This window comes from Manis javanica, chromosome 7, assembly GCF_040802235.1.
Source record: "Manis javanica isolate MJ-LG chromosome 7, MJ_LKY, whole genome shotgun sequence".
Taxonomy (NCBI): Eukaryota; Metazoa; Chordata; class Mammalia; order Pholidota; family Manidae; genus Manis; species Manis javanica.
In genome coordinates, this window is record NC_133162.1 from 18,039,167 (window position 1) to 18,180,367 (window position 141,201).

Here is a 141,201-nt window from a genome sequence, read left to right on the forward strand (position 1 = left end):
AATCAAAAAACCACCTAAGAACAAAACTCCTGTACCAGCTGGCTTCACTGCTGAATTTTACCAAACATTTAGTGAAGACCTGATACCCATCCTCCTTAAAGTTTTCCAAAAAGAAGAGGAAGAAATACTTCCAAACTCATTCTATGAGGCCAGCATCACCCTAATACCAAAACCAGGCAAAGACACCACACACACACAAAAAAAACTACAGACCAATATCACTGATGAACATAGATGCAAAAATACTCAACAAAATATTGCAAACCAAATTCAAAAATACATCAAAAAGATCATCCATCATGATGAAGTAAGATTTATTTCAGGGATGCAAGGATGGTAGAATACTAGAAAATCCATCAGCATCATCCACCACATCAACAAAAAGAAGGACAAAAACCATATGATCATCTCCATAGATGCTGAAAAAGCATTCGACAAAATTCAACATCCATTTATGATAAAAACTCTCAACAAAATGGGTATAGAGGGCAAGTACCTCACCATAATAAAGGTCATATATGACAAACCACAGCCAACATCATACTGAATAGCGAGAAACTGAAACCTTTCCTCTAAGATCGGGAACAAGACAAGGATGCCCACTCTCCCCACTTTTGTTCAATATAGTTCTGGAGCTCCTAGCCACAGCAATCAGGCAACACAAAGAAATAAAATGCATCCAGATTGGTAAAGAAGAGGTTAAATTGTCACTGTTTGCAGATAACATGATATTGTACATAAAAAACCCTAAAGAATACACTCCAAAAATACTAGATCTAATATCTCAATTAAGCAACATTGCAGGATACAAAATTAATACACATAACTCTGTTGCACTCCTATACACTAATGATGAGAAGGAGAAATCAGGGAAACAATTCCATTCACAATTGCATCAAAAAGAATACAATATCTAGGAATAAACCTAATGAAGGAAGTGAAAGACCTATACACGGAGAAGTACAAGACACTCATGAGAGAAATTAAAGAAAATACCAATAAATGGAAACACATCCCATGCTCATGGATAGGAAGAATAAATATTGTCAAAATGGCCATCCTGCCTAAAGCAATCTACAGATTTAATGCAATCCCTATCAAAACACCAACAGCATTCTTCAATGAACTAAAGAAAATAATTATAAAATTCATATGGAACCACAAAGACCCTGAATAGCCAAAGCAATCCTGAGAAGGAAGAATAAAGCAGGGAGAATTATGCTCCCCGACTTCAAGTTCTACTACAAAGCCACAGTAATCAAGGCAATTTGGTACTGACACAAGAACAGACCCATAGACCAGTGGAACAGAACAGAGAGTTCAGATATTAACCCAAGCATATATGGTCAATTAATATACGATAAAGGAGCCATGGATATACAATGGGAAAATGACATTCTATTCAACAGCTAGTGTTGGCAAAACTGGACAGCTACATGTAAGAGAATGAAACTGGATTACTGTCTAACTCCATATACAAAAGTAAACTAGAAATGGATCAAAGACCTGAACGTAAGTCATGAAACCATAAAACTCTTAGAAGAAAACATAGGCAAAATCTCTTGAACATAAACATAAGCAACTTCTTCATGAACATATTTCCATGGGCAAGGGAAAAAAAAGCAAAAATGAACAAGTGGGACTATAACAAACTAAAAAGCTTCTGTACAGCAAAGGACACCATCAATAGAACAAAAAGGTACCCTACAGTATATGCGAGAATATATTAATAAATGACATATCTGATAATGGGTTGAGATCCAAAATATATAAAGAGTTCACGCACCTCAACAAACAAAAAGCAAATAATCCAATTAAAAAATGGGCAGAGGATCTGAACAGACACTTCTCCAAAGAAGAAATTCAGATGGCCAGCAGACACATAAAAAGATGATCAACATCGCTTGTCATCAGAGAAATGCAAATTAAAACCACAATGAGATATCACCTCATACCAGTTAGGTTGGCCACCATCCAAAAGACAAACAGCAACAAATGTTGGCGAGGATGTGGAGAAAGGGGAACCCTCCTACACTGCTGGTGGGAATGTAAATTAGTTCAACCATTGTGAAAAGCAGTATGGAGGTTCCTCAAAAAATGAAACCTAGAAATACCATTTGATCCAGGAATTCCACTCCTAGGAATTTACTCTAAGAAGGCAGAAGCTCAGTTTCAAAAGACATATGCACCCCTATGTTTATTGCAGCACTATTTACAATAGCCAAGAAATGGAAGCAACCTCAGTGTCCATCAGTAGATGAATGGATAAAGAAGATGTAGTACATATACACAATGGAATATTATTCAGCCATAAGAAGAAAACAAATCCTACCATTTGCAACAACATGGATGGAGCTAGAGGGTATTATGCTCAGTGAAATAAGCCAGGCAGAGAAAGATAAGTATCAAATGATTTCACTCATCTTTGGAGTATAAGAACAAAGAAAAAACTTAAGGAACAAAACAGAAGCAGACTCACAGAACCCTAGAATGGGCTAACAGTTACCAAAGGGAAAGGGACTGGGGAGGAGGGATGGGAAGGGAGGGATAAGGGGGGGAAAGGGGGCATTACAATAAGCACACATATTGGGGAGGGGGGAGCACAGGGAAGGCAGTACAACACAGAGAAGACAATAGTGATTCTATAGCATCTTACTACTCTGATGGACAATGACAGTAATTGGGTATGTGGTGGGGACTTGATAGTGGGGGAAATCTAGTAACCATAATGTTGCTCATGTAACTGTATATTAATAGTACCAAAATAAAAAATAATAATAATAATAATAATTCCTGTGAGTTTCCATTTAGTTTTAGAATCAACTGTTCATTTCTACACAGAAAAAAAATCCTGCTGGTATTTTGAGTCTATGTATCAGTTGAGTAAAGATAACATCTTACCAATATTGAGACTTCTGGTATACAAGCATGGTGTATCTCCTAATTTCTTTAGGTCTTCTTTACATTCTCTCAGTAATATTTCATAGTTATCAGCAAATTGTTCTTACACATTAAAAATATTTCTCTACGTATTTCATGTTTTCAATGATATTGCAAATGTTCTTTTTAATATTCAGTTGTTTATTGTTAGAATATAGAAATATAGGTGGTCATTTAATATTGACCTTGTATCTGTGAAGTTGCTAGTAGCTTTTGTTTTTACTTTTTTGGTAAACTCTTTTGAATTTTCTACACAGACAGCTGTGGGGAGAAAAAACTGTTTTACTTCTTCCTTTCCAACATATATGACTTCAAATTTTCTTCTTAATCTGTAGTATTGGCCAGGACTTCAGGTACAATGCTGAATAGATATGGTAAGAGTAAAACACTGTTTTCTTACTCTCAAATTTACAAAGAAAGCACTCAATCTTTAACCATTAAGTATGATAATACAGACTAGACACCCTTTATTACACCTTAGTAGGGGGGCTAAATTAGCCCTAAAGACTGCTCAATACCTAATAGCTTAAGAAAGTTCAAAAGCAAACCTCGTAAACATCAAGCTGATCCACAAGTAACTTACCAATATGTCAGAACAAATTCCAATGCTGAATAGCTTTTAATTTAGGGTTGACATGCTATCTTTCAGACATTCATTTGTATGACAAACATTTATGGTTGGGTGGTTTATTTAAGACATGAATTACTGTTGATCAACTTTATCTTCTCTGCCTGCTCTACCCCACATTGCAAGCCAGTCATCAAATCCTTTTTCAGTTTTTCTGGAAGACTTTAATTTTTTTTCCTGGGAGAATGTATAAGATGCTATTAGTTCATTATTCCTTTAAAAGAAAAAGTCCATTGAAAAGTGGGTGCATAGAGAAAGAGGGGAGAGAGGAGGCTAGCAAGAAAACAGAGGAAGATGTTTTCCCCAGACTGGGAAGTGGACAGAACACCAGGGCCTTCGTGCTGCTCCCTGGAGGGGTTGGTAAGACTTCAGAGAGGAATGGTTGTGACCTGTCCAAGGAGGTCAGCCCCAGGAGCCGAGGTTCCCAGGTTCAACAGAGCTTCCTATGCCCGAGACCCAGGCTGGAAGTTGAAGTTGTGGGTCCTCAGGGAACCAGGCAAACTGGGACTATAAGGAAATTAACAGTGAACCTGATGGACCAAGATCAGAGGCTCCTCCTTCAACTGGAAGCACTGTTAGATCTCCTAGATTCTTATACATCCCTAGGAAAGGTCAGGAACTAGAATAATAAATAAATATCCACTCTACTAGCTTGGGTGGAGAGGAGAATTCACTAAGAGTTGGAGTGAAGTTACTTTAGAGAAGAAAATCTTAAATGCCATGGTTCTCAGACAACTCGTTTCAAGACCTGCGATAACTACTGGCTATGTAGGTAGGTATTGAAGCCCTAGAGATGAGCATATTGGGCTTAAAGTCAACTTTTATATTGTAGAGAGATAAGTTATAACTCTTTTTCAGAAATTCACTAGCCTTATTCAGGCAAAATATTTTAGAATGAATGTGTGCTTACATGGTTGACCTGTCATAGACATCCAAGGAGTAACATCAAATGACATATGTCCAAAATAGACAAATCTCCTGAGCAATACAAAAAGGGTTTCCTTGGGAACTTTATTAAAAAAATAAGGATTTGATATAAAAACTACACCCACACACGCAGAGGCGTTATATGCCTTTGAATGAACACCTTCTACTCTGTACTAGTGGGGTGGAGTGGGTCTGTAACCCTCCTCCTTGAGCCAGCATTAGGTTTCTTCTGTGCTGAGCTGTCAGAATGCCTCTTTTATATTATTCAAATGTTATTCCCTCTTAAATTATTGTCCATTCCCCTCAGTCCCTCTACTATAGCATCTGGAGCACCTTGGATGAAAAGACACTCTTCTTGCTTCTGTAGGTATATGAGGGTTCTTTTGGTCACAAGTGACATATGTTCAATTCAGTTAAGCAAAAAAGGATTGCGGCCTCAAAAAAATCCAAAGAGAGTGAACTAGAAACGGGAAGGTCAGCAATGCTTGTAGGACCTGGAGCGGTCCAAAGCCGGACTTGGGTATCCTCCTGACATCTCTCCACTCTGCTTCTCTCTGTGTCAACTTTTCTTTCCCTCAGGCCTACTATGTGCATATAATGGAATATATGACATCTAACAGAATCCAGACTTTTTTCTATATTGTTTCAACTACTAGAGACACTGTTTTTGTTGATCTTTCTGGTCTCAACTCCAAAAATCATAAGAAAATACTTATGGGCCCAACTTGGGTCATGTGTCCACCACTGAATCAATAAATTGCACAGAAAAGGGAAGCAGAGACAATGCCAGCGCCGGTAGGGATGATGTAGATACAATGGTAGAAGGGCTGCGGCACATGGGAATGAGAAGCAGCAGTCAGAAGTGGGGGCCCGGAGACCTGGGCAGGTGAAACAATAGTTGGGTCCTAATAGCCCCTCCATGATAACAACGCTTCGGATACATGTTAAGGAAGGAAATTCGTGCAGTACCCGTAGAAGAGAAATACCTGCAAACACACATACACACACACACACACACACACACACACAGAAAATGAAGGCAGCGAATCACAGCAAGTCACTAAACATGTGGTCGCTTCCCTCAGACTAATCAGGCTGGAGGGCAGCATTACTCTGGACTTTTCTCCGAACACACAGGCCTCAGTTTCGGTTTCGGCCGTGTTAAGGAGCTTGGGACGGCTGATGCCAAAGGGCCCTTCAGCTTTAGTCTTCTTACCTCTTTCAGAAAGTCTCCCCTGTGGGGCATCAGGCCAGATCCACGTTATAGTTTTCATTCCAAAATGGACATGTCCCTAAATACAACATCTGGGGCCTTTCATAGAGGGGTGGCACACTTACGGGATTTTCCTCCATCCAGGAATCCCCTAATGGGGAAACAAACCTCTTCAAATTAAACCGCTCTTCAGAAACTCGTTTACATGTGACTTGACTTTGTTCATACAAACAGATCCCTTCTCTCTCTTCTGGAGTTGCAATGCCTCGTGGCCACCAGGGCTCCCGAGGAGGACAAAGGGAAATGAAATTGTGATGCCCAGCACTCTATCGCCAGGAAGTCAGTCGGCTCCAAGAAGAAAGCAGGAAGGCTCTCCCGACCGAGGGAGTGAAGGAGCGGCAGGCAGGTGTTCAGGGTCTGTGACAGGATGTCCACGTCTACCTTCAAAAAGTCACAGAGTGGGCCAGGACGACCAGCACTCACCAGCTGCTTCCTCCATGATCACCCCATTCATGTCCATCCCAGCCCCCTTGATGGGGGGATTAGAGTAGGTGACTGGTTTTATTCCAGAATTCCTTTTCAAAATGATAGAAATCACTGTAATAACCAGAGCCATTTGAACTGAACCCCAAATTCAAAGTTCAAATGCAAACTTAGGCAACTGGTAATCGTCTAGGGGTTTGAATGATTTTAACAACATGAGTGAACATTCACTGGGCTCACATCCTGTGCCAGACACAGAAGAATGTGCTCTACAGAAGCAGGCTCCTTCACTGCTCTCAAGAACTCAGTGAGGTGCTTTATTATTACAGTTATCACAGCAGGAGGGTGCCCCTACCGTCAGACCTCCTGGTCTCATGTCCTGGCCCCACTGCTTCTCAGCTGTGTGACATTAGGTAAGTGCATGAGCTTCTTTGTGCCTTGATGTTCCCCTTTATAAAATGGGAATGGATACAATAACACCTACCTCAGGTGTTGTTGGGGGAATTACTGTGTTCATAAATATAAAGAACTTGAAGCACAGCTTGACAGTTAGCAAAGTGACACATAAATGTGAGTCATTTGTTAGTAGATCCATGTTTTATATCAGGCACAGCAAAGGCTAAGGAATTTGCCCAAGGTCACTCAGCCAGTAAGTCACTGAGCAAGGATTCAAACTGATCCACACCACAGCCTCTTGCCATCCTTAACAAAAACTGACACTGTACAGAAGCTACATGTCTTACTATTGTTACAGATCTTTAAATGCAAATTTAGACATGTGTTTGTTTTCAGTGGTACTCCAATATTTTATTTGCATGCCAATTTTTTTCCTTCATTAATGATTGTCCTGTAATGATAGGTCCAAGTAGCCTGGAATTGCTGTTCAAGTTCAAACTGTGGAGAAATGTTTCTTTACAAAACTGGATTCTGGCGTACATACTTGCTGTTCTTACGAGATTACTAAAGAGCAGCTTGTCTTTGTTCAGTTCAGTTTATGTCTGAGTGGATAAATTCAGAAGGGCTTTGAGATGCCATTAAAAGGTGGGGGGAAAGGATGCTGAACTCAGAAAAAACAGGCAAAATAAATGTTCTGTCGAGTGAGTGGTTGATGTCAGCACAAAGTGTAACACAGCAAAACAAAGCAAAGCTCCTGCTTCCTCCAACTCTGAAGGAAAATAAAGGGGAATGGATGTAGCCAAAGCAGGAAAGTAAATTTTCTAGAGGACAGGGAAGAGCTGGTTCAATCCTGGTTTCGCCAAATCTTAAATGAAGCAAATAAACAACTATCACCTCCAAAATTATATTTTCCTCTCAGGGAATTTTTCCTCTGTATATCTATTTCCTGGCGAGTGAAATGAGAAGCAAGAATCTGAAATGCCCTCTAGGGGATATCTCTGTCTCACTTGAAAAAAAAATCCACAGAATGCATTTGCTTAAAATTGTTCTGTAACGCAGCACTTTTGGCCTGAAATATAGGCTGCAAGTGTGTAGCTTCAGCTCTCAGCTCGCCTCTCAAGGCTGTGTGTGCAGCTCCCTTGCCGCTGTCTCCCGCTCTGCAGTCAGTACTCTTAGGTCTCATTAGGTGGGTCCGGCCATGGAGTACAAATCAGCAAGCCGGGCTGTCTCCACGGGCAATGCCGCCTGGGTCTAGGTTACATACATTCCAATTTAGTGGGCCTTATGTCAGAACTCAGGGGTTCCTTCTTCCCAAAAGCACTTTCCTACCCCATTTCATCCTCAATCCATATCACACATTGAGAAACATACTTCCCTCCTCATTCTTCCTTCCCTTGCACATTGAGGGTGGCGGTAAAAAGGGAGTAGACTATATTCCGCAAGAAGGCAGATGTCGTCACACATCTCTTACTTGTACCACTATGATTTGATCCCCCACCTGTATCATAAGCATGAAATGTGGTGCGTATGTCTTCCTTCCTTAAGGTGTACCCCTGTGGGATTTACACAGTTCAAAGATGATCTTTCCAGAGCTTCTGTCTAAATGGAGACACCTATCTATTCGAGCCACCACTGTTATAGCCTCCTCTTGCCACAAGGTGTCACTGTTGGAAACCAACCTCTTGCAGTCCAGTGCTTGCCCTCTGCGGCAAAGATAAATAACTTGCTGTGGTAGATAGGCCCACACAGGTCACTCTGAGGGTGGAGAAAGCCCCCCTGACTGCTGAACCTGGTCAGATTTCCCATGCTTAGCCCCCCATGCTTGCAGCTTTCACTGTTCAGTTCTTTCAACACCCACAGAGAGAATCAACCAGCCCCAAGTGGGGTCAGGACTGAGCCAAGACAGTTACCCCACACCCAGTGGGGCAGAGGGGGGCACTGCAAAGTTTCCAGGCAAAGGTCATGAATACAGTGAGGGATAAAGTATTAGCGCCAAATGATGCATTCTGCCACAGCATAAGACTAAACCATCACACGCCATCATGTGTAACCCAGTAGAAGGAGTTCTAGATGTCCACAGGGACTCTTTGTATTTGGTCCCCAGCTCAGTGTATTAATATGAATTTGGATAAGACTTTAAATATTAAAAATACAATATTCATGGCATTTTTCATTTTTCCATTCCATTTATTTCTAAAAGTTATCTGAAACCACCCATTTAAAAAAGATCACAAACAATAAAAATTAAAACAACAACCAAGTAATAAAGACAGCTAAGGGAATAATTGCTTTAAAATCCTAGGGTATGGAAAGTCCTGCATCTGGGCTACAAATTAGCCTTGCACTTCCTGGCAGCCCAGGCAGAGAGGGAAGCCCTATGGCTTACTTCATATTTCCCATTGTCCCATAAAAGAACGAAGGTCACCTCATCATGACAGACAAACATTTTCCTACCTCCAAGAGCTGAGAATGTGAATGTAGTAATCATACTTTGGCCCATTAAAAATAAATATTTAAAACATTTTAAAGGAAGGTAGGTTATAAAGTTTTAGACAGGGTCACCATACATAATTTGTTATCTAAACCAGCACACTTTTAAGAGTGAAATGGGGTACTATAAATAATGTTGGTGGGACAATTATGTTTATTAGAATTACCCTATGCAAACTGAGATATATGCTCATTCTAGCTCTAGGGCATGTGATAGTACATTGACTTTGGGTTAATGCAATTGGATTCAGCATAATATGCTATTTCTTTTCAAGAGACAGTCTGAAAAGTTAGATGCAATACTCAAAACAAATGCTATACTGCCCATAAAAATCTGTTGGGTACTTACCTCAGAAGATAGGGAAGTTTTATTTGATCTTAAATAATTATCTTAAAAATATGGACATATATAGAGTATCATGACCAATTCAGATAATTCTGGATAGCTATCCAAGAACCTATAAATAGCTCTATGTTTTGATTTAAAGTAAAAAATGACTGGACTTTTCTCAACTGCCATTTCCTCTTGAAAAAATGTGAACAAACTTTTATCCATGCTTAAAGTCCAACATTAGGACAACTGTCTTCAGTTTCTCAATATAAATAACCTGTTAATATAAGCACTTCTGAAAGCCACATTACCACTCACTCTGGGAAAGTAGTAACTGCCCTGAGATTGATGAATTACATTAAAAATCCAGGCTGATTCTTCTGCCCCATGACAGCATGCAAACCTCCTTAGATAGATTAACTTGTATCTAATTAAGTTATATAAATTAAATCCTGCAGCAATAATGGATAACACTTATTGAGCACTTTATATGTTTGAGGGACAGTGTCAAATACTTTCTTACATTTTCTCATTTAATTTCACTAGAATCCTAGGAGGTATTATCAATCCCATTTTACAGATGAGGACACTGGGAATCAGAGAACCTAAGTGACTTGTCTACTGTTATGTGCATGGTCAATGGCAAGGTTAGGATTCAAACTCAAGCCTGTCTGACTCCACAGCTTAAATCCTCAGCCACTATATTGGTTCCTCAATCATCTTGTGAGAAATGGTTTAGAAAAAGTGTTTCAGGGAAAAGGCTACTAAAGAAGAAAATAAAAAACCCTACTTAATTATTTTCTTTTCTCTCTCTTCCTGAAAGAACCTCAGAGAAGGGTTTCCCAAGGACCAATCCAATAGGAGACCCCAGCATCACTTCTACCACACAGAAGTCCTTGGTGACCCTGTTCCAAGGGGTACCTTCCAAAGTCAAGCCCAAGACGTGATGTTTAGAAATATTTACTGTTTCTAAATGGAACCAAAGAAATGCTGTATGAAGGTACTGTGGTTAAAGGGTTAAATTATAGAATAATGAAAAGGTCAAGTCTTGGGAAGTTAACGAAGATAATTGAATAATGACATTTTACATAAAACAAGACCATCTAGAGATGAAAAGGCATGTGTGATAGATCGCATGGCTCACTGCAGAAAATGATCATCATTTGTTGATTGTTAAAGATCGCAGTTTGCTTTTCACTTCTGAAGCACAGATTTCAAGACTTTAAAGTCTATTGTCTCAAAAAACCACCAACGTCTCTTGACCCCATTTATTCCAAATAGATGACCCCAGAAGAAGTAGTTGTTGAGCACCCATTGAGGTCAAGTCTGGTTTATTCATTGCCATTAGAAGTTAATCCAAAATGGTAACAAGGCTGTAGATTCTGTCATACTGTTGACACAGATGCTACTGGAGTGTCTCTAGGTCCAAACTTTAAAATCACTGCTGGGAACATATGAAGGAACCTGCGTGTGTTTGCTGATGGTGCCATTCAAGACCTGACTTTCACCAAGGTGCTGCTTGTTGGGAGCTCCCAGTCGTTTTTGTCCTCAGAATAAGAATGAATAATGGTGGCAAAGAAGTTGCCAACCTCTTCAGTTTTGAGTTGGTAGAGGGCTGCTGTGCCATGTACATAATTAATTTAAAACTCATAAATCTCTACACCCAACTCTTTAAGCAATGGGAAAAGTAGCAAGTATATATTCAGCTGGCCTCCTAGAGAACACATGACAGCAACCCAGTTACACTAGATTAGAAGACAGAGAAAGAGGATTAATTTGGTCATGAAATATAAAATGCAGGATCAGACATAGAGCAGCCTTAGGGCCCTGATCCTTCAGAACCCTCCAGCTCTCGTTTCTGCTTCTCTCCGGAAGTCGGTTCCTTCTTGTCTGCTACACACTAATTCCTTCCGCAGTGTTGGAACAATGACTGCTCTGGCCTCCCGTCTTTCCAGCTTTGGTAATGTGGTAGATTATTTGCAGATATTCCTGCTGTGATTCCTTCTATCCATAAATACAACACTATTTGCAATATGATTTTGCTGTTCCTTACATTAAGAGGTGGAGTACATTTCCATTTGTCTTAAATCTGGGCTAGCCCTATGATGTATCTTGACTAAAATATAGGAGAAGTAGTGTTTTGATGTCCAACCCTTGACAACAAGAAGACTTGAGCTTCCATTTTTGCCCCCATAAAGTACTCCCACTGCTACGAAAGGAAACCCAAGATGGATTTACATGGAGGAAAAGGCCTGGACAATGGCCAACACCAAGCCTCTATATGCATAGTGAGAACTTCATGGACCTCTGGTCCCACTCAAGCCATTGACTGACTTCTACAACATAAGGGAACATCCAGGTAACCCACAGAATCATGAAAATAATGTCACTGCTATACAAAAATCACAAGTGTGAGTGGTTTGTTATCCAGCAATAGGTAACTGATAGAGGCTAAATGCCTATCTTTAAATTATTCACCCTGCCCCAAGAGGCAGGATTATCTTCCCAGATGGCAGCAGGTCCCACTAGACCACATGTCAGAGGGAGAGAGACAAGGAAAAGCAATTCCCTTCAAAAAAGGGTGATGCTATTCCCAAAGCAGAGTTGGGTCTGGCAAAATACACAAATGCCTACTATCAGGGTGCAGCACTTTACAGTTAGTAAATACCTTGGTTGAATTTTCATAATTATCCAATGATGGGAAGATCAAATATTATTCTAATTTTACTAAAGAGGAAACTGAGTTTCAGGAGAGGTTTCAGTTATTCCCCAAGTCACAGACTTATTATGGAATAAAGCCAGAGCTCAAATCCAACACTTCCTATCTATGTCCAGTGCTCTTTCTCTTAAAAAGAGTCCTGTGATGAGGAGGTAGTTATTTAGTGTAATAATAGTAATTCTTCCCAAAGTGTAAGACCTGTGGCCAATCCTGCCTCTTAGCCAATGGCTGGTGTACGTGGCCAGCATCACACTCCCCTCTAGTCCAGGGCCTCCAGGTTAATGGATGGGACTCACTGGCCTGATGTATTAATAGATCCATTACCAGTGACCACACTGAAAAATGAGCAAGCAGCATGAAGGCAGGATAATAAATCACAGAGATGGGGAGCTCCATTAGATTAAGGCAAAGGCCGCTGCCTTTAAAAGAAACATTATTTCAATTTAGACTGAAAATCGAGGCCCCTTTAGTGGGAACCGCAGAGGAAGAATCCATTCTGTGACAGCCCTGGTGCTACCAAGATGACCAGAGGCAGAGCGAGCCCGTCCAGCATCTTCCCTGTGACAAACCCCCTCCATGAGCACGAGGCACTGAGAGTTCTGACTTCCAATTACACTGCCATGATTAATTAACAATTTATTTCCTGAATATTTCTGAATTGAAGACATGTCTGACTGCAAGATTAGACAATCTCATCAGCATGAGTGTTACCATACAGAGTTGCTATAATCTCAGCCAAAAGCAAAGAAAAAGTTTATCCACAGTTCAATTTCCAAGGCTATTTCTGTTAAATTTCTTTTAAATATTAAAGAGAATTGAAGGACTCTCAATACCATCAATGATTTGTAAGACATTTAGAAGAAATACTAGAAAGAAATAAGAAAAGTGGTAAAAAGAAATAGAGTCAACACTCTCTCTGTATGTATTTATATAGAGAGAAAGAAATATATATAAATAAAAGATACATGTATAGTACATATATACAAACTAACATACATATACAGAGAGAGATTGAAAGTTTTGCTCAACTTCCCCTCTTGCTCAAAAACTGGGGGAGAAGATTGTAGAATGATGCTTTATTAAAATGGGCACTCCTTCTACTTCTCAGGAGAATTTGAAAATGTCTTAAATAAAATAGTTCTATATAATAAATTAAAAAATGAAATTAAGATCATTAAACACAAATTTTGAAATAAGAAGGAAGGAGGGGAGAAATAAATTAATCAAATCCAAGGTTAATATAATCACTTTGATCAAACAATAAATTAACCTCTGAGCTTCCTAGCAGCTGTGGCAAAAAAGGTAGGAAGAAGGCTATTTCTAAAGAATAAAGGATATCACCACATTAGGAGAAAAAAAGACAACTATAAAAAATAGAGCCATTTGTATATTTAATGATAATGCATTTCCAAGGTATGTTAATGACAATCTTTTTGGTGAGGAGGGTGTTTATTGCAAACTTAGTATAGGAAATCCTGGGGGAAAAAAAGTGAAGTAGGAAAAAGTTACCCATTGACTCTACTAGCCAACCATAAGCACTATTAGCTTACACGCTGGCATGTTTCTTCAGCCTTTTTCCTACACACGAGTTGTTTTTAAGCTCAGTTTGAATCTGAGTGCTCATTCAATTTTGCATTCTTTTCTTTCATTTTATGTTTTATCATTATTCTATTTTGTTATTTAACAATGTACCGAGAACAATGATTGCAAAATATTCCATTGTATAATAGTCCATACTTTACTCCAATATTGCCCAGTTGTTAGACATTTGACCAGTTTCTCATTATTTTAAGTAAAACAGCCAGAGTAACTTTGTACACAAAGCTCCACTTTATGTACTCATCTTAGGACAAGTTCCCAAGAGTGATACAACTATAAATGGACATTTTCGTTTATTTTATTTCTGGTTAGAAAAAGAACACATTTATTATGGACAACTTAGGAAGTGTAAAGACGGATGGAGGAGGAGAATGAGTAGCTGCACACAGAGGCACTGGCTGTTGACTGTTTATCATGTCTGTTAAGCATAGTTTGGTATAGCTGGGGATCCTAGTGTATCAAAAATGTCATAGTCTGCTGTATTCCCTAATTATGCCATACCTTATTACTGTCCCATCATTATAAACTGCTCTTAAATAATGGCATCACAATGTTCAGTCATTTGACTAACCACGGTTTACTCCACCAAATACTCTTTCGAGCCAAAGCTCAGAAGGATGAAAACCAACATTCTCTATGATTCTCTACAACAGAGATTGCCAATTAGAAGCAAGGTGCCCAGTGTGACCACAGACATTGCTTGGCTTGAACAATGTCTTTGTTTTGGGTGTTTTTCAAAATTTTTCTGAATTGCCAAAATTTGAAATCTGGACTTACCATTTCCCTTGTTCAATCAGAATGCCTGAGAATCCAGGGCCCACAGTTCCATCAGCCGCAACACGCTGGAACTGAGGAGAAGGTGGGTGGCTTTAATGGACACATGTGATCTTGTCACCTATGGTCTTTCGCCTGCCTGTGCCTGGGGGCATTTGAGTATGTCTTCAGTTTGGATTTGTCTAGGTGTTAGGCATGGCAGTGTACAGCCACACCCACAAAAAGTTGCTGTTGGGCCTGGAATGCAAATGTTTTAAATACAGTGAATTTGTGGGGTGACTGAAAAGAACATGGATGACAAATTAAACACCTGGTTTCTATTCTAGACACTGCTGGGTAATCTCAAGGCATAGAGTATCTCTAAACTTGGTTTTTGTGTTCCTAGAATGAGATCAGACAGAATTTTTGCTCCCAATGACCACCATGGATATAAATACATTAATTACTCAATTAAGAGAAAAAATAAAATGATTCCATGGTCAGTGGCTTCTCAGGGAAATTTCTGACTGTGTCACATGTGAGCAGGGCTGTCCCAATGGCCTGAACAGAGACTTTCCCTCCACACACCTGCAAGGGAGGGACCGAGAGACTGAAGACCTGTGGGCCACCGCTCTAACATTTCTCTCAGATCACCCAGAACACTACAAACTGAGTGAAAATAACTGCACACCACAGGGTCCATTTCCTTAGCATCTTCACATAAAACTGACTTTCAACGAACTACACAAATTTTATATCTACTTGCCCAGAACAGCACTAGATATAGACACACACACACCCCCCAGCAAAGCACATATCTGCATCCAGAAAACAAATATATACCATATGATATCAAATAGTTAAGGAAATAAAACAGTAACTTTTTTCAAATTAAAAAAACAAAACTTATTTTACTTGAATATTTCTAAAATCAAGAGGATCATCAATTGCATTTAAATTGACGGAACGCTTTAAAACTGATGGCACCTGAGCACCGAGGAAATATTGACATCATTTCTCTTTAAATGCCAGCATAAAGTTGCCAACTCTCTTTTCTTAAGAGAAACTGTCCTTTGTTCTGAATTTCTATCCTTTCAAGACTTTTTTAAGTGTCCTTCCATTTAAAACATGCTGGTAGCAGTACACAGTTGCTTTGTAAAAAAAAAAAAATCTTTACTAACAAATTTAGAAGTCATCGACTCAAGTCAGCCCCAAATATTTTTTAACTGGCCTATGAAATCAAAACATCCGGGAACCACTGAACAAAGTGATCTCTGCTATTCCTTCCAGACCTAGTATTATATTGTTCTTCCATGATCTGATGATTTATTTGATGAGCTCTCTCAAACTTTTCCTTCAATTCATTTGCTTCCCTAAAGTGTTGTGCTGCCCTTTTTTTTTTTTACTTTTTTAAATTTTGATATCATTAATATACAATTACATGAGCAGCATTGTGTTTACTAGATTCCCCCCATTATCAATTCTACCACATACCCCATTACAGTCACTGTCCATCAGAGTAGTAAGATGCTATAGAGATGCTATGGAGTCACTACTTGTCTTCTCTGTGCTATACTGCCTTCCCCGTGTCCCCTGCCTACATATTGTGTACTGATCATAATATCCCTTATTCCCCTTCTCCCTCCCTTCCCACCCATCCTCCCCAGTCCCTATCCCTTTGGTAACTGCTAGTCCATTGTGCTGCCCCTTCTTAACCAAAGTGCTTACTCCCAGATGGCGTACCATGATTTATATTTGCTAAGTACAGTGAGTGAATAAAGCCCCTCCAGAAGCTCAGAACTCCCAGGACTATGGACGCTGGCACGAGCCTCTCTCTACTCCACTCACTGTTCATCTTGGCTACATGGGAACATCCTAGTACTCTCCACAGCTCAATAGCTCTGTCCTGCTTAGCTGGAATTTTTGAGACACCATGAATGTATTGGTTCAAGTCTCAGTGAAGCCATTTACGAAACATGTCTTCTGGGACTAACCTCTGAGCCCCGTCTGTGGAACTGAGACCTGACCTCAGAACAGGAACATCAGACCTGACCTCAGAAGAACAGGAGAGGCGTAAATAAGCAATGATGATGAATAAGCAGTGATGACAATGCTTAAAAAAGTGCTACGCACATAGTCGACTCTCAAATGTTCTACAGAAATGAATTAACTTCTGAGACTGTTGTTGGCAACTTTCAAATGCCCATAACCAATGAAGCCATTGATTGTATACTTCAAAGGAACCACAGATGCTTGTTGCTCACCATTATCTCCTAGGAAGGCTCACTGACACCACTGGTCACAGTCCTCCATCTACTCAGCAGGCACAAAAACTTGATCAAGTGGCATCTGGTGGATGTTCCATTTAAATGACCCCTTTGGAGGAAGAAGGAGAGAGTTGATAGTTCTTAGCAGGCCATTTTTCTCCAGCCCTAAAAGGCATGCCTTCATTTCTTCCATTCAATCATTCACCCAATCCACAGTAAGTAAGGGTTTACCAAGCTCCAGGTGCTATGCTAGGCACTGAGGACATAAAGAATTAGCCACTGCTCCAAAGGAGGAAACATCCCCAGCGGCAACTTCCCTGAGAGGGCTGGGCGCCGCGTGTTCATTTAAACCTTGGCAGACACATACCTGAGAGGAAAGGTCAGTTTCAGTAGGAACTTTTATATTCTGTCCTTTAAAGAAACATGGGCATGATCTCCTTTGCCAGTTGTTGCCCCTGGAAAGATATACACAATAGCAGGAAGAACTTCTCTTCTAGGGGAGCATTAATAATGGGGTACACAAGACTGCCTCTGCTTGCCAGTATTCATGACAACTCACCCGTCATTGCACAGACTTTCAGGGTCTTCTTTATTCTTCGCCTGGTCACACTGAGAGGACCAGATCACTTACTGTCCTGCTTCTACCCCCAGGCATATTTTTATTCGCATATATGAGGCAGAGTGTATAAATGGTTATGTGATGGCACGTTCATGCAGCTTGCAAAACTTGAACAGGGAACAGAGCCACAATGTCACAGAGTGGCCATTTAAAGCTGAAATTATAACAGCAAGGGGACCATGGGCCAAGAGAGCAAGAACACAATAGCATAGGTAGATGATTGTTCAAGGGCAATCATCTTCAGCTCTTGAGCCAGATACGGGCCATATAAGCTGATCCCTGCTCCCCACATTCTCCCAGTTCGGTGTGTGTTTCCAGCAGTGTCTAACAGAACTGCTGTGGTGACAGCCAAAAACCATATGGAAGCACCCACTTGCCTGCCATTTCAGCCTTTGTGACATCTCTGTGATCCTTACAAACCTCATTTTGAAGATCCTAAGTTTGCCTTTGGTATGGCTTCCATTATAGACACAGCTACTGAGCAGAACAAAAAACAAACACTGACCCCAAGGACTTCTTAGGATCCTCTTCCATTTCTGAACATATGGAGATTGCCACTTGTCAGGGACTTGCAGAGACAATAGAGGACTAAGTCATGTCTATTTGGTTTTTTGCTTTTTTGCAGCTCTCAGAATGTTGAAAATGAAGACATGTTGTATCATAGTTACAAAATTATAACATTTTAAATGGTTGTATTTCACAAAATGTCATCTGATAAAGAATACAACTGTTGTATTAAATGATGAATGCCTTCCTTCAGTCTTGTCAGAGTAGCTCCAGGATTGTGTGGAGACATGGGGCATCTGAGTCTAAACTTGAGGCCCCGGAGGACTGTGAGGTCCTCCTGGCCCCAGCCAGACACTCGCTCAGCCATGCCCAGAAAGGGGCTCTCTGGGGTCTGCACTAACTCACCTTAGACATTGTCCATCTCAGACAGCTGTCGTGCCATCTCTTTGTGCCTGGACCTGGGCCCAGAGGACGCACTCAATGAAACCATGAGGGTGGGGTGTCTGTGTCTCCTGGGGGCAAACCACGCTCCAGGGAGTAAAGCGGAGCGACAGGAGTGCTGTCGCAGCAAGGAGCTGCACTCAAATGACACTAAATCCCTCTTGATTTGACGCATGGCTCCTCCCACTTACAGAGATCATTATGGCTCCAAGATTTCCAAGAGGAGTCAGGGGAAGACAAACTGTGGGGCTGTTTTCTATAAGAGATGCATGGAGATCAGGGACCTGACTCTTTCCCACAGAGGGTGGTGAGCAGAGAGGAGGTTAATGAGGCCAGTGTGTGAGCCAGGGAAGGGAGCACCCGACAGAAGGGAGGCCCTGCATCCAGGAGCCACGGGGTGTTGGTGCACAGCTCTCCGCATGTCCCCCCCACACCTTCACTGCAGACATGGGAATCTGTGTGTTTGGATGGGTTTTTAGTGAGAGCAGTGCACATTAACCTCCTCTCTGCTCACCACCCTCTGTGGGAAGGAGTCAGGTTCCTGATCTCCATGCATCTCTTATAGAAAACAGCCCCACATCCTCAGGTGTCCGGAAGCTGAGAGAGGGCTGCACAAGCAGAGCGTGGGCTCAAATAAGTGAAGGAAAGGTGTTGGCATCTTGGGCGTCAGAGCAAGTTTGTCCAGCTCTCTAAGGGGCAGAGGGCATTAACTAATGGCTGTATTATCTTAACTGCATGTTTTTCTTTAAGTTTTTGAATTAAATTATGCATGGCAGAGGTGACTATATAAAAACAAACGTTCCAGGTTCCTGATAGGTGTGGGCTTATTGTCCTCACAGACTACTTTCTGTTCTGAATCAAAGCCTTTGCTCACATCACTTAATGCTCCAGCAAATTCCATATGCCATGCTTCCTACCATAAACAATCCCTGTCATCCACCCAGCAAAGGATTTTCTGCTAAGGCCGCCATTCACCCAAAGACCCATACTCCCCCTGCCCAGTGTCTCACTACATCGGGTGTGCAAGGCAGCACTGGCCCTTCCTAGCCTTCACCCATAGTAGGCAGACTCCACTCTCCTTTGGCACTTGGCAAATCCCTCTAGGCGGCCATGTCTCTTTATCTACCCATGAGCCAAGCCAAGAGCTGTGCCCTTTGGCCCAGGTTTCTTCTCCCTTGGGTGCTTATACCACCTGACATGCTTTGGGAATGATGAGTGAGAAATAAAGTGATAGAACATTGTTCCAGGTATCTGTTACTACATAATAAACCATGTCAAAGTTTCGCATCATACAATAATAATTGTATAAAGCTCACAGAGTCTGTGAAAAAGGAATTCAAGAAGGGCTCAGAGGGTGAAGCTCTTCTTGGCTTCACAATGTTTGGGCCTTCAGCTTGGGTGACCTCAGAAGAGCCTCACACAGTAAGAACTAGAACAGCTGGAAGAGGAGGACGCCCTCCACGATGGCTTCTTGAATCCCAAGCCAGGAGCCTGGACAGGGATGGTGGAAGGACCAGATCAGCTAGGACTGTCGATCACAGGACGTACATATGGCCTTACCAGCACGGCCAGACATCTCAGGGTCATTGGAAGCTGTACGTGGAAGCTGAGGGCTCCAAGAACAAATGCCCCCAGCTGCACAAGAGGAAATTGTGTGGATATTTATGATGAGGTCTCTCAGAAGTGATGACTTTCATTCTATTGTAATGGTCAAAGTTGTCACAAGCCCACCCAGAGTCAGAGGAGGGGACAAATATACCCTTGCTTGATGGGAGAAGTGACAAAGTATTTGCAGCCATATGTTAAAACAGCTGCAGTGCTTGATCCAGTCATAAATCATTGCATCCTTCCTACATATTCCTATGCAGCCAAAATATTCTCAACCACCTCCCAAGACCCCTAAGAGTTTCCTCCCATTACAGCATCAGGCTCAGGCTCAACATTCTGAATATCATCTAAATTGGGGTGTCATGTAAATTGCTGCATCATGCAAATTGCCTTGGCTACAGTTTCTCTTCTTCTGAAAACCTGTTAACAAAAGAGACTGGTTATCTGCCCCCAACCTTCCCGACACACACATAATGGTATAACAGGCATGAGGTAATGAACATAGACCCTCCTGTTCAAAGAAGGGGAAACTAGAGGCCCATAGCAGTTACCAGTCCACAGCAGTTGAGTCCAGCTGGGCACATGTTCCCAGTTCCTTTTCAAGGCTCAGTCCTGCTCTTTCAGAGTGATTTTCCCAAGCTCCTGGCACTGCTGTCTGAGTCATTCTTGTCCTCAAAGCCACCCCAGTCTGTAGAAGAGTAGTTTCTCACCTGCCTCCCGGCCAGAGAATTTTGGGGGTTCCAAAGGCCTCTTTTCATTTTATACTTTCTCTTTCCCTTTCAGTCCAATCTGGTATAATTCCCTTAAAAGCTCTGTGGGTCTCTTATGGCCAATTTAAAATCCATTCCACTGGACAGAAGACGCATCCACACATCTCTATAAGACAAACTTTTGCCTTTCCTGGCCTCCCAGTGAGGCCACTGTGGGACAAAACCATTAGGATTCTTAGGGTCTGTGGAGCACCTCCTGAAGATCCTTAGATGTTGGTCTATTTCAAAGCATCTATGAAGCCTCAACTTAAACCATTTTGAGGTCTTTCAGGAAGGAGGGTTTTACAGTCATACTCTTGTCTTCGTCTTTACCCTGAGACCACTTTTTCCTAAAGGTGCCCTGGAGTTAATTTTCCCCTGGGGCTCTTCGTTAGTTTGAGAATATTTTTCTTGGTGGAAAGATTGTCCAGAAGTCTTTGTGTTTGCTCCAAGTTCCATTCAAAACCTAAGTGGTCATCTTTAATTCATTTCTGTCCTCCCACAGTTGATCAGAGGCATAATCATAAGCCAAGCGGCCCTTCCACAAGCCTGCCTGGAATTGCCCTGAGTCCTATTGCTGGGTCTGCCCAGTACATTCATCAATTCCACACGAACACAGATCACAGTGCCAGCCACCCTCCCACCGCTACAGAACCAGGGTCCCGCCTGCCTCATCTTCCAGTGCCATGGCCCTCATTTCCCCCTCAGTCCTCTCCGCAGCCTCCTCAAGTTCTTTCAGGTTTCTGCCAACCATCTCCTCAAGACCGTTCCCGTGTCTGCCTACCATCCAGTCCTAAAGCCCATGCTACTACTTGTTTTAGGATTTTGTTACAGTAATACTCCACTTTCAGATTAGAATATTATGTTCTAGTTATCTATTGTTGTGAACAAACCACCCCCAAATTTAGTGGTGTAATACAACACCAATTTTTTTATGCTCAGGGATGCTATGGGTCAGGAATTAGGAAATGACACAGCCAGTCTGGCCCTTCTCTGGTCCACAGTGTCTGTGTCCTTAGCTGGGGTGACTCATAAGACCAGGGGAGACTCAAGAGCTGGAGGTTGGAATCGCTGAGTTTGGACAATTCGATTCCAAGAGAACTTCTAACTCGCATGGCTGGAGCTTGGGATGGAATGTGGAGGCCAGACTTAGCTGGGACTGTATTCAAAAAGCTATCTGTGGCCTCTCTAGTATGACAGTCCCAGGGCTGGATTTTTTCCACAGCAGCCCAGGACTCCAAGAACAAGTGTCCCCCACACAGCTTAAACCCTTTCATGACCTCATCTTGGAAGTCACATAGCTGTACTTGCAGTGACTTTATTGTCAAAGCAGGTACAAGCGTGCTCAGATGGGGAAGAAGAGACACAAACCCCCATCTCTCAATGAATGAAGTGTCGAGGAATTCACAGCCATGTTTTAAAACTTCCAGCATCATTTATTGCCAAATGTGTCATCAGCAATAAAGATGAAGAAGTTGGAATGAAAGGGCTACTTGAATAGTTTATGGTAACTGGAAATTTCAGTATCATCCATCTGAAGAAATATGGGACCAAATACAAATACTAAAGAGCTCGAATAAATCTTCATCCCACAGAGGCCGAAATCAAAAAGGAATCTTAAGAGGGAAAAATCTAGGGGAGATGGGTTTTCCAATAAAATTAAGACTACCTTTTGTCAAAAGACGTGCCACTAAAAGAGAGGACAGGTGGGAGGAAAATCATGCAAGCACTCATAGGCCATGGGGTCTTCATCTTTAAAAAGAAAAATTCACACAAAAAGTCTCTTTAGGATTTTTGTCTTTTTGTTTTAGTTTGTGATTCTATGTAAGAAAGACTCCATCGTATAATACTAAAGGAACAAGTAAAAAATATTTGCTAAGACTTAAGTGATTAATTGAGACCTTGAAAGAACCTTCCCATGAGAAAGGGTGATGCAAAGCTGATGATATTTTCTCAGGTCAAGGACTGTGATGCTGATGCTGATGTAAATACTGCCCTGGGAGGAGGGGACCTGGGTCCTAATCCTGGATGCATCCTGATATAGATGAGGACACTGGAACCCAGAGAGGCTGTAATTAGCCTAAGGTGATTCCAGGAATCAGAGTTTCTCAAACTAAGGACCAATGGAACACCAATACTCCAGGAGTATGTGGAGGTATTCTACTACTAAAATCAAACAATGGCAGTCTTGCAGGTCACGCAAGATTAAATTAATATATGACATTTTCTTAATTTAAAAGCTTTATGTCATAAAGTTTTCTTAAGCCATGGGTATATTTTGCTACTTTTTTCTACTCTGAGATATCTGCTTTGTGAAACTCAATGTATCAGAAAATAATAAATTGTATGGTGTTCCAAAAAGCACAGTGAGGTTCCAGACACCTCACTGCTGGACCAAGCTTAGGAAGGAGCTCAGCACTGATATTGTAAATTTGAGAGTTATGATGTAGTTCTGTTCTTTTATTATTTCAGAAGTGTGACCTGATACAACACTTCACAAACTGGTACTAATAGAAGAATGATCGCTGAAAAAGACACTCTAGGTGAAGGCAGGAGATTGGCCCAGGTGACCTTTCAGGCAGTATTTTAGATGTCTATTTTGGATAAAGGTATATATTCAGTACTTCTGTCAACACCCATTTTTCCATATCTCAGAACCATAATGAAGGTACGTGGATCTATCGTATGTAATTATAAAGTCTCCACTTTATAATTTGGGCTGCTATAATAACATCTCCATTTGGGCTGCTATAATAAAAATGCCATACACCAGGTGGCTTTAAAATAAGCAGTTATTTCTCATGGTTCTGGAGTCTGGGAAGTCTGAGACCAAGGCTCTGGCAGATTCTGTCTGGTTAAGGCCCATTTCCTGGTTCATAGATGTCTGTGTTCTTGCTGTATCCTCACAGCAGAAGGCATGAGAAGCTCTCTGGGGTCTCTATTATAACAGCACTAATCCCAGTCAAGAGGGCTTCACCCACCTGACCTAATCACCACCCAAAGGTTCCCCCTCCTGATACCATCACATTAGGTGTCAAGATTTCAACATGTGAATTCTGGAGGGATACAAACATTCAATCCATAGCATATGTATATATAATTGCTAATATCACACTTTGAATCAAAATGCTAATAAGTTTCTTACTAGCAGGCAGACTATTAGGAGACATTTCTCCATGGTCTGCAGGTCTTTCACATTTCTGAATGCCTTGTGAATAGAGACACTAACTGCCTTTGTCCTGGACTGTCTTTGCCAGGGTGTTTGTATAGTGAGCAGCCTTGGAAAACAGAGGTAGTGTCTCCCCGTGGGGAGCAGAGGGAAGGTTTGGTTACTGTCCAGGAGAATAAAAATTCAGGTTCCCTATGTTTGGGGTTCCTTTCATATAACACACTCCACTGTGTCTGCAGCTACCATCTAGCCCTCTTCTTGTGGCACTGTGGGAACTGGGGTTCAGGAAACTGGTGAAAATGCTGACACTTGGGCTACTGTTATTGCTATAGGTAATGAACTGTCCTATGCTTCTGACCCAGGAGTCTCATGTCTTCTCCCAGCCTCCGTGAAACTGCGGCAGGCTAACTTGTTTTCTTGCCAACAGAGTGAAATTTCAGACCCTTCACAGTTCTAGACACAATATGCCTAGCTACCAGTTTGCTGCCAAGGAAAAGTGCTTCACTGAAAATTCAGGGCAGAAGTGGCTACTTTCTTACAGATGGTCTCTGTATTTCTGTTTAGGGCCTTAGCTATGCAAGGGTATTAAGCAATTTTTCCACCTTAAGAAGGATATGAGGTACATGCAAAGTGATATTCACGCAGCATTGTTAATACATATAAAAGTTGAGAAACAGCTGAACTTCCCAATAATAGTGCATTGGTAAAATAGTGGTCTAGCTATACACACAAAGGCTATGCATCAAACATGATGTGTGTCTGTTTATGTGGTACAATATTCACTGTATGTCTCATGGAAAAAAAGCACATTATGAAATAGAAGTGATCCCATTTCAGTACCAGGAAGTGTATCTTTATACAGAAAAAAAAAAGAAATCCAGAATGATATATATTAAGATATTAATCCACATATTTAGGATGGGGAAATTTCAGGGGTTTTTCCCCTCCCTTTTGGCTTACCTGTGCTTTCTCATTTTTCTGTAATGAACATGTATTGTTCACAGATGGATAAAAATAACTGATTAATAACACTCTTCCCTTGGCCCCTTTTTAAAAAGTATTTAAAGCCAGAGAGAACAGTAGTAGATGAGACCACTGTGGTGAACGCTATGGGCCAAGTTTTCAGGTGGGGTCGGGTAGGGGGCTCTGAACGCTGGTCAGAAGCACACAGCTCTGCAGTCTGCCAGTTCTTTTCTGATGTGTGGCTACTTACCCTCTAAGCAACCAGACAGGTTTTGTGACAAGACCCACATGCTATCTGCTCTGGCTTTATTGGAATAAACTTCAAGACTGTTGGAACTTTAATGTGCTCAAGAAGCAGATATATAAATATATCAAGAAATTGTCCCACTCTCTACCTTCCTTATCTTCAGCAAAAATAGCTGTACTATCCATTTCCCTGTATGGCCCCGGAAGATGACTGGTTAGCCAGAGACAGTTAAGATTCCTCAAGGGAGGAACAACCTAAGACAGGCACAGTCGCAGGGGGGCCATCAGGTGAGAAATTGGGGATCAACAGAGGTGAGGCTTAGAACCTCACCCCCCCTGTTTTGAGAGAAATCTGCATCCGTGGATGTTTTGCTGCCCTTGTCTAGCCTGGATTAATACTTAGTCTATAGGCACACACCTGATCATCTACATTTGCCCTCTTACAGCACTAAATTATGTTTTCTACCTTTATCTTGCATCTACCTACCACTTCAGCATTTTATTAAAAATAGTAATAATAATAATAAGGGAAAAATGTGGGATTCACATATAAATCAAGTATAAAAATCAAATGAATAATCATATCTGACTTGATTGTTTATAGTTTATGATGCGTGATCAAAACTGAAAGTTTCTGTGATATGAGTGTCCTTGCACTGTTCACCATGTAAGAACTTATTCACCATGTAAGAACTTGTTCATTATGCTTCAGAAGATTGGAGACTATTGAGAATTAGGCTTGGGGTTGATTAATGATTGTGCATTGAGTCCCCTATACAGAATTTTATTGTTGTTAACAACCATTTGATCAATAAATATGAGAGATGCTCTCTCTCAAAAAAAAAAATAGCTGTACTATCATGACTCCAAAACAAGCTCTCTGCTAGATGGCTTCTCCTACACATAAAGATTATTGTCAATATATTGCTTTCTGACCAAAATTAATTTCTACTCTTGCCCAAGTTCTCTAAATTGCCTTTCTGATATGATTAGTTCCTGGCTGATTCAAAGATCTGGCCCTCCCAAGGGAGATGTATGTAGGGTCTTAGGTGGTATGGTTTCTGACAATGAAGTTCAAGATGTACTCAGTTTTGAGCCCTAACACTTGGTTTAAATTCTGACTGCTTTTTACTATTTGTTGGTCCTTGGGTAAATCAGCACAGATTTGACTTCCTCCTTTGTAAAATGAGGATTACAATATTGTTTACTTCACAGGTAAATGGGATAATATGAACTCATTGGCTCAATGACCAAGAAAATCCTAAACATACCCTTAAGGTCATTGCAAACCCTTTCTAAGACCAAGCACCTTCACTTCTGAGGAACCCATCCCAACATCACATCAAACCTATTAAATCCTAGCTGCATGCTGAAATAAACATAAATGCACATGTGAATTTAAATAAGTATTTGCCACAAAAATATTTCGAAGGAAATATTATAATTTTACCTTTGAAATCTGGTTCCAAGTCATTTATCATTGACTATGGCTTCTTAACAATTATCATGCATAGTCAGGAATTCTTGTGAAGAAAAATATTTAGCATAAAAATTGTTCTCAAATGTATGAAATTTTTATGAATACTAAATTTAATAATAAATAGAGTTGGCATGCTATGCTTGGTAGATAATTTTGATTTTGTAGTTGTCTATTCCTATTTTGGAGCCAACATTTTTTTAATCTCAAACATTTCTGTCAAACCCAGAAAAGCTTTTAGGCCCCAGACAGTGCATCTAGAATGCCCAAGAGATAAAGGGCTAGGTGCCTCCAAGAGTGCTCCAGAGGTGTGGTCGAGCAGTGGTCCACCTAATTAAAATCAGGGATGCTGATTAAAAGGCAAATGCTCAGGCATCACCCTACACTGCAAATTAGAATCTCTGTAATCAGCATTTTTAATAACTCTATAGGGGATTATTTGCACATCAGCATTTGGGAAGTAATGATCTGAGCCCATGTACAAGGAAGGTAAGAATGACCAAAAGAAGAAGATGGGAATCTTGGTTGCCAACCTCACCCCACATGACAATTCCTCTGTGGGCACTCAGCAAGGCAGAGCAACCTGGACGTGTGGGGAGAACAAGCTGCAGCACATGCACCTGATGGAAACTGAATTCCATTTTCATAGGAATAGCATAAGCGATCTCTGTGCTGCATTCAGCCCCCAGATGTGGAATTGAGCTCCTTTTTTCAACTGGGAATGAATAATTTATAATCCCATTGTGTTAAATCCAAAATAATAAGCCTGTCTGTTGAAGCAGTGCCGAAGTCCACACTGAGGACATACTCATAAATCCTTAAGCATTTTCCTAACTAGTTGAAAAAATTTATGAAGTGGCTTTTGAGAAACACTGAGCTGGGGTTTTGCAAGTGTGATCAGGAGAGTGTCTACAACAGAATCACCAGCACTCAGTAAAATACAGATTCCTGGTTCCTGCTCAGACCTTTTGAACCAAACTGCCAGCAGGTGGGGCCCAGAAAACTGTATTTTAAATAAGAGCCCCAGGTGACTCTTCAGGTTCCAGATTGGCTGACAGCTTCGGCTCTGGACCCATATCTGAGCGACCCCTGGGCTGATCTCCATCCTATGTTAGCTGTCTTGTGGTAGAGCTGTGGCCTCCCCCAAGAAGTCAAGCCTATTCACAGGGCTACAAGCATAACTCCTCTCTTCCCAGAAAACGCTGCCAGCTAATCTCCCAGAAAAACACTCAGGCATCCTCTGCACCATGCCTCCCTGTCCCCAGGAGCCACTTCCCAGGTCTTTCCAAAGCTACAGGCCACCTCATGGACTGTCTGATGCATTCACGTGCTGCCTGGGGGGCAGGGAGGCCTGGAGCAGGGAGAGGACACACTTTCCCCCAGTCTTCTCATTCCTCACCCATTTGTTTGGCTTGGACAGCCTAGATTTTGGTCCCCAATTGAGTCAACTTCACCTCATTTGTCTGGGTCCCCTCACAACAAGTAGAGGAATTTTCACCTCATCAGTCAAGATAATGACTCCTGAAGTGTGACTGGCCACAAAACTACCAAGGGCTTATGCCCTCTCCAGAGGGAACCCAGTGGCCCCAGATAAGAGATTTGTTTTTAAAGAGTAGTTGCCACGCTCACAGTTTGGGTACCATGGGAGAAAAAGCAATTGGTTCTTGCAGAAAGAGCATTTTACTACATATTCTGGAAGACATTCTCTGGCCACTCAGCATTACCTTCACTCTCCGAGGTTCTCCCTTTCGGCACAGGGCCACAGATGGTCATGCAGATGGTCTGGAGAGAGTAGAGACGGGCCCACCCGACACACTGTGCGACCAGCAACCAGGAGTCTCTCTCCGGGTCATTTGCTGGGGCTGAGTCCTGATTAAAAGAGAGATCATGCACGTCTTTTAAAAAATGTATCCTAATGGAGAAGAAAACCAATGAGCAGCTTTCTTTCAAATGGAGCAGCTTCTCCACAAACCCGTTTGCAAATATAAAGAACTGACTGCTCTCCCGTACAGCCAGGAAAGCCCCAAGTGAGACTAAATTGACCAGACTTTTGGTAGAGACATGGATATAGAGAAATATACCTTTGTTATTTAAAAATAAAGTTAGTACAAGCAGAGTAGTAAAGAGCAAAGGGCCCTTGGCTCAGTGTTGAGCGGTGGGCCCAGGAGAAACAGGAGAGCGCAGGTCCCAGCTGGCCGGGGCAGCTCCTCCCAGGCTCTGGGGACTACTCGCATACAAAACAATGGACATCCCAATTGGCAAATGACACTAAATATCCATATTTTCAAGTGACTTCTCCCAGTTCTTAATTATTGGCTCTATTTCATTTTTTAAACACTGTAAATAAAAGAAACGTGTTGGCTGCAACTTAGGCCCTAAAGACTAGTCTTTAGGAATAGGAAACTGCACGTCCTCTGCAGATCTCAGACACTGAAGGAACAAGGGGCTGTCGCTGTCCAGCTCCCTCCCTCAAGATCCACTGCTGGACTGAGAACTCTGTCCTGTTGAGGTACAAAGGTCTACCTTGGGTTCCAATCACCTGATCACACAGGGGATTAATGCTTAAGCAGTTAATGCAGGCAAACGCCCCGCCTCCTGCAGTAGATCCCCTAAGTGGGACCTCCTAAGCCAGACTCACCTCCAGCCAGGTGAACTGTAATTAACCAGAACAAGGCCCGCAGTGTCTGTCTTCCTTCTTCCTTGTCTTAGTGAAATCTTAATCACTCTTTAAAGACCCAGATCAAATGTCACCTCCTCTGGGACACCGTGCCACTGGACACCGTGCCGATGCTTTCCACTGAATCTAATCCCTGCTCCCCTCCCTCCTTCATGCACCACAGCAGTCCAGATAGATTCAGCAAAGAGAGACAAGATGACTGATGCTCCAACATAAAAGGCCCCTCCTGAGGCTGGGGTTGGAGGTCAGGACAGAGGTGCCTGTTACTGAGCAGTTAGTTATCTTGAGCCTAGTGTTTTGAAGCCACTGTCTTCTTTTCATCTCTGAGGTAGGTAGGCATTTTACAAAGAAGAAAGTGAGCCTCAGGGAGCTAAAGTAACCTGTCCAAGGTCATGCAGCTGGACTGAAATAGTGGAACTTGAACCCAGGCTTTGCTCACCCAGAGCCTGTGTTTTTCGTATGCCAGGGCCTGACCCAGTGCCATGAGCATTTTTGATTCAAGTAACAAGCAAAGTTCTATAAGATTTGTTTGAAATGAAGTGTAAAGTTATGCACAGGTTTGAGTGTGTGTTGGAACTCTAGATAAACAGACATCCCGGCATGAAATAACCACCGAGATATTCTGCTTATGAAAAGAAGGAAGATATGGAAGAGCAGCCTCGGTGTGAAGATCAGTAGACTTACACTTAGGTTCCCCCAAAAGCAGATCCCAAGACAAAGTTTGGGAGTGAGTAGTTTATCTGGAAGGAAATTCCAGGAAGCCCCAAAAAGGAGTAGAGAAGTGAGTCATGGAAGGGAATAAAGCTGATAAAGGGTGTGTTTGTGAGCGTGTTTCCACCCTGGGCAACAGAGACTGGCTCCCTCCCGGGGGCCTCTGGGAGACCGTGAGCACATGTCAGAGGCCAGAAGGAAGCTTTGTGCTTCTTTTCTGTGAGCAGGAGAGGGGAAGGATGGTAGAGGGGCACGAAAGAGGAAAACTGGGAAGGGGAGGAGTCAGGCAGAAGAGGACAAAGGGGAGAAGGGCCCCCGTAGGCACAGACACCCTAGAACCCCTTCCCAGCCCAACATCAGTTTTAGGAAGTCCATGACTCACACTGGCCGAGGCTGTACTTAACTTCTGGAAGAGAACTCCCGCCTTGCTGCAGACACAAATGCTTATGTAGCTCGTTTAACAAAAGCTCAAGTCTATTTTTAATACCTGGTGTTTCAACCCCATATCTTCGTTTTATCTCTGAGGTAGGTAGGCATTTTACGAAGAAGAAAGTGAGCCTTATGGGACTCAGAACTTTACATTTCATTTTCAAGCAAGTCTGATACAACTTTGCTTTTAACTTGAATTACAGATGCTCAAGGCACTGGGTCAGGCCCTGGAGTATGAAAACCACAGACTCTGAGTGAGCCAGGCCTGGGTTCAAGTTCCGCTGTCTCAGTGCAGCTGCATGACCTTGGACAGGTTAACTGCTGGGTCTTTCATGCCATGATCAGCCCTGAGGCTTCTGACCCCAAGACCCCAGAGGCCATCCCTAAGGAAAGTTCACATTCCCACAACAAGTTAGTGCCAAAATCAAAGTCAAAAGGCACAGAAGTCAGCACCGCTGACAGTAGCTGAGCTCCATCCAAACAGCTTAGATACTAATATCCTTCCTGGCCTCCTTTCTTATTATTTCAAATTATTTCAAGTTATTTCAAAGAGCCCATTAGAAAAGCAACATCAAGCCAGTATAATGCTGAGGATAACCTTGCCTAAACTGTGTTTGTGCTTGTTTATTTGCAAGGAGTTTCTGTAAGAATGCATTATTATGAGTCATTGATCATCTTTTCCCTGTGTGGGCTTCTCTCTCCTCTTTTGCATGGCTAAACAGTCATACGCTTTACAAAATGATTATTTCCTTCCTTCCTTTGCAGTGTCTCAGTTCATATATGAAAATGTGAATTCCCTGTATCTGCATGTTACTTTGGCCCCCCTCTAGGGGATCTCAGGCATTATGGCTATGATGCCATAGGCAGAAACAATAGTAGACAGTAATACTAGCTGGAGGATAAGGGGATGGTAGGGGAATGTGAGCACCCACATAAGATATCTCCATGAGGGCTTATTTCACCGTGACCACATACCAGTACCTAGAAGAATGCCTAGCACATAATAGACCTTCACTCAAAATTGGTTGTATGAATCAGCTCCATCAGGAGCACAGTCTGCTCCCATGTAAGGAGAGTCAGCTTACTCTGCAAACAAAGGTTAGGAACAAGAACCCTGGTACCCAACACCTTTCCCTCTTGCATCCAGACCCTTCCCCCTCTACTGAGTCACACACATGCTCACACCTACTCCCCAGATGCTCTCCTGCCTCCATTCACACCCTCCACCCTCCAGCAGGGCATCCAGTGTGAATGGAGCCAGTGAAGGTTTTAGAAATGTCTGGACTGCTGGATTCCTATAACTAGAAGTTCCCTCCTGGGCCTGTCTATCGTCTATTCCATCTTACAGATCAAAAGATACACACTCAGGAGCCAACCAGCCTGGCACCAACATTAGCCCGTGCTTGATGCGCAGCATTCGGCAAGATCAGGTGAGACACCAAAAGAGCATGCCACCTCTATGCAAATTCAGATTTCCAAAGGCACAACATTTAGAGAAAATTCTAGACTTTAAACTCTTATTTAAAAAAAAAAAAAACAGTTTAAACTAAAAATTAAGTATTTGGGGCAACTGGTCACTTGTGATCCGCTGTCTTTCGTGCTTTGTAAAGCTCTGAAACTTCCACGCCCAAGACAGTAGAGGCTGTGTATGAGGAAGGGGCTTCTTCCAGTTCCCACAGCAAGATAACAAAAGGCACAGATTAAAGAGGAAACTATACTGGCTTTTAAACTGTGCGCCACTTCTCCATAAACCAGGCTTTCCAGGGGGCCAAACTGGTCAGGAAAGAGAGAAGCTTCACTGCAGTTTTACTTTAAACATTTTACATCACACACTACTGTGTTTCATCAGTGCTGCAATCCTCCAGAGAGCAGAGGCCACATCTTAATTGTTGCTCATCCCCAGGGCCCCACTCAATGTCTAGCATACAGGAAACAGTAAGTTGGGGTGAACTAAGCTGAATCCAGTAAATCCAGGAAGGAAGCTAGTTGAAGGCCTGCTAGGTACCAGATACCTAGCAACAGGCTTTATCTGTTTTTCATCCAGGCTTTGTATCGCCTCCAGGATAAACATCATTCCCCTGCTGCAGATGAGAAAACAGAATTGCTAAATGACAGAAGCAGGAAGGACTCAAACCCAGATCTGAGTGACAGCAAAGACAATCCTTTGTCCAAGCGTTCACTGCCATTTCTAAGTGTTCTGATTCCATGGAACATTGCATCCAGGCGGTGCTCCTAGCTCCAAAAGCATTTGGAGCACTATATCATTTGAAACATTAAATAATTAGAAGTTGTGGTGGTTCATCAAATGTGAGGGCACCTGGACCAAAGAGAGATGATGGAGAGAGTGTTTTGCTGTCTCTTGTTTGGGTGATGGATGGGTGGAAGAGAGCTTTCATGCACACTTGCACTTTGAATATGGATTCAAGCTCCATGCTGGATGCCCCCTGCATGAGTTACGGCCCAGGCGAGAAACACAACAAAGCAATTTGCTCCTGTAACTAATTCCGCTTGTCTGTAGCACTGAAGGAGCAATACTTTAGCAGCCAGTGAGTTGGATAATTGGAAATAAGGGCAACTCTCTGAGCAGGCTGAGGAAGGCTGGTTTTTATCAACCTTGGAGCTATTTTTTATAATCAGTGTTGATGTGCAAAAAATAAAATAAATAAATACCAAAGAGGAAATAAGCAAGCCTCTCTCATCTACCAACACAGGCAAATCCTTTTTTAATACTATCTTGAAACTCTATTAAATAATAGTGAAACTCAACTTCTTAGAATCTGGAGGTAGGTTATTCAACTAACACTTCTGCAGATCAAGCAAAATTTTGCCAGAATCAATGTTCTTTCCAATATAAACAGAAAGGCAACAAGGCCAGAGCTTTTCTGTAAGAATTTTTGTCTCCTGATTGCTAAATAAACTCCCAACTCCTCTTTGCTTTTGCAGTCACTTGCTGACTGGGAATGCTGACAGCCCTATGCCCTGTGCACCCAGCACCCAAAAGATTGTACACACACACACACACACACACACACACACACACACACCCCTGAGTAACTCAGCTCCCTCCTCCACATGCTCTCCCATATTTTTACATCAACCAATTCATGGTCCAAACCAAGCCAACATCCAACCCACAGTTTACAAAGTGTCATCGAGCCCCACAATAGGGATCTGCATTTACACCCAAGGCAATTTATTATTCCCCATCTTACCAACTCATTTCTGATTTCTGTGACCTCAGATTTGTAAATGTAAAAGTTATGGGCAAAATTACAGGCTAGAGTCTTCCCATCCTTGAATGAAGAAAACCCAGTCCTGGGGCTAGGGTCTATGTCCAGTTGGAGATTTTATAAATAATATGACAGTTTAGGCATAACCTTTGGTACTACATATACAGAGAAAGATGGAGGGTATTCCGTTCCACAAAATCTTTTTGGAGCAAACACTGCATTGACTGAAGAAATGCCTTATGAAGCTGTGAGAGTCAAGGGTAAGACCCCAGAGCAAGTTGGGGACCCAAAGGTGATCAAGAATTTGCTCTGCATGATAAAGCGGCCAGAAATGTGAACTTTCTGGCAGAAATCATGGAGAGGCAGGGTTAAGGCAGAAAATGTCTAATAGGGAATTTTCAACACTGACTTACCAACTATTCTTAATGAAATATTAATATTATAACAAGACTCCCTGCTCAGAAATCCTCAGTAGCTTCCTATTGCCTCCAGCATACACTTTGAAAGCCTCAGCCTGCTATCCAAGACCTGCCCACCCCGGACTGGCTCCAACTGTACCCCGCCTCCACGGAGCTAGTCCCCCATGGATGAGGACACTGTGGACTTGTAGAGAGGGCACAGAGGCCCCGGCCCTGGTCTGGACCACCCCCCAGGCCACCTCTGGGTACCTCCCTCTGCTCCGGTGTGAAGTGAGAGGGTTGTGCCAATTGACCTCCAAAGGAAGCTTCTCCTCCACACTCCAGGAGGGCACAAGACTTCTCACTACCCCTACCCACCTTGCTCTTATCTCCTTTCCTTCCTTATCATTAAATTGCACTATTGTTCACTCAAATGACCTTTTCTGCCTACCCATGTTTTGAGCCCCAGCATGTTTGCATCAACTCAAAAATCCCCAGATGCTGCAGTGCACGGGCATCATGCCTTCTGAGACCTGCTGTGGCCGTCACCACCTGGATTGTCCGTTTTGTGCTCTGTCCACTGTTCTGTATCACCACTCAGCCTTTCCACGTGGCTATGCCCGGCTCAGCTGGATCCTAAACCTTCTGCAGCCTAAAATAATTTAATTTTATTAGTAGTACTATTTTTCCATTACAAACAAACTCTTAAACAGTTCTGAGTGCCAAATAAATACTAAACAAACAAATGAACAAAGTCTAATTAATTGGCCTTTTTCTCCCAGGCTCAGATTTTTTGACTCAGATCCACACGTGCCCTTTAACTAGAACTTTCCCTATAACTTTCTTGAACTCCACCTGCTGGAGAAAAATTTTGTTGCCTTTTCATTGAGCCTGTTTATCCCAGACCTGGGACCCCCAGGGGAGCTGGTTCAGCCCAGGGCATGTATTTATATGCGCACTGGCAAAGTAAAGGAGTGGGGGTTCATTTACAAGCTACTGAATAAATAGCTCATTAAAGGTAAATACAGGATCCCTACAACAGCTGGCATCGGATGCCTTGCCAATTTCAAGGGTCACAGTAAACAGTGAGGGGTGACTTCCTTCCACCTCTTCATCTGGGAAAGACATGTTCTGCCTCAAACGTGAGCCCCGCGGGAGCAGAGCTCTGGTCTGGGCACCTCACTGACCGCTGGGTTCCCAGCACAGCTGAGCACTCCTGGAACAGATAGGAGCACACTGGGAATCCTGCAGCTGGTGGCGGCTTTTATGGGCTTTTTTTGGGAGGCAGGGGGCAGGAAATGAGCACTGGGGGCTGTGCAAACTCTGGCCGTCCATTTCCTCACCAGCAAAACGCTGCTGCTGATTCCAAGCTCACCTCGGGAGATCAGGAAGATGGTAAGGCAGTGCTTCGTGCACGTCCCGTGCCAGGCTGCAGCCAGTGTGTGCTCTGAGCTCCTGACATTCAAATACATTCAAAATGATGCCAGAAGAACTTGCATCTTCCCTGCTGGCTTGAGTGGCATCTCAGGAAACCTTATCTGTGTGGATGAGACATGGCTCCCCTCAGATCTGGAAAGGGGTCCTCCAGGTCCGAAGTGACAGGTTCCCCTTCACCTGGAGGAACACACAGCCCTTCAGGTGTAAGAAGGCCATGCCCTGCCAGGCACCGGTTCTGAATGGCCCAGCTGGTAGTGGGGCTGGTTCTCAGGAGACATGTACGTATGTATACCTGTTCCTCTGCTGCCTGCAATACAACATCTATGGGATGGCCAGTGTGAGCAGTCCAAGTGTGGACTTGGTTCAGGCCAAAACTCATCAGCCCACACACAATCAAACTCAGGATGGTGGCACAGCTAAGTGTCTGACTCGGAGCAGAAACTGTACAGTCACCCAAAGTTGCTGGGAGAACCTGGAATGGCAGTGCACAGTGGCTAGCTCGAGCAGGCATGCTGCAACCAGACTGCCTGGGTTTGAAACCCACCTCCCCATGACTAATGGATGACCTTAGGCAAGTTACCTAGCCTTCCTGCTTTAGTCTCCTTATCTGTAAAGCCCTTAACTTTTTGGATGTCAGGCCAGGTTCTGCATACTCACAGTGAAAGGATAAATTAACCCAGTGGGCTGGGTGCTGTAAAGGTTGCTGTGAGAATTAATTATGATAATAATTAGGATGCTCATCTCTGTTCTCTACTGCTGCATAACAAACTACCCCAGAAGTCAGTGACGTCACGCAGCAGTCATTTATTTGCTCATGACTTTGCAGTTTGGACAGAGCTTAGCATGGATGGTTTCTGCTCTGTGTGGTGTCAGCTGGGTGGGTTTATTATGCCAGAGGATCAAAGGTGGCTTCATTCACATGTCTGGCAACTAAGCTGAGAAAAGACCAGAATGGTATGGGATGGTTGAGTCTCTCTCTTTTCATAGGCTCTCACCCTCCCTTTGCAGGGCTTCCAAGACAGTGAGAGCAGGAGCTGCCAGGTCTCTTAAGGACTAGGCTGGAAACTGACCCAGCATTAAGTCCACCGCCTTCTCTGGTCAAAGCAAGTCACAAATCCAGCCTTCCTCGAAGACGAGGAGAAACAGAGCCCATCCCTAGGTGGGAGGAGTGGCTTGTGCACCCAGGATGGCTGGAAGTGCTGCCCACCACATCTGCAGACAATCCACACAGCACTCACCACCTAGTCATTAGCACAAGGAAAATCTCAAGTCTAGACACTTGGCAGAGAGGTAATAATGCTCTTGCCCTGAACTATCTCAAGTGACCACTGGTTAAACATAAAACAATGAGCTATAGCAAGGTGAAGCGCAATTCCCACCATGAACATTTACGGGCTGTGTCATGTCGAGTGAGTCACCTTATATTTAAAACACTCCAGTGGCCCTCTGCTCTCATGTGGGGGGAAAACCTCACACCAGCAGACAGCACATAGTAGACATCCTAGCATTTGTAGGCATTCAATTAACATTTCTGGGATAAATAAATTCTAACATGATTTATTGAATGGATGAACAAATGACTCAATAAACCATTGAAATGAATTCACAAATGAATGGGGAAAAAGGTCCAACAACTAGCCCCTCTCCAGGATTGATGAATTCTATCCCCAGAGGCACAGTTTATACCAAGGACCTTCTGGTGGCTAAAGCTGAACCCCAAGACCCCTTCATCAGCTGTGTGACCTTGGGCAAGGCAAGCATCTTGCACTTAATAGATGTTAATTAGTACCTGTAATATTTATGAATTCTAAAATGCTTGTTAAATAGTTTAATGAATCAGTGAATGAACAAAAATAATACCAACAGCCAGCACCTCACACACACACACCATGCTGGTGACCTCTAACCCTAAAGCTCCCTCCTTTGGAGATTTCCCCTCCTGGCCTCCGGCTTCTTTAACATAGCAGCTACCAGACTTGGCCAGACACTGTCAGCTCTACCAGAAAATGAAGCTTTTACTTTGCAGGGACAAAATATGCTTCATCTTTGAGTTTGGACATCTTGGGCCGGCATCCAGAAAAACTGAAGGCCTGAGCTTTGCATGGGGACTTTCCAAACCTCTTTGACTGCAGTTACGTTGAGCATCTGTCCAGCTTCTACCCTGCTAAGCACCCCCTTGAGTTCCTCCACCAGAAGCAAGAGCAGCAATAAAAACCACTTAATCGTGTCCCCTGAATTCAACTAACTTCTTAGCTCCCTGTGAGGTGTTCTGTGCATTTGGGGAACACTTGTCTAATGCTATTACATCTACTACTACAACTATTACCACTCAGACTTTTACTATTGCTACTACTACTACTAATAATAATAATATTACATCTAGGCTAATATGATTATTATGGTTACAATGTATCAAAAATGCATAGTCATTATTTTCTTTAATCCCCTCAATAACTCCATAGAATAGGCATAATTATAACCCAAGTTTATAGTTTATATTTCCACCCAGTGGTGCTCCCAACTTCATAGAAGTCCTGATGCTCAAAGAGGTTAGGTGACTTGCCCAAGTCCCAGTTTCTAAGTGGCCAAGCAGAGATCTTTAGGCCAAGCCACCTGACCTCAAGGATGCTTTGTCACATCACAGCCATGACCACAATGCTCTCATTTCTTTGTCTCTTTAGATTGGAAGCTTCTTGGCAGGGCTTGCTTCCTCCTGGTCCTGGCAGTCTCAGCACTCAGCATAAAGCCTGGCACCGAAAAACTGTCCAGGGGGCAATGCTGACTGGGTGCCTGAGGGCTCTGCCCTGATGCACAGGGCCACTCATTCAATGGCATTAAGCTTTTGGAAAGCACCCCACCTATGTGTCAGGCCTCACTACTCCGGTGGAGAAAGAATTCTAAACCCTGGCCCAGGGACATCATCATCTTTTGGCTCTAGGCGATATTTATTACTCCTGGCCATCACAGGAATTGGATCAAGTTAGACTGAGATGGAACAAGAAAGATTAGATTCCTCCAAGCTTCTTTTCCTATCCTTTCTCTTCTGTCCTCTCTCCCTCCCTCTCTCCTTCCCCCCAACCCATTCTCTCACAGTGACAAGTGCCAAATACTTACCCTTGCCCCGTTGGGGTCAACAATGACTTCTTTAGCTTATACCTGTCTGACATTTGTGCTGGGCAACATTCTCATGCCTCTCATTTTCCTGAATCTGTTCACAGGCACAACCTAAGCAAGGCTGCAGGGACCCTCAGAGGTAAGGCAGGCACCTTTTCTGATGAACCTCGGCCCCCAGGATGGGCACAGCACCTGGACAGATGCCACACAAGAAAGTCTGGAATGGTGCCTGCATACCTAGAACACAGCAGGTGAGCCCCTCCATAAATCCAGAGACTCCACACACACTATTTCCTTTAGGCCCATGACAGTCAGGGAATTGTTAACCTTTGTGCTCAGGTATGAGGCTACAGCCAGCAGCCCCCAAATCCTAGCCTTTACCCTAACGACTGGCTGACACCCCAGCCTCTTTCCTCCTCACCCTGGAGAATGAGAGAGGGGGAGGAGGTCATTGCTGAGTGTGTGGGAGAGGAAAAGGCCAAAGTAAAGAAGAATATAAATAAGTTTGTCACCTTGGGAAACCGATTGTATTTCTGGCACTACCAGTCCATATGGAGAAAGATGGGATTTTTTCAGCATGAGAGGTCTTCCAGGAACACCCTAAGTGTGACCCATGAGCCACCCCAGGGAGCTGGTTGAAATACAGATCCCCAAGTCCCACCTCAGATTAACTGAATCAACACTCTTGGGGCCTGGAAATCTGCATGGTTCACAAGCCTTTCCCACCCCCAGGGATTCTGATGTCTTCTCAAGTTTGAGAACCTCTGTGCTAGACACAAAGGCTGAGGTCCATTGCCCTAGAAAGGCACTAGGTCCTGGCAGGGGTGGCAGAGGGGGAGGGAGCCCATTTACGTGGGTCTTTAGTCTTCTCCCAGGCTCTGCAGGAGAGACAGGGCCAGAGGACCTTTCTTTCTTCCAACCGTAACTGGCCTCCCTCTTCGAGAACACCCTGAACTGAGCTTTTCTCAGGGCCAGACTATTGCATGAGCATATGCACACCCAGCGTCAAGCACATGAAACCGAAGGTTAGAATCTCTAGAAAATAAACTCGTTTTGTCTTAAATTATAAGGGTCTTGAAAACAGAACTTTCTAGGGGTAACTCTTCTCTACCATTCTGCTTGCTATGCAGGGTGCCTGTGGGAGGGAGGTCCTTGGGAGGGGAAGGGGGTTAACTGAAAAAGGGAAAGTGTCAATGCATGCACTCTTACCAAGTTTCAGGTGTCTGCAACCTTGGAACCCCCGCCAAGTTTCTTGGCAAGTCCAGGTAGCTGTGCATTAGCACAGAGCAGCACAGAGAGTAAACTTCACTAGCTCTGTGGGTTCACAACTGAAATTCTAGCAAACCACATGATAATAGCCTAAGAAGTTATTTTTTCACTCCAAGATTCAGGTCTCTACCTCTCCTCGGATCTTCTCATTGGTGAAATTTCTCGGTCCCCATCCCAACCAGCCATCAGCCCACCCGATGTCAAACTTGGGCAGAAAGTACTTTGATCAAAAGCATTTCTCGTCTTCCTTTGTCAGGGGGTTATAAAAGTTAGGCTTTTAAAATACTCTCCAAGTTGAAAAATGTGATATATAAACTCAGTACCCGGGGAAATGAAACCTGCCTTCATGTAGATTGAGCCATTTCTTATAATTTGTGAGAAGAGTGGGGGAAAAAACAGCGTTGAATTTCATACAATTTTTATCATGTTGTAAAGTGAAAAGCCACTTTCCATTTGTAAGAGGAGAGCTGATGGACTTCCGCACCCCCTGGAAGAAAGCAGAAGCCCAAGAGCCAAGAACAGAGCTGGGCAGTCCCTGAGCTGGGCCTTCATTTCCTGAAAAAGAACACAGTGTTTCAGAGAGAACCACTACATGGTGTAAAAACATTCAGGGCCTTTGCTTCCTGTGGGAAGTCATTGTCTCATAGGTTGTCCACTGATCTGGGACTGATGTTTGAATTTTGTTTTTCAGTTGCATGTTGATCATTTAGGGATGTGAATGCTACCACGGCAGGATGTCTTGGTCTGGTCTCCTCTCTGGGCCAGGGCTCCTAGGACTTCATAAATTGAGCTGATTCAACTGTTTGGCAGGTGCCGGGACCTCCACTCAGGGATAAAGACCTGCCTTCTCACTTCTGGAGCCCGGCTCTGTTTGCATGAGCCAGAAGCTGTGCGACATGAACCCCTGCTGTGCACATGGGCTGATTTCTATGGCAACAGCCATCAAGGCTTGGGCCAAGGTTATCAGACATAAGTGAGTCCCCTACAGAGACTAAAGGCAACTCTCTGATGTTTCTCAAGAACAATTATTTTCTCCTCTGACCTGGCTTCCGATAATCACTCACAACTAAGTCTAACACTCATGTTTCTGCTTCCCAAATACATCTCACAAATTCCAGATTTTATCAAGCTGTTCTTCTGCCTCCAGACAAGATTACATCACAATATAGCAGGTTAAGACAACATGCTTTATTTAACTCATGGCTTTCTTGCAGGAAAACGTTATTTACATGTTATTATCCCCATTAACTACCATTTAGTGAGTACCTCTGAGATGCCAAGCACTATCCTAGGCACTCAGCACATAAAATTTCATTCCTTTAAACAGTCCCATGAAATCAGTGTTACACGCCCATTTCACAGATGATGAATTGAGGACCAAAGGAGCCCAAGCACCATGTCTGATGTTTCACAGTAATTTGGGGTGAATTCAAGATGGGAACCCAACTCTTCCTGATTTTACCAAACCCATTCATCCTACCTTTTCATCACTCACTACTGCTTACCTGGGACAATAGGTTACCTTCATCCTTCTTCTTAGGGGACTTGATAACTGTTCAAAAGTCTTATGTTGTATCCAAGCCTCTCCTCTGTGCTTCAAACTATCATATCTCCTTTAAATATTTCTATTCAATTACATGTTTTAGTTCTTTGTCTATGACGCCTTTCTGAACCATCTTAACTTTCCCATCTCTCTCTCTGCAGAGCCCTAAATGGGAAATGCTGTCTTTATAAGACTGACAGCAGTTTTCAGATGAATACTTTTCAATGCCCAATATGCCAAGACCATGGCCTTTGGGATGCCTCGACTTCTTCGGGTTGTATTTATTCTGACATTTCACTTCTGGGTTTCAGTCTTCTGAAAGAAGCAGTGATGGAGGAGGACTGAGAAAACATGGGCAAAAGAATAGAGATACATTGTCTGGAAAAATTAAGCAATCTGATGTATCAATATGTAGTAGAAATAATAGAACTCCATCTTATCAAATGCTCTAATGCAATGAATGAAGAATGCTCACTGAATAACAGAATTCAGTGCTAATCTGTCTGTTGGGATGAAGGCTGGCATCTTTACCCACTTGCAAGATTTCCCCAAATGCCAGCATCCCAAGCCAATGATCACAGAAAATTAGCTGTTTCCTAAATAAGTTCCATGTCTGCAAACATGATTATTGAGTTTTTTAGGCATTAACGTGCAAAAAGGCTGCAAATATTGCAGTCATCTCTCAGGGCAGTGGTTATAGTGACAAGGCTAGCACTGGTTTCACAGTTTGCTCAAGGGCTTTTGTAGAGTTTGCCTTTCTCTGGGCTTTGAGTTTATTAATTGGTCTATCGTCTTTTAAGGGCTTTTTGGCTTTTGCTTTTGTTTACAGATTGGCTTCCATTCATGGGCCTCCGCAGAGGTTACCATCCAAGCCTCCCAAAAAAACAACATTTTACAGGACACAAAACAAGATACAGAAATTATCTGGTGACTGGGGACACTCAAGTTCTTTCAACAAAGGGCCCACTTTTCAATTCATGATAAGCCAGGAATGAAAGAAAAAGTCAGCAACAATGTTGTCCTTGTCAGAGTCATTAAACTTTTTGAAACAGAAAGTAAAATTCAGATTCCTTATTCTGCTTTCCACGCCCAGGCATTCTGATTCCATGCTAGCTTCCCAACTCTTCTACGTACTCCAAACAAAAAAAACTGCTTTGCTTTGACCTGGTAACAACTAGTTATTTATTTCACCATTACTGTGTGCCAACACTCTGGTGAAAGTCATTACATAGAACAGGTGGAACCTCTCCCAGCTGCAGATGAGAAAACTAAGGCACAAACCTCCTAGTGGTACAGTCATATTTTTGAACCCTGCAAAATCTGACCCCAGAAGCTAAGCTCTTTCCTGTGACATCTCTGGCCTCTCAAGCCACCCAGAACAGCCTGACCTCTCCCCTCCAGCCACCCAAATTTTGACTGACCACCCAAGCCTTGCTCAAACTCCACCATTCAAGGACATCTTCTCTAACCACTACAAGACCACAGTGAATTCTATCTCTGGATCTCCTCAACTGTTTGTTGCCCCATACTGATTCTAGCAATGACATTCTGCTGCCTTCTGTTTCTAAGTCTTTAGAATTGCTCCTGAATAGCAGCCTTGGATTTCAAACCCCCCTTGGGCACTCTTCAGCTATGTGGCTACCCATTCATTCATCCATCAAATATTCATGAAGTATCTAATGTGACGGAGTCTGGTGTCTCAGTGGTAAGCACATCACAGACCAGCTCCTTGTCCCCTTAGAAGTCATATGGATCTTGGGCAAGTGACCTCATCCTTTTGAGCTTCAGTTTCATCTGTACAATGGGAATATTATTACCAATTTATGTGCTCAGCTCATAATAGCCAAAAAGTATAAGAATATCCTGTAGAGTGCCTGGCACACAGTAAGTGCTCCACAAATGGTGGCTATGATAATAACTACCATTATAACTATTAAGTTTTCTTAGTTTAGTCTTATTTCCCCAACAAGGCTATAAAAATCCCTGTATTCAGTCATCACTCCTCATAGCACTTGGAATTAAGCTATCTACATGGATCACCAGAGAAAGAACACTTGCCCAGAGTCAGGAGTCACGGCTGCCCCAGGAACTTGCTGCATGACCTGAGTGGATAATCATCTCCCTCCCTCTCTCATCCTTTCCCTATTATTTCCAAATGGCAGAGTCAGGATTTGGTGATAAGAAAGAAACACTCAGGGATATGGTCACAGTTGTGGGGATCCCCTGGCTTCTAGTAGCCAAGAGATGATTACAGCCCATTAGATATTCCTGCAGCCCAGGGACTGGAGCTGCTTCTCCTTATGGTTAAAGCTGTCCCCAAACCCCAAAGTCTGGAGGCTCATTCAACCCACTTAGCATTTTCTATCAGCTTCTACTGGGCTATAAGAACTCCCCAAGTCATCTCCTAGCTGGTGTTGTGCAAACTTTCTACTTTAAAGGGTGATGGCTCTCTCAGCCCCACACAGGAATCACCTAAATCACCCATTAACTCCAGATCCCCTTATAGTCACCCTTCCATGGTAGAGCAATTCTTTGCAGCCACAGCTAAATATCTTCGAGGTAAGCACATAACTGTGCAGGCCCCAGGCTTGCACTCCAGATTAACATTGTTCCACTCAGGAACTAAAGATGCCCATAGTCACCCAGGCTACTCATCTCACAGCCCATGTGACTGTTCCCTAAGGAAAAGGGAGAAGGAGATAAGAGATTCATTTCAAACAAATTCCCACCACCAGCCAACATGCTCTGCTAGTGGTACTCATCTTCATTTGCAAAGTCATAACAGAGAAAATCAAGCATGAATGCGATTTGATCCAGTCCCTCACATGCTCAGAGACTCCCAGCTATGCCAGTTCCTTTGCAGGCAGGCACTGCCTTTTCTCATCTGGCCTCTGCCTTCCTTTCTAGGCCTGTTTCTTGCCAGCTCCCAGCCCATCATACTCAGCACTCCAGTCCCACCTTCAATCAGACCTCATGCCACCTCCCAAAAGCACGGTGCTGTGTCTCCCCTGTGCGCCCTTGCCGTTCTCCTTCGGTCATTCTCCTGGCCTGCCTAGTAAATTCCATCTTGGTTCAGGCTAACCTCAGAAGTGAGGCCCTCCCATACTTACCAGGCACAGCTGCCCACCTGTGCTCTGGTCCCACATGGTCCTTGTTCCGTCCCTCTGTCATGGTTCTTACCACCCTGCAGGACGTGGATGTCAGAAAAGGAGAGGGTGCCCCAAAATACAAGGGATGGCTACCACATACCCACCACAGTGACAGGCACTTTGTGTAAGCCCGCTCTGTTCTTCGTATGATGCTTCCCATTAGAGAGTAAGAAAGTCAGCTTTCAGGGCTGGAAATAACAGAAAGAAAAAAAAAGCTTTCACTTACCGAAGCAAACAAACATCAACTGCAAAAAGAAAGCAAGAGATAAGGGAGGGATATAAAGATTACAGTGATACCCTGGAGAATTCCATCCTAGCAACCAGGCTGCTGTGCTCTCCTAGCTGGACGGGCGGAGGTATAATTTATATGCCCCAGCTTCATCATCCTGAATTTTTTTTAAAGGTGATAAGTTGTTTTAATCAACCTGGCTTATTCTTTTCTCCCCATGTCTGATACAGTCGTAAGCTAGAAGGCAGTTTTGTGTAATTCCTCCTTTTACTTGGTTGATACATTATGCTTCTTCCAAGTTTTCCTCTTGAGAGCATCCCTCTTTTATTACTTTTCTTCTCAGTTCTCATAATGAAAGTTTTGCAAAGCATGACTACTGTTTTTATTCCTGATCCAAAAGGGAGATGGTGCAAAATGGAAAGAATATGAGTATAGCTGGAATGATTTTTGAGCAAAACATTGTGTTCTTAATGGACAAACATCATGCAAATTATAGGAGCTGGGAGCTGGGTGGGGGGGGGGTCTTTGCAATTGGGGCACAAACCTCTCCATGTGAAAAGAGAAACAAAATGAAACCAGGAGGCAATTTGCCTTTGCTCACTTAGGTGATGTGTCTTCTCCTGCTGCTTTATAGATTTCTGTCTTTGTTTTACTTTTTTGAACACTGTGTCCACATCAGTGTTTGGCACTGGGTTAGCTATACTGTCAGCACACAATAAAGGTTTATCTTGATTAATGGTAATAATAATCATGCAAATTGAGAAAATTTCAATCAACTTCACACAGCTTTATTTACCAGCTCCTTTGTACCTTCCTTGAAATTACTGAAAAGAAAGTGTTCATTTGCACATACACACACCCTGTGCCTCTACATTCTGCTTCTGTATCTGCAGCCAAATTTCCCAGGAATGCAAGGAGCCAGGAGGAAAGCACGACAATCCTGCAACTCTGATCGAAACACTTCTCTGACTATGTTGCGTGTCCTTGAGCAGATTACCCCATGTCTCTAAGATGACTCTGCTTCCTCGCCTGCAAAATTAGTCCTCACCTCTGGTTGTCTGCCCATCCAGATGGCACTGCCTTGGGACCAGTTGAAATGACCAGTGAAATAATGCTGCTGTTTATGGTTTTCCAAGGAGTGTCTTGTATTGGTCTTCTCTCTCTTGCCAGGAGGGGGTTTGAAATAATGCTTGTCCTATTTGCTGACTGAATGACCAAACCAAACTGAACTGATCATCTCTGGTTAACCTATTGCTCATTCCTATAGTCACACGTCAAGTTTACACTTGCTTCCTGTCTGTTTCTCCCTTGAGGGCAGAGACCATGCTTTACTCATCTCTGGATGCTCCACAGCAGTTTCATCCAGAGAGGACACATAGCAACCCTCAAGAAAGGGTGGCTACAAGGATTCAAACAGAGATCAAATGTAGAAGCCAAAATGTGATGTACCTGGAGTCCCCAGTTAGGTGGTAAGGCGATGCCATTCAAAGGAGCTCATCTCAGCCAATCTCTGCAACAGAAACACAACATAAGAGCAGATAGGACCAGAAGGTGGAGGAGGTGGGTTGCAGTTTGTTGTAGTTCCCTAATTATTTGGATCTTAAGCCAAAAGTATTCCAATGTCCAGGGCTTGAGAGCAGTAGCAGCCCTGGGGGCTGAGCCCTGGTGCATGACTGTCCTCAAGAAAGAACAGGAAGATATCACAACGAGACGGAGGCAAGAAGCCCACAGCAGAGGTGAGAGCACCAGAATCAAGAATATTGCTCACAGCACAGAAAAATATGTGAACACTATGGAAATCCTAGTAAACCTGTCCCGGTCTGTAGTACTGGACACTCAGTAAAGAGAGCTCACAGACTTACATGGCCTGCCAGTGTTAGTAATAATTAATACAATTATTACTTGATCATTTAGGACTTGTTTAATTGTAAGGAATGGAACACCCAACTCAAACTACTTTAAGTTTAAAAAAAAAAAAAGGAAGAAAGGAACTTAGTGTTCATGTGTCAAGGGCTTTAGACGTAAAATTCAGACCCAGGTAGATTCAGGTGCTCAAATGAAATCATCAGAAATCTGTCTCAGTTGCTTCCCTGAATTAGCTTTCTCCAGTTGGAAGCAAAGAGAGCCACTGAAAGAAAGGATCAGGCTTAGAAACAAATAGCTGAAGAGACCCAAAGAAGAGAGAGAAAGCTTCTCTTCCCAATAACTTTAGCAAAAATTCTGAGAACAACGAGCATCACTGGCCGGCCAAGATCACATTTCAAGCCCTGAACCAATCATACTAGCAACACAAAGGGAATGTCCTCTTTGGACCAGTCTTGATCACATGTTAGAAGAAGACAGAGTTGGTGTAACCAGATCAGAGCAAGGAGTCTGGATGAATATAGGCAAACTACACATCTACCTCAGCAGCATTTAATATTTCATAGGCACCTTGGGGGTACTAGGCATAGCTGAGAAATAGTCTGTCCTGTGTTGGATTTCTCTAATCAGTCAGCAAAGAGGACCATAAAGAAAAGCTTTCTCCTCTTACACAAACACTTCCCCCAAAGTTGCTCTAAGAACAGAGAGTTATTTATTGCAAGAGCAGTGTGACTTCCTAGTTATTTCTAGTCATTGTGTCCTAGACATTTTAGGAACCAAGATTAAAAGATTAACAGTGAAAACTGGAAAACAGTGTGAAAGTATTTCTACTTACAAATTATATGATTACAAAACCCAAAGAATCATGTGTAAAACTACAACAATAAAAGAATTTAGTAAAATAGACAAATAATAAATTAACATACTATGCCAAGTTTAAGCTATTGTCCTTTAGCTCCAAAAACCCATGTGGACTTAGCTTTGTGATGCAGAAATGGGACTCTGCCAACCCATTTTCAGCTCTGTCAGAATGAGTGAAAAATGTATTCATTATTACTAGAACTTATGGGCCATGTAAACCTGTGAGATCTCTTTATTAAGTGTCTAGTACTATAGACCTGGACAGAGTTTTTTCTCCTTGTGTGGCTTCAACAGAAGACCCTAGAGGGAAACTGTAAGACTGGAGGAAGAAGGAGGGACTCCCTCCTTCCTGTTGGCTTCCTGCCCACTTCCTGTTCCTGGGACTCTCCCTAAGCAATAAGCCCTCATGCCAATAGTGGCAGTTTTCACTTTCTCTAAGAATTGCAGAGCCAGCCTCCTCGCGTACTCTTCAGAGACACCGGCTCCAGCCAGCCAATGTCCTCCCCTCAGAGTTCACCTCCCACGAGCCCTTCCTCTGTGCTTGGAGAGGCCAGCACCTGCCCAGCAGCCCCCTCCTTAAAGGCTGAGTGTCAGCTCCACAGAGCCCTTCCCCAGACTCCTAGATTCCCTAACTCCATCCTCTTTCCTTTCTGTATGGCCCTGGAGGCAGCAGCGACTTTCTGAAGTTTCTTCTTCTGATATACCTTGGGCTTTTCAGTTACCTCCTTAACACCTTTATACCAGACAACATTTATATTAAATAATCTGTTAAAACAGTAAAAAAGTTGGTGCTGTTTCTGTCTCCTGACTGGACCCTGACTGATATCTAAGCAGAAAGCAATAGGATTCACAAAGACAAAATAACCAATTAGAAGATACAGGGAAAGAGAAGAGAAAACCCCATTTACAATGGTACAAGGGGGGAAAAAAGTGAGATAAAATACCTCGGCATTAAAACTAGTAAGAAATCTGTATAACCTATATGAGGAAACCCATAACATACTCCTGAAAACATAAAAATAGGTTGAACCAATTGAAAGACACATGGTCTTTGATAGGAAAACTTGGCATCCTAAGAATATTTATTGTGATCCCAATAAAGATTCAATCAGGTTTTATTTTTTTCTGGAGCTAGACAAGTTAATAAAGTTCATATGAAAGAATAAAAGCCAAGAATATCCAAGAAAGCCCTGAAAAACAAAGAGTAATGATATATTATTTAATGGGTATTAAACTGTATTATAAAGCCTCTACAAATAAAACAGTATGCTATTACACGATTGAAAAGCAGGCAAACCAATGATCCAAAATAGAAAACTCCAAAAATAAACCTAAGCATATATGGTAATTGAATATGATGATGAAGGCAGTATCACAAATAAATGAGAAAAGATAAAGTTTTAATAAATGATACTGAGTACTGGATGACCATATGGGAAAACAAAATAGATTCATTTCTCATATCATAGTTTAGGATAAATTCCAAATGGAGTAGAGATTTAAAATTTTTAAAAGTGAGGAAAATCTGTCCTAGCTATGACTCAAAATCTAAAAAGTGATAAAAGAAAAGATGTATAAATTTGAGAACATTAAAAATAAAACTTCTAAGCAGCAAAAAGAATACCCATAAATAAAGTTAAGAAAATGAAAAGCAGGGAAAACTATTGTTGTGAATACCAGACAAAACACTAATATTCCAAATATATGAAAATCTCCTAAAATTAAAGACTACAACAACCTAGGTTAAAATAAGCAAAATATATGAAGTAAAAGTTCAAAAATCTCAATGTTCCTTAATTAAATAAAAAGGTACTCAGACTTGTCCAAAAACAGAGAAAACAAAATTACATACACATATATGACAAAAGACTCATAGCTAGAATATGAAAAGAATTCCTAAAATCATTAAGAGAGAGACAAACTAATATAAAATGAGCCAAAAAAATTTAACAGGGATTTTACAAAAAAAAAAGATATTCAAATGACTATGAAAATATACCTAACATCATTAGTCATTAACAAAATGCAAATATAAATCATAATGAAACATCACTACATACCTACCATAATTTTTAAAGACTAATAACAAGTGTTGGTAAGCACATAGATCAATGGGACCTCTCAGAGGCTGATGTAAATTAGTACAACTATGTTATAAAGCCATTTGCCTGGGTCAGCTTAAGCTAAACATATGTCTACACCATGACCCAGAAATTCTACCTTCAAATAAATACCCAAGAGAAATAAGTGCATATGTCCAAAAATAACATGAACAAAAATGTTCATGCCAGTGTTATTCAAAACAGGTGGGGAAAAAAAGGAAAAACCCAAATGTCCATCAATAGCATGAATATGTCATTATTTATCCATACAGTGAACTACTACACAACAATAGAAAATAACCAACTTGCTTCATATAACCACATGGATAAATCTCACAAACGTTGACTGAAAGAAGCCAGAAATAAAATAATGCATGTTGTATGATTTATTTATATGAAGTAAAGGTATTTATGGTGATAGAAATCAGAATACTAGTTACACCTGGCAGCAACATTAACTGAGAAGGAGCAGAAGGGAGCCTGCTGGGTTCTGGAAATATTTTAAGTTCTGACAATGATGATAGTCACACAGCTGTGGCATGTCAATAAAGACATATCAAACTTTGTACTTAAAATTAGTTCACTATACTCATTTTGCATGTTAGACCTCAATAAACTTCAAGAATACAAAAAGAAAGGTAAATCAATAACCATGGCAACACTCTCTGTCAGCGAGGTTATGCTGAAATTGGCACTGATATATTACTGGTACACCTTTTTATGGAAGAGAATTTGAAAATGTCTCACAAAATCACGTATGCTTCTATTCTTTCACCTAGCAATTACACTTCTAGGAATCACCACCGTCAAACAAACACAAAATGATGTTATGCACAAAGATACTTACTGAAGCATTTTTCGTAGTGACAACAGATTAGAAACAAGACTAGTGTTCATCAACTGGTGGCTTGTTGAATAAACAATGAACTATCCATATGATGGTGGGTGATGTAGTATAAAAAGGATATAGACTACTGTTTATACCTTTCAGTGACAAAAGGTGCATAATGCTCTTTAGAGTATGTGACTTGAAAGGGCAAGGGGTGTGATAGTTGAAAGATAGCTCCGAATTTTTTCACACTCCTTTTGTCCAGATTTAGGAACTTCTTGCCTTCCTTTTGAGTCAGGGCAAGCTTGAGACTACTTTGACCAGTAGCACATGGTGGAAATGACACTGCATGAGTCAGATCTCAGGCTTCCACTTTACTCCCTTAGAGCCTTAAGTCACTGCATAAGAAGCCCTACTACCCTGCTAGTGAGACCACCCCATAGGAAAGGCCCTAAAACTACTTGGAGAAGGAGGACAGGCCAGCTGGGCCCAGATTCCCAGCCATTCTTGCCAAGGCACCAAGCATGTAAGTGAGCTGTTTTACATCCTCCCGGCCAGCCCAGCCATACCCAACCACCACATGAATATCATTGACACCATATGCAGCAAAATAATTACATACAATAGTAATATGTATATTGCTATTTTTAGGTTTTTACATGTATTTTGTAGCAAACAATCTGACATCATTAGGAATCAAAGTGTTGAATATTAGAGTATAAATCAAAGAAGTTAAAAACCTTGTGAAGTTAAATTTGAATGGAAAAATATCAGTGTGTACTCATATTTTTTTCTGTTTCTAAAATGTGTATTTCCTAGTGCTGACCACTGGAAGGGCCTAGAAGCAATGAAAACCCAGTAGCAGTGAGCAACCCTAGAGCTCAGATTGTGCTATACAGACATCGTTACCCACAAAAAGGCACCAGGACTCCTCATTGAAATGGCTAATTCCAAGTCAGGGGATGGAAATACACAAGATGAGCCTGAGATGTCTTGTTATGCCGGGAAGGCAAAGAAGCTGTCAAAGGCAGGTAGTCACACCAAAAGGTCACAGGAGCCAAATCAAATACACATACAGGTCTAAGATGATATCATGTGAGACAAAAGAAAAAATGGTTGCAACAGATTGAAATACATCAAATACATAAAAATTCGTGAGTTCATCAGACACTAAAAAAAATTAAAAATCTCACTCATCACCACTGGAGGTTGCTACGGCACCAACTTATTACTTCAAAATTTGATAAAATGAAAAGATCAAGCATTTACTCTGTTTTTGTGTATAAATTCTATTTCAGAGTAATGAAAAGACTCTTAGGGAAAAGTTCCCCAATGGAGAAAAATCCCAGGTAATAAACGCAAAAGGAATGGTAAAATTAGAAATTAATGTTTGGCAATCTTATTGAAATCATAGGTTTAGGCAATAACTATGAATCTACTAAAATTCATTACCTGAAAGGTTGATGGGGAACATTAAAATGGACAAATCAGGCTGACACCACTTAAACACACAAACCTATTACTGCAACACTCAAAGGGGAAGAACCACACATTATATGCCTCATGATGTATTACAATACAAAACACACAGCTCCACCTGTGAACCTGTAAAATGCTCCTGTATTTAAAAAAAAGAGGAACTTGAATCTGCTGACTCTCTATATATAGCTGCAAGACAAGAAATACCAGGAATAGAGTAACAAGCTAAATGACATAATGAGAAAGCAATCAATCAAGTCCAGAATGTGAGATATTCTGCAGCCCAACTATTGTGGTATCTCCAACAAAAAAAATGGCTTAAGAAAAAGGAAATAGAGTCTGATAGAGATATAAAAACCAAATGTAGTATGTGGACTATTTTAGATCCTACACAACTAACTGCAAAAACATCTGCAGACAAAAAAAAAAAAGCCTTTTTTTATCAGTTTCTTAGCTAACAAGGTAAAAGTTAAACATTTACTTACTCTATGACCCAGAAATTCCACCCCTAGTAATTTACCCAAAAGAAGTGGAAAAATATATCCCCAAAAAGATGTGTATGAGAAAATTCATAGTCATTTTATTCATAACAGACAAAGGAGCGGGTGTGCCCATCGACAGGAGAATGAAACGGTGATATATTCATACAATGGAATGCTAGTTCTTAACAAAAAGGACTGAACTACTATATACACAACATGGATCTCACAGATATATTATGCTAATTGGAAGAATCTAAACAAAAGAATATTGTATGATTCCCTTCGTATGAAGCTCTAGAATAGACAAAACTGATTTATGGCGAAACAAGGAAGTGATTGAGTGGGAGATTGAATGGAAAAAGGTACGAGAGGACTTTTTTAAGGTGACAGAAATGTTCCATATCTTGATAGGGATGTGGATTGCAGGAGAGTATGCATTTGTCAAAACGTACAGAAACAGACACTTCAGATTTGCACATGTCACTCTAAGTCAATTTTAGTTTAAATAAAAAAGAGCTATAAACATATACTAAACTCTAGCCAACAGGTTTTCTTTTCACAGTGGTAGGTATTAACAGTTCTGAAATCACTCTATATATTCCAGGTATGAGCAAGTAAGTAAAGAATAACAGGGCCCAACAGTATAACAGCATGGCAATACTAGAGGATGGAGATACAAATGCGGAAAGGGGAACAACTAAACGTATTGATGGTACTAGAAACATCAGTATGATTTACAGTTTTACAACCAAAAGTGAATGTGTGTATACATGCACTTCTCCCCTCTGTCTACTTGGACAGCACAGAAGCAATTACGAGACAGTAGCCATGAGCACATTTAGCACCCAGACCTTGGTTTCTAAATACTATTCTCCATTAAAAAGAATAAGAACTCCTTGTAAAAGCTTATTTCCAGAGCTGGAAAAGGAACAACACAGGACATCCTGAACCACCTTATTACACCAGAAATTAAGGAAGTGCTCAAAGAACAAAGAGCTCCCATTAATTACTTATTAGTGAACTATACAATAGAGAAACCTGAAGACTTTATCTTAACCAAATGATCAAAGTCAACTTCACCAAGGTCCTCCTGATAATGATGTCCTGAGACAAACACAACATCACACTTTGGCATTACGATCAAAAAAAGTATAACTAAATCTAATCATAAGGAAACTACCAACAAACCCAAACTGAGACATTCTACAAAATACCTGGCCTGTATGCTTAAAAAAATAACAAGGTCAAGAAAGACAAAAAAAAAGTGGATGAACTTTTCCATACAAAAAAGACTCCAAAGACATAACTTAATGAGTGATCCTGCATCAGATCTGGACTGGGAGAAACTCCCTAACTATAAAGAACTGTTGGGAAAACAGCCAAATTTTGAATGTGGACTGAGGATAGATAATAGCATTATACCAGTGGTAAATTTCTGGCTCCTGACAATTATACTGTAGTTATATAAGGAAATGTCTTTGCCTTCAGGAAATACACACTGATGTGTTTATAAATAAAGGAATATGATCTCCGATATACTCTCACATAATTCAGAAAATATATAAATAAATAGTAAATAAAATAGAGCAAACAATAACCATTCAGCAAATTTAGGCAAAGGGCATATGAAAGGAACTTGCGCTGTCCTTGCAGCTTTGTCAAGTCTTCAATTATATTTTTTAAAAAGTAACAAACCAAAAAACAATTCTTTGGTAAATCAAGAAAATGAATATGGGTGGTGCTAGATCATATTAAGCAACTCTGATAGTTCTGAGTGGTGTGATAATAACATTGCAGTTCTCTTTGTTTTCTTAAGTCTCTGCTAGTTAGAAATGCATATTAAATTTTCTTTGTGGATGCTATGACATGATGAATAGAATCTGCTTTAGAATATTACAGTAAAAACAAAGGGTGAGGGGATAGATAAAAGGAGAATTGGTGAATGGCGGTAACTGACAAATCTGGGTGATGGACATGGGGCTTCAATACACTATGCTCTTTCTCGTTGCTCATACTTGAAATTCTCCATTTAAAAACATGACTGCCAGATAAGTAAGGAAAGACTTCTCCAAGTAAAGGAGAGTGTCTCCTGCGTCCCAGTTCCCACACTCTCCGGGAGCCTGAGCGCAGCCCGAGCAAGCTGACTTCCATCTGGTCACCTCTACCTGGTCATCTGTAAAATGAGGATAACAGAGCGGTGCCGGGTATCCTGCGAGGTGCAGAGAGGGATCCGCAGTCGCCCAGGCAGTGGTCACGTGGGTGGGGCGGAGCTCCTGTCACCTGGGCGACGGCGCCCGGTGGCCACGCCCCCACCCTGAAGCCCAGCCTCTCCGGGCGGACCCGCCGGCGGACCCGCAGCCCTCGCAGTCCCGGCTGGCGGCTGCGTCCTGCGTACACCTGTTTTGTTTTTCCAAATGCTTTGGCAGCTGCAAACCTGGAGGTGGGAAGAGGGAGGGCAGTTGCGATAAGCTTCGAGGAAATAAATATCAAGAGAGATTTTCCCCTCTCAGAAAGAAATTTATTTTCTAAATGACAATGAGTTTCCTGATAGTCATTTGCAAGGCTTGGGACCTCAGAGCAGGTCCCTCTCCCTCTCTCTGCTCACCCACTCCACATTCTGATTACTTTGCTCTGCCACGTCTGCGAATTAATGCCTCTTGCCCTGGAGCGAGCCCTGGTGACACACAAGCCCTTCCAGGAGCAAAAGCGGATAATGAGACGCCCAACCAAGGTGAGGTTCCCTGAGCACCAGTTCCGGAAACGTGGCCTGGCTTGCAGGAAAGGCCTTTCAGCTGGCCCTGGGACAAGGGACAGATCACACTGGGAACCACCTTCTTTTCCCTGAAGCAGGGAAAACGCAGGGGATCCTAGAACACCTTGTTGCACCAGAAATTAAGAAAGTGCTCAAAAAACAAAGAACTCCCCACTAATTCCTCATTAGTGAACTGTACAATAGGGAAACCTGAGACCTTACCTTGACCAAATAGTCAAAGTCAACATCACCGAGATCCTCCTGATACAATGCCCTGGAACCAACACAACATCACAGCTTTGGCATTACTATCAAAAAGACATTAACTTAAATCTAATCATAAGGAAACTTCCAAGCATGCGTGAATGGGCCGTTCTCTGGGCAGCTCCGGAGATGCACAGCTGGGAGCAAACGATATGTGGCTCCCTGGTCTCCAGCAGGAGGAGGACAGGGCCCAGAGGCCTTCTTAGAAGGCTAAAATCACTTGGGTTACTAGATATCTTGCTGCTATGTATACTGCCACTGACCCCCTTTCAGACTGCTACTGGCCCCGCCATGGAGGCCACATGCAGTACCCCTCAAGGCAGAAGTACCCCCTCGCCCCCCAAAAAGTAGAGACAGAACTGTACCCATAATAAAAATAAGAATGAACATCTACCATTCATCAAGGTTTAAGATGAAATTTCCCTAATAAAGGCTTACATGTGTTTATTATCTCCACTGTGGTAAAGTCTGGAGGAGGGTAAAAGATACTGATCAAATAATAGCACAAATATAGAATTACATTCTGGAGAAACTGATACAAAGAACACATATAGAGAACATGTAAGGGAAGTTACAAGGATGGTAACAGGGCACCTGAACTAATCTGGAAAGAAACAAAAGACTTTACTAGGAAATGATGTGTAAACTAACATATGAAAGGTGAACGGGAATTAACTAGAGGAAGGGTGACTTGAAGTGCACTACAAGGAGAGCAAGCCACCAGGGTCAAGGCCACAGGACAGAGGGAGCCATTAGAGGCGGCTAGAGCAGAGGAGAGAGCAGCCTCAAGGGGGCGCTGGAAAGGCAGGCAGGGCCAAGGCAGTGGAGGGCCTAGGGGCCTAGAGGCGTGGAGGCCTTCATCCTAGGGGCACAGGAAGCTACTGAAGATTGTCAAGCTTGGGGATGCTTAGTAGAACCGTGTTTTAAAATGTCCACCTGGCTGCTATGCAGATAATAATCAGATGGGAACAAAAGAGGATGCAGAAAATAGAAAACTAGTGAGTAGAACAGGTAGGAAGTAAAAGTGGCATCTACTCAGGTAATGGTCATGGACACAGATATTGGTGGATTCAAGAGATAAAAAGGAGGGATTATCAACAGAAGAATATTCCCCTGTAGGAAGACAGATACCATGTGACACTCCTCCTGGTTATCCATCCCAGGAGGGGATTTCTTGGTTTCAGGTTAGAGGTACTGTAAACCCGAGAGGTGATCTGAACCACTCAAGGATACCCAACCAGCAACAGAACCCACCTCCCCAAACCTGTGCCCAGTAGTTCCTTCCTCCATAGAGCTCTTCCTGGGAGGGCACCGACAGATAGTGCCATCACCAAATGCTGTTCAGAGCCTAGTTTAGCCTTTTTATCTCCCCAAACTGAAGTTCCATACTCATTCAACAATAATTTCTCAGTCCTTCTTCCCCTGGCCTCTGGCAACCATGATTCTACTTTCTGTCTCTACAAATGTGACTACAATCGGGACCTTACATAGGTGGAATCATACAGTATTTGTCCTTTCATGATTGGCTTATTTCACTGAGCATTTATCCATGTTATAGCATGGGTCCAATTTTCCTTCCTTCTAGTGCTGAATAATACTCCATTGTATGGATATACCACCTTTTCTTTATCCATTCACCCATCAGTGGGTGCTTGGTTTGCTTCTACTTTTAGGATATTGTGAATAATGGTGCTATGAACATGGGTGTACAAATATCTGTTCTAATTCCTGCTTTCCATTATTTTGAGTGTATACCCAGATGTGGAATTACTGGAACATACGGTACTGCTATTTTAATTTTTTGAGGAACCTCCATATTGTTTTCCATAGTAGCTGTACCATTTTACCTTCCCACCACCAAAAGGGTTCCAATTCTCTACATCCTAACCAACACTTGTTATTTTCTTGGATTTTCTTTTTTAATTATAGTTATAGCCATCCTAATGAGTATAAAGTGATATCTCATTGTAGTTTTGATTTTCATTTTCCTGGTGATTAGTGATGTTTTTTTATGTGCTTATTGGCCATTTGGCTATCTTCTTTGAAGAAATTCCTATTCAAGTTCTTTGCCCATTTTTGAATTGAATTGTTTTGTTTTTCGTTGTTGAGTTGTAGGTGTTCTTTAAATATTCTGGATATTTGGATACTAACCCCTTATCAGATATATGATATGCAAATATTTTCTCCCATTCTGTCTTTCCTTTTCATTCTATTGATATTGTTCTATGATATACAAACATTTTTCACTTTCATTTAGTCCAGTTTATCTATTTTTTTCTTTTGTTGCCTGTGCTTTTGGTGTCATAGCCAGTAAATTGTTGCCAAATCCAATGTTATGAAGTTTTTCCCCTTTATTTTCTTGAAAGTTTTATAGTTTTAATTCTTATATTTAGGTCTTTTTTCATTCATTCATCCATTTTCAGTTAATTTTTGTATATCGTAAGGTGAGGGTACACCTTCATTCTTTTCAATCTTGATATCTAGTTTTCCAAACACTGTATGTTGAAAAGACTAGCCATTCCCCATCGGATGGTTGTGGCACCCTTGTCAAAAATCATCCGACTGTATCTGTAAGGGTTTATTTCTGGGCTTTTGATTTGATTCCATGCTTCTATATATATATATATATATCAATAGCACCATTTTTTAGTAGTCTAAAAGTTAAAACTATCCAAACATCCATCAATAGCAGAATGATATGTAAATCATGAGATAGTTGTACTGTGGAGTACTATGCAGCAATGAGAGTAAAAGATTTATGACCAATTACAACAACATGGATGAATCTCATGAACATATGTTGAGCAAAAAAAGCCAGACACAGAAGAATACTCACTTTATGACTTTATATAAAATACAAAAGCAGGGAAGTTTAACTTATGCTTATAGAGGTCAGGATAGTCATTAGTCTTAGAGAAAGGAAGCAGAAGTGACAGGAGCACGAGGGGCTTCTGAGATGCTGGTGATATTATGTGTCTTGGTTTCCTAGGCATGTTGAATCACTAAATTCATCAAAGTGTACACTATAATATGTGCATTTTTCTGAATGGTATATTATGTTGCAACAAAAAATGTTCTAAAAAAAAACAGTATGCTATGGATATAAAGCCTAGGAGACATTCCATGGCAGGAACATTATCACAGGCCACAGGTCTGCCACTATCAGCTCCCCTGTCAGAAAGCTCAGCCCATCGGGACTCGGCAATGCCCACACTGCCCCTGTCACATACACAGAGTGGTGGTCAGCTGAAAATAGCTTACAAAGTTCCTAGCATCATTCTACTACAGTTCATGTTCTCAGTTCATGAAGCTGATATAAACAAAGTGCATTGTCCATGATCAGTGTCTAAGAATAAAACAATAAGATTATACCTGTGGTTCATATGTCTACGACTGGGAGACAGCATGACAAGGGCAGACAATTAAGTTAGGATACGTAATAAGTTAATCCCAGGAGACTCTGGGAGAATGAAGTGTGCCTCATCTGTGAATGTCACCAGGAGCCTGGTGAGTCACTCCAAAGCACCTCTGGCTGCTCGAACCTCAGGAAAGATGCCTCTCAACCTGTTTTGCCCCTTTGGACGGCTACCTGCAGGCTGTCTCTCCTTGGCTCTCCTCACACCTTTCCAATGATTCCATCTGACACTTGTGAGCACCCACCATGCGCCAAACGCCGTGCCAAACACAGTCTCTGTCACCTCACTTACATCTGCACGATGACCCTGGATGAGGGACTATACCACCCTCGTTCAAGGGAGACAGAGACTTAAAACTTGTGAGCATATGACGAGACTATGAATCTGGGGGGTATTTGAGAAATCTCCGTACCTTTCTCTCAATTTTGCAGTAAATCTAAAACTGCTCTAAAAAAAATAGTCTTTTAAACTATTTGATGTAAGAGAACATGTAAGCATCTTGTCCAAAACATAATCAGTAAGTGGCAAAAAATAAGGCTTTCAAGCTCCACAGCCACTTCAGCTCTGTCCCGTAGGGCCTGAGTGTCCTGATTCATCCCCAGCGCCAAGGAATTGGAGCCTTGCTAAGGAAATAAGATATAAAAAGACAAAAGGAGAGCCCAGTGCCCTCAGCACCCACAAACCCTGCACCACGCACCTCACTAGTCATTGGTCACTCGTTGTCTTACACACTAAGAGGGGCTGTCTTGTTTATCTCAGAGCCTCAGGGCAGAGGACCAGAGCACAGAGTAAGCATCTCAGAGAAGGTACTTCACACGTGTTTGTTGACAGAGAGGTTGAGAGGCAGGAACCATTCCTTTGACAGAAGACCATGGAACAGTCTAGAAGCCATCACTACTTCCTGAACTCCACAGGGCTGGAGAGTCACAGTCTCCTCCCTCCTAAACATAGGAACTCCAAGGCTGAGTTTAGGGGGAGCCTATTCAGATGCTGTCTTTATTTAAAATTTAATTTAATTTTCATTAATTTTAATTTTAAAAACATATTGCAATAATCTGGGAAATGATTACATAAGTATATATATATGTGTCAAAATTCAAGCTGTACATTAAGATTTGTGCTTTTTATTGTATGTACCTCAATATAAAAAATTTTAATTTAAAAAAATATGACAGTAAAATATTATTTATCTTGACCTTTGTGTCTCTTGGCACCCCCTTATATTTCACTACTGATGTGAACGCCTCCCTCTCCTCACCCTAGTCCAGGTGCCACACTATCTTCACACTTGCAATAAGTCACACTTGGAATACAGCTATCTTGTGCATGCAAACAGAGCGCCTTAGCTGACAACCATGGAGTTCCTGCCCAGAGCATTCTGGCTCTGATGTCCCCACGCAGTGCAAATACACTTTTTGGCAACTGCTTATCAGATTTGAACAATGTTTTGGTGTTCAATGAAATTCCAAGAACACCTGTTTCATCAGCTTATAAATTCCAACTAAATTTTAAGAGGCTTCAGTTTGACACGCAGAGCTTTTATTTTCTTAGCTGTAACCACAGCAACATTTTTTCCCTGAATATCTGCCCTTCCCTCCTGCCACACACACCACACCCTCACCCCCTGCCTTTGGTGGGCTTGGAGAGCTCACCCTGGCTTTGCGCACTCCCCATTCAGCTCTTGGATGGCAAAATAGCAGGACACTAGCAATTTGTGCTGCCAGTTTTCCTTTTCTTGACGGCTCACCTAACTAATGTTCAGACATTGTACCAGAAAGCACAGTGCTATAAACTCAACTTCCTTCATTACCTAAAACCTAGGAACTAAAAGAGCTGCCCTTTTCTCCTGCATCTCTGGTACATAATCCAAGCCATAGGCTGGGCATCTCACATACATGTGCTGCCTCTCTGGGCTTCACTCCCTGCTCTAGGAAAGGGAGGTCGTGGCCCTCACCCCCACAGCACTGTAAGGATTAGGTGAGACTCCCTGAGGTCTCCCAGCCAGCAAAAGGTGGAGGTTGGAAGCTGGCCCCTTCAGATTCCAAAATCTGCCTTCCTCATTACCTTCTGGTCCTAGGAGCCTAAAGTAGCCCTAGCAAGGGTTATACCAGTGAACAAATGTCTAAAATGGCAGCAGCTAGGATGCAAACCTAACACCATCACCTACACAAGGCCTTGACTGGGAGGGTGGGAGGGATGTCCTTAACAGTCCCCACCTGCACTAACATTAAGCCCAGACATGCAGAGGGAGAAGGGCTGTGGGACAGCAATGACCCTGGAGCCATGTACACACTCCATGGCCTACCTTCTCTGTGCCTCAGTCCCCTCTTTTAGAAAATAGGGATAATAGTTTCTAACTCACAGTCTTGATCTGTGAGTTAGAAGCATTAATGAATGTAAAATGTTTAGACTAGGGCCTGAGACAGAGCAGAACTCAGTCAGTGATAAATGATTACTATTGCTATTTTCATGTACAATTAAAGTGCTCCACCACGCCTTTGCCAGGAACTTTCCACAGTCCCCGAGATAAGTTTTGGGCTCCTGGCAGTGTGGGCAGTCATCACCCAGCCCTCCACGAGCTTTTCTCCCCTGCCTCAGCCTGCCTTTCCTCATGCTGTCGGAAGCCCTTGAAGTGCTCTCCATAAGCCAGGTTTTCAGAGCATACTTGAGCCCGTCACCTCTGTCCAGCCTTCCCGGACCACCCCAGTCCTCAGTGGCCTCCCTCTCTTTGCACTCCAATGCACATACTGCCACATTTTCCCACTCATGTGACACAGCCGAGGGCCTTCTTGCCTTGCCTGCGCTTCCATGGATGGAGACACACTGGGGACCTCCTCTAGCCTATGTTCAGTGCCCAGTTCAGCTCTACCCAGTCTGGATGCCCATTCATTCATGACTTCCCCAAATATCTACCATGTGCTTTATGCTAAGACCTGTGGGGACAGTGCAGAAGCCATCCTTATGAAAGATAATAATAAATAGGCTATTAGAGAAATGACTATAGAATTCTAAATTTGATAAATGCAATGAAAAAAAAACAAAAGTAAAGGAACTACCTGCGGATAGACATGTATCCTGTCCTTCAACATCAGCTTAAACCTGAGAACCATTCACAACTTTGCCCCTCTTTTCTAACGATCAGTTAGCTATTCAAAAGCTACCATCTCTAGGCACAAAATCTTCAAACCATCAAGATAGTGAAAGACTAGATGGGCCTGCCTCATTTTTCTTTGCCTTGGCCAAAGGATGGTTTGCTTGGTGACACAGAAGTTTCTGGGCCTAGGCTCTGAGGCACACTCAGTTTGGTACTGGCCTCTAGTTTGTAGCTGAGTCTCAGAGAGGAAGCAGCCCCTTTGGGGTTCTAGCAAGGCCTCTGGGACAGAGCAACATTCAGATTCCTTACAAATAATTTTTTCTAAACAGAAAGACTGATTGTTTTTAAAAACCACCAAACTAGGACAGTGGTAAAAAATAAGATGCTACAAGCAAAACCCTGAGTTCCAACCTATGCAAACATCCAGCTAATTGGTAATTCTAAATCTGACTGGAGTTTTCCAGGTGCTTTCAAGGGACCATGAAATTTTATTTTTCTATTCCAACCAGAGCACTCTCTAAAGAGGTCTTCGGATAAGTCTGGAGTTCTCCCTTTCTTTCCTGGAACAGAAGGCAGTCGACCTTCTCTTGCCTCTACTCTTGAGTCTAACTTGCATCCACTTACTCATTTTCTGATCACTTCTCTTGGGACTGCAATTAGTGTGTGAGTGTGTGTGTGTGTGTGTGTGTGTGTGTGTGTAGGCCACAGCCGCCAACGCTCCAATTAGTGTGTGTGTGTGTGTGTGCGCACGCGACCGCGTGTGTGTGTGTGTGTGTGTGTGTGTGTGTGTGTGTGTAGGCCACAGCTGCCAACACTCCAATTAGTGTGTGTGCGTGTGTGCGCGCGCGCGCGTGCGCGTGTGTGTGAGTGTGTGTGTGTGCGTGTGTGTGCGTGCGAGCGTGTGTGTGTGTGTGTGTGAGTGTGTGTGTGTGCGTGTGTGTGTGTGCGCGCGTGCACGTGTGTGTAGACCACAGCCGCCAACACTCCTCCTTCCAGCTAATGCTAGAAGGGCTCATTTCCCACACAGCCTGTCTGCTGCCCTGATTCCCAGGGGGTCAGGCTTTTCCTGCAGGCATCTGATCTCCCTGCAGCCCTCCCCTTCCGGTGAGCACAGGGGCCCAAAGCAAGCCCTCGGCTTCAGCATTACTTGCTTCCTCATGCTTCCCCTATTGACTCTTCTGACCCCTGACTCCAGAAATGTTTTCCTACATCAGTGACGCTTGCGGCTTCCCTGCTTTTACTGACTGTCTTAGACTCTATTCCATCCCTTCCTGTTTGTAGAATGCTGTGCCATCTGCCGGGCAGGTCAAATTCTGAGTCGTGGCTGTGGGCTGTACTTGAGAGAACCTGGCCTTTGAAATCAGGCAAGCTTGGGTTCCAGTCCCCAGCAACCCATTACCAGTTGAACTCTGCATTATCCATTAGCAAAATACAGAGTTTCATCAAGTTAGAAAACAGAGAAAAAAAATATTTTATTTTGCAGATTAATGATGTCCTTAATAACATTATGTATATTCACGTGAGCTTCCAGATGTAATGGACATACTGTAGTGATAATAATGGTGGTAGTCCAGTAGGACTATCTTGGGGATTAAAAGGGTCACAATATGCAAAGTCACTATATGCCTGAATTCCTCCCAGGTCCTTAGAAAAGACTTGATATTTCATTTTCTTCCTTTCCAGTACAAACTGGTTTTCCCACCTACACCATTACAACAACTCAGTTGAGTGTTGCAAGTCAACTGCCCATTACATGCCGGTTACCCCCATGCTAATTGGTCTTCATTACAGTCTTTTCCATCTCTTTATGCAACTGCCAATCAGAAATATCCACTTATTTTGAAGGGAAACAAAACCAGGGCTAGCTGCTGTCATTTTCACCTTGTCTTAGGGGGTCTCATGAAGCTTAGGAGTTTTACAAAAGTATATCTTGGCAGTTGCAACTGTCTCATGCTAAAATTAAGAAGTCAAGATGCTTATTTTGCAGAAGCCCAAACTTCTGGCAACAACCTGTACCTTGTCTATTAAGAGAAACAAGTGGGCCTATATATATGACTTGGAGCCTCCGCGGAGGTTTGGTTTAGATTGTCTCCAACTACGTGAGAAGATACATTTTCCAAGGCCAAGAATTTATCATCTTCATTACTTATATCTGCAAACCTGTCATTTGTGTATGCTGTACACTACTCAGAAAAAAAGAAAACTCCACTTTCTAACTAGAATTTTCTTTTTGTTTGCTTGTGGCTGTGGGCTAAATTAATGTGACAAAGGGGTAGTTGGGGAATGTCTATTATAAAGATGGTGGTAAAGATTGCTTTCCAGAGAAAGTAACTAAATACACTCCAGTCTTGTTTTAAAAGTACACAACAGATTAAATATACATGTGATTTCCATAGAAGAACAGCTCAAACTTGCTTAGGTTTTTAAACAACAAACACAGTTTACTTCAGCCTCCCCCTACCCATAATAAGAAACTCAGACTATTTCAGTGTCTTGCATTCTAAAAACAAGATGCATATACATCTGTGCCTAAATTTGCCTCTGTGTATGTGCTGCCCATACTGCTCCACTTTAAGTCTCTGCTTTTCTCTCTTGGGAACAAGCTAAACCACGAGATGATGGCTCCTAGGCTGGGGGATGGGAGCAGGGCACTTACTTCATAAACATCAGTAAGTCTCTAAGAGGCTGCCTTGCAGAGAAGACTCAGAAACACTTCTCCTTCTTAGGCTAACCTTCTTAGGGAAGACACAGCAAAATAGCAAAAGCCCCACAGTTATGCCCCTAACACCCTTAGCTTATGTAAGAGAAAAGAGCATGCATCGGCATTCCCTAAATGTGTTCATCCCAGGACCTCTTTGGATGAATCATCTCATAGGATTAATATTTGGTGAATCATTTTGGGAATATTGCTTCATCAAGAATACCTTGGCTAAGAGGATAATTTGGGAGAAAAAGAGAGGACATCCCACTGTATTCCTACCTCTCATCATTTGGCAACCTTGATTGGCTCCTAGTGTTTCACTGAGAGCAGAGGCATAGAGATTTTAAAGAGCTTTAAGAAAGCTCTCCTAGCGAACTCAAATTCTCTAGAAAATAACTCCAAGACTAAATAACCTCCCAGAGATAGAAACTGGAAGTCCCCCTCATTTGGGGTCCCCATAGCTAGGGCACACCCTTGTACTGCAGTAGGTGCCCAAGCACGTGTTGGATTCCTTGGTAGTACACGACGCATTTACAGGAGAGGAAATCCACCTCTTTGGGATCCTTTGCTTTCCTTCTCCAACAGGGCCTAGACAGACACTCATCTCTGGGCCTGAAGCATAAGTACTAATTTTCTTTTCATTGCCCAAATGCAACCCGGGCAGGCCCAGGAGAACCATAAACCCACATCCTGGCCATTTCTGGAAGGATAAGGCCTTGGCACTGAGAGAAATCTTCTCAGGATGCCCATGACAGAAACCTAACACCTTATCCTTGGAGAATATAATTCTAGTCTCCTTTACAAGCAGCTAGTGATCATTATGTGCCTGCCATGTTCTGAGCACTATCTTGGGTGGCCTATATTCATTGTCATTGAATCCTTACAGTAGTACTTTGATGTGGGCCATACCTCCACTTTATATGCAGATAACTGGGGCTCAAACAGGTTAAATGTCCTGTGTCACCCTGTTAGGCAGTGGCAAAAACAGTTCTCCACCCTCAGCCACCTCACTCCAAAGTCCATAAATCTTACCTCTAGGTTATCTACTTCCGTATCAGGAGTTTCCATACAAATTTGAAAAACTTGAGATGCATGGAACCGATAGAGTATACTGTGAATCATGACAAACTTCCCTCTTCAGATTTCCAGAGTAATCTCTTGGTCTCCCCAAATTTTGAAAACCCAAGCAGCTGGCCCCAAGCAACCAGCATTGACTCAACACACAGTCCACCATGCTAAAGTCTGTCAAGAGAACATTGGTGGCAAATGTCCCTTGTGTTATAAAAATTCCCACTACTAATGTCATGGAACATGGAGGTTTTATACAAGTCTGGGCCTCCCTCCAGCCATTCCTCAGGTCCCTGCTTGTATTCCTCTACTTGTGAGTTTTCCGCCTTCGGAGGGGTCTTAGAGGAGGCCCACAGCAGGGCCAGGTGTCTCAGCAACTAGCAGATGTGTGTCCTCCCCACCACACAGTGGATGGTGGGTTTGAAACCCTTCTCTCCAGTTCTCACTCTTGATAGCACAGGGTAGCTCAGAATCCAAGATTGAGGTCCAAGTGGATTCCTTGCAAAGATTTTGGCTAGTTTTCTGAGAAGTTCTTCTTCTCTTCCAATCTGGCTTCATCTGCCTGCTGGGGAACTATTAGTGACTCTCACCACAGCACTGGGCTTTCCTCTGAGGACAGGTTCACAATAAAGTAGATCCAACCCACTTTCTATCCTGTGCATTATCAAATATTTGAGTGGAACTAATGAATGCCTTTTACTTCCCTTGAACATGAAGAGTCTTAAAGAAATCAAACCACCAGAGCCTGCCAACTTAAAGGAATTAGTCTGGTCTTGGAAAAAATGAGTTTGCCATTCCCATCCCCAAAACAGTTCTCAGTTTCTCATGCCCACCTAAAAGGATAATAATATCCTCACCATTACTATGCCAGCAAGAAAAATGTTTCTTTCCCGAGGAGGCAGAAACACGTTTCCTGACTGAGCTTAGAAGACAAAATGTTAAAATTTGAATTTACTTTCCTTAGAATGTCTTTAAAATATCTGGGATCTGTCCCTGAGTTCTGTGCAGTCAGCAGTTTCCCCAATAAACTCATTTATTTTTCATGCTGACTAGAACAAGAATTTGATTTTCCCAGGTCCTGTTTCTGTCTCCCTGGGAAACCTCCAGAGGAAGGACCCTGACGTCTGAGAGAAGAGCAGCTTGGGAGAGAGGTACAGAGCCCACGGTAGGTTCCGGAGGAAGGCACCAGTGGAGAGCACATTTCAGTGATTTTTTCTCCATTTCCTTTCCTGAGGTTCCCCAGGTAGAGCAAGTCTCTGAGAGGGCTCTGGGGAGATCGTTCCAAGCATCTCCTAGTAACACGTCATCACACCATTTCACAACAGTATGAGGAAGCCCAGTGTGGTGTAGGAAAGAGTCAACACACTTTCTTTAATCATGTGCAGGAAAATCTCCTGAAGGGGAGAAAAAAGGGAGCCGTGCCAAGGCTCTGATCAAAACTATGAGAGCATTAGAGTCATGAAACAAAAAGATACTCATGAGATGCAAGAAGGAATCATTCCTCACACTCCCTTAAATGAGCCCCGAACCACACACCCAGAACCATGGGCTGCCTTCTCTTAAACTTTGGAAAGTTCTGAAAGGACAAAAATGCAGCCTACTTGAGGATCAGAATTCAATCTGCCAAGCAGCCCCACCCTTCAGTCTGTCCTCCTAGCATCAAAGAGCCCAGATAGGTTAACAAAGTTATTAAACTGCTCTCAGAAAAAGAAAAAAAAAAAAGGCAGCAGTGGCTGAAGTGGACCAGGGCAATGGAGCTGTCCTTGGTGCTGCCTCAATGGCCACTGCAGCCCCAGCACCCAGAGTCTTGCCTATTGATCTGCCCACGTGTAACTCCTTACATTGCCCTTGCAGTTATATAGTCCCAATTTATGCCGTTCCAACCATACCCATTCTTAATATCTGCATGACTCCCTAACCGCAGTGGACTGAACTCTATTGATGGAGATCCTCTGCCCATGACCCAGCCCACCACTACCTCAGGTCACTAAACACTAAACACTGGGACTTCACCATGAGAGGAATGGGGGCCCATTGAAGTGTTTTAAGAAGAGGAGTGATGCCGAAACATTTGACCTTTAGGAAGGTCACACTGACCTCAGTGCAAGGAATGAAGGGGGAAACAGAAAATGGCTGATGCATTAACCTAGGCGAAATATAATAGATTAGATAAGGGTGGCAACTAAAGAGAGGATGGTGGTTTCAAGAAAAGTTTAAGCACCAGGATAAGCAAGATGTAGGTGAGGAAGATGTGGCTTATATGAAGAAAAAAAGGAGTGAATGTCAAAGATAACCCTGAAGTTTCTGGCTGAACAATAGGTAAGATGATGCTGCCAAATATTAAGTTGGGAACACCAAAGAAGAAGTAAATTTGAAGGAAAAAGATGTCAAGTTCAATTTTGTCTGTATAGAGTTTGGGGAATTTGGGGAATATTCATCTGGAAATGCTAAGTGAACAGTTGCATACAGATCTGGAACTCAAGAGGCACATCTGAACTCAATACAAAGATGTTGAGGTTGTCATATACAAGTGTTAATCAAGGGCACTTGATTGAGTATGAATTTTCCAAGTCAGAAGAGATTCAAGCAAAGAACCCCAATAAACCCAATACTTGGTACTTTGGAATATGGTTTTTCAAAGTGATTAAAAAGTAGTGGGGAGACAGATAGGAGGTGCACACAAAAACAAATTCATTCTGTCAGGAAAATTGGAACATACTGATGGATGAGAGAAGGGGGCAGATTTTTATTCAAGAGAGGAAAAAATTTTTCTAACAACTGGAGCTGTCCAGCAACAGCATGGCTGCTTTAGTGAGCTAGCTGTCTGTTGGAGTATTCAAGTAGAGAAAAGAATGCTATAGTCTTCTTGGCCAGTCTCAGTAAATTTTGGACTTACTAATTTACTTACTTGCTGGGGACTGTGTATCAAGAAAGCTAAATGAAGAGAATTTGGACCTTAAAGAGAATGAACCCTAAAAAGTGGTCCATGGTGTCACGTGACACAGAGATCACATAAGCTTGGGCTTGAAAAGTGTCTAGAGGATTTAATGACAAAAGACCTTCATCTGGCTAGTCTTTTACCACTACAGAGAGTAGGTAAGCATGACACCAGCTTAGAGTGAGTGGAGAAGAGCCTGAAAGGTACAGAATTGGAAAAGTGAACGGATATAACTTGTTCAGAAGTTTGGCTGTGAAAGGGAAGAAAATCCCAGGCAAGGTGAGAGGTGGACTGAGGACACTGTAGAGAGTTTTTTGTTGTTGAGATGGAAAACATTAAATAGATTAATGCTGGTTGCATTAAGCCAATTGAGGAGGAGAGGTTAAAGATGAGCAAGTAGGTAACTAGTCAATATAGATCCCTGAAGAAGCAGGCTGAGGGGATTTGGGATCCAAGGAATGAGCATCTCTTCCCTGGAAAGAGGTACAGAGGTCAGAACCTGCAGATCCAGCAGCAAGTGAGTCAAATGAGTGTCTGGAAGTTAAGAAGTTCCTGCCAACTTTGCAAAAGATGCCAACAGTAAAACACGCTCACCCCACCACTTTATCAACTGAAAGAAGAAACAAATTTGTTCTACCAGAAAAGCTGGAACATGGTGGGTGTTAGGAGGAGGCAGATTTTGATTCAAGAGAGGAAAAGAATTTTCTAACAACTGGAGCTGTCCAGAGACAGCATAGTCGTGTGGTGAGCTGTCAGAGTGTTCAAATAGAGAAGAGAATGCTGTAGCCTTCCTGACCTATCTCAGTAAATTTTGTACTGGAAAGAAGCTTGAGCTAGATAGTGTCTGAAGACCCTTTCAACTATAAACCACTCCTGACACTTTCCCAATAATCCTGGAGTTGGCTACTGTTTTGCCCATGAGGAATCCTGGGGTTTCTTGGGGGTTCTCTACCACCAGTACTAAAGCTGCTATTTGCAGAGTTGCCCCTAGGGGGTGTCAGGAGAAAAACTTGGCTGCTTATAAACAACCCAAATAGTCTATCATTTCACAGTTGGAACTTTATTCTGTGGGGTCATGCTTACCCTCAAGAATTCCCTGTGAAAATATGAAACTGTGTAGGAAGGTCTCCATTTTACATTGGCGTTGGCCAACACCTAGGAGCAGACATCCGTCGGAATGGGAAGCCCATAGTAGTGCTGAGAACTGTATTCTAGCATCTTACTGCCAGGGTATACATTCAACTATGTCAGCCAGATTGAACATTCGTGAGTTTCTTAACCTTTCTATTGTGGGGGATCAAAATCTACTACTTAGAAAAGTGCCCAGCACCTAGTAATCACTCAATAAATATTAATTAAATGCACAACAGGGGCAACAATGCCAAGAACCTGGGACACAGTTCAGTCGTGGTTGGTGAAGAATATGCTACAGAAATGGGCATTTACTTCATTAACCTCCACTGAAATTTGTAATTTGAGATTGGCCCAAATCACAGCCTTTAAGATCTTCCAATGTTATAATTATTAGCTGATCAGGAAACAAATGTATTTGTATTTCCAATGAAAAACAGCTCTGAGCTGTTAAGACTCACCAAGAAAGTAGGTTCAGGTTCCATTATGTTATTAATGGGTCATTTCAGCTCAGCTAAGGAGGCCATCTGATTTCCACCCAAATCATTTTGGGTTTTTTTTCTTAATTTTTTATTAAGGTATTATTGATATGCTCTCTTATGAGAGTTTCACATGAAAAAAAACGATGTGGTTACTACATTTACCCATATTATCAGGTCCCCACCCACACACCCCATTGCAGTCATTGTCTATCAGTGTAGTAAGATGCCACAGAGTCACTATTTGCCTTCTCTGTGCTACACTGTTTTCCCCGTGACCCCCCACACCATGTGTACTAAACATTATATCCCTCAATCCCCTTGTCCCTCCCTCATGACCCACCCTCCCACATCCCTCCCCTTTGGTAACCACTAGTCCCTTCTTGGAGTCTATAAGTCTGCTACTGTTTCGTTCCTTCAGTTTTGCTTCATTGTTATACTCCATAAATGAGGGAAATCATTTGGCACTTGTCTTTCTCTGCCTGGCTTATTTCACTGAGCATAATATCCTCCAGCTCCATCTATGTTGTTGGAAATTGCAGAATTTCTCTCTTATGGCTGAGTAGTATTCCATTGTGTATATGTACTACTTCTTTATCCATTCATCTATAGATGGACACTTAGGTTGCTTCCATATCTTAGTTACTGTAAATAGTGCTGCAATAAACATAGGGGCACATATGCCTTTTTGAATCTGAGAAATTATATTCTTTGGGTAAATTCCTAGGAGTGGAATTCCCAGGTCAAATGGTATTTCTATTTTTAGTTTTTTGAGGAACCTCCATATGGCTTTCCACAATGGTTGAACTAGCTTACATTCCCACCAGCAGTGTAGAAGGGTTCCCCTTTCTCCGCATCCTTGCCAGCATTTGTGGTTCTTAGTCTTTTCGATGCTGGCCATCCTTACTGGTGTGAGGTGATATCTCATTGTGGTTTTAATTTGCATTTCCCTGATGATTAGTGATATGGAGCATCTTTTCATGTGTCTGTTGGCCATCTGAATTTCTTCTTTGGAGAATTGTCTGTTCATATCATCTGCCCGTTTTTTAATTGGGATTTTTGCTTTTTGGATGGTGAGACATGTGAGTTCTTTATATATTTTGGATGTTAACCCCTTGTTGGATATGTCGTTTACAAATATATTCTCCCATACTGTAGGATGTCTTTTTGTTCTGTTGATGGTGTCCTTTGCCATGCAGAAGTTTTTTTGTTTGATGTGGTCCCATGTGTTCATTTTTGCCTTTGTTTCCCTTGCTCTAAGAGATGCGTACAGGAAGAAGTTTCTCATGTTTATATCAGGAGATTTTTGCCTATGTTGTCTTCTAAGAGTTTTATGGTTTCATGACTTACATTCAGGTCTTTGATCCATTTCAAGTTTACTTTTGTGTATGGGGTTAAACAATAATCCAGTTTCATTCTCTTGCCTGTAGCTGTCCAGTTTTGCCAACACCAGCTGTTGAAGAGGCTGTCATTTCCCCGTTGTCTATCCATGGCTCCTTTGTCATATATTAATTGACCATATATGCTTGGGTTTATATCTGGGCTCTGTAGTCTGTTTCGTTGGTCTATGGTTCTGTTCTTGTGCCAGTACCAAATGGTCTTGATTACTGTGGCTTTGTAGTAGAGCTTGAAGTTGGGGAGCATAATTTCCCCAGCTTTATTCTTCCTTCTCAGGATTGCTCAAGGTCTTTTGTGGTTCTATGTGAATTTTAGAACAATTTTCTCTAGTTTATTGAAGAATGCTGTTGGTATTTTGATAGGAATTGCACTGAATCTGTAGATTGTTTTAGGCAGGATGGCCATTTTGACAATACTAATTCTTCCTATCTATAAGCATGGGATGTGTTTCCATTTATTGGTATCGTCTTTAATTTCTCTCATGTGTGTCTTGCAGTTTTCAGAGTATAGGTCTTTCACTTCGTTGGTTAGGTTTATTCCTAGGTATTTTATTCTTTTTGATGCAATTGCAAATGGAATTGTTTTCCTGATTTCTCTTTCTGCTAATTCATCATTAGTGATTAGGAATGCATCAGATTTCTGTGTATTAATTTTGTATTCCACAATGCTAAATTCAGATATTAGGTCTAGTAGTTTTGGAGTGGATTTTTTAGGGCTTTTTATGTACAATATCATGTCATCTGCAAACAGAGACAGTTTAACTTCTTCCTTGCCAATCTGGATGCCTGTTATTTCTTTGTGTTTTCTGATTGCCATGGCTAGGAACTCCAGAACTATGTTGAATAAAAGTTCCACCCAAATCATTTTGGTAACAACAATTAGTGCTTACCATGAGCTAGGAAGCTTACTTGCATGTTATCTATAATCCTCACAAAAATCCCTGCAGAGCAGGTCTTAGTCACATTTTACAGATAAAGAAACTGAGTTTAAGGAAATTTTAGCATCTTGTCTCAGATCACCCAGCTAGTAATTAGCAGGGTCAGAAATCAAAATCAGGTCTGTTTGACCACTAACCCCATGTTTGTTACTGTGCCCCATTTCTTCTCCATTAACGACACTACTAGATGGCAAGCTGCTTGCAGGCAGTGTAATGCCTTTGTTTCCCTACCCCTAACAAGACCCATCACATAGGAAGGTTGCGTAAGTGATTGTTAAACTCCCAAGTACATAATAGGAGCTTGGTACTTTCCAGATTGTTAGCCACTTTTGTGTGTCCTATGCCTCACATAACTTCCAATGAACAATGGTCTGCTAATACACTTGGGCCCCAGCCTCTTCACTTCCACTCTTAAGAAATAAACTCTGGGCATCCCAGAGCCTGTAGGAAGTCATCCTACTGCCTGGTCTTTAACGTTATCTACACTTCCCATACTCTGTAGTAACCAGCACTGGAAATTTACCTATATTTGGTACAAATGGGATCAAGGACAGCCAAGACTGGAGGAATGCAGAACAAAGACAAAGCCTCTAACGCTGCTAAGTGGGGAACCTAATCTTACAATTTTTGCTGAGGCCAGCACATTCTAGGCTCTTTATCACCCAGCCATCCCTACTCCATGCTCTCTGCTTCCCACCAGGAAACTTTCCAACCTGGCTCCTGGGTTTGATGGAAAAGGCATTTCCCATGCCTGCCAGGGTGGCATGCCCTGAGTATCGCAGCATGAGAAACTTGGTTGGGGGATATTCTGGGTCTTTGGGATCACTGATGTGGTGTGATGGGTGTGAGTAGTATTCCATTGTGTATATGGACCACCTCTCCTTTATCCACTCATCTACTGATGGACACTTAGGTTGCTTCCATATCTTAGTTATTGTAAATAGTGCTGCAATAAACATAGAGGTGCATATATCTTTTTGAATCTGAGAAATTACATTCTTTGGGTAAATTCCTAGGAGTGGAATTCCCAGGTCAAATGGTATTTCTATTTTTAGTTTCTTGAGGAACCTCCATATTGCTTTCCACAATGGTTGTGTAAAAGAGTGTAGAGAGCATCAAGAGTCAGGAAAAAGAACCAATAACACTTAACCTGACTGCCTAGAGCAAGAGCCACCTAGTTTTTGTATAAACTACCCGAGGCTAAGCTTAGAAATGCGCCTGCTTTAAGTTAGATAACTAGAAGCGGGCAACAGCCTAGGGACGTGATCCGTGATAAGTCACGTAGACATGCTTGGGTAAGCAAGAGATAACAATTGAAGCGGTCATGCAACTGGCGTGTTCCCTAAAAGGTTACAATTGGTTACAATATAGAATGTGTTTTAAATTTATTGGTTGTAGAAATGCACGGGCTTCGGTGTAACGGCTGTAAAGATACTATATAAGCAATACCTAAAGTTGCCTAGGGGTTCGGCAGCTCGGACTCGGCCTGCGTGTCAGGGGAGGTGCTGTCGGCCCCAGCTTGCTGGCTAAATAAAGACTTTGCTTGGATTTACATCTCCGTGTCCATGTGGCTTGTTCTCTGGGGAAACCCCGGAGTCCTGGACCCTAACAGTTGAACTAGCTTACATTCCCACCAGCAGCGTAGGAGGGTTCCCCTTCGCATCCTTGCCAGATTTGTTGTTCTTACACATCCATTTCCCTCCCTGTGGTGTGATTTATACCACCGCCTTCCTCTGGCATGCCCTTCCTACTACTTTGTCAATTCCTACTCGTGCTTCAAAGACCAGCCCCCAGAAAGCCTTCCCTGACTATTCCATCCCTCTCCAATCTTTGTTTCTTCAGTTCTAACCCAAAGCATAGCTTAGACATAGCTATGTGTCACCTCGCGTCAGTCACCAATGCTTCATGTGTATATACCAAGTCTCCACAAGCAGACTGAGCAGCCTTTGCAAGTAAGAATGATGCTTTCTATTCTTCCCTCCCCCACCGCAGTGATTCGCTCAGTGATCCCAAAGACCCAGGACATCCCCCAGCCGAGTTTCTCATGCTGCGGTACTCAGGGCACACCACCCTGGCAGGCATGAGAAATGCCCTTCCCATCAAACCCAGGAGCCATCCTTACCCCATTGGCTTTCCTAAGTTATTTCTAACCAGATTATCCTTCTCCCACAGAACACAGAATCCTCCAAGGAGCCCCGGGTGGACGCTGGCCCCAGCTAATTGCTCTCATCCTCTTCCGACCCAAGTAAGGAATTAACCCTCCCAAAGCAGTATCCTCTTGGAGATGTGAGTCGTGACTCATGCAAGGGTGGGGGCAGGGGCCAGAAGAGGAACAGGAGAAAGAAAAGAGAGAGCGTACAGGCAGTTATGGAGCCACACAATGAGGCACATTAGCCAATTTAGCCAATTACACAGCTGAAGCAATTAAATAACTTCCTCACAATGGTAGGAGAAAGTGTAAACAGAGCCCACAACACTACCATGCAGGCCAACAGAACAATATGCATGACCACTGTGGTGGAAAGTCATTGCTTTCATCTCTCCAGCATCCCTTTCCCCTTTTCATATGACAATAGAACTCCTGGGGGGGCGGTGCATTCCATGTCTTTGGGGTAGGACTCACATCTAGGTGAGGTGGTCATGGTACCAGGATTAGCTGAGTGTCCCTTCCCCAACCTCTGTAGTTAATCCTAAAATGGGCACAGCATGCCAGCAGAGCTGATTAGAATCATGCCTGAGAATGGAAATTAGGTACTGGAACAAGTCTGTCTCTTCTCCTTTTGGATTGTGAATTTTGAATATGCCATCTTGAGACTCCAGCTTGGGCTCTCCTTACAAATGAAGAAAGCTTGCCTGAAGATAAAGTCAATATGATAAGGAGAGTAGAGCAGGAGGTGGAGATAAAGTGTAGCTTTGAGGCTTCATTTGATTGCTAGATACAGCCATACCTGAAGCCCATGGACCTAGCACTTAACAAAATTAAAAATCTCCCCTTTTCCTTCAAACTAGTTAGCTATGGTCTTCTGGCTTTTTGTTTTCTTTTGTGTTTGTGAAATAAGGATCCAACTAATATAGCCACTGAGACTGGGAGCTGATATTCCAAGGGAACAATATGCCAAACATCAGAGAGAGGTCTGTAAAACAGTATCATCCCCAAATTTCATTAAAGCTGCAATTCAGCAGGACTTTCGGCTTCCTGCACAGGAGAAACAACCTACCAACCTGTACTTAAATCAACAAAAGAGAGCCATAAGTATGAGGCTCAGAGAAGAATGCCGAAAATGGAACCATCTCAGTCTTCCCATAAAATATAATCTAAGCTAAGCCTCAGGATGGCTGGAAGCACAGTTTTAATATGACCAGAGACCCCAGCTATCTTCTGTGTACTCCAGTCCTGAGCCTTCTGCAAAGCCCTCCCCTAAGCGCTGAATCAGCTTTTCTAATGTCCCGCCTAGACACTGACCACCACGTGAAAATTCCCACAACCACCATTCAAACATGAAGGGTGGGGTACAGAGCCAGAGATGGTCACCAAGTCACTCTCCCGATGGCCTCCCAATACATTGCTCTTCTCTCATTTCCCAGGCAGAATGCCACTGAGGCACCCACAGCTCCTTGGAGGGCAGAGAAGCAAGGTATTAATTAAAAGAAAGATCTATACCTTCAAGGTGATTTTATGTACCCAAGTCTCCCTGTGGCCATGCACACAGACGCTTGCTAAAGCAGAGTTCTCTGGGCAGAGCTGGCGTTGGTGCAAAACTGCTCCAGCCCACTTAAATTGCCTGGCATGCTCTCCGTTAGAAGTGCCTGAAGGGCTGGAGGTAGAGTGCAGTCTCTCCCCTGGTGTCGCCAATACACGGCGGGAGAAGAGCTCTGACTCTGCATGGGATTTAGTGTGGAGTCAGAAGACAAGGGGATGTGACGAAGACAAAATGACAAGCCATTCTCTCTGGGAGCCAGTCCTTGGAGCTAAGCTTGGAACCCTGCTCTTCCTCCACAGGCACAAACTGGAGTGAAACCAGGGTTCTCAACTCTGGCTACACACTAGAATCACCAGGGTAGCTATAAATTGTTTTAATGCCTGAACCCCACCTATACCAAAAACAATCATAATTTTCAGCAAACTCACCCCAGGCAGGACCAAGAACCACTGGGCCAGTGGAGCACCGTTCTTCTTCCCATTTTCTGTCACTTACAAGGCCCCCCCGTACAAGTGGTCCAAGGAGTCACAGATGACATCGGGGTCTCCCTCCCTCAATCCTCTCTCTGTTTCCTCAAGATACTGAGTTTCCACGAGACTTTAAGCAGAACGGCAACAGACAGTGGGAGGACTCCAGAAACTGGAAGCAAAAGCAGCAGGGAAAAGAAAACAGCCTAGAACCCAGCTGGTTGATGACCCTCGCAGATGCCCCTTCCGGACGGTGACTACTGGATGGACATCTTAGAGGGGCGCCGGGATGGGCAGAAACACTGACTCTGTGGAGAATGGGCTCAGGGCTCTGTCGCCCCAACCCCAGCCATGGTAGAAGGGATGAGCCAGGCGGACGCTCCCCTGCGAGTGGAGCACAGCTCCTGCGGCCCATCTCAGCTGGTATTTCAATGGTAGAGCCACCAGCCGCGTGCAGAGAGGATCAAGCTGTGGAGAGGGCAGAGGGGAGCAGAGGCGCCCCCTGCGAGAGGCAGGAATAAGCCGGCATGAGGAAAGCTGCGCCACCTCTTGGTGCCTTTCAGGCTTTTCCTCCAGCCTGTCCTGAAGCCCAGCAGCCATCCAGCTTTGGGCTCCAAGAAAAGCCCAGTGGTGAGCAAGGCAGCTGACATCAGCCTCCTGACTGAACACACACCTCATGTCCCTGCCCTCCCCACCACGGGAGCCGCATCGCACAGTGGGAAGAGAGGATGTGGGTCCAGAGTCCAGATAAGGGATTTCCCATGAGAGACCAAGTGCTCTCTCTCCTCCCATTCCCAGGAAGGAAAGCCTACTGCCCAGTAACAGAGTGAACAAATGCCCTGGCTCCCCTCTGAGTATCGGGTGGCACTTCAGGGTATTTGCAGTATTGCTGAACTCTTTGGAAATCTGCCAATAGCTCAGAGGTCTCAGTGCCAAGAGTCGTGTAAGTTATGAACCCGGCCCTGAAGCGTCTTGCCTCCCACCTGGCAAAACCAGGTATGCACAAGGAAAGAAAAAGTAATGATAAATGCCAGTGACACCATAAATGGTACGTACCAAGGGGGGTTGGTAGAGCGTGGTCACTGAAATCATCAGGCCTGAGCAGGCTGGTCACGGAGCCTTCCCAGGAGCTGGGCTTTGAGTTGCCAGGCCTGGCAAGGCAGCCCCAAGGTTCCTCTGCCACACTCCATGCCACTCCTGGGAGAAACTGGAAATGCCACTGACAGGCATTTTCCACAGTCTAAAGATTCCTGCTGATCACATTCCCACTGGGGGCCCATCAGATCTTATTTTTAGGTGAAGAGGTTTGGGTTTTGCCATTAACCAGAAATCAAAGTCCTTTTTGCTACCGGAGGCAGAGCAGGCTGGCCCAGCTCACGCATCTGCTGCAGGGCTGCCAGCTTCCTGGGTCTCCCCCCAGGGGCATGCTCTGCCCTGGGAGCTTGCTCAAGCATGCGTGGGGCAGCTGTAAGGCCAGCTAGTGAACAGCCCCGGAGCAACTCTCAAGCAATGGAGAACAGGAGTTCATGATAAACGCGCCCACTCTTTCTCCCCTCCGTGTGGGAGGCAAGACAATTCTGAGGTGCAGCCCACACAGTTTCCAGAGTGTCGACAGCAGACTGAGCCCCAGCAGCCCACAGTGGTCCCCACTCATTAGCTCATCCTTTATGGGGTTTCCTCAGCCCCTGGCTCCCTTCCCCAGCTCCTTCATGGAGATTTGAGATCATGTCCCAGACGAACTGCTTGTTCGTCTCAGCCCTCACCTCAGGCTCTGACCTCAGAGGAGTCCACACTGGCAGACCCTACCAGCCAGGTGGAGTGTGGGGGTCACTCTGAGAAAACATTCCTCCACTCCCCTCAGATGTGCTCTCCTGCTGCCCTCAGCAACGTCTGCCCCTGCTTCTCTGCTGGGTGGTTCCTGATCATGTTTGTTCCTGTTCTCTGCTAATCAACACCATTTGGTACTGCTCGGTAGTTCTCTGCTCCTGCAAGTGAATTAGCAATATTTCCTGCATGTTTTTCTAATAAGTGTCTTCATGGGGGTTTTGTGGTGCTCAGCAGCTCTATTTGAACCAAACAAGTGGTTAGACATAGAAAAGGAAGTTAGCTGAATCCCCGCCCAGCCCCAGCTAGCCCCGTGCAGTGGCCCACTGGGGTAAAGCAGAGCCCATGTTGGACATTTATATGAAGTAAATCTCCTGGCAGCTAAATAAACCGGCCAATTTCCCCACTTGGCACGAGAGCTGGGTGTCTGTGAGCAAAAGCAAACCATCAGCCTGGCCGTTGCAACATCCTAGTGAATGGCAGCCCCACAGGCCCAGCTACCAGCAGGGGGAAGGCCAGGATGTCAGCTCAGGGGAAGGGAGGCAGGTTTGACAGGTGAGGCAGGTGAGAACATCATGGGGCTGCACATGATTCCCTCCACAAGACTCCCTGTGGGTTGATTTCAGCCATGTTCCAGTAAGTGCCATCCTCCTTTGAAGACTAGAATGAGATGCCTCCAGACAAGCCACGTGGAAATCAAACACAAGCTGTGCTTCCAGAAAGCCTGATCACTCGGCAGCGTTCAGTGGCAGCATCATTTTCCAGAAGTACTGTGGCTACCAGGACAAGAAGATCAGAGAGCATAATCAATCCGGGGGCATAACGTTCACTGGGGACTCAGGGACTCAGACCATGAGACTGGATCGGTTTCCTTCTTCCTCTTGTTCCACCGCTGAGCTTAAGGTGGGAATAAAGACACCCTCCAGCCAAACAGGGCTCTCCAGCTCTGCCATGCTGGAGGAGGAAGTTGGGAAGGAGAAGAGAAGAGGGGAAGAAAGAAAAAGGCAACTGAGGAGACAGTAAAACTACAGGCGTCCAAAGGACAGATTCCATTTTGAGTAGATGCTTATCAGAACTGCCTACACTAGTCCCTTCATTCAACAAATACTTACTGAGCACCTACTATGTGTCAGTCACTGAGATGGGAGCTGGGAACATAGGGTACATGTGATGCACCCTCTGAAAAGTTTCCTACCAAGCAGGAGAGAAGAATCGGCTGGGGGGGGGGATGTCAGTGAATGCCAAGGGAGTATGACCTCGGGGAGATCACAGGGGATGTTGAACAAACACCAAGGGAGTAATGGTGTCTAGCTACGAGGCGAATGCGCAGAGTCCCAGAGTGAAAATGAGGACGGAGCAGAAGCCAGCCAGAAGAGGGCCAGGGGAGGGATCTTCCAGGCAGAGGAAAGAGCATGTGCAAAGGTCTCGAGGCCAAGAAGCAGGGCTTCTTTGAAGCAACTGAGGAGAAAGTGCGAGCAAGATGGCAGGAGAGAGTGCCGGAGAGGGGAGTCACAAGTGGATGGTCTAAACTTACTCGCAAGGCCACAGAGAGAAATATTAGGTAGGAACTATGAATGTGAAGCTAGGGGGCAGAGGAGAAAGAGCAAGAAGAAAAATAGGTAATGGAGGAAAGGCTACATTCAAAGACATGCCAGGAGGGAATTTACTGGGATTAAAGAGAGCTTCCTCAGACTGAAAAACCATGAGTCATGAGCAGGATAAATAAGGGAGTTTCAGAATTGCTGACCATACCCCTGTGAGAAACAATTTTACCATTTAGAGCCTTGTGCGTGCGATACTTTTTGCCTGTTTTACTAGATGCTGTAAGCATACACTGTGTTCCAAGGCTACTTCTCCTTTCTTTCCCATACCCCTGAGTGTGCTTATGTGATTCACTTAAATACAGTTAGACTGTTTGTTCTAGTCTGCATTCCCAGTCCCCCTACCCCACCCCGACCCCAACACACACATTCTGATTTTTTTAATTTATACACAATAAAATACATTCTTTTTAGTTTGCCATTCTATGCCTTTTGATCAATGCACAGTCATCGACCTACCACCACAGTTCCATACAGATCAGGTTTACCTATGATTGAGGGACTATAATAATAGCCCCATTTTACATATGAGGAAATGGAGGTACAAAGACATTCTAAGTCACTTTGCCTGAGGCCATCCCGCCAGTAAGCAGAGAGCTGGGCTTTTGCTCTGGTGGTCCAAGCTGCAGAATACAAGCTTAAAAACCCCATGCTATACTGTGCCAGATTTCCACACTCAGCCCAAGTCCACATGAACATTGGATTGCCACAAACCCTGCCACACAGGGATCCCAAATGTGTATCTTCTGGAAGCCTCAGTCTATGACACTCCTAGGGGTGTGTAGAAAGCCTGGCCCAAGTTTCTGGAAAAAGAGTCATGGGGATAAAAATAGCACCCCTTTCCACACTGTCAAATAGGTTGAGATTGGGGAGCAAAAAGGGGACAGATCTTGACCTCTAACTCAAGATTTACTGAGGATTTCTTTAATCCTCCAGCCTGTGACCCTTTGAAGGCACAGACTGCATCTCATTCATCTCTTTATCCCTGGCACTTAGCCCTTGGTAGATGTCTAATCAACATTTATGGGATGAATGCATGCTTCAATGAGTGAAAGATTATGAATTTAAATACCAACAGGTACCAGAGAAGAGCCAGGAGCCACAGGACATGCTCCCTCTTTCCACTGACATTCTGCTTCTTTCCCATAATGTCAGAAGCCCTACACTCCACACCTCCCCGTTTTACTAACAGGGTCTCCACCACGGTCCCCACACTCACAGCACAGCAGAGGCCACAGACATGCTGACCTGTTTGCTGAATTATGGATAATGGCATAGCATTTAGTGTTGCCCCATAGCCTTCTAGCCACATAGAGCCATGTGGCCATGCAAGACAATATGAAACAAACACAGGGACGGACGATGGGCGGAGGATGGATGGAGGGATGGATGGACCAAAAGAATGCACTAAATTTAAGTTAAAAGCTCCATGTCTATACTTCTGGAGGACAGGATTTTTGTCCTCCTTTATAGCCATACCTTCAGTGCCTAATACATTGCCTTACATATAACAAGTATCTCAGGAAATATTTGTTGAATAAAAGAGACACAAAAGGGTTTTAGCTGACTAGCAGTCTCCCTACTCCAAATGCCAAAAGTCAGAGGCTCATCCAAGTGCTTGTGTAAGTTGAGTCCTGTGTCTCAGCTTCTCTAACGGGTATTCCTAACAGTGAGGAGGAAAATTTAAAGACCAGGTTCTTCTGGGCTGATTCGTTTACGCACAGCCACAGAAGTTGGGAATACCTTGAAGTTATACAGGCTCAATAAAGCCCCAGCGGAAGAATGCAGAGTGGGGGAGGCCAGACTTCCCCAGGAGTCCCTGAGATCTGCTTCGTGCCACCAGCTTTCCCCACTGCGCCATGACACTCTGCAGGCAGCGATGTTCAGAGGGAAAACGAGGCCTTGCTAACGACATCCTGGGGGACCCCCATCAGAGGGAGTTGGCCCGGATGAGCATGAACGGCAAGCAGCCAGCTGTCTGTGGTGGCAGATGTTCTGGGCATGACCACGTGAAACAGAAAATCATATTTTTTAACATGCCTCCCTTTCTTTTTGTCAGAAGGGTTCCAGGGAATGGAGGGGGTATGTTCTCCATTCCCTCCTTGGAGCATAGCCTTCTATTCAGTCACTGCTAGGGCAGGATTGTACTTACGGAGTCAACAAGAGCATCACACCGTCCTTGAAATCAGTGTGAATATGCTTGACTTAAAAATAACTGGAGTGTTGCTTGGTCCCCTGGGCATTCCCTGCAGAACCCCTGCCAAGGAAAGGCTCTGCTCCTCAGGGGCAAGGGAAGACTGAGTTTCATACATCATAAAATTATTTCTGCAAAGCCAGCTTTCTTCCTAGGACATGCAAGACCACAGTGAATAGCCCAGCTTTGAATAAAGTTCTGCATAGAGATAGCATACAAACACTGACCCACAGGATCTGCAAATAATTAGGATTCCGGGCACCCTGCCTGTCACAGTGGAGTAGGGCTTTGTTAGCAAAATCCAGTTTCAAGGTCTGTCCACCCCCTTCAGATACACACCCGTGGATCACTCAGGCCACCTTTGCAGAGGTCGGTCCACGGTTGAACCTGAGCATTTCTCACAGAGCTGTCCAGGGAATTCTCTGTCCTGTCACTCATTCTCTCGAGCTCCATCAGAGGATTCTTTTCTCCCCTAACCCCTCAGAAAGACAAGCCTCAACCCCCTCAGGACAGTACACGGTCTAAGGCTGAGGGGAACATGGAGCATGCTCACAACCACTAAGTTTGCCACCAAGTACACAAACAGCCAAGGAGCCTGCCTCAAAACGTGCTGAGGTCTTGTGCCATGACCCCCCACTGCCCAGGGCGGATGGGGTGAATGAGTCACGTTGTCTCTTCAGCAAGATTTCCCATCTTCCCTGGCCCCCAGAGCTGCATCACCAGAGCTGCTTTGCTGCCTGTCTTCTGGGGGTGCTGGCCCAGTGGAGGCACTGACGGGAGATCAAAGGGTGGCAGGAGGGGTTGGGGTCTCCTTCAGTTACCCGCTCCCTGCTTTGGGCCACAATGCTGGCAGGGGCTGCCTCCCTCCACACTTCAGCTCCTGCTGGTGACCGTGGTGCCATACTCTGCTCTCACTGGGTTCAATAATCCTATTCTCCACCCTAGACTTCAAGCCTAGGGATGGTGGGAGCTTCTTGATCTTCTTTCTCTGGGTACCTCAACGTCCCCTGTTAATCCCGGTAACCCTGCCCTTTCCTCTGTAAGTGTTCCCCTCAGTGAACCTTCCAAGAGAAATGGTTTCTGGGCAGGGCTCTGGCTGGTCAAAAGGCAAAAATGGAAAGGGCATTAACCTTGGATTAAGGGAAGCTGAGTTCTACACCTACCCTGCTTCCAACTAGCCACATGACCTCGAGCAAACCACTTCCCCTTCCTGGGCCACAGCTACCCACCCCAGCACCAGAACGGGAAGGCTGGGTCTGTGCAGGGAGCCCACACCCCACACTCAGCCTCTCTCTTTTTCACACAAACACCGTCAGTGCCTGGGGCAGCCCTCCAGGACACTGTGGCTCTGTAAAGAAGTGTCTGGAAGCTAGACATTTCTGTCTTTCTAGTTCTTTCAGTGGCTTTGATATTTGATAAAGGAGATTAGATGGTCTTCTCTGAAGAATTAACAGAATTATTAGGATAGCAAAACACATAAAAGGGGCTGTTCAGAGTTCACACGGTGCTCTGCAGGGACACTGGGCATTAACTCTACCGCAGCCTGGCCCCTCCTGCAATGAGGAGGCTGGCCTTTGCTGTGTGCCCCCGGGTCACCCATCATGTCTGCCTGTGGGCTGAGGGCAGCCGGGGTGATCGGCTCTCTGAGAGGTGGTGCCCATTGCTCTGAGGGCCAGTCTTAGGAAGGCACAGCTGAACACCCTCATGGCCAAACAGCAATTGGTCCAGGGCCCAGGGCAGGACACCCAGTGTCCTCTGCACAGGCCTCCTGCTTCTATAGCACCTTATAGCTTTCACCTTATAGCGACAGCACCTTATCCCTTATATGATTTCCCTTAAACTGTCATCTCACTCAGTCCTCAAATCCTACCTGTGAGGTTGGCAGGCAAGAACATTGAACAATTATACTTGACAAGCAATAGATGAGTGAGTTCCTAGTAACTTAGTCAGAGAGGCGTTTCAGAAAGTCACACAGTTAACAGCAGTGGAGCTGTGACCAAAATCCAGGCCTTAAGTGTCTTTTCCAGAACCATATATTCGATTTATGTAGATGATTAAACTAAATGACTGGCTTTAAGGACTTCATATTTGAAATAAGGCCAACTTCTGTATGTTTCTAATCACGATTGAAAACATGTCCACTGGCCATTCTCCATAATGTCATAGGCTTACCGGGAAATGAAAACAGCTCTCAGGAACCTTGAACTCTTATCTGTACATTCCCATGTGATTTTGTGAATGTTATCTCACACAGGTGGAGCTGTTTGGGCCAAGGTCACACAGCTATTTGGTCCCCTCAGGTCAACTCTAGAGCTCGTGTCCCTCGATTCTCAGTCTGGTGCTCACTCTGGCCCCTCATAATCCTTCAGTCATTCAACAAACACATGCCAAGCCCTACTATGGGTCAGGCCTGGGTGGGGAGCAGTGAAGGAACAGTGGTAACAAGGTACCCTGCCCTGCCCTTCAAGGACTTTAGAGTCTGGTGGGAAAGCTGATGCATGAACCATGGTGTGGGCCCAAGGGGACTGCTGTGAGAAAGGTGTGGGCCCTGGTGTGCTGGGAGCACAGGAGGAGGGGCACCTCAGGCCTCCTCGGGGACACTGCCCACAGGAATAGAGTAAGAGCCGAGACGGAAGGGTCTGTAGATGAGCAGGCCTCCTCCAGGCTGGAGCCTGGTGGGAAGAAGCAGCATTCTAGGGGCCGGAAGGAGTTCAGGGGCACAGGCATGAATGAGCATAGCACGCCCAGGCAGCTCAGTGTGGCAGAAGCTCAAGTACAAGGAGCATCCGCGTGATGAGCTGGGACAGGGCTGGAAGGCTCTCCCCAAGTCTGTTCATAGAGCAGCAGTTTTTGGTGGGGAGACCACATGGCATCAGGGCATTTTCACAGGATTTGGAAGTGAGCCACAGCAGTTTATTCTTGGCAAGACCTGTGCCCTGGCCACCCCACCTGGAAGCATGGTATCTAATGATTTTCAAGAGCCTCTCGGCAAAAGGGATGGGAAGCAGCAACAGTAAAAACTACTCACGCTAGCAGCCGTCTAGCACACCTGACGCCAGAACAAGCCCTCCCTGATGTTAAGAATAGAGTCAGAGTTTCATTGCAACATCTGTTTAACTCACTCTGTGAGATGAAGATGTAAATGTGCTTCAAAAAACAGAACCATGCCACCCTCATGGCCAGTCAGGCCCTGAAGGAAGCCACTCTAAGCAGAGGAAGTGAGCTCAGCCCTCTGGGTCCCCTGCATCCAGCCGGGGCACCCACCCCCACCAAGTCTGGAGTGGCTGAGGGTGTCCTGAGCTCTGTGCCTGGCCTCCTCGGTGAGCCTGGGGATCCTGCATTCAGGGACCACAGCTGTACCTTCACAACACTAGAGCCACATGGCACACATTGAGGATTGATGGAGGCAGCTGCCTCCTCCCGCCAAACACAGCAGCAGCGTGGTACAAGCTGTGCGTGCCCTTCCTGACAGCTTGTGTGTCTGGGCATCTCCCTAGGAGGGAGAGCAATTGATTCCCTGGCATCTTACCTTCCGTGTGATCAATTTCTCCTGGCATTTGTCAGACTCCGGCACCTCCTTGGCAGCCCTCCAAGGGCAGGTTCTGTTTGGGGAAACAGTTAGTGCAGCCCATGTGAAGGGAGATGCCTTTTTTCTTTTTTGTTCCACTTTTCAGGGGAGAAAAATCCAGGCAAAGGAGACCAGAGAGATGAGGAGCTGAAGCACAGCACAGAGCCGAGAATACAAGCACAGAGTCCCCAGTGACAAGGGTTCTCAGTGGGTCACAAAAGCTGGCTGGAGAAGGGTCACACTTAGCAGTTTCCTACATGGTAACAAAAAGCTGTGACTTTCTCCCCTGCCCCTGACGGTGCCCAGAATTTCACATCAGGGAAGCAGACCCATGGATTTGGAAGGTTTTTTCATTTTCAAGGGTCGCCTTTCCTCTGCCAATAGGCAAGGAAAGGGGTATTAAACCATAAACTCTTAGTAGCCAAGATCTCATAAATTAATTGAGCAGATACCACTGTTAATTCAGTCCTGGGAAAATAGGACCAAGGTATGGCCTATGGGGAGGGCGAGGTTGCAGGTGATTGGGAAGATCAGAGGAAAGGAGAGATGTTCAGCTCACCCTGACTGGACAGGTAACACACACCATCTATTTTCGCTGCAATCCTTGGAGGAGCAGGTGTTATTATCTGTATTGACAGATGAGACATCTGAGGCTTGACAAGGTCAATTTACTTGGCTAGGATCGCAGCTAGCACAGGGCAGGTCTGGCTTTGATCCCTGCTACTGAGCAGACACTATATGGGGAACTTGTTAAAAACAGACCTCCGAGCCCTCCTTTAGAGATCCCGATGCATCTGCTGATACCCAGAAGTCTACATTTTTAATCAAAACCCCAAAGGGACTCCAAGGCTTTGAGATGTAACAAGCAATTGATAAGTGATGGAAGAATAAGTAAAATAATTTAAAAGTGAATGAGAAGGGAGAAGAAAGGATGATCTTACCACAAAACCCACAATACCCTGGCCCAAGCGGTGTCCAATCAGCCACAAAGCCCAGGGGAAAGGGCAGCACCAGAGCCCTACCCTGGGGCCCAGACGGCTTCTGAGACAGACCTATCTTATGTCAGGCCTGACTCAGGCTCCAAGATGAGAGAGGTGGTGGGATTCCTTTTCAAAAGGCTTGATCAAGCTAAATTAAAACCATATAGTAGATCATATGAATAATATAAAGTTTTAGTGAGTATGTGTATATATATATAATTCATTTAATTGGTTTTTTTTTCCAGTTAGTTTCCATGGACAGTTTGACAACTCTCTTGGGACCCACTTTATGACAGGGAAGCTATTTTCAGACTGACATGTTAAGAAACCGAGTCTCTGCTGAGGACCTTGGCGTGCACCCCTGGGTCTCAGTGGACTGGGTGGGTCTTTGCACTGCTCCTCCGAACTGATCTGGGCACAGCCTCCCTTTTCTTCATTCAGCGCAGGGCTGGGATTTTAAGCCAGGAGAAAGTTCCCAGAAAAGAGATGGGCCATGAAGGACAAAGGCCAGAAAACTAGAGGAAAGATCAAGAATTTGAAGGAATCTGAAGAATAAAGTGACCTTGTTTTCACAACAGTTTAATTTAGGCAGCACACATTCATTCTCCTTCCAGCCTCCTTCAGAAAAATATCCATATTAGCCCTGGCATAGAATAAGCAGAGTAATGCTCATGGGATTCCAACACCATCCATATTTCCAGTGTGTTTTCCAGACTGGAGCTAGGCCGAGCAAAGGTGAGAGGTAAACCAGAGCTGAAGGCTTAGAAAAGGAGCAGGAAAGTCCCCCCTGATCAGAGGGGCCTCTTCCCCATCCAAACTCTCCCCAGGGCATTTCCTTAAAGGTGAGCCTGCTGGGTGTCCCCATGGACTCCCTACCTCCCCAACCCACTCCTGAAGGCCTCCCCACTCAGCACGCACGGGAGCCACTGGCAGGAAAAATCATCTGAAGCACCTGGAGGTGAATGAGAAGGATCTGGGAACTTTAAATGGCTCCTTTTCAAAAGCCTTGAAATGTCTGATCCAGGGTGTAACATCTTCTGGGATGCTGCTATTTCTGTTAACAAGAAGCAGGGCGCACAGCCAGGTCTTCTGCCCTTCCACATACAGAGCACCCCCAAGACAGCCCCAGCCATGAGCTCCATCTGTGCTTCTCCAATCGAGCATTCAAATCCTTCCCCCAAAATACCCCAAGATTGGGTGTGGGAACACAGTAAAGCCTGAGGGAAGGGTGGAGGAAGGGGCAGGAAGGAAGAACTGAAAGTGAGGGGGAGAAGAAAGGAAGGACAGGGGGAAGAAACACACATTTCTGGAGCCTCCTCCTCACAGTTCCATGAAGCGGCCCATTTTATGCCCCATTTTACACCCAGAAAGCTAACGTGCAGAGAGATTAAGTACCTGTCACCGCCACATGGCTGATCAGAGCTGAGCCCCTAGCCATGACTCTGTGGCTCCAAAGTCCACAGCCTGTACGTTTTCCTGAGGGTCACACATGAACTCACTTCTGGAATTGTTAAAAATGAGCAAATTGCCTGGCAATACAAAAGTCATCAAAACACACAGAGTCATCCTGAGCTCACTGTGCTTACTGTCACACCCAGGTGGACCCCAGTCGAAGATGTTCAGCAGACCAATGTCACAGCAAAAAAGGCTACATGTCTCCATACCGTGAGGGACAGGGAGGCCCTGGCTGCTTGGCCCATCACCCTGGGCCTTCTAGTACATCTGGAAAAGGCCTACCTTCCCAGAAAGATGTTTCCCTCCTATTCAGTAATTCCAGGGAAAAGTAGGCTACAGGAGGTCTTGGTACATATCCCAGGGTTTGGGTTTCATAAAAGTAGTCAGGGTCCCAACCTCCTCAGGCCTAATGAAAACTCTGAGGCCCCAGTTGCCATTCCATGTCATTCTTTTTTATATGTATATGTAGATATAGATAAATATTCATGTGCATTTTGCCTCATTTTAAGATCTATTTCATGTGTACATGCATTTTGCTTTAAAATCCATCTGTATGGTATATATGTTTGTGTGTAAAGATAGATGTAGATATGTACAGATGCAGATATAAAACAAAATACACATGTATTTCTCATTGGGATGCCTCTGTCTTGCTGACACTTTAAGTATTTAGTCTGCCTCTGAAATAAGCCGACACTATACTACCTGAAACTTTCTTCCCAGGAAAATAACCAGATGGATAGAAGAAAGTTGCTTCCGTGCAGGGAAGAATATGTGGCCTGAACAGGCTCCTTGTCCCTCCTTACCCTTCTGGGTAGCCAGGAAGTTCTGTCGATATTTAAATCAAGGCAGGTACTCTCTCCGAAACCATTTTATCATCTCTCACTTTCTGAGCACAAGCCACCCAGAGCCTGGATGGGAAAAGCCATCATGGAAAAAAAACACGGGGGCCTCACCAGTGTTACTGCCCCCCCAGGCCCCCCGCAAAGGAACAGGGAGCCCGTGCATAGTCGCTCTGACTTGTGACTCCCACATGTTTCTACAATTGAAAAGAATCTCATTCATGATGCTCCAGGCTCCTTAGAAGCACACACATACATGTGTGGCTTCCACACAATAGGACTTCTGTGCAACGGTTTTGATGTGAACTAAAAAGACATCATTACAAAGGGTAGGGCCAGGTGACTTTATAGATTATTAATAAGCTTGGGATTTCTCTTTATAGAATATTCATTTTTAATTCAATGTGGATTACTGGAGTGTATCGCTTTCTCTGTAATATGAAACTCCCACCCCATCACTCACTCCTCTGAGGTGGATTCAAAGCCAATAAAAGCCCCCCCTCCAGGCTCCCCTCCCCTCACCCCGACATCCCCTCCCACAGCCAGTCCCCCAGGTCCTTGAGGCCACACTGGAAGAAGCCAGTGTGAAAAAGCAGGCATATAACAGGTGTACCTAACAAAGAAGGGAAGGAACACTTTAAATTACCCTGCTTCAGAGTAATCTGAGACGTGACAGAGGTAGAAAGCTGACTCTCAACCCAGACTGGTGATGCATGGGGATAAGAGATTTGAAAAATCATCAGGAGTTGAGAGTGAACCTGATAAAGCCTTTGCTGTAAGCCTCTGTGGTTCTCCAGGCTAGGCAACAGGGCGGCAGGTTGCTGACTGGGGGACCCGAAACCATGGATGCACGTACATGATGTAGGTGTTAAATAATTAACTCACAGTATCTCTGATTTTAAATATCCCCTGCCTAAAACATTCTCGGTTTAGAATCCGGTTAGTTGTATGTCATATGGATGGCCTTGGTATTACCATTGTATTATCAATCCCTACGGACCCAAGCACCCTCTGAGGGAACCTCTAGGGTCAGAGTTGAGTCTGGCTCACCGTGACCACCAAACATCTGACTTTCTTACACTTGGCCACTTTCCTGTCTTAGCTGGGTCTGTGGCAGAATTCTCCTCCACAACCAGACTTGTTGGCCTAATTTGAAACTGTGTGTTTGTGTGTATATGTGTGTGTTTTCTCTAGAAGAATGGGTTCCTGAGAGGAGAAGGCAGGGAAAAGGAACAGATGGATCTTGCAGTAGGAGCAGGCCTGGGGAGCTGCCTCTTGGGAAGGGAGAGCTGTCCTCCTGCTTTTTACCTGCAAGTCCTGGTATCTACATGAGAAATGAGATCTCTTAGGCAGGGGCCACTGGGCCTGCCTTTCTCTCCTACTTGAAAATTTCTAAGAAGCTCAGGAGCAACCCCTCCCAGAAACTGCGAACTTCCTGCTGAGCCAAATAAGGAGAGTGCTGCACAACAGACTTCCGTGATCAACAGCAGAATGCTTTTCCCCTTAAGGGCCCCATGCAGAGGCATAGCCGACATGAAACCAAGACTTGCAGTTTTCCAAAACCACTGAAATGGGTGACAGGCAAGAGTTATGAGCCCTTAGGATGCATAAGAACATCCCAAACAGTTCACTCAACAGAGGAACAGACAAAATGAAGGTGCGTCTTTCAAGGAGATAGACATGAGCGCCGCTGTCTTCTGGCCCCGTGATAAGCAGAGGTGGAGGGTAACATCGTCCTCTCTTCTCTACTGTGACTCCAGAAGATATGCTTGGAAATGTAGCAAGAGCCATGTCGAGGTTCAGATCCTTTACCCAGAAATACCATTCCAGTGATTTTTCTAAAGGAAATCAGTAAATTGAAACAAAGAGCATATTATACAAAAAAAAGAAAACCCACTTTAGTTATAGTATTACTGAGAATGGCCCCAAACTGGAAATAATCTGTCAAACCAAAATGGAAGTGAGTGAGTCATAGTGGTTTGTATTTGCATTATAGACTATTATCCAGCCATAAAAATGACAGTTATAAAGATTACACAGATATATGAAATAATGTTTATGATGTAATTTAGGGTTAGGAAAAATGGTTTATATATTTTGAGCACTTCCTATGAGCTCAGCACTATGTTATCTAATGTACATGTATTATCTCTTTATATCCTCACAGAACCCTATGGGTGGGGAGGGTGCTAGTCTATCCACATTGTAGAGATAAGGAAATTGAAACAAAGTTGCTCAGGAATTTTCTGACATTCACAGTTAGTGGAACTGGACTTGAACATAACCTAACTGATAGCCATTTCTCCTTAACTAACATAAGAGCCCTAGACTCCAGAGGATAATAAGAAAAGGTTAATAAATATATGAAAATAGGAGAAATAACAGAAGGGACAAATAGAAAATAAATAGCACTGAGTGTTAATGAGGGTATGGAGTAACTAGAATTCTTATACATTGCTGGTGGGAATGCAAAAGTACATGGCCACTTTAGAAAATATTTTGGCAATTTCTTATAAAGTTCAATATATATTTACCACACAGCCCAGAAATCTCACTAGGTATTTACCCATGAGGAGTGAAAACCTAGATCTTTGCAAAAACCTACATGTGAATGCTCACAGCAGTTTTTTATAATAGCTGAAATAGCAAACAATTATCCTTCATTTTGCAAATGAATAAACAAACTTTAGAATATCGCTTCAATGGAATATTACTCAGCAATTATTAAAAAAACTACTGATATAAGCAACAACTTGGGAGAATCTCAAAGGCATTAAGTTAAATGACAGAAGTCAGACAAAAAAACTCCTTATTATATTCCCCAAAAGGTAAAATTACAGGGACAGAAAACAAATCAGCGGTGTCTGGGGCTCAAAATGTGGAAAAGGGACTGGTTATGAAGGAGCACAGGGAACTCTGGGGGGTAATAAAGATGCTCTATATTTTTATTGTGGTGGTGGCTACATGACTACATACATTTGTTAAAACTCATCAAATTGGAAATTTTAAAAGAGTGAATTTTGTTTTATGTATTATGCCCTAATAAAACTGACATTTTAAAAAAGTGATAGAGTTTGTCAGGTATATTAAATATAAATACCGTTTTACTTAACAGGAAATGAAATGAAGATGGCAAGGGCATTTTTTCCTGGCTTGGAACTCTCTGAAACCTCCTGAATTATGAGCCTCAGGGCTCACACTCCCTTTGGCAAAGTACTTTGCTGCCTGCAGAAATCTCTCTGTTCTGCCTTCCCTAAAGAGACTTGGAAGTTCATATTTCTCTAAATGGCATTAATATTTACAGAGTAATGGGTTAAGTGTAAATAAGTCACAAGCATGTAGATGCTCCTTGAAACAGAGACTAACATTTAAAACGGAGAAAAGGAAAAAATCATAAAGCAACATATGTGGCAACTAAACCATGAAAATAATACCAGAGAGCAAGTAGGCTCATCCACAGACCCCTCATCCTGCCTCTCGCAATGCACCCTGAGTGAGAAGAGAGCAGGAGATGATGGTGATGATGGTGATGGTGATGATGATGGTGGTGAAGATGGTGATGGTGATGATGGTGGTGGTGGTGGTGGTGGTGGTGGAGGTGGTGATGGTGATGGTGGTGATGGTGGTGGTGGTGGTGGTGGTGGTGGTGATGGTGGCGGTAGTGATGGTGATGATGGTGATGGTGGTGGTGACGGTGATGGTGGTCATGGTGGTGGTGGTGGTGATGGTGGTGATGTTGAGATGATGGTGGTGGTGATCATGGTGATGATGATGGTGATGGTGATTATGGTGATGGTGATGGTGACGATGATGGTGATGGTAGCAGTGATGAGAAAATGGTGATGATGATGGTGATGGTGATGATGATGGTGATGGTGATTACAGTGGTGGTGGTGATGGTAGTGATGGTGGTGATGGTCGTGATGATGGTGGTGATGAGATGATGGTGATGGTGATGATGATGGTGGTGATGATGATGGTGATAGTGATTATGGTGATGGTGATGATTATGATGGTGGTGATGATGGTGGTGTTGATGACAGCAATGGTAGCACAATGCCAACTATACCCAAAGCACTCAGTAAATTTTCACTGTGAGTTTGATATATGTTCTCATTCAGACCACAAGACAGCCCAAAGAGTCAGTATTTTAATTATCCCACTTTACAGAGGAGGAAAATGAAGCAAAGATGTCAGGAACTTGCTCAAATTCACACGGTTCCTAAGAAACAGACTTGGCATGATCATTTTATTTATCAACTTAACTGGGCCACCTGCTGCCCAGTCAAACATTATTCTGGGTGCATCTGGGAGAGTGCTTGATGATGAGAGCAACATCTGAATGGGTAGACTGAGTAGAGCAAATGTCCCTCCCCTACTGTGGGTGGGCCTCAGCCTCTCAGTTGAAGACATGGATAGAACAAAGAGGCCAAGTAAAAGGGAACCCCCCCTCCTGACTGCTTGAGCTGGGTCATTTGGTCTTTCCCAGCCTTTGTTCTCAGAAACACTGGCTCTTCTTGGGTCTCAAGTCTGTGAGCTTTCAGACTGAAACTCACATCATTGGCTTTCCTAGAGCTCCAGCTTGCTGTCTGTAGATCTTGGAACATCTCAGGCTCCATAATCATGTGAGTCAATCCTAATATGGAGCTTTATTAAAAGGAGTTGATGCATAATTATGGAAGCTGAGATGTCCCAAGATTGATTGGTGGATGGATGGATGGATAGATAGATAGATAGATAGATAGATAGATAGATAGATAGATAATAGATAGATGATAGATAGACAGATAGATAGATAGATAGATAGATAGATAGATAGATAGATAGATAATAGATAGATAGATAGATAGATAGATAGATAGATAGATAGATAGCCTGTTGGTTCTGTTTTTCTGGAGAAATGTGAGCAATACAGCTGCGCTTTGAATCCATTTTTCTCTGACTCCAGAGCAAGAACTCTTAAGAGTTCTACGCATTCTTAAGACACAATATGTCAATGAAAAATCAACTGGTTTTTCTAGAAGTTGAATATCATCTCTAAGTGCTAGCATGTCCAGAGTGGTGCTGTTATTTTACATCTACCCTTTACTTTCCACAGCTTCTAAAACTGAAACATAAAATGCTTTGCTCATATTTGGCTGTCCTAAATCTCATGTCGGGACCCACCATATTTCACCCATTTGTAATAACTTCAAAGTTCTTCCTGAGTCCTATGTCCTGATAAAATGAGGGTCTCGGGTTTAATTTGAACCTTTTGTCTGAAGCAACAGCATAATAAGAAATCAAGTATTGAGACAAGGAGGTAAGGTGGCTAAGGGGTAAGTGATTAAGATCTAAGACTCCCTAAAATTATAAAACTAGGAAAATAACTCCCATTCAGCCACCTTTAAGCTCTATGACCTATAATCATACCTACAAATTTCCATCCTCACATCAAAATCTACATGGAGGAAGGAGACAAAGAATAGGGATGATAAAAATGCACAGGAAATAAATCAGGATTGCCTAGGCCTCTGAATCAATGAAAGAGAACAGTATGAAACATTTTCATCTCAGCCAGATCCTCCCAAAGTGGTTCCTCCAGCTGAGAACTGCTTAGTCTTCAGTGGTGGGAATCTATTATTCTTGAATATATGTAGTCCTTCTAAGAGAGCCTATTTCTGGACTCTCCTACTCTTTAAGTTTTATGTTTACTATCTACTAGATAACACTGTACCTTTTAAAAAATATCTCAAAAGAGGGGGTGGAGGCAAGATGGTGGCGTGAGTAGAGCAGTGGAAATCTCCTCCCAAAACCACATATATTTTTGAAAATACAACAAAGAAAATTCTTCCTAAAAGAGAGACCAGAAGACACAGGACAACAGCCAGAACAAATCCACACCTGCGAGAACCCAGCGCCTCGTGAAGGGGGCAAGATACAAGCCCCAGCCCAGCGGGACCTGAGCGCCCCACACCCCAGCTCCCAGTGGGAGGAGAGGAGTAAGAGTGGGGAGGGTGAGGTATCCCAGGACTGCTAAATACCCAGACCCAGCCATCCGCACCAGAGCACAGACACAGTACGTGCATGGGGTGTTGGAAACTAGGGAAACAGAACAGTAAGACCTGTGAGCAGGTCCCTGCAGACGTTGCACCCGGGACAAAGAAAAGCGAGTGCTTTTTGGAAGTCTTAAAGGGACAGGGACCCCACCGCTGGACGGAAGCATCCTGGGACATTTAGTACAGCAGCAGGGAATCTGTGGATCTCTGGGCACTCTAACCCCCTGGGCAGCAGGGAGCACGGAGGCCCCTCATGGAGATAAATAGCCTCCCGGCCGTTCCCCCTACAATGCGGCTCCACCATATCGGAGCACCAGCCCGAGGCAAAGCACGCTCACAGAAACAGTGGAGATAAGCTCCATAGCAGCCGGGCAAGAATCAGAAGCCCTTTCTGCACGCAGCTGCCCAGCACAAGCCACTAGAGGTCGCTGTTCTCCCAGGAAAGGAAGGCCACAAACCAACAAGAAGGGAATTTCTTCCAGCCGTCACTCGTGCCAGCTCTGCAAACTATCTCTATCACCATGAAAAGGCAAAATTACAAGCAGACAAAGATCACAGAGACAACACCAGAGAAGGAGACAGACCTAACCAGTCTTCCTGAAAAAGAATTCAAAATAAAAATCATAAACATGCTGATGGAGATGCAGAGAAATGTACAAGAACTAAGGGATGAAATCCGGAGGGAGATTACAGATATGAGGAAGGATATTACAGAAGGAAAACAAACTCTGGAAGGATTTATAAGCAGAATGGATAAGATGCAAGAGGCCATTGATGGAATAGAAACCAGAGAACAGGAATGCATAGAAGCTGACACAGAGAGAGATAAAAGGATCTCCAGGACTGAAACAATATTAAGAGAACTCTGTGACCAATCCAAAAGGAACAATATCCGTATTATAGGGGTACCAGAAGAAGAAGAGAGAGAAAAAGGGATAGAAAGTGTCTTTGAAGAAATAATTGCTGAAAACTTCCCCAAACTGGGGGAGGAAATAATCAAACAGACCACGGAAATACACAGAACTCCCAACAGAAAGGAACCAAGGAGGACAACACCAAGACACATAATAATTAAAATGGCAAGGATCAAGGACAAGGAAAGAGTTTTAAAGGCAGCTAGAGAGAAAAAGGTCACCTATAAAGGAAAACCCATCAGGCTATCATCAGACTTCTCAACAGAACCCTTACAGGTCAGAAGAGAATGGCATGATATATTTAATGCAATGAAACAGAAGGGCCTTGAACCAAGGATACTGTATCCAGCACGATTATCATTTAGATATGAAAGAGGGATTAAACAATTCCCAGACAAGCAAAAGTTGAGGGAATTTGCTTCCCACAAACTACCTCTACAGGGTATTTTAGAGGGACTGTTCTAGACGGGAGCACTCCTAAAACTAAACAGATGTCACCAGAGAAAATAAAATCACAGCAAAGAAAGCAGACCAACCAAATACTAACTAAAGGCAAAAAATAAAATCATCTACCCACTAAAAGCAGTTAAAAGAAACACAAAAGAGCACAGAATAAAACAACCAACATATAAAGAATGGAGGAGGAGGAATAAGAAGGGAGAGAAGAAAAGAATCTCCAGACACTGTATATAACAGCTCAATAAGCAAGCTAAGTTAGGCAGTAAGATACTAAAGAAGCTAACCTTGAACCTTTGGTAACCACGAATCTAAAGCCTGCAATGGCAATAAGTACACATTTTTCAACAGTCACCCTAAATGTAAATGGACTGAATGTACCAATCAAAAGACACAGAGTAACAGAATGGATAAAAAAGCACCACCCATCTATATGGTGCTTACAAGAAACTCACCTCAAACCCAAAGACATGCACATACTAAAAGTCAAGGGATGGAAAAAACATACTTCAGGCAAACAACAGAGAGAAGAAAGCAGGGGTTGCAGTACTAGTATCAGACAAAATAGACTTCAAAACAAAGAAAGTAACAAGAGATAAAGAAGGACTTACATAATGATAAAGGGCTCAGTCCAACAAGAGGATATAACCATTTTAAATATATATGCACCCAACACAGGAGCACCAACATATGTGAAACAAATACTAACAGAACTAAAAGAGGAAACTGAATGCAATGCATTCATTTTAGGAGACTTCAACACACCACTCACCCCAAAGGATAGATCCACTGGGCGGAAAAAAAGGACATGGAGGCACTGAACAACACACTAGAACAGATGGACCTAATAGACATCTATAGAACTCTACATCCAAAAGAAACAAGATACACATTCTTCTCAAGTGCACATGGAACATTTTCCAGAATAGACCACATACTAGCTCACAAAAAGAGCCTCAGTAAATTCCAAAATATTGAAATTCTACCAACCAACTTTTCAGACCACAAAGATATAAAACTAGAAATAAATTCTACAAAGAAAACAAAAAGGCTCACAAACACATGGAGGCTTAACAACATGCTCCTAAATAATCAATGCATCAACTAACAAATTAAAATAGAGATCAAGGAATATATAGCAACAAATGACAACAACAACACAAAGCCCCAACTTCTGTGGGACGCAGTGAAAGCAGTCTTAAGAGGAAAGTATATAGCAATCCAGGCACACTTAAAGAAGGAAGAACAATCCCAAATGAATAGTCTAACATCACAACTATCGAAACTGGAAAAAGAAGAACAAATGAGGCCTAAAGTCAGCAGAAGGAGGGACATAATAAAGATTAGAGAAGAAATAAATAAAATTGAGAAGAATAAAACAATAGAAAAAATCAATGAAACCAAGAGCTGGTTCTTCAAGAAAATAAACAAAATAGATAAGCCTCTAGCCAGACTTATTAAGAGAAAAAGAGAATCAACACATATCAACACAATCAGAAATGAGAATGGAAAAATCACAACAGACTCCACAGAAATACAAAGAATTATTAAAAACTACTATGAAAACCTATATGCTAACAAGCTGGAAAACCTAGAAGAAATGGACAACTTCCTAGAAAAATACAACCTTCCAAGACTGACCAAGGAAGAAACACAAAAGTTAAACAAACCAATTACAAGTAAAGAAATTGAAACGGTAATCAAAAAACTACCCAAGAACAAAACCCCTGGGCCAGACAAATTTACCTCGGAATTTTATCAGACACACAGAGAAGACATAATACCTACTCTCCTTAAAGTTTTCCAAAAAATAGAAGAGGAGGGAATACTCCCAAACTCATTCTATGAAGCCAACATCACCCTAATGTGAAAACCAGGCAAAGACCCTACCAAAAAAGAAAATTACAGACCAATATCCCTGATGAATGTAGATGCAAAAATAAAATATTAGCAAACCAAATTCAAAAATATATCAAAAGGATCATACACCATGTCCAAGTGGGATTCATCCCAGGGATGCAAGGATGGTATAACATTCAAAAATCCATCAACATCATTCACCACATCAACAAAAAGAAGGACAAAAACCACATGATCATCTCCATAGATGCTGAAAAAGCATTTAACAAAATTCAACATCCATTCATGACAAAAACTCTCAGCAAAATGGGTATAGAGGGCAAGTACCTCAACATAATAAAGGCCATGTATGATAAACCCACAGCCAACATCATACTGAACAGTGAGAAGCTGAAAGCTTTTCCTCTGAGATTGGGAACAAGACAGGAATGCCCACTCTCCCCACTGTTATTTAATAGAGTTACTGGAGGTCCTGGCTATGGCAATTAGACAAAACAAAGAAATACAAGGAATCCAGATTGGTAAAGAAGAAGTTGAACTGTCACTATTTGCAGATGACATGACATTGTACATAAAAAACCCTAAAGACTCCACCCCAAAACTACTAGAACTGATATCGGAATACAGCAAAGTTGCAGGATACAAAATTAACACACAGAAATCTGTAGCTTTCCTATACACTAACAATGAACCAGCAGAAAGAGAAATCAGTAAAACAACGTCATTCACAATTGCATCAAAAAGAATAAAATACCTAGGAATAAACCTAACCAAAGAAGTGGAAGACCTATGCCCTGAAAACTACATGACACTCTTAAGAGAAATTAAAGGGGACACTAACAAATGGAAACTCATCCCATGCTCTTGGCTAGGAAGAATTAATATCATCAAAATGACCATCCTGCCCAAAGCAATATACAGATTTGATGCAATCCCTATCAAACTACCAGCAACATTCTTCAATGAACTGGAACAAATAGTTCAAAAATTCATATGGAAACACCAAAGACCCCAAATAGCCAAAGCAATCCTGAGAAGAAAGAATAAAGTAGGGGGGATCTTACTCCCCAACTTCAAGCTCTACTACAAAGCCATAATAATCAAGATAATTTGGTACTAGCACAAGAACAGAGCCACAGACCAGTGGAATAGATTAGAGACTCCAGAAATTAACCCAAACATATATGGTCAATTAATATTTGATAAAGGAACCATGGACATACAATGGGGAAATGACAGTCTACTCAACAGATGGTGCTGGCAAAACTGGACAGCTACATGTAAGGGAATGAAACTGGACCACTGTCTAACCCCATACACAAAAGCAAATTCGAAATGGATCAAAGACCTGAATGTAAGTCATGAAACCATAAAACTCTTAGAAAAAAACATAGGCAAAAATCTCTTAGACATAAACATCAGTGGCCTCTTCTTGAACATATCTCCCCGGGCAAGGAAAACAAAAGCAAAAATGAACAAGTGGGACTATATTAAGCTGAAAAGCTTCTGTACAGCAAAAGACACCATCAATAAAACAAAAAGGTACCCTACAGTATGGGAGAATATATTTGTAAATGACAGATCCGATAAAGGCTTGACATCCAAAATATATAAAGAGCTCACCCACCTCAACAAACAAAAAACAAATAATCCAATTAAAAAATGGGCAGAGGAACTGAACAGTTCTCCAAAAAAGAAATACAGATGGCCAACAGACACATGAAACGATGCTCCACATCGCTAGTCATCAGAGAAATGCAAATTAAAACCACAATGAGATATCACCTCACACCAGTAAGGATGGCTATTATCCAAAAGACAAACAACAACAAATGCTGGCGAGGTTGTGGAGAAAGGGGAACCCTCCTACACTGCTGGTAGGAATGTAAATTAGTTCAACCACTGTGGAAAGCAGTATGGAAGTTCCTCAAAATGCTCAAAATAGACTTACCATTTGACCCAGGAATTCCACTCCTAGGAATTTAACCTAAGAATGCAGCACTCCAGTTTGAAAAAGACAGATGCACCCCTATGTTTATCGCAGCACTATTTACAATAGCCAAGAATTGGAAGCAACCTAAGTGTCCATCAGTAGATGAATGGATAAAGAAGATGTGGTACATATACACAATGGAACATTATTCAGCCATAAGAAAAAAACAAATCCTACCATTTGCAACAACATGGATGGAGCTAGAGGGTATTATGCTCAGTGAAATAAGCCAAGCGGAGAAAGAGAAATACCAAACGATTTCACTCATCTGTGGAGTATAAGAACAAAGGAAAAACTGAAGGAACAAAACAGCAGCAGAATCACAGTACCCAAGAATGGACTAACAGGTACCAAAGGGAAAGGGACTGGGGAGGATGGGTGGGTAGGGAGGGATAAGGGGGGGAAGAAGAAAGGGGGTATTATGATTAGCATGCATAATGGGGGGCATGGGGGAAAGGGGAGGGCTGTGCAACACAGAGAAGACAAGTAGTGATTCTACAACATTTTGCTATGCTGATGGACAGTGACTGTAATGGGGTTTGTGGGGGGGACTTGGTATAGGGGAGAGCCTAATAAACATAATATTCTTCATGTAATTGTAGATTAATGATAACAAAAAAAAAGAGAAAGAAAAGGGGGACTACTCCCTGATAGGATAAAACTAACTGCAAATCAATGATTAATGCATGCTTTACATATCCTTAATTTTGATCTTTCAAAGGGTGTCAGATGATCAGCTATGGAAGCACATTTTTCTGATAATATTCCCTTCTCTTAAAAAAAAAAAAGCAGTTCCTGTGTGGTGATCTCCAATAGGTTCTTCACAATGGTATAAAGGGCATATCAAAGTGTGGGCAAAGGGTTTGTTTTTGTTTATATAGAGGATCAAAGCCTAATTTGGCTACACAGAAAATGAATTAAGATACAATATGAAGAAGAACTTCCAACATCAACATATTCTGGAAGAGTCATTCCAGAAGATGAACATCAAAAAACTTCAACAAAGATCCTGGCGCTGCTGCAATTGTAGCTGCATCCATCCCACCAGTTCCTGGACTTGCCATTGGAATGAAGAAGGAGATATCTAAGCTGGCCTGTGCATACAGTAAAACAACAATTTGACTGGATCTATACTGTCAGAACTCAACCAAGAATTAGGAGAAGTGCAAGTTGCAGTGCTCCAAAATCGTGCGACTATAGACTATCTACTGTTAAAAGAACACACGGGATGTGAACAGTTCCCAGGAATGTGTTGTTTTAATTTGTCTGATTTTTCTCAAACTATTCAAATTCAGTTAGACAATATCCATCATATCATTGATAAGTTTTCACAAATGCCTAGGGTACCTAACTGGTTTTCTTGGTTTCACTGGATATGGCTGGTAATTGTAGGTCTGCTTTTGTTATGTAGCTGTATTCCTATTATGTTAATGTATGTGCGCAATTTAATTAGTAGTTTAAAACCTATACATGCTTATGTTACTCTACAAGAAGATATGTCAAAGAAATAACCAATCTTCCTATGTTTTCTTCCGTCAGCTACTTCTATAGCTTTTCTTCTTCCTTCCTAATTACAACCCTTTAGTAGAATTCATGCCTCATATAGAAAATTACTGAGTATCATAATTCTTCCAAGTGTTAAAGATACCTCGAGACAAGTGCTGGGCATAGAAGCCACAGGGCATAAATCTGCAAAGAAGTAAAAAGCTAACCTTTTCAAAGAATATTGCTTCTCTCTCACTTACCAACTTTACATTTCCCTGTATGGCCCTGGAAGATGACTGGTTAGCCAGAGACGGGTAAGATTCCTCAAGGGAGGAACAACCTAAGACAGGCACAGTTGCAGGGCAGCCATCAGGAGAGAAATTGGGGACCAACAGAGGTGAGGCTCAGAACCTCCCCCCCCTGTTTTGAGAGAAATCTTCTGCATCCGTGGATGTTTTGTTGCCCTTGTCTAGCTTGGATTAATACTTAGTCTATTGGCACACACCTGATCATCTACATTTGCCCTCTTACAGCACTAAATTATGTTTTCTACCTTTATCTTGCATCTACCTACCACTTCAGCATTTTATTAAAAAATAATAATAATAATAAGGGAGAAATGTGGGATTCACATAAAAATGAAGTACAAAAATCAAATGAATAATCATATCTGACTTGATTGTTTATAGTTCATGATGTGTGATCAAAACCGAAAGTTTCTGTGATGACTGCCCTTGCACTGTTCACCATGTAAGAACTTATTCACTATGGAAGACCTTGTTCACCATGTAAGAACTTGTTTGTTATGCTTCAGAAGATTGGAGACTTTTGAGATATAGGCTTGGGGTTGATTAATGACTGTGCATTGAGTCCCCTATACAGAATTTTATTGTTGTTAACAACCATTTGATCAATAAATAATTCATAAGTCTCAAAAAAAATCTCAAAAGAGCAATTGAATCCATAGAGTGCTTCGCAGTTCTCATTTTTGTATGATCCCATTTTCTCTTTTTATGTCCCATGTAACTAGTTCTGACCAATGAGTTATAAACATAAACGATGTGTCAATTCCAGGCCAGAGCATTATATTTGCTATGCACAAAGCTCCAAAGATACCTTTCCCTCTATTAGGAAAACTGCAGGTTTGAGTTTGAGGATGGACTGCTTCCTCAGCCTGAGTCTCAGAAAGAGGAGACATGGAACCAAGTTCCCAGAAGATATGCAATGGACATATGATGTGAGTGACAGTCACTAAGATTATATATTATTGCAGCAAAACAAAGTCTATCTTAAGTGGCACAAGTAGTTAAAACTATGTCTTTTATGCCTCAAAAGGCATATTCATGAATTAGATCAGCTAGTCCATGGTGATCTTTGTGAACCAATGATGAGTTGTAGGCTTTGATTAAATCCCTTATCCAGTTTGATGTAACCTAGCATTTAGAGTCTACCCTGATATACTTCCTTCACTACCGTCACTCTAGCCCACTCGTGCATGCATCCATGTGAACACACACTCAAATACATACATATGAGTGTGCTCACACACACACATCCTGCTCCATTTGATGGTGCCAGCTTAGCAAGGGCCTGATAACCTGGTACCTTCCTTGTTACACTGGTTGAAATACACTTCACAGAGCTACGGAGGAATTTAACATAAAAGGAGTGTCCAGAGAGAATGGCCTCTTTCATTTTACAACAGTGTGGCTAAAGAGATAAATACAGCAAATGGGACTTAGACTGCTGAACCAGATAAAGGAAGACACACTGTGGTAAGAGTGAGATGAGTTTCAGAGTCAGGCCAGGACAGAGAAGGGGATAAACTGTGGAGGCTTTAACAAATCTCTAAGTAGGAAGATCATCAGATATTCCCAAGCCATGCTGTCCCTCAGAATCCCTAAATCTTGTTAGAATGCAGATGACTGGACCCCACCCTGGATGTCTGGAATCAGACTCTCTAGGCATCGGGACAGGGAATGCAACATGTTTACAAGGCTGTAGGAGATTGTGATGATGTTCCAGACCGGATTAGGTGAGCTAGAAGCCCTCCTTTATTTTAAAACCTCATGGTTTATAAGTAAAGCCAGGAATATAAGGAGTAAGTATTCCCAGATATGAAAACAGATGCTAATCTGTGCTCAGGTGAGCCTCTGCTCATTAGATGAACTAAAGAGAGGCTTTGAAAAAAGTGAATAGCAATGTCTGGGGAGAAAGGAAAAGAAAACGGCCTCCTTGTGGCTGAGTTAGACATAAGGGTAAACTTCCTGACAGGGTAAATGATCTACCAACAACTAAGCCAGGTTACACGTGGTAAGGAACCTGCATTCCTTCAATTACCCACATTGGGTATGTCAAGGCAGGGTACATGACCTGTCCAGACATGGAGGGCCTTTCTCCCAGGAGAAGCCCATGCTTAGTTTACTGCTCTATGGCTGCTATCTTGAAATTCTTAACACTACCTCTGAGTGTGAGTTTCCAAGTGAAGTCTGATGAAACAATGGAGCAGGCATGTGAGCAAAGGACACAACAGGCAGCAAAGCGCATGCGAGCTCAGGTGTGGCAGGCCGGGGCAGTCCAGGATGTCCTGGGGCCCTGAGGGCACAGCCAAGGCCAGGACCTGAGCCCACGACAGCGAGAGCCCGAGGGCCGCAGAAGCAGCAGCAGTGGCCACAGCAGTGGGAGGCCGGCTGCAGTCAGGGTCTGGAGCCCAACCCTGTTGCATCTGCATAAATGTGAACTTGCTTTGTAGAGCCCCAGGCTATGCACTGTCAGCAAATTTTTACAAAATAAAAATGTACACATGAACGTTGCAATAAAGCATATCCTGCAGTTACTAGGATTCTTCAAAGAGTTTAGAATCTCCAGTTTTGTAAACGGCTGTTACACAGCAAAGCGAATATTCACAAGCGTAGAACTAGGAGCTGAATTTAAAGGTTGTCACATTCAACAGCAAAGAGCACCATTTTCATGTGAAACTTTAAATGAGCCAATTATTAGCAAGAAAAACAATTTTTAAATTAATTTTCCTTTGTATGAAGAAGCACAATGGACTATATAAACAGGCATTTTGAAGTATATGCAAACCATGAAGACATTTTTCGTTGCTCACAAAATCGCTACACGTTACAGGAAATGTCAGAGAAAACATTTAAATGCCATTATACAAACTTGCCTTTGAAACTAAGTTCAAATGTATACAAAACTGATTTGAATAAAGAGTTAAATCTTTTTAGGAAAATTGTAAGGCAAGAATCATCGGTTTTAGAAATACTGAAGATTATATTTCAAAATAATTCTTTAGAAATGTATCTCAATGCTATTACAGAAAATTAGATACTCTGAAACAACTTCAGCAACATTTGCATCAGCAGAAGGATCCTTCTCAAAATTAGGAATCATCAAAAATCATTTGTGATCGTGCAGTTGCAATGAACGACTGACAACACTTTCAATTATGCCAGTTGAATATGAAATTGCTCAAAGTATCAATTTTGATAATCTAACTTTCAGAATGAATAAATTTGCAGAAAAGAAAGCCACAGAACTCTTACGGTCAATCAAGATACCACATCGATACAGTATTTTATTGTAGTATATAAAAGTATGACAACAAATTTTTTTCAGTATTTCTAATTGTCATTACTATGTATTACAATCACACCATTATGTTTTATAAGTAATAAAATATTTTTATATTTTACATTTAGCTGCACTTTTTAAACAAGGGGCTCCACATTTTCATTTTGCATTGGGCCATACCTATCACGTCACTGCTGTGCTTGGAGAGTAACTATTCTGAGGCTTTGCTGAAAACTTGAGGATGGGTCTAAGATCTCCCTCTTGCCAAAGGTTTTTAATGAGGTCATCAAGTACCTCATTAAAGAGTCCAGTGTATCCTATAACCCAGAGACCAGGGGCACTAAAGCAGCTACATTCTCAGTGTCTACATTCTTAGGAGTTCAAGGGCCTCCTGGACTTTGGGTTTCTCCTTTGGAACTAAGACCCTCATCTTTGGAAACCAAAGGAGCTGTATTTCAAGCTTTCACCCAGTGATTCATGAGTGAACATCTTTAAATAAAAACAGGGCAGTGAGGGGAGAGAGTATCAGACTTCTTTGAATTTGGGCCAGTGTTCCCAAATGCAAAATACTCAACAGCCAATTTCCCCTGGCTTTGTAGATAAACAACAAAATGACCTTTTATGTCAGAAATGAGCAGCAAAATTTCCATTTCCTTGCGGAATGTTGGGTTTAGAACCAAACTTTTCTGTGTTTCTTCTCAAGATAACAATACACAAGATGCCCCAATGAATGCAAATGATGGGATTCCTGTGGTCAATCCAGATGTTGAAACAAATTATCTTGTCTATTCTCCAAACACATCCTTAGGAACTTTTCCTGCAAGAGTGGAAATCCCCTTTCCTGGTAAGGTGTCCTTGGGCTCCTGGGAAAGGATGCTCTTTCCAGAGACTGGGTACGGTGAAAGCTTTGCACGCCCCCCTCTCCTTCCAGCCATTCCAGAATGAACTGAGGCTGTTTCCCTGAATCCCTTCCAGGTAGAGTGGAGAGGGATGGGCCTATCCCCACTCCTCCATGGAGAAAAATGAAGCCATTGTCATTCCTCTACAGAACTTTTGATCATCTTTCTCTTCTTTTACTATTCCCAAAGCTCCCCAAGAATAAAATTACATTTCCCAGGCCCCACCAGTCTGGAAACAAAACCAGGATGGCTATAAGAGTCATGTTCCCACCCTCCTTTAAAAAAATCTGCTGTCCAAGCCAACTCTAACATTCAGGGGGTTCTGATTATTCTTTTTACAGGGTTGCTTTAAATAACAACTCTTCAGGGTGAACTTAAAATAGAACAAAATTTTGGTTTACATGCAATCTTCCAAGACTGGGTCAAGTACATGCAATAAGGTCCACTCAGTGATCATTTCCTTTTAATCCTTAGTTCAACAATAAAATATTGAGGAAAAAAATACTTTTCAAAAACTTTGCTGTGTTGGGTTTAATTTGTTTTTAAAAGAGCCCTGATATAAAAGCTCTTTATTATAGAGTTGAAAACATGAGGGATCCCTCTGCCAAAAATCCAGTGAGACAGAGAGAGAGAAGGGGAAGACCTTGACTTTGAGAATATGAGAAGAAATGGATTAAAGTGGATTAAGTGACTGTGTATCTTTCTGTGACTCCATGATAGGCTCATGATGTTGATATCCTATCTGCATCATCAACATCAACATTCATTGCAGGAAATGGACCCACTGGGTCAAAAAGCTCCTATGTTTCTGCCGGCATAAGCATACTAGCAATGATTCAGGTGTTGTTGGAGGCACGGTGTCCATCCGTGAAATTGCCAGAGATGAGTGGGCTCTAGATGGGTAACAAGCATGGCTATGGGAGTTCCATGCAGCCAAACAGGAACAGCTAGTCAAGTCCTGGGCCCAGAGCAGCCACAGAGCATCTGTTCATAGGGTGAGTGACTGAGCCTCATTCCTCAAGAGCTTACCATCCAGGGGAAGATATTGCAAACACGGACAAACTCCACCAAAAATGTGACTTCAAAGAGCAACAGATAAGTGGGCCAGAGAAGAGCTATGCCAGCTCAAGAGGAAGAGAGTGAGAAGGTGAAGCTAAAAACTTAGTCATTCCAGACAGGCAGGCCTCCGTTGGTTTCCTTCTCAGAAGGGGGAAGATGGTCCCCACAGGATTGTGGTGAGGAGGGTATGGGTGACAGTACTTTATAGGTGCCAAACAAATGGCTCTGCTGGTGGCAGTTGCCCTCAACATTATAACCCCCTGTTCACTTTCAGTGCCTAAGTGTGGAACTACCCAAACCGCCCAGAAGTAAAAACAAAATGACGCGAGTGCTCCCTGCGTAAAAAGCTGAAAAATATACACAGCATGGAGACTGTCTTCAGAACTGGCACTCCTGCTGGCCCACCAACGGTAAAAAGAAGAGACCAAACGAAAAGAGCCTCCCCTCCTATCCACGAATGAGCAAAACATTTCCCAACTCAGACAGAGTCCATGCTACACCAGTGAGCAGGGTAGGTAGGTGATGGTGTCCCAGGAAGATCCCTGAGTGGCTGGAGGATGAACCTTCCAGATTGGCTCCTTTGAGGACTGGCTCCTTGTTTTAACCAGAAAAGTATTCTGTTCTTAAATAATACTTAACTTCTCTCTGCTTTTCTTTATTTTTCCCTCCTTTTGCTTTAGTAGCTAATAAATCATTTTCAATGAATAATTTTAAAAGCATATGAAGTTGTCATGTTGTATACTAGCTGGGCACCCAAGCAAACACTCCATTCACCACAAATGTCTCCAGTAGTAACCACATCATCCAATTGCCATCCCCCCACTCCAAAATGTACACACCATGTCAAAACCAGGCCTCTAGATGGGGACATGTAAAAATAATCATGTCAAGCCCTCCCTACACACACACACACACACACACACACATACACAGCATAACTTTACAGTGGAAAAACCTAGCAGACACTGCCTTAATTAAGTGTTCAAAGTCAATATCAAGAGCACTATGTCATATTGATAAAATGAAACTTGTGATATCATATAATGAGAAGGGCTTATCATCTCTGTGGTATTCTTCCCTAATATCCATAACCTTAGTCTAATCATGAGAACATAGCAAACAAACCCAAATTGAAGACATTCCCCAAAATAACTTGACCAGCACTTATCAAAAGTGTCTGGGCCATGAAAAACAAGGGAAAACCAAGAAACTGTCACAGACTAGAGCAGACTAGAGAGACAGGCCAACTACACGTATTATAGCATCTTGGAATGGATCCAGGAACAGGAAGAAAAAAGGAGATTAGTGGAAAAACTTGGGTGATGTGAATTAACTTGGGTGATATGATCTACCGTGTAGTTAGTAGTATCATACCAATGTCAATTTTTTAGTTAATAAAAATGCACCATGGTTATGTAAGATGCTAACATTAGGGGACACTAAGAGAAAAATATATGGGATCTCTCTGTACTATCTTTGCAATTCCTTCTGTAAATTTACAGTTATTTCAAAATTAAACCCTTGAAAAATATTTTATCAAAATACATGGCTTCAAGCAACAAAGCCAAAAGTTAGAACTTTGAAAGATTAATAACACTGATAAACTCCTAGAACTGACCAAAAAGAGAGAATGCAATTAATAATTTAAAAATTAACAAAACAGAAGCCCTCAACATTGAAAACTACAACACATTATGAAATAACTGAAAGATGACTCACATAAACGGAGGGATGTGTCGTGTTTATGAGTTGGAAGAGTTGATGTCATAAAGATGTCTAGCTCCAAATTGATCTGCAAGTCGTATGAAATCCCAGCAGATTTTCCTTCGGAAATTGACAAGTGATTTTAAAATCTACATGGAGAAGAGCAGAGCAAACAAAAAGCCTTGAAGAATAACAAAAGACGTACATTACCTGACATCAAAGCTTCGGGAATGAAGGCCGTCTCTGGCACAGAGACAAACTGACCAATGACACAGAAGATAGTCCAGTCCTTTGGTCTGACAAAAATGTACACGCAGTGCAGTGGAAAAGGATGACTTTTTCAACAACAAATGCTGCTTCAGTTGGACATCTATATGGGGGGGAAATTAGCCTTCACCCCTATCACACATCATACACAAACATCACTTTCAGATGAAATGTAGACTTAAATGCTCAAGGTAAAACCAGAGGACTTATAAAAGAAAACATAGGAGAATATTTCTATTACATTAGATGAGGCAACAATTTCTTAAGCAAATCACCAAAAGCACTGGCACAAAGGTAAACACTAATAAATTATAGTACCTTAAAATTAAGAACTTCTGTTCATCAAAGGACCTCATCAAGTGAGTTTTTTAAGAGCCACGGATACAGATCTTCCTCGACTTTCCATGGGGTTGAACACAAATTCAACGGAAGTTGAGAATAACATTAAGTCAAAAATGGACGTAGTACACCTAACCTACCACACATCATTGCTTAGCCTACCTCCCTTCAACATGCTCAGAACACTTACATTAGCCGACAGTGGGGCAAAATCATCTAACACAAAGCCTACTTGATAACAAAGGGTTGAATGTCTCCTGTAATTGATTGAATACTGTACCAAAGTGAAAAACAGGACGGCTGTGTGGGTTCAGCATGGTAGTAAGAGTATTTGTTCTTTACCCTCATGATTGCGTGGCTGACCAGGAGCTGCTGTGCCCAGCATCATGGGACAGGATCAGACTGCATTATCACTAGCCCAGGAAAAGATCACAATTCAAAATTCAAAGTGCAGTTTCTACTGAACTCATATTCTCACACCATTGTGAAGTTGAAAATTTGTAAATCAGACCATCATAAGTCAGGGACCATTTGTGTATATATTTGCAATACATGTATCTAATGAAAGATTCATCCAAATATATAAAGAACTTCCATAATCATTAAGTAAAAGACAACATGATAAAACAATTGACCAAAGACTTGAATAGGTGCTTCACAAAAGAGGATATCAAATTAGCTAAAGTAGATGAAAAGGTGGTCAGCTTCATTAGTTATTAGGGAAATGCAAAATTAAAACACCACAATCAGATACCACTGTGATGGGTAAAAATGAGAAAGGCAAACCATGCCACGTGTGGAGATAATGTGAAGCAACTGAGACCCTCAGACACTGCTCTGGTGGGAGGGTGAATTAGCGCAACCACATTAAAAACTAGTTAACAGAAATGACTAAAATTAAGCATGTGCATGCCCTAAATCCAGCAATTTCACTCCTAGGAATATACCCAGCAGCTATGTGTACATATGCTCACCTAAACACATGTATAAAAATGCTCATGGCAGCATTACACATCACACCCCAAACTTCAAATAAACAGAACATCCATCAGTAGTAAGATGGATATTCATAAAAATACACAACTGAAAGAATGTTCACACTACAAATACGTGCAACACAGATGAATCTCATAAACATGCTGTTGAACCAAATAAACCAGAAACACATAAAAATATAATTCCATTTTTACAAAGTTCAAAAACAAGCAAAACTGTTCTGTGCACTAGAAGTTAGAATAATGGGTAACTTGTGGTTGAGCGGGACAGATACTGAATGGCAGAGAACATGAGGGCAGCTTCTGGGTGCTGATAAGATTCTGTGTTTTGATCTGGGTACAGATTAGGTGTGTTTCCTGTGCATATTCATCAAGTGATATAATTATCATTTGTGTACTTTTCTAATGTACATTATACATTATAAGTTTTGGCCAGGAGAGCTGTATACATGCCTCTGAAGAGCCTTTAAGGAGAATTGCAGGGGGAGGGAGCAGGTTAACACGTGAGATACGAGCACCCTTCCAAACACACCTTATCCATCAAATGGTAGCTCAGAGGCTCTGTATGGGGTTAGCCAGTGGAAACAAACTGGTAGGAAACAAGGATTCCCAGTGAGACTGGATGAAAATATTCAGTTAGGTACAGCTCCTTTTAGGCAAGTAGTCCTTGCATCAGTTCCCATCAATTTGCCCATTTCTCTCTTTTTTCCCTCTCAAGCTTGTTAGCATGAGAATAGGGTTGGAAACAGACTGCTCACATTAGACTCATTCCATCCCCAACTGTGTTCCCTAGTCTTCTCACCAAGTCAGGATGCCAAGCTCTAACAGGAAGCTTTCCAGGTAAAAGCAGCACCAGAGATCAATTCTGAAGACCAGAGAAAAGGAGGCAGGTCACCACCAGAGCCCTTTCTGGGATAAACGAACGTGAGGATATTGGGAAACATAAAGTTCTTTTTGTCAGCAAGAAACTTGAAGTTCTGTCCTTCACCCTGCTATCAATCAAAGTATCTTGGTGATTTCATCTCTAGATAAATATTCCCTCTGATGACACTGTGTCTTGCCTTTGGACTATAAAGTCAAGATTTAAGAACGATGAGATACAGGAAGCTTGGGATTAATTAGGATTGTCTAGATTTGTCCTTAGATCACCAACTAAGTTCTGATTTAATGCCAAGTTTTTTCAAGTAGGGGAACACTCAGAACCATGTGACTGGTCTGTAGAAAATCTGAGTTGACCCTTTGTGCCTCCATTAGACCATCTGTCTTTAAAATGTCCCCTGCACCGTCTGGCCTCCAATGGCATTTTATGAGTCAGAATGTCCCAGGGACTGAGCTACTTCCCAAGTTATCAACATGCTTGTGACCATTTCAAATCTTCACTTGGTACTTGTTGACACAGCTGTCTGGTCATGGACATTGTTTGTATCCTTCCAGACTGTGCTCGGGATCACCTTCTCTATAACCCCCTGTACCCACTCTGCCCCAACTTGGGGTCAGTAACTCCTTCCCCACAGCACCTTGGTCCCTGTACACAGTTCTATCATTGCAGAGCTCACACGGTTGTGTAATTCCCTTAGTGGCTTTCCCCCCGAGGAGACTTTGACCTTTACAAGGTGGGGACAGTAATTTATACATCATGTCACTCACAGCTCCCCACACAGTTCTTAGTATCTTAATTGCTTTCTCTGATAACACATGTAATACAAGGCACTATAAAAATTCAAGTCTCATAAAAATGCAAAGTGTAGGCAATGAAATGTCCCCCAAATCTCTGGCACAAGATAACCACCTCTAGTGTGATGTGCATTCTGTCAATAATTTGTGTATAAAAATATATATAAATTATTGTTATAATTTTCCTAAAAATGAAATCATTGCCTACAAGCTGTTTTGCAACTTGGTTTTACCACTAAGCATCATAGACAGGAGCATGTCTCCTTGAGGAAGCACGTGGCTCTAGCTTGTTCATCTTTACAGTTGCATAATATTCCACTGTAAAGAGGTACCATAGTTTATTTACCCACTCCCCTATTGATGGACTTTTGCATTGTATCCATTTCCTTGCTATACAAAGAATTCCACCATAAATTTTTTTGTGAATACCTCTTTGTGTCTGTGAAGACATATTTTTCTGGGATAAACTCTAGAAGTTGAAGTGCTGGATCCTTACAGTCTTCCTTTCCCTCTGCAGAAAACTGGGGCAGTGTCCATAAACAACAGTGCCCCAGAAATGATTGTTGACTGACTAAACAATGGGAGTCAGTACAAGAAACAGTCCTAAAAAGACAATTTCTGTTCCTTTGGTAAAGTAGCTTTTGGAAACTGGCCCCTTCTGTTGTACTTGATCCCTTCTGTAAGGATTCTCATAATAAACTCTTTTCCCCTAGACTGGAGGTAAGGATCATGTCTGATTAATACTTATTCAATTTGCCAAATATCTTCTGAGCCTACCCTAAACTAGATGTAGGGAGTAGAATTATCAGCAGTAATTTCTGGTAGAGTTGCTGGTTCCTGATGAGATACTGAGCATCCTTTATTAGCTAATTTCTCTTTCTGTCTCATCAGCCAGGATGTTCACCTCAGTGCTGACAAGAACTCTCTTTGGCCTCAGATCTCTGCTACATGCAGTTGCCTTCTTAGAATTCCATGACATTGCTGTGTTACATTGTTTTTACCCATATTTCTACAGTTCTATTTCATACACATTTTATTGCAAACTACCTTAAGTTCATGCTAAGGGTAATAACAATAACTAACTCCTTTATAAGGAATTTACCTATGTTATTTTATTTAATCCTTATTTTTGAAACGTTGTACTGTAGGTAGGATAAGGATTATCACTGTGACCTCACATTTTCGTTACATAAACTTGAAGATCAGGAAAATTAAAAGTGACTTACTCGAGACAACATACCCAGGAAAACACAGATCTGGAAATCTAACTGGGGTATCATGATTTTATAATAAAGATATTGATGAAAAATAAATGAGTTATGTGCTGAGTCATGTGAGCACCTATCTCCTCCCTTGCCCTTTACAGTTAACTACTCACTCTCTCTCACCTGGGCATCCACATTCTTGAAGTAAACAACATAGTAGTTTTGGGTGGAGGGGCCGAATTGCCTCAGTAATGGGCCCGTAACAAGATTAACATTGTAACCCCACCACATACCAACCTTGATTTCTCACTTTGCACCATGACACAGCCATTTCTCTAACATTTGACTCCCACCTAATTCTTTCAGAATCTTCCAAAATTGTTAAATCATGTGACAGAAGGAGTGAAGAAAAATCAGGGTAGGGGAAGGGAATATGGGGAAAGAAAGAGAGAGAGAACTGAAAGAAAATGGGGTTGTTGGATAGACTGAGCCAGTGAAAGATCCTTTCCAATGTCCAAACAACAGCCTTCCTTTTCTCCCTCCCTTTGCTTTGCTTTGCTTTTCAATTGTAATAGGGTGAGGATGGCTGTACTTTTTATACTATTGCAAAACAAGTAGAACTATGAGTTACATTTCATAATTTACATAGTGATTTCATGTCACTTTGAAGTCCTGTTAGAGTCCCAGCAGTTTTTCCTCTGGGGAGACCTTGAGAGACATGGACTTGCCACCCTCCCAGCACCACCTATTTATGACTCCAATCCTGGGCATTTCATGGGCTGGTTTCTACTGATTTTTCCCACCAGCCTCTCTGAATACCTGACTCAGGGCTTTTCCTGCCCATCCCTGGCATCATTCGTCTCCTTCCTCCACTTTGAAGGTGTTTCAGGCACCCATTATTCAAAGTCCTCATTGGTGGAACAAGTGTTTGGCACTTTTGTGAATCCTACATAGCAGTTGAAGTGGTAATGTTCTTTAAGCAAGGGACACTCAGAGTCAAGAAAAAGGGTGAAATTTCAAAAACATATCTGTCTAGGATGGATCTGTGTTCTGAGTACCAATCCCACATATCACCTGCCTTCTCAATGACCCCAGTTGGACAACTCACAACCAGCTTCAACTTCACAAGTACAGAACTGAACCAGCCACCCCCTCCATCCCCAGCATTCTCCAAATTCCCTGTTTCAGAAATTGGCAGTTCTAGGTGCTTGAAAAAGAACTAGAGTCATCCCAACACCCCCTTCTCCCCCGGTCATCAACAATTTACCTCCTGAATATTTGTCCAATATATTCTTTAATATTCAACTTCAGTGCTATCACCCATTTCAAACCACCATGATCACGTGTCCAGGGAACTCTACGGCCTCTTGCTGGTCTTCCTGCTCCTCACTCTCCGCTCCCTTCAGTCAGCTTCAGCATTAGATGGAGCTTTTAAAAACATAAACCATTGCATAAACACTGCAACGGCTTCCTGCTGTTTTTAGAATTAAGTACACAGATTTGGCTTTGGTGACAGAGGCTTGCAGAGGTCTGACCCCTTCTAATCCCTCCAGTCTCACCTCTCACCATTCTATTTCTTTCTTGCTCAAAGGCACTGTGTCCTTCCCTGCCCCATAGCCTTTGCACATGCCGCTTGTTAATAACTGTGCTGAATGCTCCAACTGGTTAGTTTCACTCGGCCAACTCCTCATCATCCCTTCTCAAGGAAGCCTTCCTGACCCTCTATAATAGCTCACAGCATCCTGTGTTTTTTTCACAGTCTTTATGACAATGACAACTAATTATTTTTAGAATTATTTATTTAATGCCTATCTCCCCCATCTTCACCCCACTTGCCAAACTGCAAGCTCAATGAGGGCACTGATGCTAGACCAGGTACTATCCTAGATTCAAGATATGCAAGTGTGGATAAGATAGCGCCAAAGTAAATGTTCAGTAAAGGTTTGCGGGAAGACAAATGAGAAATGAAAGGGGAGCAAATAGGAGGGAAGGACAGTCGGCTGGTTCCTTTTTGAACCAATTTCTTCTTTAGAATAGGGTTTGGAACAGACAAAATAATAGTTTCCTAGAAGACTAGAAGGAAATTTAATTTTGAAAAAGTATGTGTATATGTGCATGTTTAAATATATTGTCTTTCTTCCTTCCTCAGTACTTTAATAAGAAAATCCAGAAAAGCTTAGGCTTACACATAAAACTTGATGAAAATGGAACCATTTGAAGAACAGGCAATTAGCAATAAGGACTGTGTACAGAAAATTCAATTCCCTTTCCCTAGATTCCAAACAACTGGAATGAGCAAAGAACTAAAGTCATCCTTAGGGTTTATTTCACTTTTCATGTGATAATCTTCCTTTAGTAATCTGGGTTTTTTTTCCCCTCTTTCCAAAAATGGCACAGGTCTCTTAGGAATAGTAAGGATTTTCAAAATCTTTGGCAGAATCAGCATTGCTCTAGAATCCATTGCTCTGGGATACCATCAAATCTGTCAACTGAAAATGAGAAATGCTGAACCCAGTTACCAAGCCAGGAAGCCTGTGCAGCAGAGTTCAGCATGAGCACCCCTCACTCCAGTCTCAGGTTTCCTGGGTGTAGGGCTGCTGTAGGTAATGAGACTGCAGAAGAAATGCACCCAGACACATCCATTCCACAAACAGCATCGCCACCCCAGCTGTCACCTGGAATCAAACACTTAATCCCAATACAAAGCTGCTACCCAAACTAGCTTACAACTACCTTTACATATCAGTGGTCCTGGTACTTTTACCTGTTGAGGTTCAAAGAATGAGGGTTTTGAGAAATGTCTAGAAGACACGTGGCTGAGTGAAATCAACCAGATGCCATTTTGGGGGCTTCACAACACCTGCTGCATTTTATCAAGGACATAGGAAGTCTCACATTGCATTTGGCTTTTCTAGTCTCTTCCTAAAGAGTTGGCCTTTTCTAAAGACATTTCCCCCATACTTGTCTTGAGCTCTATAGCACATAAGAAAAATACACTTACATTTTCCATGAAAGTATGGGTCACCTGCACAAGAGTCACAGGGTCAGGAGAGCCTGTTAAAAGGCAGATTCCAGCTCCATGCTGAGCTGACGAGGAGGTAAACTGAATGCACTGGTAGAGATTAAGGAGGTAGGCTGAGAAGACCTGTGACAAAATCTGAAGGATAAGAGAAGCCAACGTGAGAGAAGCAGACAGGCAGAGGGCTTGGAGCAGGGGAATGAGCACAGGAAGACACGGCATGGGGACCCATGTCCAGGACCAGAAAGGAGGCCTGCGTGGTGTGGGCCCAGTGGGTGAGGAGGAGACCAAACAAGATGGGGCAGAAGGATCAGGCTGGGAATGGGAGCTGTTGAAGGATGTCAGGTGGTCAAGTACCCAGTGTGATTTGTGTTTTGTAAAGACTGCTCCAATGCAGTGTGGAGAAGCCATTTGGAGGGGCAAGAAATCAGAAGACCGTCTGGATCTGCACTAGGTTGGTAAAAGTGATAATAGAGAGATGTGCAAGTTTGAGGTCCAAGGTAGAAATGACACAAGTTCATGGGCAGAAGGCCAGGGTAGAGGAGAGAGAATCTGGGATGACAACCAGATTTGCAGCTTCTACAGGGTAGAGGGTACTGCCATTTGCTCAGATGGGCAAGGCTGAGAAAGAATGGGGTAATCAAGAGAGCCCCTTGGATATGTTCATTGTGGTGTATCCCATCTATAAAAGGGAGATGATTCCACCAGCTTGAATGGTTTTTGTGATCTGGAGATAATATATGCAAAGTACTTCAAGAAGCATAGTAGGAATTAATGAATGGCATCAATTTTATTATTATTACCAAGCATCATAATATTTGTTAGTACACTGGACATGTTTAACCGGGCATTTGTCCTTTTTTCCTACTAAAAACACCATTTCTTGAAGCTGGACTGAACGATCCCACTGCACAAGACCAACCTCAGAGATCTTGACCCTGGATTTTCTCTGCCTCTGCCTAACTCTGACACCTAACATCCGACACTGCACATTTGACCCGCTGTGCTCCAGTTTATTGGCAGGAAACATCCAGAACCATAAGAATTATGTCTCAAGTACCTGTACATAGCAGCAATTTGTAATTTCTCCATCTCACAAGCTTTTTTCTCCCTTCAGTCTCACCTTTGTGCTCAAGCCCATGAGTCTCCCCAGGTTTTGCTGTACAGACCTGCCTACCCCACTTTCACCACTGCTGAGATTCAGTGACATTGCAGAGAAAATCAATCTGACCCTGAAAATCAGCAAGCCAAAGGAGACCGCCCTGGTGCTGAGAGCAAGTGGGTGATGGCCGGGAAATCAAATCCCTGAAGTACATTTTAAATGCCTTAATGTGATCAAGAAGACAGCCCTGTTCCCACTAGGAGAATTCTGATACGCTCCGAGGAATTAAGTAATTCTAAAAATGCTTGCTGGAGGAATCTGAACAGTCACTGGGAGCAAGCAAAACCTCACTTTGAGCAAACTGCTCCCTGACATCAGGTGACAGCTCAGCTTCTCCAGCCATTCATCGTGTTTTGGGGAGGTAGGTTTGACATCAAAAGTCTTTTGCTGCCAGAAGAGCAGGAAAGTGATGATGGTGGCTGAAGAGACAAGGAAAGCCAGAAAAAGAGAGCCATCCAATAACTCCAAAGCAGCTGGGAAACAACACCATGGAGACAGACGCTAAGAGCTTGTCGCATCAGCCTCAGCAAGGAGCCGTCAGGCCTGCCTGTTCCAGGACCACAGGCAGTGGGCGGGGCAGCGGGGGGCGCAGAGTGAAGCCACAGCAGCTGAAGAGCTCGGCCTGAAGCAGGGAGCAGCCCTAACTACGGGACCAGGCCACCACCGGCAGACCATGACAACTGGGGCCAACCAGGGGGGCGGCCACGGGCAGCAAGCAGGCTCGCTGAGGAGGGGCCGGAACAGCCATCCCCTCGCGCTTCATCCTGATGCAGCCAGACTCCCCAGCTCGCCAGGTAGTCTGCCTGCCTGCATGCCAGTCTCTCTAATCAGGGAGAGAGCAATGGTCAGACTCAGAAGGCATCCAGCATTCCGGGGACTGGTACAAACGCCAGTCTACAGCTGCAGTCACTGGCCAGAGGAGTGGGAGACGGTCCCATTGTTCTCTCCCCAAACCTTCCTCCACAGAGCACTTAACCCAGGCGCTGGCCCACTGTGATGCATCACCAGCATCAAGCCAGACAGAATGGTGTCAATGCCATTGATAAATTATCTTCCAGCCACAAGCCGTTCAAGCAATCAGTAACCCTGATTATCTCCTTGTCAGGATTGCAACTGAGGAAGGAGATCAGGACGCAGGAGTCACCAGCCATTCACCACCTGCGACTACCAAACTGGCAGGACTCGCTTCTTCTACAATGAAGTTTGAAAGAGGCAGGGGTTGAGGAGCTTTTCACTTTTTATTTTAATTTTTGACACAACAGCAAGTTATCAGATTATGAGTTAAATAGAGACATCTGTCTGGTCCTACCTGAGACCTCCCGAGTGCTCGTTTATAAAGCAATAGGATGTGTAAATACACGCACGCACACACACGCAATCGAGAGTGGAGCCAGCTCCTTTCCATTGCTTTCCTGTGCCCCCCCAAATGACTGATTCCTTGCCCCCCAGGAGTAGAGGCAGCGATCTCTCCAACGGGTGAGAGCCAATGGCCTGCCTGTAGCCAAACTTCATCTAGATGTCATGGCAGGTGGAGAGGGAGAGAGAGTAGCTTCTAGAAAGAAAAGGTCCTTGGAGATCAGGGTGTTCCTTGTACTGCCCTGGTTAAGGATTCCCAGTGCTGCTGCCACCACTGGACACCAGAAGCCCAGAAAAAACATTCAGTCGGGCATTCACCAGGTACTTAGGGAGTACCCATTTTGCACCAGGCCCTTTGCTAGAAGCTGAAGAGACAAAACATGATAGACACAGAAGTTACACAGCAGCGGGAGGGGAGAACAAAAACAACCACACCACTGAGCAAGGTAAATGGAGAAAAGGTGAAGGGCTATGAGGAAGACAAGGGAGGGTCAAGAGGGGGTGGGGGGATGCACTTGCGACAGTTGGAGAGGGCCGTTCTGAGGACGTGACACTTGGGTCAAAACCTGGAAGCTATGAAGAAGGCAGCTTGCAGCAAAGGGAGCATGAAATGTAGCCTCAGCACCAGCACACACAGCAGTGAAGCCATTCCCGGCCATGCACGGTGGGAAGAGAGAACAGACAGAGGTAAGGACTTATGCACAAGGCAGGTGTCATGTGTCCCTGTGTATTTGCATATAAGATGTCCCATGTTCCTTCCACGGCTGGAGTGTCCATCTGCTTTATTCAGCTAGCCCAGTGAGACCCAGAGCGTGGAAATAAGTGGCCATATTAACCCAATGCACAGGCCATGGAAAACCATCGTGCACTGACGTCAGGATGCACCATTCCTCACTTTGAGTGTAGCATCACAGGCTCCTCCTCCATGTTGTTAGGGAAAACTGTTGGCCACCCGTGGGGAGAAGGTACCTTTCCCTCCAAAGGGTCTGGAGCAGACAGAGCCCCCTCACATTCCGCAGTGAGCGCAGGCCTGCATTTGTGCTGGGTCACTGCGCTGCATTAAGGTTGCTATGGTGACGCCAGGCCTGTGTTACCTGGACTTTTGATGTGCTGGGTGGTGGGGCAGCAGCTGCTTCGCTACTTTTCTAACTTACAAGGAGGTGGCGGAGAGGCTCAAAAGACAGAACTGCTGGACAAGTCCCCAGGGCTCAGGGACAGCACAGGTGGGAAGAGCAAAGCACCACTGAAAACATAAGGTTCTTCCCTAAATCCACTAGCCCATGAGCTCCAGCAGCGCAGGGACCCAGAGGGATAAATCTCAGTTTCCTCCAGCACCCAGAACACAGCCTGGTACATAACACACTCTCAATGAATGTGACTGATTCATTTTGGTGGCAAGGAAATAATTCACCAAAATTCAAACACAGAATCCATTTGGCCTCTACCCTCTCTAGAGGTCAAGGGGTAAGAAGGGGATGACAAGGAAAATCATGCCCCTCTCATTGCACACTGGAGATGAGAGAGTGAAATATCTCCAGATAAGGGAAAGGATCAGAACAGGTTGGAGGGGAGGCATGTCAGTGTCAGTCCTCCAAGAACAGATGCCTAGACAGCATTTGATAAGAAAGAGGTTAATTTGGGGGGAGGAAGCAGGAGTGGGAACAGAGAGCCTTCAGACCAAGATGCAGGTCTAACACCCCTGAGAGGAGAAAGGGAAAAGCAAAATGGTGCAAGAAGAGCCTCAGACTCCAGGGCAGCTCTGGAAAAGTCTCAGCCAGGTGGGTGGAAAGGCTCCAAGCAAACGTTGTCCACTAGGGAAGTTCTCCACTGTGCAGAAGTGACCAATGCTGGTGTCCCCACTGTGCTCAGTCATGTGCTGGGTGGGGCCCAAGGAAGTGTGATCTTGGCATAAATATCAAGGGGGCTCCAAAGGTGGGCAGCTGAAGCTGTCCAGCATCTATGTTCTCCCAGGCAAGGAGATCTGAGCAGGGCACCTCCAGGACCACCCAGGGTGGGGGGTCCTGGAGTGGTTGGTAGTTGGGAAGCAGGGAAAGGTCCCTAGGAGGCTAGAGCCTGGAACCAATGTGGACGGAGATATGGGAAATGTCTTCCGACTACAGAGCCAAAACGCTTAAGCCCAGAAACACACCTAGATTCTCTTGCAGCTAGAGGCAGCCAGGTGACCCAGTTCTGGCTGGTGAGATGGAGGCATGGGCACAGAACTCTGTGGAAAATTTCTGATATAAAGGGACTGCCTCAGCTGGCATGTGCCTGGTGCTTTCCCTACTTCTCCTTCCCTTCTGGGATGTGGACCCAAGGCCTGGGGGGAAGCAGGCATCTTGCTAACATGAGATGATAAACTAGGATAAAAACCACTTCCTAGAGATGGTAGAGCACAAAGATAGATGAAGCCTGGGAAATGGACAATGTGATGAAGCTGCTGCCTGTGGGAAGTCCACCTCCAGAATTCCTGTTAGATGAGAAAAATAAACCCTATTGGAGTTAAGTCATGAAGGTCAGGCTAGCACCCCATGTGGCCAAGCCCAAATCCTAAGTAACTCGGAGGCAATTCAGACAGAGGGCTACTCTGAGGAGAGCAATGGGATTCCTTCCCCTGTCTTCATACGGGACATGCAGCAAAATCACCTCACCAATGCCACCGGGCAGCCTTGGTGGGATGGGGGGGTGGCGCCAGGCAGCGAGGGGCACGACAGTTCCCCTGAGTTTAAAGCATGCATAGGTTAAGAGAAGAGGCTGTCCAAAGGAACCCAATCACCAGTACTGTGAATGAACAAGTCCCAAACCCTGCCCTCAAGTAGTCTGCAATCTAAACAGGAACACAAAGCAGAGAAATCCCACTTTGATCTAAATATTAAGCTTTCCATTCTACAGCTTAATCATTACCAACTGGCATTCCATCCACATGCCACTCTGACTGCCATGCCCACCACCCATAACTGACATCAGTAACAGTCACACGGCTCTTTCCCATTAGACCAGGGAAGGCTTGGCACCCTGCTTCCCCTCAGGCAGCCCCTCCCACTCAGTTGAGGCTGACCCTTAAAATGAGTCCTATTTATCTGGCCTGATGTCACCCAAAAACTTGAACATTTTTAGACCACAGAAAAGAGAGTTGAAATATACTTTTCTCTATCTCAACAGACTCATGTAAGACAATTTTCCCCTAGGGATCCCCAAAATATGATTTGCCTCCCCAAATACCAGTGAACATGAAAGACACCCAAACCCTCCCATCTCGCTCTGGCCAACATTAGAAGGTGCTCCAACCCTTTAGCAGGAACTCCTGCTTCTGCAGCTCCCGGAGGATGACTAGCTCAGCGCAGTTACCCTGACAACACTGTACTTTTGCAGTGATGGAGGAGAGATTTCCCAGCCACACTTCACCTGTCGGCATGTCAATCTCAGAATAGCGCAGACACATGCACTTACCACGACTCTGTGGGTCGAGCATTGAAAATATGATCAGCCTTCTGCATTCTATGAAGGCCCAGCTCACAGTCCAGAAAATAAACTATGGCCTCCAAAGGAAACAGAAAATTCTGGTCTTTAAAATGTGAAACCAACTCCCCTCCCCTCCTATCCCCGAAAGACTTGCAAGAAGTCAATTTTCCGATCTAAGCACAATTCCCTTATCCTTTTCTAATAACCTTAGCAGGGAAAGTTCCCCATGGACCTTTTCAATTGTTTCTTCAACTGGAGGAAATACATTTGATTAATAATCATGTAATTACATTTCCAGTTCAGTGACCATCACTGGATGGGGTGATCTCAGAGCTTCAGAGATGAAGTCCACCAATAACTCTGATAGCAGAGTCTTTGGTAAAGGGGCTGTCATTGGCAGTGGGGTAGGAAGAGGCTTTGGAAGTATTACAGTCACCATGTCACTAAATGACTGGAGCCTGACCCTTCTGCAGACTTGTTCTAAGAACAAACTTACCACTGTTAAGTCGGGCAGATGAAATTAGAGAGAGAGAGGCAAATGGAAGCTGGTCCCTTAGAAAAGGTAGGCTGCTGTGTTCTACTCTCCCCACCCCATTTCCCACCCACTACTGCCAACCTCCAGGTGGCTAGAATAGCCATCACCAAACATGAAAAGGCTTACTCCCAGACCTTCAGCTCCTGGCCCCCTCACTCAGGGCCTAACATCCTCGCCATTTGCCCCACCTGCTTGGCCAACTGTACATCCTTTGCTCATCTTCTTCACAACCTGTGTCACTTGGGCTCTTATATAATGGAGTGTCCCGTGGCTAGGCAACAGCCCTCAGTTACGCAATCAAACGCTGCCTAGGTGGTGCTGTGAAGGCATTCTGTAGATGTGAATAAAGTTCATATTCAGTTGACTCTAAGTAAGGGAGATTATCCTAGATAATCCGGGTGGACCTAATTCAATCAGTTAAAAGACCTTAAGAGCAGAATTGAGGTTTCCCAGAGCAGAAGAAATACTACCTGTGGACAGCAGCTTCAGCCCATGCCCAGGAAGTCAGCCTGTCCCCCTCACCACCTGCCCTGTGGATTACAGACTCTCCTACCCAGACCCCACGCCATGTGCACCAGCTCCTTACAAGAAATCTCTTCATGCAGATCTCCCACTGCCCCTTTTTATTTGGTTGAACCCTCACATATAATTTAGCATGTTTTCTTGCAATCCATTCACCTTCTTTTACTAAAATAAATGTATTTTTGTGCCCAAAATGTATATTCCTGCCACACATAGAAAGTTAGTACCACCTGCCATTCTGGAGGGAAACCATAAAGATAAATATGATAAAAATAAAAGCGGTGCCATGGAATTCTCACTGGAAACTCTTGGTGGCCAAAGGCTCCAGCATGAAGCCCACCCTGCTAGTCCTAGAAAGCAAATGAGAGAGAATTGATTGGTGCTGGGATCAGGGAGATGCTGATCAGAACTGGTAGAGAACTGAGAAGGGAACACATTTCTCACCATGTGCTTGATGTTATTTAACGCTGCTCCATGTACAGCCTGTCTGAAACCCTCTCCTGGGCAGCCAGAGGTTTCTGAACAGCACATGCAGATACAATGCCACAGGGCCGCAGAAAAGCTGCCTGCAGTTTCCTTCATGGCGATTAATAAGTCCAGAGCGCCTGCTCTTGTTTCAGTTCCACAGAGCTGCCAGCCCCGGTCATGAGGAAGTGGAATCAACCCACTTGCCGCTTCTCTCCTAGGAACCCGGAGAACAGGCCTAGCAGAAGGCCCCCTACTGACAGATCAGAGGGTCTCCAAGCCCCTCTGCCCGCAGAAAGGAAGCAGCAGAAGCCATGGCAATACCCTCCCTTTCCCAGTGGCGGGAGGAGACATCACCTCCAGACTCACATGTGACTGCTGGGGCTCCTTGTACCAAAGGGGAAGGACCCCAGGCCCCAGGAGGCAGTATTCAGAAGGCAGAAGCCCTTGACAACCCCTGCTCCCTAGGGCTCGCCCCACGCCTATCCACCATGCCACACTGCTTTGGACCCCACTTACCATGCGCAGTAATCAAATTCACAGCACACACAGGGCTCTTTTCTAATCCCCTGCCTGTGTCACTGGATTACTTCTTATTTGACAATAGGCACAAGTTGTTCACAAATCCCTATAGGAATTCAAGCCAGCAGAAAGACCCAAGAGGTGCTCCAGAGACAGGGACTGTAACACATTTGGACAGGCCCAAAATAGGCCAGATAATGGAAAGCGAATAGGGTAAGGGTTCAAATCCTAGGTCTGGCACTTCCCAGTGGTGAGATACTGGAGCAAATTACATAAATTCTCTGACCCTCAGTCTCTTCATCTATGAAATGGACCCAGTAATAGAACTGTGGTCTATGGTAGATGTCTGAGGTTTTGTCTTCTTTGAGTGCAAGTGCCCTGACTTTCTTTGGAAGCACCATCCCTTCCCTCTGCCAGTCCATATGCTGCGAACAGGGTGGACCTTACTCCTTTCCCCCAGGCACCTGGGGCAGACACATGACCCAGCTCTGGCCCATCAGTCTAGTCTTCCTCCCTGGTTCAGGTATGAGCATGCTGCCAAAGGTACCACTGAGTGAATATGAGAGCCACTGGGCCAAAGTACTTCTTTCTCCCTGGGTTTCTAGGCTGGTAGGGTACAAGCCAGAGCTACGGGTACCATCTCTACCACCTCAGAGAGCTTCTGCTAAGGACAAAGTTAATATAAAGAAGGCGAAGTAGTGTGAGAAGAGAGGGTCTGATCATATCATTTGAGCTCCTGGATCCAGCCAGAGGTAAAGCTATCAAGATTTTTCCCAAGGACTTCTTTTCAGTTTCCTCACCCAATAAAACCAGTTTGGTCGCTGAAGATTGCCGAGCCAAGTTACTATCTCTTGTCCCCTCACTAGGTAGCTATACCTCTTCAGATGATGTTGACGATCAAATGAGAATGCCATGAATCACTGAGCACAATTTGATGCACAGTAAGTGCTCATTAAATACCAGCTGTCATCTGGGGAGGCTCAACTGAAATAATGCGCCTAACGTACTTCCCTGTTTGCTCACACAGGGTGAGTTCTGACTTAATACATGGTTGCTGTTACTTCCCCACAGCAGCCACCTTGAGCACCAACTCATTCTTCCAGCAGCCCCACCAGCCAGCAGGCACAAACCAGCATAATGTGGAAGCCTCACATTTTAGGCTCTGAAGATGAGAAGTTAATAAACCAAACACTGTTTTTTTGTAAGTGGCAAAGCTCATTGTGTGGCTCAGTGGATCTCAGCAGAGCTATTCAAACGGGAAAAAGCATTCATTGCTGGTTAAGTCAGGGCAGGCCCTGAAAAGTAACCATTAGGCCGCTGCTGAAGCTGGACTTTTTCAAAAGGAAGAAAAAATGGGCCAGGGGAAAAATTCATCTTGTTTCTAAAATCCAGATGTAGATACTGCCAAGAAGTATGCGTGACACACAACCCATTACATTTTGATGAAAAGAAAGATATAATAATTACTTTTTTTAAAGTTGATGCACTTAACAGTTCCTCCAAAAAATACCAATAAAGGAGGGAGAGGAGAGAGGGACAGACAGAAAGTGACAAAATGCATCAACTGCCCACATCATTTCACAGCAGCAGCAGTCAGAGGAGAAGTCAGTCACAAGTCATCAAACTGCCATCTTTGAATCCAGATACCATGGGCAAATTTCACTTGTACCTGCCGCAGACAAGTCCTATCTTGTAAGACACACATACACACACACACACACACAAAAAAAAAAAAAAAACCTGATAAGCGAAAACATTACAGAATGGATGAGGCCAGATAAACTCTTTTCAAAATGATTTTTTGATGGCTTCTGAATTCTTCCAAGGTTTACGTTCTTAAGTTGCCTAAGACACTGGTTCCATCTTGCTGGGGTAAGGGTAGGAGGGAGGTAAGAAATTAGCTACCATGTAAGTTCTCCCCTTTAACCCTCCCCTCTACCCCATAAGATAGATCATTGGTAACCCCACCACACAGATCTTGCATTCAACATGGTTAAGCAATTTACTTAAGGTCACATGGGAAATGACAAGGCCAGGTCTGTCAGACTCCAGAACTTGTACACCCCACACCACTGCTTACCCTATGAATCTTTCTTTTCTCTCTCCCTTTCCCAATTATTTACTTTAACTCTCCCCTTATTCTCTCTCTGTAAGAACAAGAGCTCAGTGAGCACATGGACCAGGTCTATCCTTTCAAAAACTGTTTGAGGAAGGACACAGGAAAGAAGGAAGAAAAGTTGGGCTGGCCAGGCCATTGGCCTCAACAGGAGTTCGAAACCTGGACAGATGCTGTGATAACCACTATTTGAATGGCTTTCCCATTTTCTTCCTTCAACCCTTTGGACTCCATGAACAGTCTATGTTGAGTAGAACTTTCCAAGCATGCAAAATCTCAGAAGCAAGAGAATGAGCTTGAAGGTAATAAAGTCTAACATTTTTTTGACCTGCATGCCTACTATCTGCCTGGCACTCTCTTAATCATTTCATTTATATCAACTCAGAGAAGCTACATAGCAATGCTATGAGGCAGGTACTGTTATCATCTCCACTTTATAGATGAGTACTAAGACCTGAAGAGTTGAAGCCATGTGCCCAGGATTCTGCAGCTGATAAATGGTACAAAGCAAAGCAGGCTGGCCATGGAGCCCACGTGCAAATCTACTGCATTAACCCTCAAGGGGTAAGTATGTCCCATAAACTGTGTTCATCCCAGACTTCAAGCACATCTGGACAAGAGAGCTTTGCCTGAAGAAACAAGGATTCCAAGAAAGGAGAAGAGAGATGTGGAGTAGACCAAACCCTCACAAATCTAAGCCAGTGTCAGGATGAGAAAGGGTCTTACGTATGTCTCTCATCAAACCATCTCCCAGTCCAGTCCCCAAAGACCCCTGTGAACTTGGCAATGGAAGGCAAAAGGACAGAGCCATTGACATTAAAACTGCTAGAACCCTGGGCAGACCCAGTAGCTACTGGAGGCAGCACCCTGACACAGACATAACCGCCACCTCATGGTGCTGCTGGTGAGTTGAGCGCAGATCACAGACAGCAGGAGGCCTGCAGCACTGAGGGGCAGACCTGCCATTGGTGGCCTTCCGCAAGGTGGGAAAAGCAGAGTGCCAGAGGTGGCAGGTGCCTTGGGTTGGAGGGCAGACATGTTCACAAGATCTTTGAGAAGGGCTGGCATTTTCATACAACACATGAAACAGATGGAGAAATTCTTACTTATCTCTATCATCAACACCCTACTTTTACCCCAGGTTGGGGTAATCCAGAAAGTACAGAGATCTTTATCAGAAAACAAAAAAGCAATAAATCAAACAGCAAACAGGTGTCTATGTACATGCACATGCACACATGTCAGTTTTGTATGTAGGTATGTGTGTAGACACATGTGTACTCACATTTCCTTCATTTATAATGTTAACAGGATATACATTTCCTTCTCCCCTGAATCACAGAGTTGTTTGAAAAAGTAGAAGAAACTCAACCCTGTGGTGATTTGTTCAATTTATTTGAGTGTAGAGCTTCATAGAAGAGTCCCTCAGGAGAGAACCATCTGTGGCAAACTTCTAGAACTCAACTCATAAAATACATCTTGCCTGTGTTTAAGATCCTGCAGTACCCGCATTCACCATTCTAAGACCACATGTGTGCCCCTTATAGTCCTCAGGCAGACCTGCTTCCTCTCCCAGCCTGCTTCAAGTCCACTGGGCTACGGCTTGGCTCACCTACATCCCATCCCAGTGCCCAGCAAGCTGTGACAAACCCTGCAAATAGTTACTCAACATGTGTAGGTCAAGATTTGAGAAGATTTGGTATCAGCTCTCTCCATGCTATCCCGTCCTCTCGCCTGCTTTACCCCAAGCCACAGTCTCCAGTTCTGGAATGATTTCTGGAGATGGAGTGAGCTGACCCTGAGCCAAATCAGAGAAGCAGTGTTGAAAGGCACCACGGAGCTCGCTTGTTCCATCACTCACCCAGCGATGTTAATTGAGCACTTACACACTTACAAACTGGCCAGTAATTCTTCAGCCATGGTGGAAGGTCCAGCAATGAGATTAGCTTATTTCCTTAGTGTCATTCTCTCCTCTTTTTATCCAGCTCTAAATCATTAGAAATTTCATTCACATATTGAATCAAAATCTTCCTGCCGGTAATTTATCTCCTTTGATTGGGATATTAGTTTAAGCTAAATTGTAATTATACTATGAGGATTTAAATGTAAAAACAAAACCTAAAAGGTATTGGGAGACAAATAGAGGTGAATGTATAATCTTAGAACAGGAGAGATATTTCTAGGTATGACACCAAAGGAAAATTCAATAAAATTTTTGATGGATTAAAAATTGAATAGTTTTGATAGATTTGGTAATGTAAAAATCTGAAACATGCATACACTGAATCAGAGGCAAGAAGCAAACTGAAAAGAAATATTTGCCACCTAGATGACAAAGGGCTAATAATCTTAACATTAAAAAACTTTTAAGCCAATAATCAAAAAATGAGCAGAAAAAAACGAGCAAAAGACACAAATAGACAATTCATAAGAAGAGATTTAAAAGGTCAAATATGGAGGAAAAAGTACTTAACACTATTCATAATCCAAAACATGCATATTAAAAGGAGATACCACATTTCACTTATCGATCAGGCAAGTTATTTTAAAATCAGAATACCCAGAACTAGGGAGAATGTGGAAAACACCAATACTCTTAACACACTGGTGGTACAGCCTAGGGTATAGTTTGATCTTACACACCAAAAACAAAAAAATAAAACCCTTTAAAATGTTCACAACCCTTTGAGTCCTAGAACTTCACTTTTATTTTAAAGAAATGCTCAAAAGTGTATACAAAAGTTTGTTTTTAAGGCTGTTCACCGCAGCAAGCTCTACATTAGAGAAAAACTGAGGGAAAAAATGTACAAAATAGAATTCTATAAAGAAATCATGGTAAATTTCTGAAATAGAATACTTGCCACACTTGAAGATGGTGCTGCAGAAAAATACTTAATCACTTTGAAAGTTGTTTATAATACTTAGTTATAAAAATAAGCCAGTTTTCAAAATACTGTTCCCTCAAAAACTAGACCATATTATATATACCAGGTATATTTGCCTGGGGAAAATAATAGGTTATAAACTGGTGGGTTAACAGATAATTGTATGAGATGGGACTAGGGTTCATATCCCCCCAGCCCCCGCAGTTAACTCTCTTTCTCACTTCTTCGTAATTTTTCACTTTTTTACAATAAATATAAGGTTCTTTTTCCATTGTAAAATTTTGTATTGTAAGCTAAGTCACATTCAGCGTTTTAAGAAGCTCTGCCAGACAATTAGTCCATGGTAAGTCTTCCCTAAACAATAAAGCCCAGGGACTTTTTTCCTGATCTTAGCTAATGGACTTCTGAACCGAAATGCCAGCTTTACACGTGATCATGCAGAATGCCATCATTTCGTCTTTAACACTGACGCCCGGCCTGCTGGGTCCTGCTGACTGCTGCTTCTGTCATGGATACCTTAGCTTCCTGGCTCTGTATCTTTGGGAAATTTAATAAGCTTGCCTTCTCTTCCCTCCTCCTGTCCCCAGGGACACAGAACTGAGGATGGGCCACTGTGGGGTCATCTCCCCTGCCTAATCCTGTATGGGCTGCGGGTCTGGAAGGATGAGAGATGGGGCAGTTTACCATGCCAGCCCTCAGGACCGACAGGGAGCAGAATGGCAAAGGGGAGAACATGGTATCAGAACAGAGAGATTATATGGAGGAGCCACAGAAAAACATTCTGCCTCCAATCTGATTACAGAGCTGAAGAAATAAAACCTCTGGGGCCAGAGCGCCTGGCTGCCTGTCTCATCCACAAAACCCAGGCACTGTGGTCGGCCCACTCCGCATCACTCACTTAAATGGCAACGACATCTGACAGACAGAGCACCCAGCCCTGGCCCCGTGTGTTCTTAATGTGGTTAGAGTTGGAGAAATTATTCATCAGAGGATATACTAAAGCGTTTAGTGTCCCCTGGATGCATTAGGGGCAGGTTCTGTCGGCCTCCGTGAAGCACCTCTGTGTGTTTATCCTGAAAACCCCTGAGCTGACCCCACACTAATGCCGCATTACTCATCTCCAGAGCCACAGCTGGTCTCCATGACGCAGCCACAAGGCCCCTTTTCTCTCTTTATTCTCTCCCAGGACTCTTCTGGGCTGCTTGCCTCCCTCCTCCCTAGGAGCCACAATCCCCCGCCAAGATGCAAAGGGCTCCCCCTTGCTGCCCTCGCCCTGCCATTCTCCCATGGCTCCTGCCTACCCTCAGCCGTTCCTGCTCCCCAGCACCTCGTCCTGTCCCTCCCGTCCTTCAGGGCCTGGCGAAGGCCACCTTCTCCTGAAGTCTTCTCAGCTCTCTTTAGCCAGAATTATGACCACTCTCAAGTATTCTTTTATTTTTCTCGGACGCTTCCCAAGCAAGCATGGAAAGGCAGCAGGAGGGCGGGTGGGTGGAGAGCCATTGCCAGGGGGATTGTCAGCTCCTACAGAAAGGGAAGACCACCACCTCCCGCTCTTTATGCTTTACATGTAGCACAAAATGAAGGGCATGGGCTTTGTGCACATGGGCTCAACTTTCCTGTGCTCTGATTTCTTGTGGGGGAAAGAAAGGGTTTTACCAACATTCCCAACAACCATTAGTACATAAACACTTACCTACCTAATATTCTGAAGTCTGAGGTTAGGAAAACAATCTCTACTTTACAAAAGAAACTCATTATAAGCCATTATAATTATAATCATTATTTTATTATTATTAATTGCCTTTCTTATTATTCATTTACTATACCTGCTCTGAAACAGGTCCCATTCTGTGCTGTGCATACTGTTTTCTACCCATCACAATAATCCAACACAAGGTAAGCCCTGACTCCACATTAGAAATGGGAAAATTTAGGCAAAGGCAGGTACAGTGACTTGCCGAAGGCCTAATTACTCAGAGTTTGTGAAGTCAGGCTTCAGATCTGAGATCTAATGCCATATTTCTGCTCTCTCCACTATTCAGTGTTTTCTGGCAAACTTTAAGGCTCTTCCTGCTAATTGTGAGTTACTGAGCTGTACACAGGTGTTTCTGTCAGAGGAAGAACAGTGTCATGGCTCAGAACAGGATTCTGCAGCCAGCTTGCTGGGTTGGGGGCCTGGCCCCATGAAATCCCAGCTATTGCAGTCCTATGTGCCAAGCACGTCCTGGCAATGAGCTCATTAATCCTTCACAACAGCCCAGTGAGAAAGGCATAAATGACTTGGCAGGGAGGCTTATAGGGTGAAGGGCTGGGAAGAGTTTTGAAACATCCATAATTTGGAAGATCCCTCAGAAATTAAAAAAACAAAAAAACAAAACCAAAAGTATCTTGTAAGTAATTTGGAAGTCATTTTATAGTTTGTAGGATGTATATGATGAACACATTCTCAGGGACATGGGATTTAGCAGCTGTCCTAGCAACGTGGGAAAGGTTAGGGCAGGAGGAGCAGAAAGGAGTCCTGTGCTTTTAGCAGCTCATTTAAAACCCTACCTTCTACAGGTCCTTAATACCAATAGGGAAAAGTCTGAATGCCTGAGCCTGCCCTATCTGAATTTTACCAAGCTAATCTCAGGACAAATTTCCAGTCTCACCACCGGGTAACTAATCTTCCATTGCTGCATGCAAGCTTCTATTCATCTTTCAATACCCAACTCTAGTATCTTCTGCTCAGTAGAGCCTTCATGGATTTCACTGGGGAGAGGTCATTGTTATTCCATCCCGGTGGCCATAGTCCTTTAGAACACCTCTCTATGGACGCACTCCTTACACTGTGTGCTAGTGAAAGGTCTGCCTCCGCTGGTGGTCATGGACAGTGAGGTGGTCAAGTACTGAGGTCATATCCTCACAATCTTCCATCTTCGTATCCCTAATACATGGCACATAGTAAGTACCAAGTTAATTTTTTTTTAAGTTTAAAATCCGTTTATTGCTTACAAACTGCAGTCTGGGCCCTTCTCTCTTTCCTTCTCCAGCAGAAGTAAAACCAGCCCTTCCCTCACCTCTCAGGTACAGATAAGCCCTCCTTGACCACTTAACTACCCATTGATATGGAGATGAACTTCTCTCCACCCCTGAGGAATAATGCAAATGCACTAAAGCCATACTTCCAAGTTAATATTTTTGAGTGCACATATAAATTAATAAATAGCTGCCAATGTTAGTAAAACAGTCTCTCCAGCTAAACCAGGATTTTAAGCTTAATAACTAGTAGTTCCTTCATCACTGTTATCATCATCAAGATCATTAAGATCCCAGCAGTACAAGCTATGTAATGGAGAAAACTTAAGATCCTCTGAGGAGGATTTCCTTGCATTGTTCTCCTAAATATTCAATGTCAATCAAAAGGCTTTCTTAGAGGTCTCAGATAGAATTCCCTTCCTTATACAGTAAGTCTGCTAACTATGAAATGGCAAAAGCAGAAGATCATTCAAAGACCGATTGATGGCTCTCACAGGAACACGGAAGCCTGTGTACACAAGGACAGCACACAGTAGGCAAATATGTGCAGAATGACAAATACAGTGTGAAGCAGCTGTCCTGTGGTGCCGGCTTGGAAGTGAACTGTCCACCCACCTCTGATGCGACCACCTCAGTGATGAAGGAACAGGTGGTATTACAAGGAAAAGAGCATTCCGTTAGAAGACCCACAGTGACATCCTACTCGGCCACTGAGCAGCTGGTGGACTTTGAGGAAATCCCATGCCTCTCTGAGAACCAGTCTCCTCTCCTGCAAAAATAGGGATCATTTTCCTTGCCTTGTTGTACAGATGCCACCAAATCAAAACGGAAGAACATATCTAACGTGGGCCTGACGTGGTAGTCAGTGGACATCTATAGGGTGAGAATCTGGTTCTGTGGTTTTACTAGACTTCTTTCCTGGCCCTAAGCCTCAGGACCCAGAATTTTATTTGTATCTGTCCTACCAGTATCAAAAACAAGAGGATGAAGGAAGAGTAGAAAGCAGAACTGGAGGATTAAGTCCTTGGGGAAAAAAGTGCCTTATCCAACTAGAGCAGAGATGGGGCTAAGAGAAAGCATCAGGGAAAGCCATCCACATGCACACACACACACTCTCTCTCTCTCACTCCAGGTGTTGAGTGTGATACTGGGAAGAAATTAAAAGAAAAACCTAGTTTATTTTGGCTTTATAAAATTTGACAAAGCACTCTTCTTTCTGGGAACCACTTAACATCTGTGCCCAATTTTTTATGCCCATGTACATAACTATATTTATGCTGACCTTACTTGGCTAAATGTCGGCATCCATGCTGTAGCTTCATAATGTGTTGCTTATTTGTTGGAGTCAGCTTGAATTTTTTAAAAATTAAAGGACATGTTGGCTCTTGTTCTTGTTGATATTTGTGGAAATACCAACCAAGGAAAGAACAACTTAAAAAAATATATGGACACGACCATTGGGATGGCAATTATCAATGGAAACTCCAATTAAAAATGGAAAATAACAAGTGTCGGTGAGGATATGGAGAAATTGGAATCCTTGAGCATTGCTAGTGGGACTTTAAAATGGTGCAGCCACTGTAGTAAACAGTCTAGCAGTTTCTCAAAAAGTTAAATACACCATATACTACCATATAACCCAGCAATTCTACTTCTGGTTATATACCCAAAAGAATTAAAAGCAGAGATTGCAATGGATACTTGCTCATAACAGCGTCATTCACAATAGCCAAAAGGCAGAAACATCCAAATGATGAATGGATAAACAATATGTGGTGTATATATGTACAGTGGAATATTTCTCAGCCTTAAAAAGGAAGGAAATTCTGATATAATGCTACCACATGGATGAACCTTGAAGACATTATGCTAAATGAAATAAACCAGACATAAAAGGACAAATATTGTGCAATTCTGTTGCCAGGCAGCTGCGTCTGGGGAAGTCTCTCCCTGTGCACTAGGTGAAACCTCAACCTGGATGGGGAGGGTTCTTGGCTCTGATAGAGAAAGAATTCACAAACAGGTCAGACAAGAGTAGATAAGGAAGGAATTCATTAAAGCAAGAGTAGTAATGGATGACAGCAGCCATGCAGGCTGTAGAGAGCAAGGAAGAACAGAGGGAGGAAAGGCAAGTGGCAATGGCACAAAGAAGGAAATGGCAAATCCCTTGCCAGCTCCCGAAGCCAGGGTTACATGGCGTCCAGGGTCTGCTTGAATCTGCATGAGGTGGGAACTAAGCCCCTACCACCCCAGAATTTGGGGGAGCTGCAGAGCACCAGAGAGAGTGAGATTATATTCTGAGAACTGCCCAGAGGCAAAGAAAGAAGATTTTTAAGCAGGCTACTAAAGAGCATGATCGTACAGCTGCAGTCCTGTCCGGGTCATCCGGCAATGGGAAATCAGAGCTCTCAGAAGCCCTTCCCTGCTTGTCTGAACTAGAACAGAGAGAGTGAGACTTGTGCTTAAGTCTAGAAAGCTGAATGAAATAGCAAAGTAACAGAGATGCTTACCATTCAGAAAAGGAGTCTCTTACTAATCTCCCAAGAGGCTTGGAAAAGGGGAAGAGAAAACACAGTAGGTTGAGCAGCAAGAAGGTTTTATTTAAGGCAAAGCACACACTGGGAGAAAGGGGAGTGTGGGCAGCCTCAGAGAGGAGGCGTGCTTAAAGGCTTAGGCTTCACGTTTTTTAAGGATTTTAAGAATGGAGTAAAGGGCCAAAAGAGAGTGGGTTTGTTGTGTGATCTGATGATGTCTGTGCCTGGTGAAAGACATTATGTCATCATCCATCGTCAGTCCTCTAGATATTTTGTAAGATAAACTTAACACAAGGAATTTACTAATCCTGGTCTTCTCCCAGACAGTGGTTACCCTCAAGCAGTGGGAACGTATCATTTAGGACCGCTCGCCCTGCTTTAAGACAGGGTCAGTTGTTGGTGAATTCATATTATAAGATATGTTAGGAATCTCACCTCCTAACTCCTTGCTTTTTAAAAGGCAATAGCCTCAAGATGGGGTGCCTCCTGTTCTTACTATATTATTTCTATCCTGGCATTTCTCATCATAGACAGGAAAAACTAATCATGTTGCTTGTCCCACGTTCCTGGTCTACCTCAATTCTACTTACAAGATAACCAGAATAGGCAAATTCATACAGACAAAAGGTAGAATGGTGGTTATCTGGGGACTGGGTGGTGGGCTTCATGAGAAGTTATTTTTAATAGGCACAGCATTTCTATTTGGGACGATGAAAAGCTGTGGAGAGGGATAGTGTTGAGGCGCACAACATCGTGAATGTACTTAATACCACTGAACTCTATGCAGGAAAGTGGTTAGCACAGTAAATTTTATGTTGTGTACATTTTATCACAATAGAAAAAACTTTAAAACACCTACAGTATATGAATACATTCCTATGACATGGTTGCTAGAGTGGTTCTCAATTTCTCCTTAATTGTTTCAGAATAATAGCCGGCAAACTGGCAATGGGGAAAATGTCACAAGTTGGCCACTTCAGTTCCTTTCTAGAATCCTGCATTTGGAAGAATCCTGAAGGAACATAATTTTCAATTCCTCTTCTTTGAGTGTGTCCAAAACCCTAGCAACAGGGTTGGCAAAATGTCAAAGTAGGCCGTTCTCCTTCCAGAGCCTGGGACTCCCTGGCAGGTCCTTGACTGGACACAACCCCACCCTATAGTTCTGTCTAAGCTTCCCTATCCACTCACTAAAATGACTTTGGGCCTCCTTAGGATCCAGCTAGGTAACTAGGACTAATTCAAGAAACCGGTGTTATACACTTAATAGCTTAACAGGCTGCCTCTCCCAGAAAACATATTTGCATTTCCAGAGGGCTTTCTGGAAACAATAGTTTAAATCAAAGGAGCAAATATAAATCCATTCTCTCAACAAATATTTGTTGCTTATGGGACACACAGCTACAGAACACTGTACCTTTCAAGGATGTGCAGGTCACATGTTGCAGGTAGCTGCACTTGATGCCTGAGTTAACCTGGCCCAGTGGGAAGAACAGAATGCTGGGTGTCTGCAGAGGAACCAAGGGTGCCTCTCTAATCAGTGCAGGTATCACCCTATCAGTAAGGATGCTGTGGGCTAGAAATGATGGGGGCACTCACCTGGGCCTGCATTTTCCTTTCAGAACCAGTGCTGTGGCTGAACCAGCCCTTGTGATTCCTATTATGACTGCAAGATGCCCTTGGAAATAACCATCAGAAAACTTTGGAAAACAAGGTTTATTACTTACAAGTTCTGAAAGATACCCAGCACACTTAGGGCCCCCCAGTGAGGCCCCAGAAGAGAGGAAAGCATGGATCTGGGGTTCTGCTTTTACTTGGGTCAAGGGTGGGGGTCCTGTGTTTTGAGGATTCATTATTTATTGGTGAATTTAAAACATAAGTGCAGGAATTAAAGCGAGGCTGGCGGGTTAGTGGGGAGGAAAGAAAAAAACTGGTCACCAGGTCAGTTATCTAAATCAACCAAAGATCTCTAAGACAAAGGAGCTTGGTGGGTGGGAGCTGGGGCCTGGCTCTCTATCTAGCTGCATAAATGACAGTGAGTTTTTCCGAGACAGCCATCTTCCAAGCAGATGCCTTCGCAATCAAAGCTTAAATGGGGCACTTGCATTACCAAAAGACACTGGTCGTCGGGGCTTACACTCCTCTCCGAGTGCGGGTCCCTTGCTTGTAAGTGAGACCCTTGAGCTGCCTTCTCTCTTGGGGCCTTTTCAACTCTAAATTACCATGATTCTGCTATGCCATGATATTTGCCAACTCAAGCCTCTCGGGTTACTCACCTGAGCCACATTCCAGAGGGCTGGGTAAGTAAATATCGCCGCCTAGCCACCCAGTCAACGGCACAGGCCGCCTGAGCGTGGGCAGGGCCAGGGCAGCGCTCGGTCTGTGTTTGTGCTATCGGATCACCATCCACGTTCCCATGTAAATTCCCTGAACTCGAAGCTCAACTTTTGACACAGACTAAAATTCACTCCCAAATGAGCTAAGGCAAAGCCCAAGAGACACTGTGTTTTTACTGGCCAAAAGCAAGCAGGATGAGCACCTCAAATGGTCCTTAGCCTAAGGGGCTAAGGGGCTCACAGCTTGGCATCCTCGAAGGAGGCAGGGAGAATGAGGGTTCTGTGAGAAGGAGGAGCCGTGGCAGACCCTCCCCTGTCCCCAGGCCTCCCTGATAGCAGCTGCCCACACCTGAGCACCTACAATGGGTCAAGCATGCACTGTGCACTGTATGGGTATGACCTCAGTCAATTTTCAAGTACAACAGAAACTATTCTCCCTGCTTTATAAAAGATGGGACATGAGACTCAAGGAGGTAGGCTGACCATGCAAGAAAGCACATTTGTGACTCCCCTTGAAAATAACATTTTTTAAAGGCTCAATTCATGGAATACCTCTTATCCACCATCCATGAAGCATTCTTTATTTTGCCAAATAGACTTCAGCACCTCTCCACAGTCCCCCAAGCTAGGACACTTTCCCCTGCTTCTGTCCCTCTTAGAAACAGATGTGAAAACCCCTGACACCCTTCGGAAAGTGCACTGGGTGTCAGGCTCATGCCTGGTCCATCTTGGACCCTGACAGAGCTGAGCTCAGTGCCGCAGCCAGACACGCACGTGGCCACGTGGGGCTGTACAAGAGGAAGCCAGAAGGACATGGGCTGTTTTACAGGGCGTTCTCAGAGATGCTGGTGTTGAAAAAACCCACCACACACCCTGCCCCATCCTTCAAGCCCTAGGGACCCCAGGGCTGACTCCTGCCTGCTATCTCTAACTAATCCCAAGGCCAAACCTTGCAATGTATAAACCAATATATTTTCATGGTCTTATGGATTCATTTGCTTGAAAATACCCAACAGCTGTGCATTCCACAGTCGATTGTACATTAATCATGCACCATAGGAGAACGTGCCATCATTGCTTCCAAATCTTCTGCTAACACACAGACGGGCACCCGGCTTCTGAGCTGCTAGGGAACAGAGACAGGCCTCCAAATTCCAGCTGGCCCCTCTCTGCAGGCTGTAAAGCCTCAGACATCTGGCTAGAAAGACTGGCAAACGTGCTGTCCCTTGGCAGCGGCACGCATGATTATATAAGGGTTTGAGCACCCTCTGACAAAGCTCGGCGGGGTCTCAGGGCACCTGCCTCAGCTTACCCCTTGTCCTTCTCTCTCTCCAGTCTCTGTTTCACTGCTCACTGTTTCTGTCTCTCTCTCTCTTCTTCCAATAGACCAGGGCAGTGCATGGTAAAAAGACTTAGACTCACAATATTAATATAAAAACAACAGAAGGTCCTGTTTGCTGAAGGCCTACTATGTGCCAGGCACTACCTTAAGCCTCATAAAAACTGTGCAAGCTGAGCAATGTAATTCCCATCTGCAAATGAAGAAACTGAAGTGAATGAAAATTAAGTGACTTTTGCAAGTCCCGCTGCTGGAACGTGGCAGAGTCAGAATTCAAACTCCAGTCTGGTCGATTCTCTCATTACACTCCTTTCTTTCACATAATCTTATGGTTCCTCCTGCAATTTCTATTACCTGGTCAGGATCCCGAAGCCCGGAAATGAAAAATGACTCACCAGAGAGGCCAGGCCAGCTGAAGGCAGAGCAGGGGCCAGGCCGGGAGGGGCGGGGGGCGGGGAGCAGGAAGGGGGCGGAAGGCTGCCTGAGCAGGAGAAACCTATGAGGAAGATTGTGCAGAAGGAAACTGTTTGTTGTGAAACGTTTAATTATTGCACTTGGGGGTAATTTATTATCAGGGAAATTAACTGATTCCATTAGCCTCCTGTCGCTTTCCAAAATAAATCTGTCAGAGCGGGGCGAGAAGGAAAAAGGAGATGAGAGCTTCTCTGTTTTAATTTGTTTTTCTGCCCATTGCCAAATGGAGGGCCAGTCTCCACTGATCTATGGGAAGGGAGTTGGCGATGGCCCTGCATGACTATCTCAGCTACATTTGGCCCCCCTGCAGCCACATTTCCATATCAGAACAAAAATGAGCCCAGCTTGGGAAAATGTGGCAGTGCCCACTCAATGCAGAAGGAAACAAGAGGCCTGGAGCTGGAGGCAGCCCTGCCGGCAGCGGGCTCTGGGACCGTGGGCAGCTCACTCCCCAGCTCACTAATGAGACCCTCAAACGGTAATGATCCCTCCCCCTCACACGCCCGAAGCACCACCTGATTAAAGCTTCCTATCATCTTGGTGCCTCAGCACATGTGGCTTCTAATAAGAGCTCAGTTGACGGCAGTGCCCTGCTTCCATCCTCACCACCAGCACTGCTGCTCTCTGTATCTAACTTACACGGCTCAAAGGGGCAGTGACAGGGCCAGAACGAGAATCCAGGTCCGAGTCCTGGCCACGGCTCTAAGCCACCATCCTGCACTGTCGTCTCCTTCCACGTGGGCCAGGGAATGCTCGGTGTGCACTGTGATTGCCCATATGACACCAGCATGAAACCCTGTCTCCCTCAACTGTAAGAGATCGAAGACAAGGTACTGTTGTTTTCTTCTTTATAGCTGAACTAGTTAGTCCAGAGCGCAACCAAATGCAAACTGCTTTCTTACTCTTTGCATTGGTACTCAGCAGGCACCCAAAATATATTTGTTGAAATAATCGATCAGTCTGTAATATGAAATTTCTCACTCAGCTGAATGGATAACCAGATTTTAACCAAGGAAGAGTAAGCTGTGCCTTTTTCACAGAAAATCTAAATATCTGGAGAGAGAGATGGTGAGGACAGTCTGGTAATTCCAGTGGGGATAAGCCAAATCAGGCTCCTCTGCCCGAGGGCTCCGATTTCCTGAGCAACTCCTCTGTGGCTCCCCAGAGATGAATGCCACCAACTGGTAGGGGTTCCAGGGGCCACTGGCCACAGGTATCTGCCTCTCCCAGATGCCCGGCCCTGGCCATGTGCCCAGAGAGCTGCAATCTCTCTCCTGGCAGCTTCCTGGTCACTTCCTCATCCATAATGTGATAACAGAGCCAGGACCTACAGGGTTCCAAGACCTGTGTTCTGCCACTGGCACACCCAGGCACCATGTGAGATCTTCTGGAGGGTTCAGGGCCAGGGAGACAGGGCATTTCATGGTGTAGGCAGGCACCAAGCTCAGAGCCAAGGGGGCCCAACCCTGCCATCCACAGAGGCACCAAGACACGTGGCTACCAAAATCAGGAATTATCCCAGCTCCCCAGTCATGTGTGTGCTGGGAGTGAGACTTCCTCGCCGTGGACACTGCTGGACCCCACCCCCAGCCCACCGCTGGTGTTCACTCAGTGATCCACAACTGGAGGGAACACACACCCGGGACACATAGTCTGGGTGGGTTTCTAAGTCAATACATAGCTTTGGTCACCATCAACCACTCAAACTGGCTGAAGATGTGCCTGCCGGGGAGCCAGTGAACACAGGCTGGCACAGAGATGCAGATGCCTGCACTTCCTGGGCCCCACTCTCCTAGCATGGGGCTTGTAGAGCAGAGCCCTCCCCCCTCTCTTCCATGATGGCTAGCTGGTT

The 141,201-nt window shown here is 43.5% G+C and overlaps 1 long non-coding RNA gene across 1 annotated transcript; it reads right to left on the reverse strand.

The window, feature by feature from the left end:
- Positions 1–44,567: 44,567 nt before the first annotated feature.
- On the reverse strand, positions 44,568–109,804 carry LOC140850558 (uncharacterized). The gene is made up of 3 exons (XR_012133492.1): positions 109,143–109,804; positions 46,161–46,221; positions 44,568–44,670 (listed from the first exon to the last, which is right to left on the reverse strand). It is a non-coding gene; the product is annotated as an uncharacterized lncRNA (long non-coding RNA).
- Between the last annotated feature and the right edge of the window lie 31,397 nt (positions 109,805–141,201).